The sequence below is a fragment of the Erithacus rubecula genome, assembly GCF_903797595.1.
Source record: "Erithacus rubecula genome assembly, chromosome: 20".
NCBI classification, from domain to species: domain Eukaryota; kingdom Metazoa; phylum Chordata; class Aves; order Passeriformes; family Muscicapidae; genus Erithacus; species Erithacus rubecula.
In genome coordinates, this window is record NC_136672.1 from 7,469,880 (window position 1) to 7,614,058 (window position 144,179).

The 144,179-nt window shown below is 41.4% G+C and overlaps 2 protein-coding genes and 1 long non-coding RNA gene across 3 annotated transcripts; all 3 read left to right on the forward strand.

The window, feature by feature from the left end:
- Positions 1 to 28,899: 28,899 nt before the first annotated feature.
- ANKFN1 (ankyrin repeat and fibronectin type III domain containing 1) lies at positions 28,900 to 85,361 on the forward strand (the record flags this gene model as incomplete). Its single annotated transcript, XM_079323602.1, has 17 exons — positions 28,900 to 29,085; positions 34,996 to 35,206; positions 38,390 to 38,584; positions 40,564 to 40,677; positions 54,132 to 54,229; positions 54,841 to 54,931; positions 58,204 to 58,311; positions 64,082 to 64,181; positions 65,302 to 65,434; positions 66,031 to 66,147; positions 69,328 to 69,543; positions 71,566 to 71,732; positions 73,144 to 73,294; positions 75,096 to 75,264; positions 78,738 to 78,904; positions 82,083 to 82,302; positions 84,403 to 85,361. 17 exons carry the CDS (start codon positions 28,900 to 28,902, stop codon positions 85,221 to 85,223), a joined length of 3,264 nt encoding a protein of 1,087 aa, XP_079179728.1. The 3' UTR covers positions 85,224 to 85,361.
- A 10,716-nt stretch (positions 85,362 to 96,077) lies between these two features.
- On the forward strand, positions 96,078 to 101,177 carry LOC306810735. Its single transcript, XR_013776541.1, has 2 exons — positions 96,078 to 96,200; positions 100,985 to 101,177. It is a non-coding gene; the product is annotated as an uncharacterized lncRNA (long non-coding RNA).
- Positions 101,178 to 111,286: 10,109 nt separating this feature from the next.
- NOG (noggin) lies at positions 111,287 to 113,391 on the forward strand. The gene has a single exon (XM_079323641.1). It carries the CDS (start codon positions 112,113 to 112,115, stop codon positions 112,782 to 112,784), a length of 672 nt encoding a protein of 223 aa, XP_079179767.1. The 5' UTR covers positions 111,287 to 112,112; the 3' UTR covers positions 112,785 to 113,391.
- The last annotated feature ends 30,788 nt before the right edge of the window (positions 113,392 to 144,179 follow it).

A 144,179-nucleotide genomic window follows, 5' to 3' on the forward strand; every position in this document is an offset into this window, starting at 1 on the left:
GTGCTCAGAAATAGGCCATGGGCTGCCCAGGAGGGGAAATCAGAAAACATGAGGGACTGAAAGAGGTTTGTGACTCCAGCTGAGATTCAAGGCTGTGTGTTGTCAGAGCAACAGTCTGCTTTCAGAAAAAGCTGTTAAATGTCCAGAGTGCCAGGATACCTGGGCAAGGACAGTCCCTTCCATCCTGTTGAGCTGTGGATGGCTGCAGCTTTGCCACCTGTGCTAATGCAGCACTCTGAGTTTGTGTTACTCTGCAAAATTGTCAGAGAAAATTATCACTGCACTTAAGGAAGCTTTTAACTGATGGAGTTCTATTGACTAAAAGAACTTTTCTGGGGATACAGAACACTTCAAAATATTTATGAAGGCTGATGGAAACATTTGTTTATCACCTCATGGATATATTATTATCATCCCTATTCTGTTGTAGCCTTGTCAATCAGAACATCTGCTTGAACCATGTAAAACTTGTGAATTGATAAACTAAAAAAAGGTGCTGTATGCCTAGCAGCTGATTTCTTTCATAAAAAAAATTATTATTTAAAAACCCCTGGTTCTGTTATTTTAGCAGTTCTCTTTCAAAAGAGTCCAGTCTCTTTCAATAGTCCACTATCCCATTCTCTCTGTCATCAGTTAAAGGGGAAAAAAAAAAAAAAAAAAAAGGTGTCTGCACTATTGTATTTTACTTTTGAACTGTGCTATTCACCAACTTTCAAAGAGAGAAAAAGAACTTTGAGTTGATCCAGGAGGGAATCCTGTGCAAGCCTGAGATTGTGTGTGGCTGCACCCAGAGCTGGCTGTATACAGGGGGGCACCTCAGCCTTCCAAACCACTTGCAAAAACAGATGATTTTCCTGCTCTAGCAAAGGGCATTTTCCCCTCTGTTTTTACTCCTGGTAGCTGAGCTCATGTGTTGGTCTGTAGGGCACAACACTGGTGGCTGTGCCTGACCATTGTCCCCTGGTACATCCCTACTCCCTTTCTACAAGAACTGCCTTGAAAAGCTTCTTCTAAGTTGGTCAGTGGTAGGAAAAACACAGTATTGATTTCATGGGTTATCTGAAGCAAAATCTTGTTTTGTGTTCTCTAGATAATTTGAGGTATCCTTTACAACAAAGACTTTCAGACACCCCTCAGTAAAGAAAGAATTTCAAAGGTTTTTTTTTAAAGTTAATTCTGATAAAAGTCCTTTATATATAGCCTGTCTTGGTGCATCTCAATACATGTGCTGTATTTAAATGAAACATAACTTTTTTTCTCTATTTACATTTCATTTGTTTCAGAAATAAAGTCCTACTTTAGTTAGTGACAATATGCAAGTGCTTGTGGGTTTCTTAAAAATCTGACTCTGAATAGTTAATATACTTTTATATAAATTAGGGCTAAATTAATGACATGTTTACACTGGGAACACTAGGACTGTTTGCACTTTCAAAGCACTAGGAAGTTCATGCAAGGACATATTTCTTATTTTTATTTAACATCCCAAATTTTGTTGACTCAGAGTCTTAAGGTTAATAGGCATATTTATAAATATAACCACATCAATCTATATTGTGGCTCTCAGTAAGTGCTAGAGAGGAGTTGTTTGCACAGGAAGTTAAGACAAATTAACTAAAGATATGATTTTAAAGCATATTAGTTAAAGTGCATTAAAGCTTGGTGTGAATGTTCTCATTCAGAAATAAAGTGACTGTAGTTCACTTTACCTTAATGCACTTTAAATTCACACCTTTCAGCTAATTTAGCTTAACTTCCTGTGTGGACAAGCCTTAAGATTGTTCCCATTAAATGGCTCTGCTGAGCTTTATTTTCTGCTTCTTAAATCCAAACACGTAAAATAGTCTTGCATTCTAAAGAGACTATGTTTTAAAAAGAGAATTTGTTGTGAGTCTTCCAGTCATGAAATTCGCTTGAATGGAGTTGTAAGTGGTAAATTTTAGGGTGAACTATATTTTTTAATTTTTATTTTTAGTTCCAGGTATGACATTAGCGAGACTATAAAGGGGAAAAAAAGACTTTAGCATCTTTAATGGTTCACATATATTTTGAACTGGCCATTAGGATTATAGTAAAGTTTTCTATGAGTCTGACAGGAATATGTTGCCATCTCGTGAATCAGCAATAGAATATCATGGAGGTAACATGTCTCAATAAAACTAGACAAGCAGCACTGTAGAGATATTATTGGTGTTACAGGATCACCTACAGACCCCATCTCATGAGGTTTGTCCATAGGAGAGCAGCTTGCTGTGCAGGCAGATGATGGATGGGGGTGGAAGGGGTCAGAGGAACAGGACGTGGCTTGGTCACATCACAGAGTGAGAATGGAAAGGGAGCCTGCTCACCCCCAGCCAGGCTGTCATCCACTGCCCCACACTGCTGCTCCTCCTCTGGCCTCAGCCACGACTGAAAGGGGACCCCTGAACCCTGCCTGTGACCATGAGCACCACCTCAATTTTCAGCAGTGAGTTGAATGGGCAGGTTTAGCATATTACCAAGTGTAATGCCACTTTTATCTGCAGAGACCATCATTCCAATTGTATTTTAACTCCAAAATAGCACAACAGGAAAAATGTATTTGGCACAAACAGTGAGTTTATCATCTCTGTTTTCTCTTTACGTATGACAGGTACAAAGTTGCATTTCTAGTTGCTTCCAGACAAAAGTGTAGTGTGTGGGAAGGACTGTAAATTTCTTAGGTTTCTGCTGCCAAGTGTTTAGATAAAGGGATGACTGTCAAAGGAAACCTTTTTTCAAGCTGTTTTAGCTTCAAGATAAATAATTAACTTGTTCCAGCTATTAAGCTTAAGTCATGAGCTCTGTGAACTTATTTCCCTGGTACAACCTTTTCATCTTACAGCAAGTTCTTTTGTAAAAAAAAAAAAAAAAAAAAAAAAGGAAGTGAATTCTGCCATTCTGAATCAAACATTCCATATTGTGTCAAGGTGTAGTGAGAGGAGGAGCAGTGAGATTGCTTCCTTTATGTTACAGTATGAGAGTAGCAAAGGATACAGGGAGAGAAATGGACTATCCCACAGCTACCAAAAATACTGTCCATGTTTTACACATGGACATCAGCTCACAATTCCAGTACAGGAAAGTTTACCTGTTGTACTTGGGTCACAACATGCTTTAATATTATCATCATTACAGTGACTCAGGAATTTCTATTTGGAAACAATTCTTCATGCTGGCTTTTACTGTGAAGAAATATGGGATACTACATCTCCAGATTTTCCTTTCTGGATGAAAACTTTAGCTTCCAATATTTTGACACACTCAGACATTTATCCAGGTACCATGAGAGGCCAACTGGAGCATCAGCAACTGCGTGCATTGGCAATTTTAGTGAGACAGTTCTTACAAGAAACACTTGAGAGCACTCAGTACAGCTGTTGTCTGCCTGCAGCAGAGCTGGCACTCTCCAGAAGCCCTACCACATGTGCTTTCAATTCCAGGTACACTCAGTAAGTGGCATCCTCCAGGAAGGATCCAACCCACTCCACTAGCTCTGTTTTTTCCCTGCACACCCAGGTTTGCTCCATTCCTCATGCCCAGCAATGATCCCCACCCAGGTCTGACACGATGTTCCTGTGGTGTTGAGCTGACAGCACAGGTGTTGCACAGCACACCTGCAAGTGCTGCAACCTGGATTTGCTGTAGGAACCCCAAAGGCTGTGTCTCACATTTAGCTGCAGCACTTGCAGTCAGAAACAGCATCTGTAGAGACAGAGCACGGAGTTGTTACAGTGTGGATGGCTGAGAGACGAGGGAGGGAAGGGACACCTCAAACCAGCTCTGCTGGCACAGAAAGTGCTGCTGTCTCCAGCCTTTACATGCTCAGAGTAGCTACAAGCACAGAGCAGGGGCTGGGGCCAGGGCTGGGCTCTGCACAGTGCTCATGGTGGGAGCAGAGCTGAGGATTTGGGATGCAGCCACGCCAAGCACACCCTGCTCTGCAAACACCCATCCTTCAGAGGGAGCTGCAACTTGGGCTCCACTGGCAGTATTATTTCAGGATTATTTTTCTTCTGAAATACAGAAGAAAACTCGTTCCTGAATTTTCATAGAAGAAGAAAGATGACCTTTTTAAGTATGGTAGATTATTTAATCATTGATGGAATTAGATTGCTTTGTGTAGTCACTCCTATGCATGGTTTATTTATACTGCATGTCCTATAAACATATCAGTTTACTAAATTCTCTGTTTACTAAAAGAATGTGGCCAGTATGTTCAGATGGGCCTGGTTTTTACTCTTTGAAAACTTCTTTGTCTGCTCTTAAGAAAATGAATTTGCTTTAGAAAATTACACTTTCATGCAAATTGTTGTCAGATAATAAATACAGCCTAAGTGTCAGCCAAGATACACCAAGTCTATGGCTCTCATATTTGCATTCTCTATTCCTTCACTGTCCACTAAGGCAAATTAATTACCCTGTGTTTCTTTTGCAAGTCAGCAGGAGGTAAATTGGTATGGTAGAAATGAAAGGGCAGAGTCTAATAGAAAATTATCAATCAATTTGTTAAGTTTTAATTTCTCTTTACTGCATTGTTTTGCAACATCAAAGGCTGAAAATTAAATGCCTGTCATTGCCCTGAGCATTGTCCTAGTGCTGCTGGCACAGGAACTGTTAGCAGTGAAAGAAAATGTCAGATGGCTTTTTGAATGGCAGCTAAAGGGCATCATGAGAACTTAAAAAATCTGTTTCCTTTAAGTTCTAAAAAAATCATCCATTATTTTTAAAGCTATTGAATAATATGATTTTTTTTTTTTTGAGAATTCTAGTATCTTAGTCTTTCCATGTGGGAGGGATTCCATTTCAATTATTTCATGAAGAGGATGTTGACTGTCTCTTGCAAGCCTAGGTCATCTTCCATTATGTTCAGTGGCTTTTAAGTTTAAGGGTTTTATATAAAGTGAAGTGTTTTAGAGTGTGTGCCTTGCTCCTACTCTTTACACCTGGGTTTAGATTAAAGAACTGAAGGATGAGGCAGAAGCACCATGTGTGCATACAAAGGGGAGAGACACTAGCATTGAAAGGAGCTGAAAATATTAGTAAAGCCTATTTTTTTCAAGCTTTATTTTATATTTATATTTAGGGGCAAGTCTGGGGAGTTCAAAAAAGTCAAGTGGGTTTGTTCCCTTATTGAAGGGGTTAAAGAGCTGACTGATCTCAACATAAGTGCAAATTGAAAGATGTAAAGCTGATCTCACAAGTCTAGACATAACTGTCAGCTTTTTAGCCATTGTTTTGTATTGATTTTTATGTTCTTATTTTTATGTAATGAGCAGATTATTTTTCTCTTCCTCTGTAATTCTGATCTCATTCAATAGTATCTCAATCTGTAACTCCCCTTTAACTTTCCAAAAAATCTCTTCCTAAACAGGTTCAGAAAGCAGTTTCCTGTGAATTTTTATGAGGATGTTATGAAAATTAGGGTTGCATTTTTGACCCCATTTAATCTCCAAGCATCTGGCTTGCACTGTTCTGTTTGGTGATGTTTCTTTCCCCCAATATGACTTTGATAAATACTTTTGGTAGGCTGCTTACCCTTTGCAATTCAAAGCATTAGAGTTATTTACTACACTCCTGCAAACTTTCCTATTGTTTCCACTGTCCTTTGTATCAAATAAGTTGGAGACCAGCACCAGCTTTGCAGGAGATTGATTATGTGGCTGTTGATGGCTGCTTCTTTGGTAGTTTTGAATTTCAGTGCAGAGTAAGAAGAACTGTGCAAGTACTATAAAATTATATCTTTCTTGCTTTTATTTTCCCTTTGCACATGATGCTTTTATTAAGATGATATACTATTTTTATTTGCCATGAAATCTTAGTTCTACAAAACTAATTTAGTTCAGATGGAAATACTTGACATATGAATTTTTAAGAACTTTGATGTCCTAGAGGACAAAATTCTTTTAAATTCTTTTCGTGCACCTTTAGTCAATGAGCTGTATTTTTTACCATCAGTACTATTTGCTTTTTTGGTTTTTTGGTTTGTTTTTAGCATAGTAGTAACCCACAGTGAGAAGGTGCCCATTGTAGTAGGCACTAAACCAGCATTGATTAATGGAATTCTTGCCTGGAAAAATTTACAGTATGAAAATGAACATAGAGAGGAGACAAAAGGAAGGAGTTTTGCTCTTCCTTTTGCAGAAGAAAAACTTGAATGGCATAAAGACATTTCACTGCAGTTGTAATCAATTAATTGATTCAAAGTCCACAATCATTCTCTCTGTAAGTAGCAGGAGGAAAGACACTTAAGTTGGATATACATGTCCAAACAACAAAAATCATTAGTATAATATATAAATATATAAATACCCCCAAATACACAGGTTTACATAAGGTAAATCAGGATGTGACCTTCTGCTGGTGGAAAAAGACTCTTCCACTGGGAGTATTGGCAGCTAAAAACCAAATTATATTAATGGAAATATGTAGTTCAATGCCTTGATGATCAGAGAAAATTAAGAGGCATCTCATGTTGCTGCATTCAACCTTAGAAATTGATAGTAGAGCCTTCAGTGTTTGCTGACCCAGACTCATCGTGGTGTGGTGGTTTTGTTTGTTCTCCAGCAGGGTTATAAATACATAGTTCATAATGCTTTGGTTTACTGGGAAATAGCCTTTGGAAGCACACAAAATGTGACATGTGCAGTGTTTGCCTGCAACAAAACCTCTCATTTGGATTTCTCCTCTCTGGATATCCCCCATACCAGGAGATAACCTGATGAAAACGAAATCCTGAAGTTTGTCTAGGTACTTGTATAAAAAGTCCTTTGGATTGAATAATCTTAGAAGAAGATGGAGAGAAGACTCATTAAAACTAAGCACTCAAAATGAGAGGAAGATTTGGGAAACTTGAAATGTGTTTGGTTATGTCTGCCAAAAAAACAATCCTTGAAAATCAAAAATTACATATTTTCGTTTTTTGCTCCACCACTTTTAGCATCCAAACCAATGTAAGCCAGCTCATTCAGTATAAAGCAACACAAAATTCCAAATGGCATAATTTCATTGAGCAATCCAAATGAATTTTGCATTTTTGAAAAAATCAAGTGTCTCATAATTTGTGAGAAGCCTCACTTTGGTTATTCTCTTGGTGCAGATTACAGCATAGAATAATTAGATCATTTGAAGGGCTGTGTAAAATCTCAGAAGTTCATTTTCCCTCAAATCACCTCACTTAATCTGTGTCTCTGTACTTAACTTACAGATCTCTCTCTTTCAAGCTCAGCAAGGAACTGCTTTTACATTATCTCACTGGATAACAGACAATGCCCAGTAATTAATGCCAGATCCTCAGCTCTGATACTTTCATGGAAACCATTAGGCCAATGCCAGTTTACATCATTTGAAGATCTGATCCAGCAGGTATAAAAATGAAAATGGCAAGGCAAAAAAAAAAATGAGCAATTTGATATCAATAAAAATGTGCATGAGGTCAGGGAGGACAGAGCCTTTTCAAGTTTTCATTTGACTTTTTATCCTAAAGAAGAACGTTGTTTTTTTTCCAGTCATTGAGCAAGATAATGCACAGCAAATGATAAATTACAAAAGAAAATAATCTGTTGCAATAAAACCTGGGCAGAGCCCCAAGTATTTGTTCCCAAAGTATTTATTTTTCCCCAGCTGTATTTATGCGTGAATTCAATGATGTTTGTAAAACAAGTATTAAAAATTGTAACATTTTGAGTTATGCTCATTTCCAATAAAAAGTTTCTCCTCTTTCAAAATTCAAACTGTGACCTTTCTGAAATTTCACTATCACAACTGACACTGTCCAACTGTTTTTTATTTTGCAATGTTTTCAGAAAAAGAAATTTCAATTCAGAAGTAGGGATCAAATTTCTAACACAGAAAGTTACTCAGTTGCCCAGAAAAGAAGCTGTAATCAATCAGAGAACAGAGAACAAGTTATTGTCTCACTTTGAGTAGCAAATATATTTTGGCTTGTATTGAAATTATGTCCAGAAAATATATATTAATAATTATTTACAAAGCAAAAATTGAGTCAGCGACAAATACAGAATTAATTGAAAGAGGGGATGTTTTAGAGGATGTTTTCTTTTTATTTCACTGTAGCACTTGTAGAAAAGCTCAAATGTGAATTGTTTTAAGGATAATTACAGTTTCAGTAATGAACTTAGTAAAAAAAAAAGAGAAAAAAAAAAGGGAAAATAAAAAAGTCAGATGTGAGACCTGAATGTAGAAAATGAAAATTTACCATTGGGTCCACCTGCTGTGGGGACAAAACCAAGGGCAGAGAGCAGCCAGCAGGATGAGCTTGAGCTGTTTCCCTTTCTGGCTGAGCTGTGGGGAGCACACACAACACCCCTAAAACACGTGTACCCCAGAGGGGAAACTGAGGCAGGCTGAGCTGGAACTGCCCTTGCAGGGCAGGGAAACTGCTCAGTCCTGCTGAGCCCCCTGCTCTGCTCTGCCTTGAGCTGCTCCTCAGTCTCCTGCTGGGGGTGAATGACAGATAGCCCTGGCTGCTGGGAGCTGCACAGGGAATCTGGGATCAGAGGATAAAACATGTTCTCCTTCCCAGTGGATCCCACAGAGGAGCAGCTCCCTGTCTGGAATGCTTTGGGTGTATGCTGGGGCCTAGCCTCGTTATAAGGAATGGAATATATGGAATCAAATGAAATTCTATATGGGACAAGAAATGGGGTGGTCTTTATAGCAGGGTGGTCTTAAACTGAGGTTTAATGTATGTACAATATACAAACATTTTTGACAGACCATTAACACCTATAATCTTGTAAATATTTGCAATTTTCTAGATCATAAATATAGCTGCATAAGCAGTTCTTTCAGGACATCATTTATACTCCATTAAAGGTTAATTTACAAGTTAGTACCTTATAGAAAGAAGATATGTGTACTTTTATGTTAACTTTCTGTAAAGGGAGACTGGTGTCTCCAGCAGCAATTTGTAATTCTCCTGTGACGCTCCCAGTGGTACTATTCAAAGCACTATTTGAATTCTTTTCATCAGCTCATGTTCACAGCAAACTTAATCTTCTGTTTTGAAGGTGGAGGGAGAAAGAAAAGAGAGGGGGGAAAAAAAAAGCTAGATCTTAGCTCTTCTGTCTGTGTTCCCAAGCATCCAACTGTTTGTTTGAACAGCCTCCCCTGACACAGATTCTCATTTGTCACAGTGCTGATGATACCTGCTGCTGTCTCTGAGCCCAACCAAGGCAGCCTGGCTGGGAAGGGGGGAGGGAAATAGGAGGGGATTGACTCCGTGGGCTATGACTTTATTCACTGTAATGGCATTTGTGCTTTCTAAAGATCAAAGGCTAGGGGGGGAAAAAAAAGGTGGGGGCAGGGGAAGAGAAAGAAAATTGTTCAGTGTAGACCTAGTCAGGAGCTTTCAGAAGTGCCTGTGAGAAATTAGGTGCCTCTCTTGCACATTTGATCATCTAACTTTGAAATCCTGGTGAGAGAGCTTAGAGAAGGATCTGAAGAGAAGGGAGAATAACCACGAGTAAGTCAGGATTGTTGGGGAGGAACGAACAAGGAAGGTGCCAGATTTAACTGGATTTTGATTTATTTTCTTTCTCTAAATCCAACCTTCCTTGTTCAGCCTGGTAGTTAAACAAATGAGAGGCTTTAAAACTGCAGTTAGCTACAGATTAAAAGGGAAAAAAAGAAATCTGTTGTAAATGCATATATTTTGTTGCCAGCTATTGGGATAAAAGAAAGCTTTCTCAAATGCTCCTACAATGGTCTCTATGGGTTTATTTGCCTTCCATAGGATTTCCCACAAAGAAAGATGAAAGCTTTATGCTCATTACTCACCATGTAGGATGTGTTTATGTTCATTATTCATATCTTAATACTGTAAAGACTTCAGCAGCATTTTTTTTTTTCTTGTATCAAACCACTGTGCACAGTGCAGAATGTTCCAAGCTTCTGTATTTCATACATGGAGCTTCTTTCAGCTGGTTTCATGCACAAAACAGAGGGTGGTCATTATGGAGCACTCACATCACACTAAATTGGAGTTAATGATGTATTCTTACTGTACTGTTTTCACTGAAAGATCTTTATAAAAATTGAGGCTTTTCTCAAGACACAATGATATCAACACTTGAATAATTTTCTTGGGTTTAGGAATGAATTTCTGGCTAAGGGTGTGAGAATTGGAAACTTTGACCATTGTACAATGTTTTTGTAATTTTCCAATCCATAGTTACATTTGTTCTCTAAAAAAGGGAGATGGAGGAATAATAGAAACTCACAGGCTGGAGTGGAGAGGGACTGAGCTTCCTTCCCTGTTCCCAGGTTAGTGACCCAACTGCATCACCACAGAGTCAGCCCAGTCTGTCAGAAATACTCCCTTTGTTTCAAACAATTGTTTGTCAACTCAGAGAAAAACTTCCTGAGGTGCCCCTTGTAACCCCAAACTAGTTTTTCCCAGTATTTTTAAAAACACATCCTTATAAACCCAGTAGCTCCAGCAGTGTTGAATGAAGTGACTGCCTTCTTGAGACCTGAACGAATGGGGATGTATTTTGGTATGGAATTTAGTGAAAAGATTGCTATTATAAATGTGGCTGGAGTTGTACCAACTCCAGAACAGCACTGTGAATCCTGGTGTCACACCCATACTTGGAAATCTCAGTATTTTGCATGACCAAGGGAGCATCTTTGATTATTTTGACAGGCTCATTGATCTTGACACCAAGGAGCAGCTGTGTGGATGCTTCTGCTGTTTAATGTCACGTGCTGTGTGACTCAAAAATCCCAAAAACAAGTTGAAAAGTCACATTTTAAAATGGCAGACCTGCCCTCCTCAGTCACACATCAGTCAGTGCCCTCCTGAGGCACAAAGGTTTTTGCTCTGTTAAGTGGAGCCGGGTTTGTGTATGTGAATCACAAATGTGGCTTTAATTTATCTTGTAGTAGTTACCATAAATAGCCTTATTATAGTTGATGTTATAAGTGGGTGGGCAAAATAAGAGTAATCACCAGGGAAAGTCTAAAATTATTCATTCACTAGGGAGGTCATCAAAGAACTGTTTCTTCCTACAGTCACTACTGAAGTGGCTCAGGGAAGGAAAGTGAGGTTTAATGGCTCTGTTGGTGCTTTAATATAATTTAGCCTGAGAAATCCTTGAGCCTCAATGTGTGAAAAGCCTCACACTATTTGGTGGTCTGGGCCTGTAGGTCTATTTGCCACTGCAGGCTGAAGGCAGCTGAAAGAAATACCAAAAGTATAACTTAAGCCTGAAAATGTAGATTAAAGCAGGATTCGTTGTATTAATTTTTTTTCCTAGGATGGAAGTTATTTCAGATACATTAGAAACTTAACGGACTGTCTTTTAACTAATTTCACTGTTTAATAATTTATCAGATTTGCTTGGAATTGCATTAAAAACTGTTTCATGTAAATTGGCTCAAAATCCATTCAATTACCTCATTTTTGAAGCAGTTCTGTGTCACACAGTTATTCAAGCTTCTCAGAAGGTTACTTGAGGACACCATTTATGTGAAACATCTTTCTGCTGATAATTTGGTATATTTTACCATTAATATGTCTCTTGCATTTATCAAGCAAATATCTTTTCCCTTTTAATTTACAGAGTAAGGAATGGATGTGAGAGAACAGTTTTTCTTCGCTGCTGTGAGGGAAGTGGTTATGAAATTATTACCTTATAGTTGGTTTAGGACATGATTAAGGCATCAATCAGAAAGGGTTGATTTCTTCACTAGCAAAGTTAATGAAATATTAACCTGCACTTTGAAGCTTGATCCAAGCTATTATTCTACTGTTTCACAAGTCCTCCAAAATCCTACCTTTACAGTCAGTGGTAGTATGAAAAAAGACTTTTTAAATGTTTTCCTGTAGTTTTTTTTTTAAATTGCAAATCAAGAAAGCCATTTTGATCATTGCAATGCATTTCTGGTTATAAGTTATCCCTAAATTGCTTTGCTTTAACCTTGCAAATTGACAGTGCAGTGTCTTTCTGGGTGACATTCAGCTTTGCTGAATAATAACTTGCATGTGCTGAAGGCACTGACAATTCTTGCTGAATGCACCACACTTCTGATCTTTCAATAGGAAGCATAAATAAAAGGAAGAGCTCCAGAACAATTTATCCCCAATCCCTCTCTGAAGGACTGTATTTCCCAGGAATATTGTCATGAAGATGGCCATCAAAGCAGGGAGAAAATCAACATCCTGATTTTCTGAGAGAGACACACAATCTAACAGTTATCTAAATATTTGCTTTAGGAAACTTGATGCAACTTTTTAAAAGGACTCTTCAACGACCTTATAACAGCACAGAGGTGATAATTGAAGCATCTTCAGACAGTGAGGAACAGCTGCTGAATTGCAGCAAAAATTAAACTGCTGCACAAATTTCTTATTAAAAATACCTTTTTGCTACTTGAAATCTCCTGGACAGCCCTTTACCATCTCTTCATTTATAATACTTCTTGTCATTTAATAATCATTTATGATATTGTACAATACTTCATCCAAATGACTGAGATTGTGGAGGCTTTCCAGAAAGACAAAAAGCTTGAGATAAATGCATATATTCATACTCAAGCAGAGATCCTGGATTGTTTGCTTATATTTTCAAGATCCAAAAAATTAGAGTATTGCTTTCATTGTTATACAGACTCCTGTAGTTCTGCTTCATTTAGCTTTTGGAAAACCAGATTCTTATTTCCTCTGGCACAGAATACACCTAACAGAGAGGGTGTCCTATTTTTTCAGCTGTTTATGAACTGCTGCTGTAATTGAAGAACTATGACCAGAAATTGCTTTTCGAAGTCCCCTATATGTTTTCTTTACCCAGACCCTGTCACTAATCCATTCTAAAGATAAATTTTAACACATTCTACACCATTTCTCTTCAAGTTTTCTTATTGAATCATACAGACACACATCTATAGGCACTTTCTAAATTATTTACTAAAAGAACATCTCACTTTCTTCTACTGACTGAAATTGTATCAGTTTTAACTGGTGAGAATTATTTTTTAAGAATATGACTAGTCATAAGACAAGAAATTATTCCATCACTTACTTAAACTTCCATCTATTTTGGTTTTTTGTACCCTTTGTCTGTCTTTTGGTACTGATTCAATTTTCAGCAGCTCTTCCTGCCTTGAACTTTATCTTGAAGAAGTTGTGGATGCAAGAGTTATTTCCTTTAGGAAATCACTATTGCTTAGCCTTTGCAATTTTTAAAGAAAATGTGTTTCGGGATTTAAAAATAAAATAAAATAAAATCTGTCTCCAAACAAGTGATAGGTAGGTTCTGCACATTTGGATTCCCTGGCAGCTGCTGTGATGGTATCAGTGGAGGTTAAAGAGACTTTCTGTTGGCTGTTCAGATTTTATACAAGGTGCCAATAAAGAACAAGGGTAGTTGAGTAGTGAGAATTAGCAAAAAGTTGCAGAATGTTCAGCCTGTGGCTAAGAAATTCTTCCACATCTCCTGTGCTGTCCAGCAGGGCCTGCTGTAGTTAACAGTGCCAACTTTGGATGGGAATTTCTGATCCTTGACTCAGTGTATTCATTTCTCATTTGCTGAGGTTTTTTTGATGATAATTTTGCATCCTTTATTCTTAATACAGTACTATTTTCAGAACAAGACAGATAATGCAAATGTCCTTTTCTGACCTTTTCTTTGTAAAGAAACACAGTTTGGGGTCTTTTATTTTCTTATCTATTTGTTCCTGAATTTAAAAAATGTGTAAAATCTGGTGCTTTTTGAAATAGGTAATATTGTGTAAGTTTTCTGCTTGTCTTGTCAGAGGTGAAACTGAGTTTATATAAAACTAATATAAAATCCTCTTTACAGAGAGAAAATGGGGGGAAAATACATTGTAATTAATTTCAGATTTCCATTCCTTTCCTACTTCACTTATAAGCTTAATTTTCTCACCCATCTGTGTGTACTAATAAGCTGCATTAATTATTTCATGCTAAAAGAGACTACTTCTTAATTAGTTGGTTGTATAATTTGAAGCAAATGCTACAGTGAATTGTATTTATTTTTACTTGGAAATCATCTGCAAGCAGTTTTCTCAAAAGTGCTATTTGCAGAAAATTATTTACCTGGTAGATATACTTCAGGAATTGCTCTCTAATGATGTCTGACAACTCATTTTGGTTTTCTAATATTTCATTTTTTAATGTATTCTAACTGTCAGTCACTTTTTAAAGATAGATACATATGGATGTATCAATTTTCAGTACAGTAATTCCTTAATTTTCTGCATTACTTTTCAAGGAAAAAAGAACTTTTCTGAGAACTCATCTAGTTTTATATAATTGTTTGCTTGAAAACACAGTTCAATTGCTGCTTTGTGTAGACAGATGAAGGAAATTGAAAGAAACTGTTTTTGCTTTGCAGCATGTACTGGAAAAACTATGTCTTGCAGGGACACAACTTTCTCTGCAAATTCAAAACTTGCCACTGCAATCCCATTGGATTTTCTTGTATAATCGTGATCACTCCTTTATTTCCCACTCCACATTTCAAAAGTATTTCTGGTATGCAAGTGACATTTAATTCTTGCACTGTCATCTGCTGTGAGCACCATGTGCACAGTTGGAAATAGTGTCTGAGTGCAGAAACAGTTTTCTATCCATTTTCACAGCTGATTGACAACACAGAGCAGCAGCAGCTCCCCACTGCCAAGGTTTGTTAGGGCTGATGTTTGTGCTGTGATTTTCTGCCTTGAATAGCTGAAGCTGGGGTTGAAGGAGGAGATGGAAGTGAGTATTTCTCATGTGCAGTAAGGTTTCATATCTATAGCCCACTGGGAGGTTGTCCCTATCCAAAGTTAAGATCTGAGCCAGCAGATCTGTAGGAGATATGCAAAAGGCAGCAATTTAGAGAGGTTGTTATTATTTGCTAACTAAATAGGGGCCCCCAAAATGGAAAGATCATATTACATGGAGCTGTGGAATTTCACATAAAATTAGAGAAGATCTATTTCATTTTTAAGCCTGAACTGCTTATGTTCCATGAAGGCTGTCTGAATGATTCTGGCTGAAAGTACCAGTTGTATTCTCCATATTATTTTCAAAAGCATATTGAACAAAATGCTACATACAAAAATGCCATTCAGTGGTTCATAGATAAGTTTGTGAAAAAACTCTGACCAAAACTTCTGTTTTCAATGATGTATAACTATTTCTTTAAACTCATATTAAAATTATTTGGAATACTATTCATCAGGTTTTCCTACCACTTATATTTAAAAGCTAAATTCTGGTACAAGTAAAGGGAATTCTATGCAACCTTTGTGGTGGTGGACTGGTACTACTAAGCTTGAATCTGTGTTTCTTTAAGTGTCAGAAAACACAACTGCTTCACTTGTCTTTTTGTATGTCCCACAATGTCTTATTTTCTCAGCACAGCTTGTATGCTGATATATCAGAGCATTCAATTTTTAGATTGCCTATTTTCAGGAGAGGCTGGTAGTTAGACTTGGATTTCTCACCTTTCTAAAAAATCATTCTTTAAGGACAGCCTCTTTTTGAACACCTTATTTTTTTTTCTAGTGTCTGGTTGTTCTTCAAAAAATTCAAAGGACTATATTATAAGAATATGATATTTAAGTTGTACTTAAACTGTGAGATTGATATAATAATGGGCTCAGTAATCAAACTTTTTTGTGATCTCAAAATACTAATACTCCAGCTTTTGCTAAAGTGCAAAAATTTTCTTAGTGTTAAGCTGTTTTTTAATGTAGATTCATTTAGATATGTATGTAGAATCATTCTCTGGCTACCATGTAATCTGTGGGCTTCTCAAACACAAGCATCAATGTAACAAGTCAGTAATTTGAAAATTCAGTTCCATAGTAAATTCTTGAAGGGGAGAGGGTGTAAAATAAAAGTCAGATGAGCCAAAATTGGACAAAATATGTACATTTTTGTAGTTGTGCTTTGTGTATGTATGTGTGAGGGGTTTGTTTTGGAAGGATGGTTGATGCTGAAACCAAGAAAAGCATCTGAAGTAAAACCCTGAGCATTTCTTTCTGTCCCAAGGCTCACACTGATCAGTGTTATTTGATGGGTAATTCTCTTGCCAGCACTGAGTATCTGTAAGATTTTCTCTTGGGCTCAATGTTACCTATAGCAGAGAATGGCTGCAATACCATGTGAGAGAATTCTGTGCAGGTTTGTGGGGAACTCATTACAAGTTTTCTATGACACACATTCATACATACCATGTCCCTTAAAAAAATGCAGAGAGAATGTACTCAGTGAGAGGTTTCACATTGTGTGAATTCAGTTAATTTTTCCTTATAGCACCTCATAATTTTCCAGAACAGAGGCCATTAATCATCCCAAAGTGTGTAGAAGTTTAGGCAATAGCTGTAAGACCACCAAATGCTGACCCTGAAGGAAATTAATTACTAAAGGTGACAAGCAAGTGTTTTCTTAATTAAGCCACCTAAGCTGCCTGGTTTTGCAAATATTTATGAACACAATTCAGATGAAATCAGATCAGCACTTCTGACTGCAGAGAGTGTTGTTTCATTGGACCAGGAGTCCTCGTTTCCAAATCCATATTCAATCTTTTAACACAGCAGCAAATTATATTCCCCATCTGTCTCCTGTGACATGTAATAACTGGATGGTGATGTACCAACACTTTTGAAGTACCTCATTTATAAAATATAGGAAGCAGTTATTTATAACAAGCTGTTGGGAAGTTGAGGTTTTATAGTTTTTGAAGTAAATTTTTAATATTTTCAATTTTCATGTAACTGAAACATAAGTAAACATGTGACAACCAAACATCCTCGATACAGGAAACTCTTAGGGCAGGTAAGCCTGATACCTCAAAGGTTTCCCCAGCCAATATCTGTGTTCTAGGGCTAACAAGTGCTTTACCATGATTTGAAGAACAGAAGCTCCTGAGGCTGAAGCAGTGACTCTGGGCACTTGCCAGGGTCCTTTGTGTGCTCTCAGCACCTCCTGCCCCCAGAGTAACCAGCATTGTTCTTTCTGATTTGAGGGTGAGTGAGAAGGAGTAAAGCACATCCCAGAGGCTCTATGAACAGGATGGAAGTTCACAGACTTTTGCCAACACATCAGGATTTGGCCTGTACCACAACCCCTCCTGAAGAATTGGCTGGTAACTTTTCCAAGAATGTTGCTAAGTCAGAGTTGGAATATGGGAGATAAGACCCACGATTTTATAGTCTGAGTCAGATCCTCTTTGGCCTGTTGGAAAACAGAGTAAGTCATGCTGCAGTGAAACAGCATGAATGAACATTTCAGCCATGAAAAGTAGGAGTTTATTTCAGATAAATTTCTCACCTTTGGAGTTGGTTGATGCATTCAATGTGATGAAGAGAGAGAAATGGGAAGAGAGGCTGTGAAATAAATTAATCCAAAAAGTGTGTTCTCATCAGGGAACAATTATCACTTTGTATTCTGATCTTGTTTGTGTGGTGGAGATGGGACTTGTGGAACACAGCAAGGCCAAGTACTGAGGGAACAGATTCACCAGGGTTGGAGCCTAAGAAAAAGATGGGAAGATGTTTTCATGAACTGCTATTCTCACTGCTAGTTTTTAATAGCCTCCACTACAGTGAAAAAGGAATGATTTTTGGTAAAGTGTGTTACAGATCCTCTATGTTCTAAATAGACAAGACTTGGTTGCACTTCTTACCTTTTAATTTCACTTTTATTGAAAAGTTGCACTTGAAGAAAGAACAATCCCATATTTTGATTTTTTTCCATTCATTTTACTGTGTCCCACACCTCTTGTAAAGGATAAAAAAAAGTCATTGTCTGTCTAAAGTATAAAAAAGGTTCAACAAAAACTGTTACATCCAAGTGCATTGCCTCTGCAGTAAACCTTGGATCTTCATGATTAGATCTGCAGTAAACCTTGGATCTATCATAACTTCTCAGCAAAAAAATGAATTTTTAAATGTTCATTTGAACTCGTGAAAAAGAATGGCACTGTCAAATCTAGAATTACCTCACAGCAATCACTTCTATTCTGTTTGGGTTTTTGCATAGCTCCTGTGATAAATTGGTTTGGAATTCCTCAGAGTTATTTTCATTTAAACTCAAATGTAAATGAACAGCAGCATCAGCCCAAATGACTGCAGTATGAATTCCAGCTTGTGGGAAATTCTCACAGCCAGGCAAGGGGATGTTCCCCTGTTGCAAAGATAACCTGCAGGGATATTCAAAAAACCTTGTCCAAGGAGACAGATCTCCTTGTGGTTCTTCCTCTGATAATGCAGACAAATAGGCTCTTGGTTTGAATTGTTATCTAGAACAATCTTTCTCCATCAGGATCTGGAAAAATTATTCACTCCAGGTAATGTTACCCTTTGAAAAAAGCCCCTCTCTTCCTACTCTTTATCCTCAGTAGCAAAGTTTTCCTGACATGGTTCCTTACTCTGGGTTTTTTTTGTGGTTTGTTTGGTGGGAGATTTGTTGTTGCTGTATGTGTTTCTTTTTAAATGTCTGATTTTAATATGTTAAAGTCACTGCCCATAAACAGACATCTGGGCAAACAAGCTGCTCTTTAAGGAGTATCTGCTTAGTGAGATAAACAGTGCTTGGGGTTCACCGAAGAGCAGGAAATTGTTCTTCTGTTATTGAAGGTCTTTATTCAGTATGAAAAATAATGGCACTTGTGAAGTACTTTATAATAAATGCTCTTATATAAGTTTTTTAAAAAGGGAGATCAATCTTCAGAAACAGGTCTTATATTAATAAGTATACTGCTAATTATTGCAATCATACAAAAGTTGCAATAATACCTATCTATATATTTGTATGTTCTTTTCAGTCTTTTTAAAGACTGTGTCATGAGCCTAAAAATGTCTTTAGCTTATAAAAGAAGGTGCTTCTCTGGGATGGTGTATGTCCACCTCTGTTCAGCTTTGTTCCATGCTCAACTTCACCAAATTCTGTTTTTTTCTTTGTTATTTCCTAATCTATAAATTGCCAGCTATGAAAAGCCTGTTAATTTCTGTTTGTAAAATGGTCTGGTGTAACTTGAATTAAATGTAGTGCAGCTGGGAGTACTCATGGCCAAACAATACATGGCATAAATTATCTCTATCTGTAGTGTCTGACGAGATAACATAATCAACAGGACGCTGACAAAACATCACAGCCGCCTGTTGTCGCTGACAACTTCATTATTTCCATGATGTTCAGATGGGTAATTTATTTCTGAGGAACAGCAATATCTTCAGACACATCCAATGTCCTCATGTACTTTTACAGGCTTCCTGTAATGGATGTGTTTGCACAGATTTAGGGGGTTTCTCTAATCTGGGGAACAACTGCAAGAACCATCAGCCAAGAGCTCAGCGTTGGTTTTGCAATACAGCAGCATTGCCATCAATCAGAGTTGGTGCATATCTCTTGATAGGTAACAGCAGTTGCTCTTTGATTCCTTAGTTCAGACAGGAAGGGCTTTGAGGCTCTCATGGACTTCTTATACTATTTTATTTCTGTTTACCTTAACTTATACTCTAAAAGATCCCAAATGACTCAGTAGTTTTCTTGCTCTGACAGCCCAGGCCTGATTCTATTCCACTGCAGCCAGGAATTATTATTCTTAGGAATTTTCCAAGTAAAAAGACTAGCAGGGGTAAAAAAAAGCCACTGTGACTGTATGAAAAACATGCCATCTTTAAAGAATTCTAACCAAACAGTTCCGAGTTTCTGCTAGTTCATTTAAAACCATACCATGAAATACAAGCAGCAAGTCCACAGCTGCCACAAAGCTGAGAACTCCCCTCTGCATCCTTCCTCTGGCAGTGGGAGGCTGCAAGCCCCAGGCACTGTGGCTCTGGCAGCTCCAGCCCTGCAGAGAGCCTGGCTGTGCTGGATTCCAGGCTGGGATGACGGGACCGTGGCCACAGAGGAAACCTGGGGGAGCCAGGGCTGCCAAACCCAACTCCTTTTGGTCAGTTACATCACATTGCCTCAAATATTTCAGAATACTTGGGAAAATTATTTTCTAACCTTACTCCAAACATAATTATTTTTTCTTTACTCACAATTTTAGAATTTTTCAAGTTTGGTCATGTCTGTGACTGATCAACTGGGAAATATTTGTCTTTTTTACAAGCATACCGAATACTTTTGTGTCTCTGTGGATAATAGGCTATTTGCTATGGATTTGGATCAAGAAGTAACTAAAGTAACTAGTGAAACAGTAATACTCAAATCAATGTCCTTGAAGAAACACAAGAAACTAGGGAACGGGACAGAGAATAAACAAATTGGCAAAGGGGAATGTGTGAAAGATGATAGGTAAACACGGAGCCAGAGAGGCAAGAATTGCCAAAACCAGAGATGGAATTTGGTACTACAGTACCTTATATGTATAAAAATGTTCAAGAAAGAATGAATGTGGGGAGAAGAAAAACCATACACTTTTATGCGTTTCTTTGGGGATTTTGTTTGGTTTTTATTTTACCCTTCCCACTGAATGGTTTTGACTGTATGAAGAACAAAAAAAAAAACAACAACATTATCTTGTATCAAGGAGAAGAGTTACTTTAACTACCTTTCAAGTAATGGATTTTTAAGATACAGGTGCCAGGCAGAGTTACTTTGGGAGGGAGTGGAGATCCCATTCCCAGGTATTCATTCTGCCTGGTTCCATTGCTGCAACAGCAGGTGGAGATTTGATATTTGAGAAATATTTGTCCTTTTAGTGGGATTATGAACAGTCTAAAATGCAGCTTAGTCTCTTATGATGGCAACAGCTTTGCCATTGACTCATTTGCAAGTGATTCAGGCTCCATGTGAGTTTCTTCACTCCAAACTTCCCACCCAGTTTCTAGTGGGAAAACCCGAATATTTTTCCCAATGACAACGCATATGATGTAAAACACAGAGCGCTGGGTGCTGGGATGGAGGATGTGCTGCCTCTGGGCATCCCGACCTGGGGACAAGATCCCAGCGTGGCCGCGGCTCCGGGGACACGCCGGGATTTTGGAGAACTGGGGGGACGCTGCCACCTATCGATGTGCGGAGGAGGCGAAACCCGGAATTTACATCCCAGAAATGTCCCAGTGTCTGCGAGGAGCAAACAGAATCTGCTGAATGGAGTTAGAGGCCAACACAGCCTACTTGGGTGGCCTCTTTAAACAAAATGTATATCTTCCAAAAAATGTGCAGCTTTAGCAGCAATACGAACAACAGCAGCTTGTGGGATCAGCTCTCCTTGTGTGCTGCAGGTAGGGAACTTTCAGACTCATCAATCATGGGAGGAAAACCTGCCACAATAGGTTAAGTCAGCAGGGTAAGTACAGCCAGCAAAATGCTCTGTACAACTGTGGAGGGTGAAATGCAAGTGCAAGAATGGCTGGATGTCGCTGTCCTCTCATGGAAGCATCAAAGGCTGAGGATGGGCAGGTTTCTGCAGGAGATCAGACTAAAGGATCTGCTTCTATGTGTTTCATCATAAACCCAGGGGGTTGTTTCTGTAGGTCTTTTAGTCTTCTTCATCTCCAGAATTGGATGTAGGTGCCTCTCACAGCTATTTACAAACATTCGGTCATAATTTTTAATAATGTCATTTTTTATCATTTGCTAAATAGGTGATTGCTTCTTTTACCTTCCAGAGCACTGTTTTGTGTCTTCTGGCTTATGAACAGGTTAATTATGAATTTATATTCATAGGTCAAGAAGATTATAAATATATTTTCTTGATACAAAAAGCTAATTGTATTTCACAAGAACTAGGTTTGGGCAAGAAAACATCTTGACTTTTACTATTTTACTAAATACAATTTGGGTAGAAAAAGGACTAAGCATATTAAAAATTGAAATGGTAATTGGCAATTGTAAAAGGGATGCTTTCCACCAAGCTGAAGGTAGAAGGCAGAAGATAGAAGTATTGAACCACAATGAGAAAGTGATAGAAAATGTTTAAGCATAGAATAATTTCTGGAAATTCACTTTATGTTTTTCCCTTGAAAACAGCTGAAAATTGAGAATTCCTTTACAAGCGAGTTCCATAAATAATTTCTATACAGACCAAAAAAAACCTTAATTGGGGATTTTGACTAAGAAGAACCATCCCTATTTAGGACAGCACTAAAAATGGAGTTCTTAGACTTACAGCTGATTTAGACATTTCAGATTTTCAGCATGCTTTTTTACAGATAGTATCTCAGTGTTAGAGAGGTATTTGGTGGTTTTCGAAAGATTTCCAATTTCCTCCTGTTGGCAAGGAGCAGTGACCTCAACCAGCTCTCTGACTAATGATCCTTGGAAGAAGCAGAACAAAAGAGAGAATCCTGTACATGGAGGGCCTCTGATTTTCATGGTACAGGAGATGGAATAGAATATTGTGCATAGAATATTGTAATAGTACTTTGCAATGCTCTGCTGCAGCTAAGCATGTAACTATTTGCATTTAATATTCTCACTATGCCCTGGGAATTCATCTGTGTGCACATTTACACACACATGTACAGGCACACACATGTGCCAATAGAAACCCCCCAAAGAATGGTTTAATCCAGATTGGTTTTAAAAATACAGATTAACTTCAAGGCCATGGCATGCAAATATCAGGCCCAGGATTTCATTTTAGCTTCTGCTACTTGGGCAAAAGAATACCCTTGGGTATGAGGCACAGCATCCTTAGCTGAGGCTTGAAGTGTGGGAGAATCAGGCTGATCAACAGATTTTGGGAGGTTTCCAACATTTTCCAAAAATCAAGCATCGTGTCTGAATAAAATCAGGGAATAAATTTCAGCAGAATGTGAGAGCAGCTCTGGTATCTCCTTAAAAGCAATCCAAAATACTTTGTCTGTAGATATTAATGGTCACTGGTCCTTTTCTATTAGCTGATGTTGCACTGGAGTGTTCTGCTTACATGATTTTAACCCCGTGGACTGCCTAGAAGGATAGCAATTTTCTAGGTTGTTGTTTATCTTTGATTGTCACCTTCACTGTTTTTAGCATACTGTATATGGGCATTTAAAATATTCCACGTCTGACTTTGTAACATTTTTGTGGATTTCTGTGGGTTCCAATTTTTGCATTTTTTTGTCCTATAATAAAAAAAAAAAAAAAAAGAGATTTTGAAATATCACTGTCCTACTATTTTGGAAGCTCCTAATGCAGACATTACAGGATCTGTTTTAGCTGAAACCTCCATAGAGTGTGCTCTTGTTATCCATTTAATAATCTTTTTGAGGCGTAACCTGTTCAGGCTGGGAGCTTTCCAATGATGCTGCAGATGTCCCACAGCTATGGCTCTGGCTGCTGCTTTTGTTGCTATGATTGCAGACAGCTGTAGTGGTAGCTTGCTTGGAGAAAGAAGAAACAATACATCACATGCAACAAGCACTACTGCACTGTGATTTTTTTTTTTTCCCCTTCCTCTCACTGCTTTAGCATCAAACCAACTGCTTGAGGATGGCTGCATTAATGTCTTTTTTGCTCATACTTCATGGCAAATTAATTACAATTTTGTTTATTCTGGCAGTAATTATTTTTTCTACTTGCACACTGTGCTGCTGATCAATTTTAAAGATTACAAGCTAAAAGCACACAGAAGTCATGGCATCTCTCACATGGAGGCTTCATATATTAGTCACTCCTACAGCTGCACAGGTAACTGGGGCAGAGTTAAGGCACCAAACATTCTCCCTGTGATACAGTAATACTTGCTTTTAATACTGTTCTGCTGTTCTGCAGCAATCTTGGACTTCAGTAATTGCTGGTAATGAGCTTTTTCATATCTGATCATTCATGCAGTGTAAAGAAGAGATTTACTCATTCTGCCCAGAGGCTGAGCCAGCAGAGACAGCAGAGCTAATGTGATTCATTGAAGGAAGAGAGTGGACAATTACCAGCAACTTGTTCACGTTTTGCCTTGGATAACCTAAGCTGGTAAGTCAAATTTAACTCTTTAATGCATGTATTCCTAAATATTAGTTTCAAGTATGATTGATTCACAAGCATACAGTGTTGAGTGGTTTCTCAGCTGTTGTGTTTCCCTAAAATCCTAGGAGAATGCTTTTACAGCTATGCTGTGCCCTACCAGTGCACCTGTCTACAGAGTGTAACATATATGTGCCACAGACAACAGAGAGTGATCTATAGTTTAGGTATTTCTTTTTCTTTCTCTGCAATATTTTCTTGTGGGACATGAATATTAGGTCAGTAATTGACAATTAAAAAGGAAAAATCCACAAATCTTTTATAATGGTAACTATTTTATATTCATTTGTATTTGAATTTGGCTTTTAAAGGACTCTGCTGATGGGGAATAAAATGGTTCAGTGCTTAGGTGTAAGTAGAAATCCGATCACAAAGGGGAAGCTGCAGGATGTGCAGCATGAAATGTGTTTTGAGAGACCTTGGTCCCTGGTTTGGTGCACAGCTATAGCACAGTGACAGTCACCCAGACTGGTCTGATGAGTATTTCCAGGGCAGGGCAGTAACTGTTTCCCCAGAGATCTGCTGCAAGACTATTGTGTTCTTTAATTCCTGGAAATGCAAACTGCTGTTAATGATGACTGGCTGTAAGGAGAGCTGCTGTTGCTTTGTCCTGCCTTTCCCAGTGAAGCTGGGGCTGTGCTGCCTGTTGCAGTGCTCACCTTGCTGTGGGGCTGCAAGTTACATCCCACAAAGCTACTCCAAGCCATGTGGAGAGGGCCTTGTGTCATCCTGCCCTGTGCCAGCTTTGTGCAGGGGCTTCCATCGGTGAAAATCTCAAATGGGACTGCTCTGCACATCTTCTTTTTCTAAATTATTAGTCTTCCATGTGCTGTAACGATTTTAGTTCTGACAATGACACATCCTCAGGCTAAGGCATTTCAGCTGGGGGATTTGTTGTTTCAATCAAGACAATGAATATTTCAGGTCTTCACCTGATTGTTGAGACAGGGATAAGGTTGTAAAAGAAATCAAATTAATAACTTTTTAAAGGAGCCTAAAACTGCTCTCATGAAATTTGTTTTTTTCTATTAAAAAGTGCCAGCATCCAAAAAACCTTGTGCTTTCCATTACAGAATCATTGAACCAAGCTGTCTCTTCCTCATTTCTTATGCTTTTCACCCACGATTTTGCCCAATCTCATTCCCATTGCTCTACTGTGAGTCATTTCTACAGCCTAATAAGGTCCCACTTCCAGAAAGTTTTAGAGAATATGCAATTTGTTCTTTTTTTTCCATTTCATGGCTTGTATGTGACTAGGGAGGATGCTAAGTATGATAATCTGCAGTAGCATTTAGCACTTTTCTGTTGCAGTACACTGGTGAAAAAATGCAGCTTGTTTGCATCATGTTGTTCCAGCTATTGCTTTGTTGTTCCACATTTATTCCCTGCACTTGTTTGGAATATTGATGGTGAGTATACAGGGAACATATCTGTGTTTCAAGTCATTTGTGATTCACCAATTCTGTGTGGATAGCAAAGATGCCATCTGTTTTACTGTTGAATAGCTGTAATTTCAAGAGTGTTTACTTCTCTATAGATTCACCTGCTCTTGACTTCACAGAAACATTGATGAGATTATAAAAGATTCTGTTCTCTTCTTCCATCAGTGTCAGACTTGGGATCTGATCTGGCTTGTCACTGACAAAACTTCCACGTGTGGCAAGGGCACTCAGTGATTACTGTCCTCAGAGTCATTGTTTAGGTGGTTACAAACATAGTTTTGTTTTCTTCTGAATGGACAAATCCTGCTTCAATGACCAGATCAAGGTGGGAAGGACTCCAGCAGCCCCAAAGAACTGTAATATTTGGAGTCAGGTTATGTTTAGTGGCAGTCCATAGGAATAGCAACCCATGCTGTGGGAAACACACTTGGTGGTTAACTGCTCTGAAACTTTTCTGGGTTGGTGACACAGGTTTGCACCACACTGATGCCTAAATTTGCTTTGGTTCAAAGCCTACACCAGCATTCTAGAATTCTGTAACAGAGACTTCAATTTCTTTTTACAGTGTACACATTGAAACAGAGAAAACAGCCCTGCCAAAACTGAGTTTTGAATGCGAGAGGTGTCACTAGGGCACCTCTCCCAAAGACTCTGATTTCCTGGAAAACTGTCCAAAAACTGACAGGTGCTTCTCCTTTACTTGCTCAGGTTAGTATTTTCTTAGGAAAGAAAATGCTGCTGTCAAGCTGTTCTCTGTAGAAATGTGAGATTATGGAAACAACTTCTCTCTTCTCAAGAAAAGCTTGAACTTGATGACTTTCAGGAGATTCTGTGAAAAACATCTGGGCAACTGGGTTTAAGAAAATGGAGAAAAATGCACTTCCTGCATTATTGAAGGCTGGAGACAAGATAGGGCTTTTTTGGAGTCAGGCTGGCAAAATTTCATATTTTTGGTAATTATTTAAATCCTTGAGAGTATTAAAGTCACCAAGCAGGTAATATGGTCTAGTAAGACAGGAGGAGGAGTTTATCAACCTAGAGAACACTGATAGAGGCATAAACCATGTTAGCTTTAATACCAGGTATTCTTGTTTTGTTTAACTGATACTACAATAGGTAGGACAAGCCTTACTAAGTTGGTGTTCCTAATTTATTTAATGTATACTTACTAAATATCCACACAGCCCCTCAGTAAATTCCCACATTGGCTTCATGAACCTTGTAACCTCTTCTGTGCCACTCAGATGTACTGAGCCTGGTGCTTTTCAAATAGAAAACCCTAACCCCAAAGCAGACACAGTGCAGTGGTTTTGAATTAAGAATTGGTTGGGTCTACTCTTCTTCATCCTCATCCTGAGGGTGGTTAGGTTTGTGTGGCAAATTCAAACTAAGTGTCTATCCTGAGTTCCCTGCTAACTGTGTGGTATTTGGTATTCAAAATTTGTAGTCTTGGAATTATTTTAGGAAATTGAAACTTCTTTTACAAACATGCCTATGGCATACCCTGGCCTATTTTTATTCACTCTTTGGGTCTGTGTTTTGACCCATACTTTATTGATGAAAAGAAGAAATTATTGAAAACAGAGGTAAAGGGGGAAATTTATGTGGGACAATCAGTAGCACTCTATACTAACTGAAACTGGAAGTGTTACTGTAAGTAACTGAGATTTAAACTATTATTAAATTTAGTAACTTGCTGAGTTTCTTTAAAATACTAATTACATGGAAAAGTGGGAGGCAGATAATCAGTTTACTCTGTAAACTCAGGGAAAATCAGTTAAAAATCCTTGCAGTATTGCAGCCTCCTGAGTCCCAGACAGCTTCTGATCATCTCCAGACTTGCACGTTTATTTCAGGGGTGCAGCTTACATAATTCCCTTCTGATTGCACACACTGGTGTTCTAATGTAACAAAGTCTTTTCACCCCATATGACAATTGTGTTGACTCAGTCTCCCTTCAGAAATTTGGTCTCTCTTCAAAACCCTGGGAGCGTGGAGAATATGTGAAATTATTTGTAATAAGATACTTTTATGCTCAGGATGTCTGTTCACCACAGTGTACAGTGAGAATGGAAGATGTAGAAAGCTTAGGAGACCTGGCTGGTGTCTTTAATCTTAAGGACAAATACCTGCCAAAACCAGACTCAGGGTGAGTGTTGAGTAAAGAATGCTTTTACTGGAAATAGTCATTAAAGTCTGGTCCTGCCATCCAATTTGCTCAGAAGAAGACTGAGACCAAGAGAACTAAAAAGAATTTGTATCATAGTACATTAAAAAAACCCCAGATTATTTCCAAAAAGTATAGTCTGAAAGTGTAGCCAGGTTTACTATTACAACTGTGAAGTCTCCTAGAGAGGCATTCTGCCTTATAGATGTGTACACACTCTTGTCTGGGGAAAAGGAAAATGTGAAGAAATGGTGCATTTTTGTCACCTTTCATTTAGAAATACATAGGCATAGTTTCCTATGTCTGCAGCTGGGTCAAATCTGATTCTGAAGTTTCTCTTCAGAAAGGCAAAATTATTTCCACATAATGTACTTCCAGAGTTAAATATTAATTCAATTTTTCTTAATACAGAAAAATGACTGTAATGATAGAGCATAGAAAGTATTGTTTAATTATGAGATAATATGTAAATCCAATTAGGTGAGGCAGTCAGAGAGAGGCAGCAGTCCCTCTTGAAAGAGTTTATACTCTAAATGAACAGGACAAAAGCAGTAATTTTAAAGTAATACAAGTAATACAATACACAGATAAAGTAATACAACATATTGACACATCCAGTGCTTGCCCACTACATGAGGAAGAAGCCACTCAGTATGAAACTGTCCACACCAATATTTACTTTTGGGTGTCATGTTTTCTGGCACCTATACTACCAAAACTCCTTATGCAAATTAGCAAATAATTCTGGGGCGGTCTATTTTATTTTCCCATCTTTAACTCCCTTTCTCCATAGATATCCATGGGTCTAATTCCATAAAGAGCAATTTGCCATTGGAAAAACCCCAAACATGGTTCTGTGTCCAGAAACTGTACATGAAAGTGATTTTACCCCAGTAGCTTTGTACTGTGTGTGCAGGTGATTTTATCCCAGTAAGCTCTCACTCTGTGTGCAGGTGATTTTACCCCAGTAAGCTCTCACTGTGTGTGCAGGTGATTTTACCCCAGTACACTTGCACTGTGTGTGAAGGTGATTTTACCTCAGTAAACTTTCACTGTGTGTGAAGGTGATTTTATCCCAGTACACTCGCACTGTGTGTGAAGGTGATTTTACCCCAGTAAGATCTCACTGTGTGTGAAGGTGATTTTACCCCAGTACACTTGCACTGTGTGTGAAGGTGATTTTACCCCAGTAAGCTCTCACTGTGTGTGAAGGTGGTTTTACCCCAGTACACTCTCACTGTGTGTTTCAGTGACACACTTGTGCTCAATGCTATTGCTGCAGCAACCCCTCTCTGAATGGCTGCTCTTTCCCCTGTAGACAGCCCTGGCTGACCATGACCCAGCAGCTGCACAGCCTGGGCCCTCTGCAGAGCAAGAAGCACAGCATGCCCTCGTCGCCCAGCGCTGCCAAGCGGCTCTACCGGAACCTGTCGGAGAAGCTCAAGGGCAGCCACACGTCCTTCGACGAGGCCTATTTCCGCGCGCGGCCCGACCGCCTCAGCCTCCGCAAGGCCTCCGTGGTAATGCCCTCCCTCCACACCAACCACTGCCCCCTCATTCTCCTCAAACTGGCTTTGATCTGTGCCCTCTCATCATCTCGCTTTGCTCCCTGATCACTGCTGCGAGTGCATTTATGATCCTTTGTCAAAACAGAGCTCGACGCTCTTGAAGGGTAAAGACGGGGCACCTAGTCAAGTGATGGTGCATTGGTTTAGGAGTAAGGTTGTAACTTAGCACTTGCATGACAAAATGTGAATTAAAATCTATGGATGCAAATGTTTCTCTTACGAGAAAAGAGTAGAAAGTGTTTTGAGAAAAGTGAAGATGGCTTTAACAGAAGTTCCCATTTTTCCAAACACGCAGCAGAGTAACCTTAGGGCTCTGAGCTGGTGTCCACATCACACAGTGAATAGACTCCCACTGAACTCCAGAGTCCTTTGGATCCCATTCTATCCATACTTGTTATCTTCTTGTTTTCCCAGTTTTCCCTAGAAATAAACAACAAGAAAACCATTAGTGAAGGGGTAGAAATATTCCAGGTCAAGTTGCTAGCTCACATATTTTCTAATCATTGAGTTTCTGTGTTGCTGAGCTAAGTCAAGGAGTAAAATCATGTCTCCAGACAAGTGAACAACATTTGTTAAAATTTGTTTTCTTTCAGCTTTGGCTAGTGAAGAGTTTTCTTTCCACTCTCTCTTGCTGTGCAACACTTTCCATTCAGTAAATTGTTGTCTTGCTGCAGACATAGCAATGTCCCAAAATAGCTTTATTCTTGAACCCATGTTTATCAAAACAAGTCTTTGCAGAAACTACTTTACCACTTTTTCCAACTCCAGTAGTACATAGTGGACTTTTTCAGTCAAACTTAGAGCAAATAGCTTGAAAGGGGCACTTCATTTTAATTAAGCTACATAAGATTGCATTTCTAAACACTCTGGCACTGAATCACTTACTGGAACATGGTTATTACTTACTGCAAAGCAATACTGTAGTTCTTTTCAGTATATACATTTGTGCATCACAGTAACACCTAAATAAATTAATCACATAGCACAGCTGTCCAGCTAATGATTAGAGGCTGAAGGACTGAGTCAAGGAAAATGCAATGTAAAAACTGCTCCTAAACTTCACCCAATCACTTTCAAATGTGATTCAGGTTTTTTTTGGAATTTAATGCTTTTGTCCTTTCAGAGCAGAAGCAAGTTATCTAGTAAAGGTAAATGGTGGTTCTTGTTGGTATTTGTGACAATACCAACTGGACTAAAATAGAGCACTGGGGTCTAAAGGTATTAGTCCTTATACCTGTTTGTATTTCTTATCCCTAGGCTGCAGATGTCTGAAAAATGCTAGAGAGTCTTCTATATGGAATGTGATATACTTTTTGCAGCAAACTGTGTCATTTTCAAATACATTTCTGCTTTCTGTGTGAAAGCAAATAGTTGGGGGAAAGTTGGTCAGGTGTGTAGAATGTTTTTCTGGACTTGGAGAGCTGGGGTGGATGCAGACTTCCAAATGGGGCAGCTCACTAGCATGGGTGAAGGTGTAATAGATACTGTGCTGCCTCTCCAGGATGTTTTTTGACTGTCTGGCAGAGTTTGATGTGCTCTGCTGTGGACGAGGGATGCACACATGAGCAGTTACAAAGGCCACATCACAGCTGCCATGCATGATTTTACACTCTTTGAAGTTACAAGACTTGCCAATGTATTTCAGCCTATTGCTTGTGTCTGAATTGCTCATTTGGAAAACCTGATATTTGCAATTTGGTCTTGTAATTGTTTGGATTGGATGAAGTAGCTTATAATATTCATGCTCTGTTTCTCATTTAAATCAGTGCAGCTATTTCAATCAGATTTCTAATGAAATGAAGAGATAGAAATTTGCTTTTATTTTTTCCCTTTTGATGAAACATTTTTGCCAACAGGTCAGTTGGCAAGAGCGTTTACGACAAATTTAACTTAAACATGTGCTTAGATTCTGCTCAGCAGCTTACTTAGAGCCAAAATTTCATAAATACTTCAGGTATTTCATTTGGCAAGCAAAAGTCCAAAGATGCATTTTCAAAGGCACACTGGCAGGTACAAATTGTGATAACTGAATCAAAATGTCCCAGTTTAAATCAAAGTTTTTAAACCAATTCTACAGCAATCTGACAGGTAGGTAGAATCTGTTAAGGGGTGTGTGTATGTGTGTGTGTGTGTGTGTTTTAAAAGCACCAAATGCTTTTGTCTGCCATAATTTGGCTTAATTTCAGCTATAATACTGAAGTTAGCCATCTCTCTTTTATTACCATGTAATAGTGAATTTTTGGTTTATATAATGGAAGAAACTTCTGAGATGTAGTATAAAATTCCCTCAGTTTCTCACAAAATTGGAATTAAAGCCAAATAATGATACTGAGCACTCAGAGTAGCACTTACAAATGCTAACTCATTTAACTATTGTGCACATATGTAAAGCCAATTAAAAGAGAATTACTTATTCTGATTTTTAAAAAGAAGGAAAACCATGTGTGTACGCAGTGCCACTGATGCATTAAGTTTTAGCTTTTATATTTTCCAGATTCTCTGCTGCCTGCTATGTAACTGAAACTTCCTGTTAGGTGTTAGTAAGTTCTCTTCACAGGGTGATTAGACAAAACAATCCCTTCCCAGCTGGAGAATCAAGGATAACTGGTACCCAAAAAGCAGAAACAATGTTGAAGGGAAGGGGGCAAGCCAGGGAGTGAGACTTCATAACCTGGGGCTGTGGTTGGACAACTGACCCCAAAACTTACAAAAGTGTAAAAACTCATGACCCAGATCCATCTTGGATCTATCCTGGCTGCAGCCCTGGCCAGGCCCTTGCACTGCCCAAGGTGGATCCTTTTAAGGCTTTTCAATAAATAGCTATTTTATTCCTTCAACTGTCTCTGTTCCAGATCAGCCTCTCTAGGCATCACCACAGAAGGGAAAATGTGAAATAACTACCTTCTTGTCCTGAGTGAGCACCACAGCCTTTCACTCTGTAATATCAGCAGCTTAACTTTTTTGTTCTGCTCCCAGACTGTTTCCAAAAATGAACTTAACTAAAAGAAATGCAGACCAATGCAGTCATTAAGTTTCCTTCAACCAATTCACTTTCTAATATGCTCTTGATTAATTCACTGCTAAATGAGTAGTTTTTCATAGCTGTGATCAGTTACAAGAGTAATATGCTTTTGCTTGTTTTCTGATTGGATAAAAATGCAGATGATTCTCAAGCATAATTATCCTGTATTCCCATAAAAAACACTGTAGAGAGATCCAATAACAGTAGAAAAATAATTTGAAATGGACATTAACAGTGCTGAAATTAATACTGTTTAGAATGCTGATATAGAAGAATTGGTGAATGTATTTCTAGGGGAAGGTGTCCCTGCCTGTGGCAGGTTGTTGGCATAAGTCAATCTTTAAAGTCCCTCCCAGCCCAAACCATTCTGAGTTTCTGATTTTTCATTTCAAGTAATTTCCATGAAAAAAGTCTCTCAGTTCATTATTCTGCATCATAATAATAAAGTCTCATAGAGTGAAGAGCACAGCTTCCTTTTTCCTTTGTACTTCAAACATCAGTGCTCTCTGCATGTTAATTTTGAGTACACAATACAGTAACATGTTAAATTAATATCACTGTTAAGTGGAGCTGAAGACATACAGAAATATCAGAATCATAACAATAATTAACGTATTTTGTAATTATAATTACTTAAAATTCTTTTAATTTGTAGCAAGAGCACTTCATCCCTTCAGGGTACAGGCAAAACACCAGAATAAGCATGAATCTCTGATATCAAGATTATAAAGGTGTTACATAAACAAGACAGCAGATGTGTGGAGCTACTAGAATGATAAGTATTCCTGCATTACAGTAAAAGTTTCTGAGATTTTTAAATTTTCTCTTATAATAAAAGACATATGTGCTGCCTTCTTTCTAGAATTTTCTGGGCATACACTCTGCCTAATGACAGTGTATGTCCTTACAGTTTTTATCTTGAACAGAGGAGTTAAAAAAGAATGAAAAATAAGAGCTGCTTGCCATTCAACTGTCCTTCTTTCTGAGATTTTTCTTATATCAACCCTGGAGTGTAGCCTAAGTATTTGATTGTAAAATTAAAACTGAATCTTATCATCTGGAGAAGAGTCTAAACCCAAGAATATGACAGAGCCCCATGATTAGCACTGATGTTTAGGTCATGGAAACCTACAGAAAAAATATTTCTCCAGCATGAGCTGTTCTGTACTTCAATATCTACAAGGTAGATTCCCAAGTCAGCACTACTGTCCCAGATTTGATTTTTTTGCTGCATAGCTCATCTCACCCTTAAATTGTCATCTTAACATCTCATTTCTTTACTCTGCCAGTTTGGGGTACAGGGCACCTGCTGTACATTTGTTTTCCCATTCTGCAGATTCCCAATATTTAGCACAGATGGGGTCTATACTAAAACTTCTAGGTAACATCACTTTTGCAATTTCTTACTGTGGTGGCAATATTTCACATGCAAAGAGTAGATCAGAAGATCCTTCTGAAAATTTCGGACAACACTTTTAACTTCAAGCACACTGAAAAAAAACCCTCTATAGAACTGATCAAATTCCAAGGTGGAGCTGGGGACTGCAGTTTCCAGAACTGCTTGGAAACCTTTAGTCCATGTATTTTACAAGTAGAAAAAAGATGTTCCAGCAGGTTAATATTGTTTCACTGAGAGCAAACTTGGGCACAGATATGCCCAATAAACTGCTGATAAATTCATATTTAAAAAAGAAAATTAAGTTTTAGTTTGGTTGAAGTGTTAACTTCTAATCACAGTAGAAGATGGTTGCAGTTCAGTATTTATTTCATAGAATAAAGAGTGCATTCTGTGATGAGAATTTTCTCAGTGCTCCCTCCCTGTGGTTTTGGGACACAGGGAGCTGGTTTACACTGTCTATCTGAATCTGTGCTCTGAGCCCTCCTTGCCTTGCTGGGCCTCTTGCTCCTGCTAATTCATTCCAAAGAGGGAAAAACCCTCTCAGGTAATTATGGCAATGGGGCACTGGGAGAGAATTTAGAGAATCTTGGCAAACAACCTGTGATTACTGCAGGCTCCAGAAGGATGTTCTCATAAAAGAAACCTGCAGGCCCTGCTACTCTCCTGCACCTGCTTCTCCCCAGCTCAATTAGGAAACAACAGGAGCCTTTGTATTGTGCCATTCTTTTATCTCCTTGACATTGGTAAGGAAAAGGTTCAGTGGTTCTCCCTGCCTGAGAGTTGGTGCCATGGAAGTTCTCAGGTTTGGCTGCTCATGCTCTCTGCTGCTCAGACAAGAACAATGGACTGTCCATTTTTTCAGTCCCATTTCTACTCCTATTTTTAAGGCCTACCAGTTTTAAAGTTTCTTCTAGTTGCAACTTAAATGCAGTAAGACAGCACCTAGAAATGACTGAGGTTGCAGAATGAACACACTGGGTCACACTGGAACTGGGAAGGTTTTTCTGCAGAACTGCTTGTTTGATTTGGATTTTCATCATGCGATTGTAGTTTTCTTCTTGAAATTTTGAGTTTGAAAAACTTATTAATCCAAGGCTCTGCAAAAATGTTACTGTAACATCCAGTTTCACACTGCAAACATAATGTTACTCATACAGTTTGATTACAGGACAGATGTCTAAATAAAAATGTGCTTGTTTCATATGGGTTTGAATCTCACTTGAATCTTCCCACAGACCTGAAGCAATTTCAAGCACTCCAGGGGTAGAGCAAGCTCAATTCTGCTGCAAACATTTGCCATCCTTCAAGCTGAGCCTAAGTCAGGGCTGGAGGAGCAATATTTTATTTTGAGGAGCTATCTCACGAAACACATATTTTCTCTATTTTTAAAGCACTAACATATGAAAAGTTTTACTGAATTTCTGTCTTTATTGACACACAGAATTTTCAGTGCAATGAAGCAATGTTTGAGGCTGTAGAGCAGCAGGACCTGGATGCTGTTCAGATTCTTCTTTATCAATACACCCTGGAGGAGCTGGACCTGAACACCCCAAACAGCGAGGGACTCACTCCTTTGGACATTGCCATTTTGACAAACAACATCCCAATTGCCAGGACCCTTCTGCACGTTGGGGCAAAGGAAAGCCCACACTGTAAGTAAAGAGCACAAACTGACTTAGATAATTCTTGTATGAGATCAATGCTGCTGTTGTTAGTGAAAATCAATTACACAACACACAAAAATTGCCTGGTTTTATCACAAGGGTGATTATAACAAGAGTGCTGGAGGATATTTGCAGCAATATCTGCTTGTTGAATATATGCTCAGCAGATCTTTTTTGTTCTCTCTCTCAGGTACACCAACTAATGAACCAGGTTGAGCTTCTAATGTGATTAACACTAGGGCAGCTGGTTAATAGCAATTTTGAGAAAAAAAAATCTTTACAAATATGGCAACAGGAACTCAGTGATTCAAAGATTAAGGTCTGAAATGTGGTTTGTCATCAGAAATGAAAGGATGATGGGTTGTCTAGACTTTGCTTTATTTTGATTGTCCTTTTAATTTTGGTTATGCTGCCTTCAGGAGGCCAGTAGTATTGAAATCTATCACTCCCATTCCCCACAGACCCCTCACTACTGGTCTTCAAGTAAATCCCACTAAAATCCCACTTAAACGAGAATTTCAAAGTTCTACAGAACCAGAGAAAACCTAAACACAAAACAGACCTTCTCACTTTACTGGAATACCAATATTGCTTATAACTACATATTGTAGTTATAAAACTTCTTTGTATTCCTTCATGAGCCTTTTAATGCCCAGTTTGTGGGTTGGAGGGTGACTTACCAACCCAATTAATCAACCATATACCATGACACAAACTCTAACGCCTTACGTGCGTCTAAAAATACCCTGATGTAAGAGAATTTGTTTGAAACTGTCAATGCCTATATTTAGCAAGGCTATAATGAGACTGTGTTTGAGGGGTTCAGCCACTGCAGACTCTGCCATTAATTTGAAGTTAGTTAAATTAACAACATTTAGTGCTGGCATGTCAATCTCAGTGCTCCAGGAAATTGCACCTTGAGGCTACTAACATTGCCAGTTTTTTTCACTGCAGAGTGTGTGTGCATGTGCATGTTGAGTTTTTTTGCCAGACCCTCAGTGTTGGTACACCTTTATTGCTTTTCTATATCCACAGCACTTATATTATCATTTATTCTGGCCTCCTTTAACCTTCCCTGGAGATTTTTGCATAGTGTAGCTGCTCAGTGAAAAGAGTTTTTTAGTTTTATATTTATTTGTTTATTTTTCTGTCATGGTTCATGACTGAGGCTTTAAAAAAAAGTGTGACAGCATTTAGAGTACATGATTGACTGCTGAAGCAACATTCATTAACCATGACAAATCTAGAGGAAAACACAGTCTTGAGTGTTCTAAACAGCAGTAAAAAAGACTAAACTAATTTTTCATTGACCTCATCTGTAAATAAATGCAGTCTGATGGCGAGCAGGGGCAATCATAAATTAGTATTCATTTCCTGTAATTAATGCAAACATGCCTATGAACACAGAGAATATGAATATATAACCACCTCATTTCCATTTCAAAATATACCCACCAAATTTCCACTTCACTTATCTTGATTTTTAGTTTTTTCTGATTGAAATAATGGATGAAACATTCTCAGTAAAAGCAAACGATCATTTTGTTTGGGTTCCTTACCTGAAGAATTTGCAGTGGCTGTTTGAGAGTGAAATGCAAAAAGTTATTTTCAGCCCTCAAAATAAAGGTTCACATCATCTTTGTGCTTGGCTTCACTCTTGTGGAACTGATGGCAGTCACTCTCTATTTTCTCCAGACTTTCTGCTCTGCTTTCCATACTCAATCAACCCTGTTCAAATTAAATCCTGTTTGTATCATCTCAGGGCTGCAGGAACATCATCCAGCACGCAGCAGGAACATTTTCCTTTCTCTGTGAGGGACAATTGAGCAAGACTTCCACAGGCAGAATGGGAGGGTAAAATCTTGACTCACCCAGTTTTGGGACTGGACACAGCATCTCTGAATGTGATTAAAAGGGTACAAGACAGATGCACAGAGCTGGGAGAAGGTGAAATAGAGGAATTCCTCATTCCAAGTGCACACAAAATCTTCCCTCACAGAAAATATCTGCTCTTCCAGTTGTGTATATCAGCAGTAGTGATCCAGCTGAAATCTCATTATAACCTCTAACCTAACTCTATAGAAAAGAGTATCTGGAGGACAGATAGCTTCCATCTGTATCACCTGGATTTCTGCCTGGAACAGCAGCAGATAAAGCAATAGAAAGTAAAACTATGATCTTCATCTCCACATGGAACTCAGATTGTATAAATTTCAACAGGAACCCAACATCTTTTGAAAACAAAGTAACTAAGATCAGAGAGTACAGCATTTAAAATATTAATTTAGCTGGGGAGAAGACAAAATGTTATCTTTTCAGTTACTATTATTCATCATATATTCATGGTTTGGCTTGTTCATGTGAACCCAAATAAAAATAAGATTAAAATTCCCACTGGCTGATTGGACACGTTTCCAAGACTCGATAAATGTGGATCTGAACCTTGATTAAACAGATAGAGCCAGATCCTTAGTGAGAACTTGAACCAGTGCCAATTCTCAACCACCTGAAGCTCTGGCACATAAAATCTCCTTCCTCAGTCCTGTTGTGCTATCAGATGTGTTGCATGTTTATTGTAGGCATGGATCCAGGAAACCCTATCACCTCTGGCCTCCCAGTAAACAACAGTTCTGAGGATACCAGCAGGTTCCAGGGAGCCTGACCATATGTCCCTGATGTCCATATGAAGAATGATCAAACTTAAGAAGGATGGCTTCAAGCCAGCTTCTGAAAGCAAAGTCTTAGAGACAAACATTCTTCAAAAACAACCCTTTGGATGTCAGAGGTGTTGAGTAATTCTTGCTCTCCTGTGGCTGTAAAGATCCCAGGGTACTTTTCACATCACTAGGGTTATTCTTAGACTGCTAACTCTGGCTGTCATACTGTTATGAGAGACAGAGGCAAAAGTTAAAATGAAGGGTTCAGGCTGCATAAAACAACTTTTTCACTATAAGGACAGCGAAGCCGTGGAACAATCTTCATCCATCCTGCAAAGTTTTCAAGACCAGACTGGATAACGCCTTCAGTAACTTGATCTGACCTCTTGGCTGAGCCTCTTTTGAAGAGGATTGGTCTAGAGAAGTTCCTTTCCAATCTAATTTGTCTGATAACGTGTTTTGAGCATGGCCGAAATTTTGCCTAGCACTTCCTATCTCCCTCTTTTCCCGGCAGTTGTGAGCGTGGAGAGCAGGTCTGTGCACCTGAGCAGGCTGGTGCAGGAGGCCCAGCAGAGAGTGCTGGAGTTATCTGCCCAAGCAGGGAGTGAAGGGCTGGGCACGGAGAGTGCCGAGAGGGAGAAGCAGCTCAAGGGCTGGGAGTGGAGAGCCAGGCTGTACCGGCGCATGAAGGACGGCTACGAGCACGCCCGTGAGTATGCTGAGCTCATTTCAGTCTGCAGGTGGTATAAATGTCATCTTTATTTCATAGCATTCAGGGGTAGTTAAAGAGAGATGTCCACAAAAGCTCAACCCTACAGGGATGAGTGCATTTTTATAGGTTTTAGGAAAATAACAAAATGGATAAAAACCATCCATTTCAAGGAAAAGTGGTGATGCAATTCCTTCTCCCCCCTCCACATCAAGTCCCTTCTCTGGAGTCCCCTCCTTGGCATTAGCTGTGCTCTGTCCATGAAGTAGATCTCAAAGAATTGTTCTCAACCTTGGTTCCCAAGAAGAACCAAGACAGCATTGGGACCCTGCAGCTCCCAGGGTTTTGAACTCTGGATTTTTTGTCTTTCTGCTTAAAGAAAGGCTATGGAAAAGTACTGGGAAAACTGGCTACTGATACAGTAAGCTACAGAGCTCCACATATATGTGTGGAGAATACAGAGTACATATTAAAGGAAAATAGGCATAAAGTACAGGGAAACAGCAAAATTCCAGGCAGGAATCTGCAGCTGAGAACCCTCCCCAAAGATGCGGATCCTCACAGCACTGTGGAGCAGGAGCAGGTTGGGATGGGGAAACTGAGGCACAAAGGAGAAATGGCCTTTTCAAGAGGGAGAAGGAAATGAGTATTAGAACAATAAAGAACAAATATCTGAGAGCAGCAAGCACGTGGCTCCTTAGGCTGCATAAAATTAATAAGATATCCAACATCTTAACTCTTCATTTGGGATGCAATGATTCTGCCCTGCTTATCTCTGTTCACATTAACTCCTGGATCTCATTTAACATGTTCAGAATTTAACACAGGATGCTATAAAACATAAAATAAGCAGGAAGGGGGATGAGGACATTGGCCTTTTCTCTGTTGTAATTTGATTATTTTTCAAAAGAGCTTACTGTATTGGAATGATGTTGTTCTAAATATTTGATCAAGGAGTGACATTTCATTTTGCACATAAGTATTGTGAAAATTTAACCCTAATTTTGGTAAACACTAATCTTAATCTGTTGGTATCCATTTCATCACCACAGCCACAAATTGAGTCACTTTAAACAGTTGTACAAATGAGTCTGTACCCAAATTAAATCAGAATTTGGGCCCAAATGAAGAAGTAAACAGGTCTGAGTTGTTTCTAGACACATGGATCTTATAGCTGTATCCTATGTAATGAAATACAATCACTGCCATTAATATTTTTTCAACCATCTTTATATAAATGTACTCACAAACTATTTTCTCAAATTCATTGTACACTAAGGTTACTTCTTCAAGACAGATGTAGTGTTACTTCTCTTAGATACTAAATACAGAAAACACAGTAGTAGTGAAAGTTAATATACTGATTTTTTAAATCAATCCCAGCAGTGAGTCATGATATTTTGTGTTTGATTTCTGAATTGAATCTGATTGATATTCTGCAAATTAGGCTTTTTTTTTTTTCCTTTTCTATTTTTAAACAAAAATGTTAGGCCTCAGTTGACAACTGTACTTTGGAACTATTACACCAATACAATTGTGGAATTTGCAACTTTTGAATCCAAATAGCATAAAAATGTTTTTAGGTTTTTGATAAATTTGAGTTTGTTAGTGAAAGCATCAAGGTTTCATTAGCTCTTTGTGGTTTTGTCCTTTCTCTCTCCTCCTATCCACCCCAAGAGATTTATAGGGGCTTTTCATTGACATAATTAGCATGGATCTGTTTTATTGGGTTACATATATGCAGGAAGATATTTTTAACCAAAAAAAGAGCCAAAAACCATGATAGAAACAAATGTTGCCTGCAGGATATTTTTAGCAGGGCCACTAATTAAAGTGCTCCAAAGGCAGAAAACACAAACACCTACAACCCAAAGCTAACAATTGCAGGGTGATTTTCAGTGGGTTCTTTGAAGGCTCAGGAACATTGTTTGAATAGGATTTGTTGTGCTGAAGAGCTGATGTTTTCTCTTCTCTCCCAGGAGCCCCCGAGGCGCCAACCAATGTCTGTCTCATGGTAACGAGCAGCACATCACTCACTGTCACCTTCCAAGAGCCCCTCAGTGTCAACTCAGCCCTGGTGACCAAGTATAAAGGTACTGCAGTTAGACATCTTTCATTTCCCCTTCACAATGCACAAAAATTTCAGGGCTAAGTGGCAAAAGGTTATTTATCTACAAGAGATTATATTATGATGCAAGTCGTGTTTAAATGTAATTATCTTCCCAGTAAACAGACATAGAAGTGGAATTTTCTTGAAAGATTACCCAAGGACAAAATTTTTATTAAAAGAAAAAAATTTAAAAAAAAAAGAAAAGAAAAATAAATTAACCAAAAGCTTTCTCCATGAGTGCTTTGAAGAAGTTTGCTTGACTCACTGTGGTTAAGACATCAGCTCAATGACTGGGTTGAGATGAGCAGTTATAAAACACAAACTAACTTTTGGTGCCTGTGGGCTCCTGAAACCATGTGTATCCTTGTAAAATCCTAGCCCACACCACCATTCCTTAAAGGAATGCCTCTGGAAGCTGAAACTTCTGGCACAGGCATCATACAGCCCAATTAATTAGCTATTCCAGGGCTGCCACATCATTCTTGGAAGAGTGATACATTTGGGGTGGCACCAGTTAGTTGCAAAGTGGAATGAATAAGAAAATGCTTCCATCTGAATAGCCCTGTTGAATAGAGATGGTTTTAAAACAGAATTTCTGTTCCACAGGAAATTCCAACATTAAAAAAAAAAAGCAAGTTTTATTGAAGATTAGAACAAAAATGACAATTTTTAAAATTTCCTGTTTAAAGGAACTTTCAGGTTTTCTACAATCTTTGGAACAGTAAGTTCTTCAGTGTTAAGCACAGCAATCCACAGGCTCCAGTGGGAGCATGAATCCTCTCTCAGGTCAGGGACTGGGGGTCTGAAGCCTCCTTGGCCCTGCCCAGGGGAGTCAAGCAGTGGGAACCTGAAAGTCCTCTTGGTTATTTCCCCCATTTTCTCCCTTCCTGCTGCGCTTGTTTCTTTGTACTAACTATTGAAAACTCCTTTCAGAGGTGCCTAAACCTAAAATTTCCATACTCCCAGCCAGAACCATCCTGGCTGTGTGGTGGGGAGTGTGTTTCATGTTTCCATGGGTGGGTGTCCCAGGGATGGTTTCAACAGGAGAGGTTCAGAAAGATCCCATCCCTCGAGGGTCCAGCAGCTCCTGGAGCTCTTCCAAAGGTGGGACAAGCATGCACAGGCACCACTGGCAGCAGCACAAGCTCCCAAAGAACTACAGGAGCTTATTTTGGAAAAGGCACATTCTCTCTCTCTTTCCTCCTCTGCTTCTGGTCACAGACTCCACTCATCACTGGCTGTGCCCAGCAAAATAATTTTTTTACATTCTCTGAAAATAAAAACAAAACCCAACCTCCCAGACACCTCTGAGGCCTTCAGAGATAATGCCCTGATAGCCTCAGTAGAAAGCAAATTGCTGTATTACACCTAGTCAGCTGTGCAGTGCTGCAGGAAGTGTGATTTTCAAAAACATCAAAGCTCTTCAGAAGCCTAAATCTAATTTTTGGCAATGGCTTGTGTTGCCAGGAAACTAAATTTCATTTAAGAGCTTCCCACTGCCTGATTTACTTGTGAAAACAATACTTGGGCTCCTAAAACACTGAAGTTCTTTAGAAAATATCAGACCGTTCTTTGCAATAAACCCTGAAACATTGTCACCCTCTAATTATAATGATTCTTGGTATTTTCACAGGAAACCAAATTCCCAAACAGACTTAATTTTTAAAAATATTTTTGTGATGGTTGCAGTACTTTTCTCTTGGGTAGTCATTTGGGTTGAGCCTTGTTTGTACCACGTCAGTGGTGTCCTGTTTTTGATAAACACAGCATTCAGAGAAATTTAATCCAACCTGACCTAACTTTCTGATCAGACCAGGTAGCACTGCCCTGTATTTTGAATTACCCCCACTTGTGATCATTTGGTGCTTTATCAAGTTGACAGTTAGTTTTGCCAGAATATTCTTTTTAAATCCTTTGTCCCAGGAGACGTGCATATTTATGGTTAGATAAAAAGAAAGATCATTAATAGCTCCTTTTGTGACTTTCAGGAATTAATTAAGCACTGGTTGTAGAATTGTTTATTACATTATTGAGTGAGATTCTTTGTGCTACTTTGAGGGGTCATAAAATGAACCTTTCAAATGATCACTTGCAAGAATGATTAGAACCAGCTAGCAATTACTAAACCTGAAAGGAGAGCTTGATAACAAAGTGTGAGGATCTTTTTAGTCAGATATATAAACCTCCTGTCCAGAAAACCACTGAAGCATTTTGCTAATTCAGGAACAACAAAAACAAACAAACAAACAAACAAAAACAAATAAAAAAAAAAAAAAAGGCTGTTAAGGTGGGTTTTTTTCCAATACTTTACCATTTCTTTTTCTAAGCAAATTAAAATTCAGGAACATTTGCAACAGTGTTTAGGGAATACCTGCTCATTAACAGAAACTAATAATGTTCTTTTCTCTGGATCTATAGGGAATACAAATTGACATCAATTCTGTTCGGTTTAGTTTAGTTCCCTAAAAAAATGCCAATTCCATTTTTCCTGTGTCATCTTTTTTTTTTCTTTTTTTCCTTTTTTTTTTCATTAAATATACTTTTTCCAAAGCTTTATTTGCCCAAATGTCTTTTAGAAACTGGACTTGGAACATTATCTAACTCTCTACTGTTTTCCTGTGTGTGATCTTTTCCCTTGTTGGCTATATAACTTACAAATAATCATACAGGAGAATAATACTTTGCACTCACTCTCTAACCACTAAAACCATCTCACTTCATTAGGAGATTTAATTTTAACCACACATGGTGAATGGGTATTGACTTTGGTGTCCCAGCTGGATGGCAGCTCAGTGGCTGCATTCTGTTCAGCCATTGCTTTAAGGAGCCAGAGTATTCTTTACTTCCTCTCCTGGATTGTTGTTTAATGTTGCAGGCACCATCCTAATGGCTCCCTTCAGTTTCCCTCTGGAGAAGGCTGCAGCGTGGTGGTGGCTGACATGAAATGATTCCTAAGTATATTGTAACTTAGTAAAGTGTTTTGAGGCTGGAAGCAGACAGGCATGACATAAATCAATAATAAAAGTAATAATCTGCTCCATGCTAGAGAAAGAGTCAAAGCCAGAGACACCTCACCCCAGCCAGTTTTAGGAAGGATGTGAAGCATCACTGTAATATTGAGAAAAAGCCCCTGCCCTTGGCTAATTGTGCCCTAGAGCCAAACCTCCCATCCCACCATGGAAGTACTTAGGACCTGCTGTAGTTTTACATCTTTGAAAACACAATCCAAACATTCCACGTCGACATACAAAACAACTTGCCCCAGCTTGAAGCCAGGGAGAGATTATTGTTTGCACACCATAGTGGTACTGCAGGATGTTTTGTTATCCCAGAGCTGCACCACTGCAACCAACAAAGAGAAAAATACCCACAGCAGCAGAGCAACATCCCTTTAGAGATGTGCTTACTGGGCTCTTCAGAACTGTTATCTTTCATTAATCAGCCTTTCCAGGGTTCACATGTTCCACACAACACATGCATATAAAGAAAGCAGGTTTTTCTCAAAGAAAAAAATTCAAAGTAATGTTAAGTAATTTTGTCGCGCTTATTTTTCTGTGGGTTTTAAACCTGATTATTCTTTTGCTTTTACAGTGAATAAGTACAAACAAACCTTCTCTTACTGCATGGGTTTTTTTCATCCATTTCCCATCAGAAGTAGTCATAATAATGCTGTGATCCCAAAGTATAGGAAAAGGAATAAAAATGGACATAGTGCTGATCACTACCTACCGGAAAGGCTCACCATGCAATGAAAAATCTCTGTTTATATTTTATTTACAATTTTTAAACAAACATCTATATTCTCTTTTGAAGAAAAAAAATGAAACAGCTTGTATAACCTAAGTTGAGCTAATTTATTTTAGAGCCTGGAACTATTTATGTTTGAAGAGAGAGGAAGAAAGACATGTTTGATGTAGCAAAGCTAATCTTCTCTGTTTGGTTGTAGCTGTGGATGCCAAGTTATTTTCCAGATAGTGATGCTGAGCTGTCTAAGCCACTTTAGCCCTTGTTACCTTTTTGTTTAGTTTGGTATTTTAGCAGAGTATTTCATGTTTGTCAGATCTTCCCAGCTGCCTTCCAGGATTTCTTTTGGATGGAGAGAAGATTTTTATTTTCAGTCAGCATTGCTCTTTAAAACACAAAACCAAACAAAACAGGTTAGCTTAGATCAGGAAAGGAGTTATGTTTTGCTTAAATTTTGGGAAAAGATCCTTCCCTGCCTCCTTTCTTCCAAAGCACTTTGTGGCCCATTTCAGGGGTTTTTTTTAAATGCTGTCAATGGGATGCATGAAATGGGTCAGTTCCAGTCCAGAGCAGACCTGTGCAATTTGCTGTTGTCATTGGGAGTCTCAGCTAAAGGATGGGTGGAGCTGGATTTTCTCCAGGTCGATGGAAAATTTACATTGAAGATTTCAGTGTAAAAGCCTCCAAGATTTACAGGAGATATCTCTAAATTTTGTGTGATTCTGCATGTTTTATTCTTGGGAGTAATTCTTTCACAATCACATAATCTCATCATTTTGTGTGGGCTTCTGCTTGTCCCCATAAGCACATACAAGAAGCAGATACCACATTTTTAAATTATGTATTTGATATGTTTATCAGAAGTTGGCCTTCTGTGTTTGATGAAGTTTGGATTTGTTCCATAGCAGGCTCCCTGCAGTGATCCTCAAAGACCTGATTATACAGATACATTGCTGTATCTCCATATATCTATATCCATAGCTATATATATCTCTCTTTCTCCACTTTGGTGGCAAGTATCTTCTCACACAGCAGTGTCAGAGTGGAAAGCAGCAAACCTGTGCTTTCTTTGACATCTAGAAGAACACCGGTTATGGAAATGAATCTTGTGGAAGTGAATCTCATGAAAACAAAGTGATTTAATAATAATAATACCTCTGTCTCTCTAAAGTAGATGCTGTGTCACTGCTGGATTCTGGTCCAGTCCATAGTGGAATTGAGCAGCATTCTGCACTTGGTCTTGAGACGCTTTCACTTATTATTTAAAGTTTCTTTGTATATTTTGAAACGCGTTCTTTCTTTTCTCAAAACAGTTCTTGCTCCATAAAAAGAAAAGAGAATACATTTCTTTGTAAGACATTTGAATTTATCCTGCTGAATAGGTGTGGTCTGATATTTTTTACAGTAGTTCATTTATGGCATTTTATTAGGTCTCCCGGGCACTTTATTTGCACGTTACATTTTGGTAGCTAACAGGACTGTGCAATTTGACTTCTATTTTTATGCCTAGCCAGTACAGAAATGTGTAAATTTAAAACAAACCTTTCTATTTCTAGCTCCTGTCAATGTCTGTAGTATGTGCTGGACTTAACATAAAATTTAAGACCTTCTATTATTTAAGTTTGTTACGTATTTAAAATTACCTTTGAACATGAATCACATATTAAGTGATGGTGTAATTAACTAATGTAGCTAATCAAACACCAGTTACTCAGCTGAATCATTCTTTCCTCCTGCTTTGTGTTTTATAAGGATTTTGAACAGCAGCTCAGGATGAATAGCTCTGAGAAAACCCAGACATACAGGCTCTACTTTTGTCTGCCTTGGTTTCTAAGCAAAAAGGCTTGTATCATGATGTTGTTGAATTTTAGACTCTGCTTTGCCTTTTATATTTGCTTTGACTTACTAAAATTAGTAAGTTTTGAGGTTTTTTTAATTGTTTGTATGTGGCTGTTCCAGTTCATAGGTATTGCATAGAAGAGGTGAATTCCTTGCAGTTAGTGGAAGGACTGGGACTCAAAACCTTCAGCTTCTGTCTTGAAGGAGGTCCATGATTTAACATATATTTTGATTAATGGGTTTGGGAATGAAGACTCACTGAAGACTTAAACAAAACTAGAATGTCTTCAAAGGGTTTATGGCAAAGTTTCCCTGCTCACAGCTTCATCTTAAGTCTTCTCTGGCCCATCATGGACTTTCCTGGCCCATTGACAAGCATCAAAGGTCTGGGTCTTATTTGCCTTCCCAAAGCCTGATCCTGTTCTAGTAGTCAGATCTGACTCCCAGAACTGATGAATATCTGTAAATTTGGCATCAGGCCTTGGGATCTGCTGCAAGCTCCTACCTCATGTATTGAGCATAAACTGCATGGTTTCCTGCTCCCATGTATGAGTGCCCAGTTAGTTCAGGCATGGACACCCCAGCAGTTCATGCAGGAGCACCCAGTTAATTTACTAATGAGCACCCAGCTGGCTCACCCGTGATCCCCCTCTTAACCCAGACCTGAGCTCAGCCACTGCACACCTGAGCACCCACTTGGCTCACTCCAGAGCACAGTGATGGGCATGGATAGCAGGTTCCAGCAGCCAGGAGCAGCTGAAGGAGTGGGAGGAGGTCAGGAGAAGCTGTGTGCTGCTCACAGCTGGCCTGGCTGTGTCTCAGAGTGATGGAAAACCCAGCAGTGGGTGAAAGCTGCAGCAGACAGAAGGGAAGCTGACAGTTGGAAAGGATAAGGGATTAAATTCAGTCTAGGATAGATGGTGGGAAGGTGTTCACTTAGATGCTTTTCTAATTATATTTATTTCTTCTCACTTTGAACAAATTATTAGAAATTTGTGTCAATTGGCAATAAATTAAATTAAGTAAAAGCTCCCCAAATCAAGCTGTTTTGTCTGCAACACCTGTCTGCATAGCTAGGGAAGGTGAAAGCTCTTTAAGTTACTGTAGGGACTGGTTTATAAAGAAATAAAAGCTTTAAATATGGTTTATCCACATCTATGCAGCTAAGTCCCTCTTTATATCACAGGAGAACTAGAGGACAACTAGTGGAACCCCATTAAACAGATTAATTGAATTAAGCTCTGAGTATTTCCTTCTTTCCCCACACTCTGCAGTGCTCTGCTTTGCCCCCTACATTGTGATAGATTACTTTTCTGTGTGCATTTTCCCAGCTGCTCCTTATTAATTAGATTTTAATGCCATGTTTTGGGAGGAAGCTGAGCCTGCCCCGTGTGATCCCTCCTTGCGTGCAGGAGTTTCCCCAGCTCTGGCTGCACAGATCCCAGAGACCAACATCCCACTGGGAGGGGGAGCTTGCAGAATCCAAGCCAAGCTTTTCTAGGATGTGAAGCCTCTGCATAAGAACCCAATTTATTCTCCAATCCCCTCTCACAGCTCTAACACATGCTCTATCCCATTTTCCTTTCCATGGCCACGGTGGGATATGTTTGTCATTTCAGGGCTGAGAAACAAATCTTGGCTGTTATCATAATCCATTGTAGCTTTCTAACCACTGGCCTATATTGGAAGGCTGAATGTGCACCCACATGGCATATTTTCTTAGTTATTTATAAAATGTTAGTAAGAGATGTCATTTTCACTAGCAGAGGAAAAGTTTTCCTTTTTTACTGGAATAGCTGCCCTTATTGCAAACAGATAAAGAATTGCTGGGATTTAGAAAACACTAATCAAATACTTGAGAAAAAAAGATTTTTTTTTTTTTTTTTTTTAATATTCCCTTGGTGAGAATTTTATTAAAATTCAGTAAAAATAGTATCTTATAAATCATTTATATAATGCAGATTTGCTTTAAGATGAACTAGTGAAACCATGATTAAGCAAAGATGTGTCTTTGGCACCCAGCCTGCTGTCATAATGGTTCCTGTAAATGTCAAGACATAAAATAGAGTGTTCTGGCCTGGGTCAAAGGAACATCCAGAAACAGGCCACAAGAAAGGTCCTTAAACATCATTGCTTATTACTAGCAGGTGTAAAATGCAAAGGAGCCCAGAGCTGTTGGGAAGAAGATTTACTGCAAATAAAGTACTTGATTATTAAAAAAAAATTCTCTGAAATTAGTATTGTGAAGATTTATAGCCATGGAAGTTCCAAATGGACATGTGCTCTCTAGGAATAGTGTAGAGAAGCTTTTTTTGGTATTTTGTCTTGCACTGTTCTGTCTTGTTCTGCTGAGAGTCCCTTAAACCTCCCTGCAGCTCTTTCCCACCACACCACAGCTGTGCTTTGTTTGCTTCAGGTGGGCACAGAGCTGTTTGTATCTTTTCTCATTCCTCTTCAGCTTTACTGATGCTTCTACTAACCCAGTACAAAGAGCCTTGGATAAGCTTGCACAAATAACTGAAATGATAGATAAGATCCAAAATAATGAACACTAGTATTCAGAGCAGTTTGGAGCTCAGGTTTTAATTTAAGCTGTACCTAGAAATCCAAGTCCCAGGCCATGGCTGTGTTTTAACTTCTGTGTTTGCACAAACTGCTCAGTGCCAAACATTTGTTTTTTCCTAATGGAAGCATTATGCTGTCAGTAGTCCCTACAGCTGGTATGACTTGTCTTTCTCCTATCATTTCTTGGAGGATTTCCAAACATGAGAAATGCATGAACAGAGCCTAAACTGAAAATCTGAAAAGATTGGGTTCCTTTCTTAAATCAGGCTGGAAAGAACAGTTGAAAAGAGCAAGGAGGAGCTGACCAAATACTGCAAACAATGTTCTCCACCAGATCTGGTGACACCCTACATGAACAGATTCCTGCTTTTCCCCAGTGTTCAGGTCTCTTCACATGATGATAAATATTTGTCTAGGGTATTTCACCCTAATTTTATTCATATGAATGGCAGTGTTTAATGTCCTTAAATCCAGCTGCTAAGATATTATGAGAGTAAATCATCAAAATTTTTTCGTCAAGATCAGCAAGCAGAAAAAGATGGCATGAAGTGGTTTCTGGTGGGGCTCCCTGTCAGTTTTCTATTTCAAAAGAAGCTAATAAATAGCACAATTATTCATTTGGAAGCTCTTGGAAACACAAGATAAAACCACCATCAGCCCAGGCCCTGGACATGGGAGGAGGGGAAGGAGACAGAATCTTTGTTGCTCAAGTCTGCCTTAAAATCTGGAGTGGCAGAATGCATTGCCCAAGGTCACTCAGCAAGTCAGTGGCAAATGCAGGAATAAAATCCAGAATTCCAGCTCCATACACTACTCTGCAGACCCCAACAAGCAGCAGCAGAACTTCTGTCCCTCGGTCTAATTAACATACTGAGCAATTCTGTTATTTATATGCAAGGAAAAACAAATGTCAAGACAAGAAACAAATTCTGCTGTGGTCAGGCTATTTACTTGACTCAGGAGAAAGTGCTTTCCTGAATGAATCTACAATAGAGTCAGAAGGAGTTTTGTCTGCCCTTTATCTGTCTGTCCATCTCTCTGTTGTTGTTAAAGGCACGCTCAGTATGACAGAAAGATTGTGAGTGGAAAAGAAACAGGTGAAAAGAAACTTCTCCCTTTATTTTAAAGTGTGTGGATTGAATATTCAATTCAATTGAATATTTAAAAAAAAAAAAAAAAAAGCAGAAAAAAAAAACTTGGCCACAAGTAAGTTACATAACTTAAGCCAGTCTAAAATTATGTGCCAGCAATTTACATGAGTTTTATGTAACTGTTTATACTGCTGTTTATTTAAAAATTACTACTTATCTTGGCGACCGCAGCAACACATCGTGCATTTGCTAGCTCTGGAATACAGGGCACCTTCATTAAAACACATAGTCACCAATATATTAAACACACAAAAAAGCCCTGCTCTGACATAACATGAAGTGTCAGATGGAAAGCCGCAACAGCAAAGACATTCAGCGTTCACAACAAAGCAGCCCTTTGGGGTGTTCAGAACAGGACTGGAACATGCTCCATCCTTAATTCACCCAACAGCTTTCAGGTCCTTTACAGCACAGTTGGTGCAGTCTACAAGACCAGCTCCTGTTCCTGAGCTCTTATAAAGGACCCTCTTCATCCTCAGCTCTCTATACTTGAGCGTGTTTATAATTCAGCATTTACGTGCTGAGGTGAGGCAGCCTTTTGTTCCTTCTTAAAGTCCCAAGGACTCCAACGTGACACAAATGGTTGGTAATTTCTGTTTGCTCCTCTCCTAGCACTCTCTCTCACACAAAGGAGGCAAAGATTTAGCTAAACCTTCATGATGGGCTGTTCATGCACAGATTATATAATTTTTAGGTCCAGATTCATCAGCAGGGTAAGGCAATGGTGAGTGGCTTTGTATTGGTACAAGAAAAGCTGCAGACATCCCACAAAGCCAGGCAGTGGGAGCAGCATGGATTAATCCATGGATTTTGCCCTTGTTTTGGGGCTTGTTGACTGAACAAAGTGCTCTACCCCTCCTTGCTTCATTTCACTTCTATTAAATAGGAAAACTGGTATCCATATCCTCCTAGGAGGTTTCTAGCCCAATGAATCAGCATGGCAGATATTATGTATTATTTTTAGATGACCATTACAGAGAGCTGAAAACTGGTAATGCAGAGCAGGAGATATAAACCTAAGTGATAAATTATTTCTGTCAATTTGCATTTCTTTAAAGCTGTATCATGTAGTCTTCTCACTTGAATCAATAAAATCATGGGAGGAAAGAAATTTGTTAAAGTTATAAGTAAGCAAGAAAATGCTGAAACTTGTTATGAGTTTCTTTATGACAGATATACTTTGAAATGAGGGGGGAAAGAAGGCACTATTCCAACACAGCTGTTGAAAAAATATTTATTTTTCAGTTATGGAAATTTTTATTGAAACTGGGGGACGGCTTTTTTTCCAAAAGGGAGGGTTTTAAATAAATATATTTGAAAATTAAGTTTTGAGTAACTTTGGGTACACCATCTTGTTAGGTAAATACCCTTTAAAAGGAGGGTTCTCAACCATGATAACCATAACCTATCCACAAGCTAATACCATACTCCTGTGTTTCAATTCCATGGGGCTCAGCCACCACTGACTAAGCTAAAAAAAATAGCAAAATGCTGGCATTGCTGGCTGCATAAGGAGAGGCACAGCTGAGCCTCAGCCTGGCAGGCAGTGAAGGTGGATGGTGGAGGGGCAGGGGCACCCAGGGGTGCAGCCCCAGCTCCCCATGGCAGGACAAGCACTGGGTCACTCTGCTGTCCTGGAGGGGCTGGGCATGCCAGGGTCACCCAGCACTGACACCAGCTGGGGCAGCTGCTCCCTGGGAGACCAGAGCAAACACTAAACCTCTCAAATGTCCCTGCTGCTCCTGAGATGGCTTTGAGGGCCATGTCAGCCTGTTCTCCCCTTGGAAACTCAGCATCACTCCCTGAGCTCAGCAGTCTGATTATTTCTGAGAGCAAGCTGCCATGCTGTTGCTCATCACAGCACCAGTGTTGTGGTGTTGCTGCTGGTCACAGGCTTACAGACAGGACTGCAGTCCTGCTCAGATTAAGGCACTAACTCCTCTTCAGACATCCCTAAATATTGGGAGCACTCCTCTCAATGCCAAAGGCAAGCAGAAGGGGACCTACACCAAGGACAGGGCTGCAATGTTTATTTGGGTGTATGCTACCCAAATTTAAATATGCCTCTTGAAGTACCACTTTATGTCTGGGCAGTCTCCAGTCTGTAGAACAGTTAAAATTTTGTAGCTTAGAGCTACTTCTCTCACCCTTGGCTTTTGCTTTGTGCTGCCTGAAGAGTGACCCAACCACTGCCCCTCTCATGGAGCAGGACACTCAGGTATGCCTGGGCATTGCAATGCAGGCAGGATTTATTGGCAGAATCTGTCCTGAGTGACACTGTCTTGCTTGACATGAATCCTTGAAAAGAAAAATGGTGCTGAAGTGACTACAAGCCCCTGTTGACAACACATTCAGCAGTTTGAGCAGGGTTTCTCCTTCTGGTTTCTCCTTCTGGAAAGCAGAAAACATGTCTAAGTCTGCAGCATGTGTAGAGTGTCTGCAGAGATTTAGTACAAGTAGAGTTAGAAACCTTGAAAATCATGGTTTACAATGGAAACTCTGACAGGCTATCAAGTTCAAGGTTACTTTTAAGTATCCCTATAATTAAACTGTCAACAAAACCCTACAATACAGTACTGCAACAGTCTCTACATTTTTCTACTAATGTGCAGAGATAGCTTCCACTAAAGGTGGCAGTAATTAGGTATTTTAAATCCGTGGAAAACTAGAAAAATACACAGTGAAAAAATTCAATGAGAATATAAAAAACCAATCTTCTTTTCATTGCAGCAAACACAAAAAATGTTGCAGAGCATGCTGTGCATTCACAAAGTGCAATCACAGAAAAGGAGCGATTAGGGGAGAAGGGAAAAATGAGTTGTGCTATTGATACTTGGCTGTTTCAGAAAAATGTGTTGGCAGTTAAATGTTGTATATGCTGAACAAGAAATTCTCTGAAGCCACTTTCTTTTAATGTGAAAATACCAGTATGACACTGCCAGAAGATGAAAATTCCACATGTTGAAATTAGAATACCTATATCCTTTGAACTATTCTAAATTATCAACTCCAATACTAAGGAATATACAAAGTGTCTAAAAACTATTCTGTGAATAGTTTTTAGGAAATAAAGGAAAGCTTTATATTGGATTCTTTTGTGTAAATCCAGGAGATTCATGAGTTTCTACTGTAGAATAATTCAAGAGATTAATTTCACTATGGTTTTGATAAGTTTTCCTGGAATTTTGAATCTGAAGGTACAAGTCACTAAATCCCTGAGGTATGTCTCCAGAATTAACCAGGATGACACCTCTCATTAATAGGGAATAATTTAAGAAAAAAGGCTGTTTTCCTGCCTGCAGCCATCCACCCCTCACTTGCACATATTCTTTTTTTAAACCATCTAGTAGTATTTCATGGTCTGCTCAGTACTATTTTATAAGCACAATAATTTTTGCAGATCAAGAGGAAGAGTATGGACAGCAGGATTCCATAAGAGGATTCCTGAGCTCAGCAGGAACAGGAGTGGCAGGAGCACTTTGGTGAAGGTGCCCATAAATGAAGGAAGGATGGGAGGGCTCTGTCAGCCCAGCAGCACTCAAACCCCTCCAGAAGTGGACACAGGTCCTGGTGGAACTCTGTAATTGCAGTGACCAGAGCAGCAGCAGCAGGCCAGGAGAGCCAGAAGCACTGAAACCAGCCAGGGTGTGTCAGATCCAAGGAGAATATTTCTGTGCAAATTAGCCAAGGGTAGTTTGTAGGTCTGAGGAGCCAAAAGAACTCTCTGCCCATGCCCACCTGTGCAGATCCAATGTAAGTCAGTGCTTTTTGTTGGTTAGGGTGTATAAACTGCCAAATGGCATTGACAGGTCCAATTCCTTCACCTTCTCTTTTCCACTACTTCTCTATCTGTAAAAGGAAATTGTTTAAATGAAGGCAATGGTGACTCAAAGAAATTTGCATTGCAGTCTATTTTTAAGCATTCTTTCCTGACAAGCTTTTGGTTTTGTCTCCCATACAGAGAGATATAAGTTAATTACTGTATATTTGCTCTACATTACTGTAAGACATGACTTTTAGTGTCCACATGGACTGGGAAACTGCTCAGAGAAAAGTTAATCTGCAAGTGATCCAAGTCCTTTGACTTCTTTGCTTGCACTGGTACCTGACTCGATTTTCTCCTGCTATTTGTTTCTAGTGGAATGGAGCTCTTCAGAAGACTTTTCTCCTTTGGCTGGTGAAATAATTATGGATAAACTTCACTCTTTGAGGTGCTCCATCACAGGTCTCAGGACGGTGAGTTCCAGAGGACTCATTTAGACCTTGATGGCCTAATCCCCACAGTGATACAAAGACATGAGAATTTGCATCACCACCCCTTGGAAATCACTGCAGAGCCTTTCTTGTAGCAGCATGTTCCAGTGATTGAGCACGGTATGTCTGGTAGCCATAATCCAAAAGTCACAAAGGAATAGAACCATTTTTTGAGTTATCATTCTCAGGAGAAATTGGGAAAGACTGGAGCAAAAGCTGCTGTTTTCTGGATCGTGGGATAATTAGTGCAAAGGCTCTTGAGAAATCTAGACGTGACTCTGATGATCAGTACCTCAAATAACAATTCTTTCTCTTCTCCTTCTTCCAGAAATGCACATGCTGATGGCAATCATTCTCATTTTTATTATTTGTCTTTGTATATCTCTTTTACACCAAGCAGAACTAGGTCTCAAACCTTGTCCTCAAATCTTTGTAGTATTTTTCAATCTGTCACAGTGCATTTAAATTATTAAAGCTATTTAAGTTTCTCACTGAAAAAAAAATAAAATCTTTGTGAGGCACTGCTTTGCACTTGTTGCAGCCAAGATTTTGAATCCAGTGGTAGTTTTGACTCCAGTTGTTTCCATTTGCAGGGCCAGAGATATTTTGTCCGTGTCTCAGCATACAACATGAGAGGATGGGGACCTCCACGCAAATCTGCTCCTGAATGTGCTTCTCCTTCAAGTAGGTTGGGTTTGTCTGCCCTCTCATTTTTCTTAGTGATGTTGATATAATGTTCATGATATAATTGTCATGTTATCTAGGAGTGAAATAAATAATAAAACTCAACTCCTTCCAACCCCCCAAAAACAAGCAAAATAATAATTTATGTATATTTGTGTCTCAGCTTTTATTCTTCTCCAGTCCTTTGACAGAAAATTGTTTCCTAGTCATTAACACTTTAAAAAAATTAGAAATATTTTAATCTTCGTTTCTCTTAGGAGAGTTCTGATATTTGGAACTTCATTTTTCAGTACATGAATGGATCAACACCTCATTCTGAACTGCTAGAAGCAAAGCATTTCTCATGTATCTCATGTAGTTTTACATTTTACCCTGTAGCATTACAGATGTCATTCACTGGACCATTCTTACATCATCCTGTACATAAAGTACTCCAGTATGGACACAGATGGTGGTAGGATGTAGCCTGTAAATGTTCCAGAAATATCCAAAAGTTTTTCTTCCTTTTCCAGCCTCTGACAAGTCTTCTCAAACTCCATTAGGGCTATGATTTGTTATTTGCAATTTTTAATCTATTATAATCACATTGTATTGTTAGTTGCTTTTCCAGACTTAATGTTCCCTGCCAAACTGGCTCAGTGTATTACAGCTCCCTTTGTATTGATTAATGCAGTAAAGTGGGACTTTTCTTTTTATTGCATTAACACTAGTTTTTATTAGGCTAATGTAACAATTTAATAACCTTGCATGCTAATGTGAAAAAATATAACAAGCTGTACCTACTCTCAGTATTCATAATAGAGAGGGTTGGATAAATAAGGCTTTTGCATTACCATGGTTCCATTTTGCTTCAATTTTGTTCTTGTGTTTTCTCCAGAACACTACCAGAGCTAGGCTAAAGAAATATTCTGCTTGAGAACAAAAATGAGCTACAATCATGGGGGAAATCTACTGTGGATAACTGAATAACTTGGTGATAGGCATTTACCTTGACTATAGCCAGGTGGAACTACACAGACCTGGCCCCAGAAACCCAACATTTACATCAGCTGGGGGACAGATTCTTTCACATAGTAGCTGCCAGTTACTCAGCCAAATATCCCCAAAGAAGGAGCACTCCTGGCAAGACAGGTGGTATTTAAGACTGCAGCTTTGTATTAAATCAATTTTGCTTTCAGCATGTTGCATTGTCTTCCCTTTTAGCCCCCTGCTATTAACCCTCTGAAATCTGACATTATGTTCCAGTTCCAAAGTTTTGGGCTGTAAGGGAAAAATCTTCCTGCAGATTTCAGTGAATCAGCACAAAAGCTATGGAGAGAATTCTGTTCATTCCCCTTGTACAGTATCTCAGGGTGTTAAGAGTACAAAAAGTTCTGGAATTCCTGGGTTTAGGGACACATGCTTTAGCTTTACAGTAAGACCAGCAGAACCTAAATGCAAATCTTTTCATTAAGTAACACTCACATTAGAGAGACAAGATGTTATTTACCATTGCAGTTACTGGGGGCACAACCTCCCTATTCACATGGCTGCCTTCACCACTGGTTTTGAAAAGCAGCAGATTTGTGCTTGGCAAGGAAGCTGCAAGCTGACATTACACCAGTGCTGCATAACAAAATATGGCCCTGAGCTAAAATTTAAATGGGAATACATTAATGCTGTCTGTAACAACAGCCACAAGAATATGCAAGGGAAAGGGAGAGCTTCAGAGCCTGACACTGATCCAGTCCAATTTCAGAGCATCCAAGGTTGGTGACACTCTTGGAGATGTGTCTGTGTGTGATGACAGTGAGCACTTGCCACTCTCCTTCCTATTTCCCCCACACACAGCAGCCACTGGAAGGTGGTGGCCAATGCTATGCAGCTTCTCTGTTAAAATAGACAGAAATATTTCTAGGTTTATTCACTAGCAGGTGAGTGATGGAAAATGAGGGGAAGGCAGTCTGGTTTCTGTGTCATTTTTAAGGTATTCAGCAATCTGGAGGTTCAAAAAGTTTGGAAACCACGGGGATAGAGAGATCACAAGGTTGTGTGAAACTTCCAGTCTGATAACACCAAAGCACTTTGAGACTGGTGGGTTCCAGTTGGTCCCTCCAGGCTGCTCACTGGAGCTCTAAGGACATTTCCCCACACAGAGCAGTAAATGCAGCTGGCCCTGGTGTCTGCAGGAGCACAGAGCACACAGGACAGCCCCTCTGCAGCTGTCACACTGCCCACAGGCTATCAGGATACCAAAGGTCTTCTCTTTCCAGCCTTTCATGGGGCTTACTCTGGCTGCTACACTAAATGTAAATAAACAGGTATTTATATCCCTGGCATAGTAAGCCCATTGGAAGGAATGCTTGACTCCAAACTTGCACTAGAAACTGGATCTGTATATTTAGTGAGTGAGCAAACTGCTGGTGGCTATGAGAACGTACACAGCCTCTGTGCCAGCAAGATGGGAGCGTGTCTCCTGTGCAGACAGATCTCTTAATACCTTGATCCACCATTCCTCTGGGCCAGGAAATGGGTGCAATGCACTTTTGTCATTATAATCAAAGCATGAAAATAGCCAAGCCTGGAATTTAAGAGCTCCTTTCTGATACGCAGTTTCTCCCTATTTGTAATGAGTTTGTTTTATTTTAAATGAAGACTGAGATTCTCTTTAGCAGCAAGTGAATGAAAACAAAGAAACAAAGTCAGTGGGAGGCTGAAGGTGTGCAGGACAAACACAGCAGGTTTTTGCCTCAGGAGTGCAGTGCTGAGCAGCTGTGGGCTCCAGGGCAGGAGCTGCAGGGTTTGTTCAGGCTCTGCCTGGGAGCAGATCTCCAGAAATTATTTTACTCCAAGCATGTGTCTCTGGCTACAGGGCAAGCTCTGGGTGTAAGAAGATGCTCATTCTCTGCTTTGCAGAACTGTTGGTGAATTGTGGAGCCTCCTGATGTGGCAGGAGTGGCAGGAGTGGCAGGAAGACATTGTGTGACCTTGGTGAGGGGCAGCCCTGCTGCAGCACCAGAGCCCATTCATGGAGAGAAATAGCCAAGGTCCAGTCAGCCACCAAAGGAGCTTCTCAGAGATAGTTGTGATCTCTTTGTTAATAATCATTATGACTAATTACCCAGCTGGCACAAATAAAACTCAGTGTACAAGTAACAACAGACTAAAATGACTCTTGACTGCCGAGATGTAAAACTCCTCTAGAGCCGAGAAGTACCAGAGGCAAGAAAATATTTTTAGACCCTCTCCTGCACCTTTGTGTTCCATTTCTGTTTATTTCCTTTGTTCAATAGACTGGAAAGACTGCAGTGGAAGAGAGCCTCGGCACAGGGGACACACAGAGGCCCTGGAACTCCTCCTCCAGCAGGTTCGAGCAGCTCATCAGCACCACAACTGCAGAGGTAAGGAGAAATCTCTCTGTGGTAGGGCACCAGCTGAAGCCTCTGTGGCGCCTGTAATTTTAGCAGTTTTCTAACTAGGTCATACCTTCTCATTCATCAGGAAAAGAAAGATATTAATATTGGCCCATCTGGAATCACTTTAGCACACCATCTCGCTCTTAACCCTTGGAATTAGTTGGATGAAAACATCTGAAGGCTGCAATGTGCATACACACAGGCACAGCCTTTCTCCCTCCATACCCTGCCTATTGATTTGTTTTCCCCTACAAATTAGCTTCACGAAGGATTCCACTAAAATGTTTCAAAGACAGCTTTTTTTTTTTTTTTTTTTTTTTCATATAAAGAAATACTTTAGACAGTTAACAACTGGTTTGGATCAAAAGGGAGGAATTGGCTGCCTCCAAATGGAAGACACTAAGTGGATGCCATGCCAATCCATAATGAAAAATACTTGCACAATGCAAGGGGAAGATAAGATTGCTACATTTCAAAACAGAATGGATCAAAACTAGGAGAGAGTTCAAATCTAAGCCAATTTTCATTCATGAGAAACAGACTGTGCCTTTAATAGCTCAAGAGCCAAGGCAACAGCTTGGTATTCTTTTTAGTGCCTATATAAAAAATCCTGTTCTATACAGGTTGTTGAAAAGTACTATTTATTTTCTTAAAATAAACTTCTAACTGGAATAATGCTTCATTGCAAAGGGACTTACTTTAAATGGAAAAGTTAAACTATCATGAAGTTTTCATTTTTCTTCACCCAGTATGACTGCTATGTTGATTTTATTTTGATGTAATTTTGCTTTATATTGATATAACTAATTTAAAATCATAGAAATACTTTGAGCTAAAATCATCTGGCTGAAATGAAAAGATGCAGCCTTTGTTCTTTACATGCAAATTTGTAACCATCACACCCATCCACGGTCTGACACAACCCATTGTAACCATAGCAACTTAAACTACTCATCTATGATGCTTGGAAAAGGAAAGGAGCTATTGCAAGAAAATGTTTCTCTAATTAAAATTCATGCAAACATTATCACTTGCAGGTGGTCTTGGTACTGAAAATACAGATGATGTATTCTATCTCTTACATGGCTTTTTGTGTTATTAAAAAATGCTTTTTCCTGGTACAGTTTTTCCTCTCTGGAGTTAGTGCCTATCTCAGCTCTTTCAGGCCATCTTTCCATCAACAGGGAGTAAGTGATGGAACATCTGAAAATATTATTAGTATAAATTGTTTTACTGACATAGCAGCCCAGAACAGAAGCAGTTCTAATGCAGAAAATCCCTCATTTTGGCATTCTGACACCAGTGCCTGGCTCTTATAAAATTCCACTGCTCCTGAAATTAACCCCAGTTCTCAAAACTGAGCACAGGCAAATCTGCTGTTGACTTCCTAACACCTTTTCCTTGAATAATAAATAACAATACAGAAAATGTGTTTATCTCAGCACATTTTCTTCTGTGCCTGAAATGCTGTGGGACCTCACATGGGGCAGTACCACACTGTGGAGTCAGCTTGAGCAACACCCTTGCCTCCAACTAAATAAAAATCTCATAATTGCTTGTAATGGTAGCATTACACAGTAGTATAGTTTAGATAAATCATCATAGGAGAACCTTTGGAACTTGCCTTAAATACACGATGATGTCAGTCCCTTTTATTTCACTAATTCAGTAAGAAATCAAAGTTTGCAAGAAAAGTAAGAATGATGATGTCACTTTATTCTGATATTTATCAACCTCAGTGGAATCTGAGGAGTTTGATCAAGGATCTGAGATAAGCTGCTGTCTATGAAAACTCCAAATAACAGCTTTCCCTTCATGTAATGCAGAGGCTTTATCTCTATTCTTAATTAATGTAAATGAGCATGATTGACTGACAGGGTGGAAGTCAGCATGGCCCTGCTGTTTACACACAGGCTGAGGACCTGCCCTGGCATTTTCCTGTTCTTTGCCATGATTCCCTTTACCACATTCCAGTTAATGCCAATCTTGTGAGCTCTGTTTGCCCCATTTGTTGTAGAGCTGTCAGTAAAGAGCTGGGCATGGTTTGAGGAAGGTCCTTGAATCTGCCTACAGATGCTGATGAGCTGTGAAAGCAGAAGCAGCTCTGCATGAATAGAGCTCAGTGGGAGCAGAGCTGGTACCAAGCCTGGTGTCCAGGCTGTTCCCAAGTGGTTCCTGTGTGGGATGTCCTGTTCATGCTGCTTGGGCTGCTCAGAGCACAGCATGAGTGACAGGAAGGTGATAAAAACTGGGAGGAATCAGTGGAAATGGTCTGAGATTTTCTGAACAATGCAGCAAGAGCCTCAGGAACCAGAGGAGCTGGAGGAGGAGGCTGTGTGCTGCCACTCCTGTGGGATCTGGGAGGGACATTGCCCACATTCCAGGCAGATCCTTGGGCCAAGTCTGTTCATTTAGGCTCTGCCTTTTGCCCTGGGCTTTGCATTGCAGGGGCTGGAGAAAACAAGCTTACAAAAATACCAGGAAGAATACACTGGAATGTACAGTGAGTTTAAGAGCTTTTGGAATTAGATCAGCTGTTGCTTTTGAACCTGCTCTGTGATATGAGGAAATCTCCTGGGGAATTACTTAGGAAGCTTTGCTTTCATATGTTTAATCTTCTGGAAAACCCTGATGATTACAAATAACAGTCATCCATTTGTCTTCATAATACCATGCTACAGACTATCATAACTGAGTTACTACAATTGTGTGTCCTGGCAACACTTCAAATATATTTTTTAAGTATTTTTTTTTCTTATAGATCTTTCTTTCTAAACAATTCAAAGTGGATTAAGTAATTGTGTCACACTTCATTAAGAAAGGAACCCAACTCTTCAGTAGAATTCTTACCAGATATTTTCCTTCTGAGGTTCAGTTGAAATTTATTTTACTAGACAAGTCAGAGGTGAAATAAAAATGTTCTCATTTTAATTTGATTCACAAGCAGAGCACACTTTTAATTGCATTTAGCAAAGAGAGGGATCTCTGATTCCACAAGGCATTTAAGATGTTTAGATTATAATTCTTTGTGAGAATATGCAAAATTAGACTTGAGAACCAAGGTATAGACTGAGAATTTCAGGCTGGGAATTTAAGAAGAGACCCCAGATGCACACAAGCTTGAGGGGACAACGTGGTTCTTGTTCTTCCAAGAGGTTGCTTCTGAGTATGGGTTGTATTTATGTTAAAAACAGCAAAGAAATAATAATACACCCTCTGCCTTTGAAGAAAAAGGCTGCCAATATCATAAATACACCTTTTTATTTAATTGCTATTTCAGTCCAGGTTTGAATGCTTCTGATCTAAATCTAATCACTGGAAATTCTCCCATCTTGGATGCTATGTGCTCACTGCCAGGCTTCTATTAAAAGAGCTCACAGCTCAGTTGCTGTATCATTTGTTAATATAAACTTACTGTGTTGCTACTGGTGCTTTTCCATGAAGGTTACTCTCTGTTATTTATTAGTTAATTAAGTAACAGACAAAGTTCCATTTCCTGCAGATCCAAATTATCCTCTAATCTCAGCTCCATGTTTTTTGGCTTCTAGACACACAATACTGTAAAACAAAAGTAAATAGCAATATAGGAAAGCTTACAGTCTCCATCTAGTTTTACATTAATTCTTTTGCTGGCTTTTTTTTTTTCTCTCTTGGCTTCTGCAAAGCTATGGACTAAACCCAAACCACTGAATAGACCAATAACATATATTTCACTTGTAATGTGCCCTCTTATTTTAATGCTGCAGTCTCTGGGTGTTTTATACAAAATTATGCATTACTCAGTTGTTTGCCTTCAGTAATTTCCTCCTCCATTCCCTCTGTATAGACAGAGGGAATACAGAAGAAAATAATTAGAATGAAATTTATATACCTAAATTGATCTGAACCTTGGAAGAAGGAAACAGTAAGACAGGAGTTTTCATGTAGCATTTGGTTTGCATTACTGCAATACACTGAAAAAGGTTCACAGTAAAATAACTGTTATCTGAGGAGATATGGATAGAAATACAAAGGAATATTTTTAGAAGGAGAAGAAAACAAAGGAGTAGTCATGGATTTGGATGAGTCTGTTTAAGCTGAAGAGTACATTGGAGAATATGCCATGGAGAACAAGTTTGCACTGGAAAGACAATGGATTTGATGATTTAATAAGTCTCATACATCTGAACTGTATGATTTCACCCCCAACAGAACCTTGTTCTCTTTGTACTCGCTGTTCCACAGAGCAGTAATTACTGCTAACAATGTGTCTGCTTGCTGGGGCTTTCAATGTGCCAATCGTGGTGCAAATTTATTCAGCATTTAAAATATGCTGAGGACTTCCACAGATGGGGTTGTGAAAACAGCAAATTTAGATGTTCTTCAAATATTCAAAATTAGATCTCACCAGGGAGACACAGACAGGCTCCTCCTATTCTGCACCAGAGGCAAGTGGGAAATACTCTGAGAGCACCTAAGCAGCTTTCAGCAAGTGACTCTTCATGAGTTTTGTTTTTTCCCCACTGGAGAAGGGTGTCCCTCAAAATGTTTCACACTTCAGTCTGGATGAGGATCCACACTTCATCCAAATAAGCAGTCAGATCCTGGAAAAGTGAGATGTGCTTTCACAGTGACATTTTTTGTTTTGTCTTCTTTTCATATGACAGTGAGTATCTGAAGAATTTACTCAATTTTTCAAAATATTTCTGCTGTTTCTCTTACAACAGCATTAAACAGCACAGACATTGCAAAAAACAAAACCAAACCCAAACAATGTTAAATGCCCATTGCTTTCAAATCCAGACATGAACAACAACTGCCAGTACATTATAAAGTTCCTCCTGTCCCTGGTTGCCATCTCCAAACCTGGTACACAGGCACACAGCTGTTACACAGAGCTCATGGCTTTCAGTGCCCATGGGAAGAGATTTCCTTGGCTTACAGGGCCATGCATGAGAGAAGGGAAGACATTAAGTCAAATTCATCAAAGTGAAAAAGAACGCAATGCATAAAAATTTAACAGTATTTTCTTAGAATATTGGACAGTTTTATAAAATTCTTCTACTGCAGAGCTGGCCCAAAGATGCTGGCAGGCACACAGCAGGTCTCAGGTTTGACATGAAGTGAAAAGAGAGTTAACACCTGTTCCTTGGACTCCAGATTACTGGGAACAAAGGTAACTGTGGGAGCTCTGAGGCAATACATGGGTGGAATTTGTTGTGATAGAGAAAAAAAATCCAAGCAACAGCAGATGCATTTAATGTGATATACAGAAAGATGAGGGTTAATATTTTCTCCTTAAAGCTTTTCCTTGGGTTACACTGGTGATGCTGGGATGTCAGTGTCAGCCAGGGCACCAATTGTTCACTTCTTAGAAGTTCAGCTACATGTGGTAAGAAATTTAGAAATTACAACACCCTAAAATGTTGTAATGTTCAAATCCCTTCTTGGGTTTTTGAGACCACTTGCAAAATTCCCATCCTTTCTGAGCATTAAGAGTGTGTAGGGCTGGTTGAAGTTTGCCTTAGAGCAAAACAGCTTTATTTTTCTGAGTTTGCAGCAAGTAAGGAAATTGTCTGCTGCTGTGTATCACTAAGTTAATGAAAACACCATCAAAGGGCTGCATTTGAGCATCTTTCTAAATGTTGTCTTTTGAAAGGAATGTAATGGGCACTGACTGAAATTTAGTACTGTGGTTTAAGAAACAAAGGGTTTTTATGAGACACTAACTGAAATTTAAGAGCTGTGTTGGGTTTGCTTCTTTTTCCCATTTCAGAAAGTTCTAAATTACAAAATGCTGGTCGCAAGCAATCGGTTTCCAGAAGCCTGAAGCACCTTTTCCATTCATCAAACAAGTTTGTGAAGACTCTGAAACGGTTTGTCATTCCTTCTGTGTTCAAGACATTCTGAATTTTGGCACTTGTTCTGTATTAGAGAAAATCACCTTAGAAATATGTGTGAATATGCCACTACTGATGAGACAGCAATTGGTCAAAATGAACTGATAAAATCACAGGAAAGAAAAGGGCTCCAGCTCCTACTGAAATCAATAGAATTTTTTCCTTGTTACTTTTGGAAGTGGATTCAAATTGTTGCAGAGTGAAACATTCTGTGCAAACCCAAAGTGCAGCTACTGAGCGGTTTGAAAGCACTGCCTCTGTTGCTGCTCATTAATGGAACTATGACATTTATTCATTCATAATACAGAGCACAGAGCTCAGATAACATTTGCCAAAAGGACACACACAGGAATCTCTGACATCCTCAGCTGGGTTTGCAGCCCACTGGGACCCAACTCTCAGCCCTGATAATTTGTTTCAGCAAATGGAAATTGCTTATTCTGGATTATTTCTTCTTTCATTCCCCAGAGTGTTCCATTTGCATTTTCTTCTTTATGTTTTGATAAGAGTTTGATTCTTTCAGAAGAGCTCTCCAGAGTCTTTAAATTCCCTGCAGTAACTACTTAACATATGTAATTAATTGTGAGGGTAAATATTGAAAGGAATGGCCTCTATAAACAGGTTTGCAGATATGTCAGCCAAATTACACTCAATTATACCAATGTAAATCCATAATAACCCACCTGATTTCAACTGAGTTACTTCAGTTTTGCTCTAAAGTACAGGAGGGCAGAACTAAGCACATTAATTATAAGTTTTAGTAAAATTTCTGATTTCTAAGGGGCATAAGGCCTCCATTGTGTATTGTGCACTCTGGCAAAATTCTCACTGAAACTGATGTCAGTGGCTTGCACAGATCCATAATCTCTTCAGATGTGAGACTCTTACAGGTTCACATCATCTAAAGAGATAAATTTCCCAAATATTTTTTCAGAATTCACTGACTGAAGTTGCATGACCTTATATTACACCGAAGTTTAGACCAGATAATTCACTTTGTCTCCTCAGAACTTAACATCTATGATTCTTTGACTAAATTTGGCATGGATGTGAATAGACATGAAAGGTGTTTGATAGTGTTTCCTTCTCTCTTTAGGGGACTCTACTTATCTGTTATACTTTTTTACAAAGACAATTTGTTAGTAACCAATGAAGATCAAATCCCAATTGTGGAAATCGATGACTCTCACAGTAGTTCAGTTATGCAGGATTTCCTGTGGTTCACAAAGGTAATGGGAGTCTAATTTCATCTATTGCTTCTGCAGATTTGTTGCTGATATTGCATAGGCCTTAGGTCATCACTGAATGCATGAAATGATGTCATTAAAAGCTGAATGATGAAGTGCTTTATCACTCATATTAAAGGCAATTTTCACAAACCAGTCCCATGAATTAAATCCTGACTGGGCCACTGACAGTGATGCAGTTAACCCTTAAGGTATGATCCTAGATGAGTGATTGCTCTGTGGGAACTTACAGATTTTATGGACATTTAGAGCAAGAGCCTAAAGAAACAATCAGGGGTTTTAAATTTGGTATTGTGGTTGTGCCATCACTCAAGTTGTCTCACACTACTTTTTTTATACCACAAAGAACAGAAAATCAGTTTTGGCAATAGTCCAGAATCAATTGAAACAGGTTTACAGAACACCTTCCGTGTGAGTCAGTATCTGTGTCATTTATCCAGTCAGCTGATTGCCATCTGCAGAAACACAAAATGTGCAGTATCTACTGATTTTTCCAAGTCCAAAATGCATCTTAATATCACTTCTGCTTTTGCAAATGCTGAGAACAAGGACTGGTTGAAGTGGATGTGTTTTTGCAGCTGTCCTGCATGTGGGATGACATCAGGTGGCTGAGGCAGAACATGGCTGTGTCTGTGTCCTCATCCACAGCTCTCCAGGCCAGGCAGAAGATGCTTTCAGCAGCAGCACAGCTACAGGTGGGTCCCATGGCATATTTCTGGCTGCTAGCTCAGTGACTTTCTGATCTTCAAGGAACAGAGCTGCCAGCTGTGCAAGGACTGTTCTTTGGAGCAGCATTCTCATCTCCAGTGAAATGAGGCACTGAGCCTCTCCTGCCAGGAAGGAAGCAGTTACATTAAAAGTTAAGAGTAGGAATAACAAAGGAAAGCAACAATGGAAAGAAAGAACAAAAAAGCCAGAAGAAGAAACAAACAGATATGAACCAGCAGAGAACCTGTGAGTTTTCAGATTGGGAATTCAATCCTAATATAATCCTAATATTTGCTGCTCAAAAGCCTCTTATAGGCCTATTCATTATTATTGATCTATTAATGAAGTATTTAAACACTCTTCTATTCCAATGTCTGCTACAGATGCAACCTGAGTGGAACTGAACAGGTCATTTAAATCCTTCTGTGCCTCAGTTCACTACTTGTTATGCAAATAGAAATTACACTTTGTCCAGCAGAGCATTTCTACCTGTATTGTCAAGTTTTGAAGCTGGGTTTCACAACAACATGAAATCTCTAGATGGCAGGCAGACACTTTCATTAAAATAGTTACTTTTGTGGGAAAATACATTTTCAAAAAGCTGTGTGCCTGGTTGTTACAGAAAAAGTATATCCAGGCCCCACTTTCTTCTTTTGTTGAAGTCAGCAAAGCTTCCCAGACAATCAGTGGTGCAGTCCTGGCATTGGTGCAGATCCTCACTGCTGGGCACTGTGCTGGCCACACATCACCCCAGGGCTGTGTCAGCACAGTGACCTGGCCTGCAGCAGCTGGGGAGACACACACTGTGGGGCCATTATTAACAACATGCATGTGGGGCTTGTTTTGCACCTTTTGAGCATGCTGTGCAGGAGAGCAGCCTTCCTGGGCAGCCACCTGTCTGCAGTGATTTCCCAAAAGTGCCCCGAAATGTATCAGTGCCAGCCTGCTGCATTTTTATTGGAGGACCACCTGTGTTAAGCAGCAGCTGCTTGTCAGTCCTTGGAGTTGTCAGCAGAGAGTGTTTTAACTATATTTGCTGAATATTCTGCCAGTGGGGTTGGCTCAGCTCAGGTAGCACACAGCTCAGGTCCATCTCCCCTGTGCAGATCCCCTTTAACAGAGAACATTGGGACATACCAAACATTCCCAGAGCTTCGTGGTGCTATTTGCTACCAGAGATGCAAAGTGCAGAGCTTGAAACACAGAGACACAGCAAATGTGCCCATGTGGTGTGTATGGTGCCCTGCTGAAGTTTTGCCAAATGCATTGCCCTGAATATCTGTTCTGTTTGCTTGGTCCCTGAGGGACACAGGGATTGTCACCAGCTGCCACCCTCTAATGGTGTGTGGCCCAATGGGACCTGCCAGTGGAAGGATCTCAATAAAGTTTATATGCTTGAATACTTTTTATTGAGGCAGTTAACAGACTGACTCTGCAGGATTTTAGAACAGAATGGAAAAGATCAGTGATGACACAGCTGCTCAGGGACTAGATCTGTAGATTCAGAGACAACAGGGACTGCAACTTTGCCTGTTGTCACCACCAGATAACTAAAGCAAACAAAGCACAAGTGATGGGGTAACAAGCTAAGCAGCCACAAAACATTTTTAGGGTATGAATCAGTCTCATACTGATAGTAGTAGGTCCCCCATTCCCTGTGCTGGAATATCATTCACAACATAGTGACAGCAAAGAACTGTTTGTTTTCATCTGGGCACACTGACATGCTGCAGTGATTAATGACAATTAGATGGCTAAGTACTACTGGCAGGGTCTGCCCCAGCTGGAGACACAGGGATTAGCACAAAATGTGCACTCAAGACACCCAGAGTCAGTCAGAGAAGGAGGCAAACCCCAAAAGGCAGAGCAGTTTTAGAAGGCAGGGGACAGGGGCTATATTGACACCAGCAGTCTGCCCTGGAAAGAGATGCACAAAGGTAAAATAGACAACTTATGCCATCCAAACCCTGGCACTGTGCTGGCTTCTGAGAGTTTATAAACAATTTAATAATATTAAAGTTGATAAGTAAATATTGCCTGCTAAGTGCAGATAATTAATTTCAGCATAATTTATCAGTTTACAGTGTCATTAAGTTAATGTACAGCACTTCCCTAAAGATACAATGTGCTTCATTGTGAATTCAGGTTTTCATTTTACACTACCCTACTCCCTATGCAGCTTACTGTAGATCTCTTGAAAAATCACAAAGTAATGAGCATATTTTAAATGTTAGGCATTTTTCTTTTAGACATCTGGGAATCTCTTCAGTGGCTGGTCACTGGATTGAGTGTGTTTGCACCTATAAGCAGATGCCTTACTGTGTGAAGAAAGGGATTTTAACCAAAATATGTATTTTATGTGGAGTCTTTTAAAATTACTTCTCTTTAATCCTCACATATTTTCCTGGAGAGCTTTGCCTTGGTAGTTTTGTTAGTTTCTGCCTGTTTTGTCTAGCACATTCTTGGTATCTGAAGTAAAAGGGTTCGTGTCTCTTCAAATCCTGTGCTTCACAAACACACTCCACAGTTTAGCTCCAGAATTATTTACATTCAGCACAAACATGAGGGTCTCTTGCTATTGTTGCTGAAAATAATCTGAATAATTTTAAAACTGAGAATAGAGAATGGAGTTTATAGTTAATAAACATAGCAAAAAATATTTAAAATTTCTGTTATGAATGATTTGAGGAAAGAGGAAGAATTGTGTATGATCTCTGACATTTGGTTCTGGGAAGGTTCAGATAAGCACCCAGCTCTTAAGTAAGTTCAAATCAAAGGAATCACCAACAGACCAACAAGTGCTTTCAAAAATTGCATCCTTCACCTTTACATGACTGGGCAAAACTAGGAAATTTGGCCTAAGTAAGTTATTTCTTTGCAGTAAATGGGTGAATTAATTTGCCTTTTACAAAGGCATTGTCTTTCTGAGGTTCTCCATTAAACACTAGAGTAAACACTACTGGACCAAATGCATCAGAGGATCCACAACTCAATCCACAAACACAACCTAAGGAAAAACATTTTCTTTTGTCACTATGACTATAAGGGTTGGAGAAACACACTGTGTCTCATTGTTAGTGAAGTCAATAGGACTGATGTCAATGAGCACAAAGTTATGTTTCAAACAATGTGTGATACATAACTTTCATTTTATATTTGTTTTCTAGAATTTGCTGGGAACTCACAATTTAGGCAGAGTTTTTTATGAGCCAATCAAGGATCGACATGGCAATGTGCTGATAGTTACTGTAAGAGAAGTGGAGAGTCTGTACTCATTTTTTAATGGCAAATGGATGCAGGTATCCAAACTACAAAGCCAGAGGAAATCCCTTTCAACTCCAGAGGAGCCAACAGCATTAGACATCTTGCTTATAACAATCCAGGTAGTGCTTTGCTTCTCTAACTGTGTGTTATTTGCTTTTGTAAAACCTGTGCCAGAGCCCTGATTTTTGGAAGTGTTTTGTAGAATTTCAGGCCTTAGTCCAGTGCCCAATAAAATTAATGGCAAGGCTCCCATTGAGAGCAAAGACTTATATTACTTCCAGTGGGTCTGGGATCAAATCCTTAATATGCAAAATATCCATGACATTCTAAAGAAATGACTTTAAAGTCCTAGCAGAGAATAGTAGTTTCTATCGATTTCGGGAAACCAGGCTATGGAATTTTGTACCAAGGAACATAAAAAAGCTTTAAAATTCTCTGGGATGTTCTTAAGCACCTATACAGACACTTAGAATTTCTACACTCTGTAAGACTTTTCCATCCAACCTTGAAAACTAAATCTCAGTTTTAAACTTTACTCTTCTACTTAATAAACTTGTTCTGTGGGGTTCAGGGCTCCTCAGAGCTGCTAAAAAATCCTTCACTGACCATAACCCCCCTTTAATTTCTGCATCACATGCTCGTAGGCTTGCAATTAGAAAAATGCCAAGGCAGGGACTGATCTCAGAAGCTGCTTGGCACACTCAGCACAGTTACCATCCCTGAGAACCATTATCTCTGAACTCACATTAAACAAAGATAATTTATGTTAAATTCAATACATGTTTTCTGTAGGTAACAACAGTCAATCTCCCTAAAACTGTCTTGCAAAAGACAAGACAAATCCTTAGTCACTTCTTTAGCACTGTCCATGAGATGATGGCTGCTGTGGTTAATTTTTGAATTAGAGGCACTTTCTTGGCCACAGACTCTGCTTTTCATACCGGGAAGTGACGGGCAATCAAAATATATGTTACCAGGTTTTAGGAACGTTAAAAAGTTTCCAAAAGACAATAAAACTTACCTGATCTATGCTAGATTTAACGTATTACAATGTGTTAAAGGTGCAGAAAATTGTCAATCTGGGCAAAAGTTTTATATTAGGAAAAGCAAAATACAGGCCTGATCAGATTTCCACAGAGATCCAAGTGGAAAATATGTTCCCCTAATGGTTTACACATTCCTATCTAATGCCCACCCTTTCTTCTATTACTCTTTAATCATCAAGTGGGTATTTTGTTCATGAAGTGCTTGTGAAAATGAGGGTCTAATTGCACTGGTCAGAGCCAAGCATAGCACTGGCAGATAATCTGATGGTTCCAAGAGTAAAGGCATCGGGCCAGGTGTCTTAATCCTCACCCACTGCAGAAGCACACATTTCTCAGGATGGATGGCAGCAGGCATCATTTTTCAGGTAGTTTTGGAGAGCTGCTATAATGGCTCTAAAAGTGTCTCCTGGCTTCAGCAAATTCACCATCAATACTAATTTCTTCTAAGCTCTATTTGTTGATCAAGATATTTGTTCAGAAAACGCTGCCACTAATTCAATTTTGCAAACTACCAAGCCCCATGCTGACAGGGATCTTCCTGTTGACAGCAGGTGACACAGACCAGGTTTTGGAGAGCTGTGGGCTGGGATCTCCTTGGGGACACTCCTGGCTCCTGCAGCCCTTTTCTCCCAGCTCTTCCCAGCACTGCTCTGCTCCCTCTGTGTAGCCACGAACCAAAACCTGAACCAGGGACTGCTGGGCTGAAAAACAACTGCTCCTTTGCCCAAGTTGTTTTTCAGAAGAATCAGTTCCCTGACCGGGCTCACCACTGAAATGATCAGACAGGAGGCAGAGCTGTGGGTTATTTAAGCCAGTTTAAACACCAGAGTTGCAGAAGACTGAAACCTCAGGTGTCAGAGCCAATTCCTGCATGACATTGGGACCTTAGAGATCCTGTGTATGGCTTTAAGTGAGGACTTGTCCAAGTGCACCCAAACTACCAGAGATTATTCATATTCTTAAGCATGTGCTTAAATGCTTTTTGAATTGGGAACAACGGCTGTAAAAACATTTGTTGCCTTTTGCTCCGAAACTCTTCTGCTTATGTGGAAAAAAATACGAGATTTTAATGTAGGACTGTTTCCCTTAAAACAGGACATACTTTCCTATCACAAACGAAGTCAGCAGCGCCTCCCTCCTGGCTTGTATCTGGGTTACCTTAAACTCTGCAGCTCTGTGGATCAGATCAAAGTGCTCGTGCTGCAGAAGCTGCCCAATGTCCTGTGTCACGTCAAAATCCGAGACAACGGCAACGTCTCCAAGTAAGTGAGTACACAGAACACAGAGAGAACAGTTGTTTTCAGTTTGAAACAACTGGTAAATGATAAATTTATAAATGTTAATGCCGAGGCAATTCTGCCATTGCAGCAGCACGGTTTGGCTCTGGTGTGTGGAAGGGTTTGGCCCTGGTGTGTGGCAGAAGGGTTTGGCTCTGGTGTGTGGCAGAAGGGTTTGGCCCTGGTGTGTGGCAGAAGGGTTTGGCCCTGGTGTGAGCCACCCCAGAGAGCCCTGCTGAGCTCAGCAGGTGCACCTGGATTTCCCAGCAGACTGAGGACCTACCCAGAACACATGGATAGGGGCCCATTGGTTTCTAAGGATGGTATTCCATGGTTATTCCAGTTCTGCTCAGGGTAATGACCTGTTCAGAAGATTGTAGCCTGCAGCCCTGACTATGGGGTGTTGGTGTGGGGAATTTTTCTGTTGATTCTCTTATGTGATATCTGTTTTTTTCAAGCTAAACCACAGCAAACACACAGCAATTGAAAACCATGTTTATAAATGCAAACACCCAGCACACTGCTGTGTTCTGGAAAAGCCATTTTCCCCTTGTCCACTGCTTCCCTCACCCATTGGCAAGGGCCCTGTTTGTACTGCCTGGTCCTTGCCTAGTGGGCAACACATTTTATTGAGCTTTTTCTGGAGCTTTTTAATCCCACATCATTTCAGCAACCAGCTGAGAATTTTGCTTGAGGAAAAAGGAACTGGATATTTACATAGATAAAAAGGATATCCAGAATGTAGTAGTGAATGCTAACAACAATGTTGGAAGGAACATAAAGGCTAAGGCTTCAGAATTTATAACAATCCCAACTCTTAAAGTTTAAGATCAGATCTTTATTTAGCAGTGATTATACCACAACTATTGCTTGTCTTGTAGTGGGGTTTCCTGTACATTCTTTTTTTTTTTTTTAATGTTTGATGCTGGCTGCTATTCAAGACTGAATTAGGGATTGGATCCAGAACTATGATTCCCATGTTTATCAGGTCTCAAATGGAGACATGTGGAGGAAAGCAGGAAGTTCTTTGGTTGCCATGAGTAGAAGACAGTCCTTCACAAAGATCAAACTTCCTGCTAGTTGTAACAATTTCTAATGCATGTTTTTTAAAATATTGTGGTAGGTAGGGAATGAAAAATGTCAAAGAGAAAAACTGAAGTGAGAAGACTTACTAAAGGTTTTCAAAGGCAGTTGGACTTCAGAGGAATGTTCAGCCTGATGTACATGTGTTAGAAAAATAAAACTTTTCAAAGTCCAATCAAGATTGCACAAGTTTAGAATGTTTTGGTATATGAGGATTAAATGATCAACAGATCCCAAATGCACATACACCGAATTCCTGCTTGTGCATTGAACTGTTGTTATATTTCTAATTTTAACTTGACTCAACATACAGAGATGAGTGGGAATGGATCCAAACACTTTCTGGCTCAGAATCCGTGGAAAGTATGGATCATGCTTCAGACTGCCCTGCTCAATTGTTCTTGTATGAGCTCCAGACTGCAGTGAAAGCTCTCCTCAAACAGATCAATCTACCTCTGCATCAGGTACTGGCCTTTGTGGGATTTATCACCTTTTAAAAACCCCATTCCTAAGAAGCAACAAAAAGCTACAAACTGTGCCACTGAAAAGTAGGGATTCAGTGTCAGGGTTGCAAGAAAAGCAAAGCAGAGAAGTTTTATATTCCATTATTCCAAGGGGAAACATCTTCAGTAAAACAGTTCTTGTCCTGGACATGCAAACATTCAAGGATTAAGAGACAAATTTCAACTACCTGCTATTTTTTTTCATCTTTTAGCTTATTTGTGCAACTTCAGGCAGGTGCAAATAAGCACATTTACATGAAAGTAGTCGTTTTGAGCACCTTTACCAAGCTGACAAAGAAAAAGAGGCATTTTTGCAGGCAAGTACAGCAAGTGACTGTTTTCTGAGAGTGTTTCTGTTTCGAGTGAGGCTTTAGGAATGGCCTGGTAAAGAAAGAGAATTTTGCTGTTCTTTTGCACACAGATGAATGTACCCCTTCTAAAACACAAAGTCCCAGACCTCCAGATTGCTGTGGGTGAGGAGAGGTGTCTGGCTTCTGGCTTTACATTTAGGTACAAGAAATGCATATGTGAATAAATAAAGTCAGGGAGAGTAATCTACGATGTGAAAGATCCATGAAAAAATAAGCTAAGAAGTTTGTTTCTTGTTTACATGAATTCCATTTTATTTTGGTCTGCAAGGGTAAAGAGGTCTTAAAGTAGAAGTAAATCATCTTTATATTCACTTCAAGGTCTGTTTGTGCAGCTAGAAAGATGTGGTCTTAAAATAAATTAATCTGGTTCTACATTTCTTGATTTTGAAAGGTTTAGGCTTTGCTTTTAAAAAGGAATCCATCAGTGCTTCACCTTCTAGCCTGGGAAGAGCCAAGTAAGACTCAAGTAAATCCAAAATTAAGACAGATGGTGTGCTGCCTTGTGGTCAGTCACTCTAATTCAATAGGGCTCTGTACAGGTCTCTATGTTATTGCATTTGCTTGGAGGTTATACCTTTTGTGCAACTTTTCTTTTACAGTTAGGGAATAAACTATCGAAATCATAGTGCAACATGTTCCTGAGGCTGCAGCTCAGCCAAGCATCTGAGCTCATCCATTGTGCCTGAGAGATAGACATCAGCATGACCTTGCAGTTAAACACAGATGCAAATGGCCTGATGGCTCAGCACCAAATTTTTATGTTAATGAGTTGCATTTTTAATTCCACGGATTTATTTATGTATTTTTATTATTTTTGTGGTAACCAGGAGCAGGGACAGTGGCACTGGGGCACAGCCAGGGCAGAAGGCAGTTCTGCAATAGCAGCTCTGAGCAGCCTCAGGCCACTTCTGCCTGGGCCATTTTCTCTTGCTGCAGCACTTGTTAAACCTTCTCAGTGCTGTGTTGAGGGAGAGCTGCATATTTCTCTTAACCAACCCTAAATTGAATCTTAAAGGTTTTTAATTGAATCCATTTTCATGTTTTCACATAATTATGCAATCATAATCTTGAAAAGCACATGGCATGTGATCATTTTCTGCCTAATAAGAAACATAAATGTTGTTTTCAGGGGGGCTGTGCCTGTGTGTGTTGTTTTAATGTGGAACATTGCAGCTTTAAATCTTTATTTTATGTAGTGACATGAACCCACATTTAGCCACCACCACCACCACCCCCCCCCACCCCGCCCCAAATATTTACGTTTTATAAAAATTCCGAGCTTGATGTTGTGCAAATTTTCTTTAATGTTTTATATCATTTGGGGTGTTGTTTATATAAGTGCCATGTTGTAATTCTCTCCTATTCCTTCCCCCGCGCGTGTCCCTGTACAGGCTAAGCACTTCCGTCTGTACACACAGGAGGTGTTGGAACTGGGTCACAATGTCTCCTTTCTTCTCCTGCTCCCCGCCTCAGACGACGTCTGCACTGCCCCAGGACAGAATAATCCTTACACCCCACACTCAGGATTTCTTAACCTCCCTCTTCAGATGTTTGAACTCGGTATAGTAGCTTGCTTCACCTAGAAATATTAACCCAGTCTCCTTATAATAAAATCACAAAGTTGTATCTGTTTTCCCCCTTGTCCCAGTGGAGAGTCAATAAATCACATGATGGCTTTGGCAACAACGCTCCCTATAACGGTGTGCGAGTTACAGAGGGAGCAGGGCGCTTAAAGCATTCACTGTAGCCATCGTTATTGAAATGCAAAGCAGACAGCAAGGCCCACAGTTATCCACTATGTGTCTATAAGCTCCTTTGCAAGATGATGTTCTTTCAAACACAGAACCGAGAGAAATTACACATGACACAGCAAGGCTGGAGCGTGACAGGAGATGGAAAAATCATCTCTCTGCATTGTCACAAGGATAATCGCTGCTTCTGTGACAGGGATTTCTGCAGATCCTGATTGCAGATGGTCCTACTCAAGGGCTGACTCCTTCACAGCTTTGTGAAAGGTCTGAATAGATTTTCCCATGTGAGAGGCATCTTTTTCCTTTTGATACCTGGAAAAATGCAGGAGACTGTCCTATTGCTGTGGTGCAGCCAAAGCCTGTTGTGAAAAATGCCAAAGCACTGGACTTGAATCTCTTTCTTTGGAGAGCACATCTTGTGCTGTAGCAGATTCAGCTCTCTTCTTCCACTGCATTGCTGACTGGGCAAGAATTCCCCAAAACAGAGTTTTCCAGCTGTTTCACAGAAGGCATAAGATGCTTTAGCTTCAAGGTACTCTATTTCTCATTTCTTCTTCTTTGGTCCACAGAGAAAAGAAAAGGTTCCACATAAAAGCAGCTCATAAAGACTTAACAGTTCTTATTAGAAAGAATATTAAAATGTGGGGGCTGCTGAGCCTTACACATCAGTCTGCTCAGTTTCCTTCTGGCCTGTAAAACTGGGGATCTTTCTTTCCTCTGCCTTGGAGAAGAGTGAAAGATATGAGCCAAAACTGATCGACTCAGTACACCAGGAGCCACAGCAGGAGAGGTCTTAGTGGGGCTGTGTCCCTAGTGATGTCCTTCTCAGGTGTTTATGTGACACCATTACCTTCCCATCTTCTGTGTATCAGTGCCAAGTGCTGCTCAAATCACTTATGTAGGAGATTAGATATTAATGGAGTGTCTTGCCTTGCCTGTGTTTCTGCAGTCACAACTCATCCATGAGCTACCATCACCCAGCAACACAAATTGCATTTGGATCAGGCAGGAGTACAGCACTGGGTTGATGCCACAGCAGCCACAGCACACTGTGGTGCCCATGACAGCTCTGGGGTTCTGCTGCCCCTGGGAGGACAGATGCCAGCTGAGCTGCCATACAATTATGAGTGGAACAGCCACACAATACATGGTGTAGCCTGCCAAGGAAAATTACCCCTTCAAAGGAAAGCTAATGTAATTGAATGAGAAGAGTTAGCTCAGTGCTTTGGGTCATACAGCCATGGCTGAAGTGCCCTAAAGCCAGACTTTTATCCTCAGATGTGCCACCCTGAAGCCTGTTGGCCTCTGAGTACAGAGCACATCATTTCTCCTGGTGAGAGGGGCCTGCTGCCTTGCTGTGCAAATTAATGCACAGAGCATATTAATCTCTGATGCACATAATCTCCTCACTAGAGGTTGTGCAGACTATTTGACTCTCATTAGGTGGGACAGGCCAGGGGAAGGAGTGCCTCTCATTTCAGGGACACAGCCTGCATGGGTCTGACAAATCAATAGAGCCTGCATGGGATGGTGTGGCACTGGCAAATATGCAACAGCCATCTCCTAAAAGGCATTCCTGGTGCAGCCCTCTCTGTTCAGCAACATTGCTGCAGTGGGAAAGCAGTTCATGGTGGAGAAAACAGTATGGAAAGCTGAATTTTACTTTTGAGTATTTTTTTTAAGTAAGCAATCCTCTGGCCAAAGGCAGATGACATTTCAATACGACTTATTATATATGTATCCCTGATGTTCTATAAAGTGACTGTGATTCACATCTCAAATATTAGAAGCTTCCATTCCCCATTAGCTGGTGGCTACCAACTATATAATTGCATAACCACAAAAGACTACGTTGAAGTAACATTTGTTAAAGTAACATTAAAGGGTCTGACTTAAAACCACAAAGGCTCAAAACTTCAGCACTGGAGCCGAAACCGCAGCTGTAATTCACTCAGGAGTCCACCACATATGGCATATGTACTGGAAGACCACACACTATTCACACTGGATCCCTGCAATATCTAGGCATTGCTGAAACCAGAAGGTAGAATTCATTCTTTCACTCTTTTTCGTGAGATTTCTATATTCAGATTAGGCCTTTGTTGTTAATGCTAAAAATGTGATTGGATCTCTAAGTTCAACAAATTTTTCTCAATTATTCTAATCATGTTCTCAGTTATTCTAATCATGTTGTCTAGTTGTGTTTTTTGTAAGGGATAAGTAGGCATGGGACACTGTTTTCTTTTTTTTCTTTTTTTCTTTTTTTTTTTTTTTTATATTTCTGATGAGAAGAATATATGCATTTAATACCTGGAACACCCTGAAAAATGTCCTGCCCCAGTCCAGGAGAGCAGCAGCAGTAAATCCGACTGGCACTCGCTGCTCTAACAAGATCTTGCTGTATGTTTGCATTTGCTGCAGCACCAATGAATGGAGAAGTATTTCTGAAAACTTGCTCTCCCTCAGCAAGTTTCAGTATGTCTGCACTGCCATTTGGAGAGGTAACTGCTCAGTTTTGCCTGAGCAGTGGCAGGTTCTGGAATAATGTAGCTTTAACACACCAGGTAAATTAATATTTGCAAAGCTCCATGGCACTGTAGCTGTTCTGTCTCTGCTACCTCTGGTACAGTTTGGATAGTTCTGTGCTGCTCTAAAGTCAAATTACACAAAGCAGGAGGTCATGTCTGAACTCTCTGTGTTACCCTTCTGCAGGACAGTTCAGAGGATGATGTGTGATAACACCTAAAATAGTTTTAATTGTTTCCCCCAAACTCTGATATCACTGCAATGTTTTTCCTGCTGAGTCATTTACATTGAAGTTCCTGATTTAAGCCAGCATAGCCCAAGAGAAAGCTATCAGCCTTCAAAATAATCCTTTCATTCTGAAACACTCAATTAAAAAGAAATAAAATATGAGTTTCATTTTCCAGTCATGTCACTACTTTCTTGATAAAAGAAATGATGAGCTATAAAAGCCTCAGGAATAGCCTTTCTGATTAAAGCTATCAAGGGAAAGATAGCCTCTGGAGCTACATCCTAAGGACCTGATTATCCCTTCACTTAGATATAATTAGAAATTACTCTTTTGAAATCAGTGAAGTTACAGACTAAATCCAGTGTAAATGAGAGAAGAACTAAAGCCTGGATTATTTATTTCTAGCTTAAAGAAACCCATCCAGAGTTAGCTACTATATTGAATAAAATTTGTGTTCTGCAAGCTAAGGATTTCATATTTCATAACCAGAATGTAACAATTTTCCTTTGCACTTGGTCTTTTCACAGTTCATTTTTGCTGCTACAAGGAAAAATTTATAAGCCTATATTGCCGCCTTTCTGCTGTCATAGAGCTGGACTCTCTGAAAACCCAGCAGTCCCTGAGGGAAGCAATTTCAGACAGTGAAGTCGCTGCAGCCAAACAAAGACACCAGCAAGTTATAGACTACATACAGGTAATAGTCTGTTTCTGACTATTCCAAGGAGATTTTAAGGTGGCTTTCTTAAAAATTGCATGGGGCTGTAATTTGAAATCTAAATGGAGAATTATTCACAGACATCATAAAAAGAGCAGTTGTATCAAAAGTGCAATTCTGTTTTTATGAAATTCAAACCCAGAACATGCTTTCCTTAGTTGTTGCTTTTATAGAAGGATTTTTATGGGTAAAATCAAATGACAGTTATACTAGACTGTTATAAAGAAATGTGTCAGCCTGCTTGTAAAACTCCCTCCCATCTAACGTGAGGTAAGCTAGCACCATGTCTGGGCACTCATTTGTGTAAGAGTTTTTCTTTGTCTGGATGAAATGGGGACATTTTTCACCGCGATAATGTGGCAATTAAAAAAAATTAAAACGAAAATTCAGACTAGGTTGTGGAGACAATCTCCACCAACAATATCACACTCAGGAATACAGCTCTGCATTTCAGATGTCAAGCTGGCCCCAAAAGCAGCTGTGAGCCTGGCCAGCACCATGCAGTGGCACTGCTCCAGGCCCCCAGTGCAGGATGATCACCAGTGTTACCATACTTGTCCAATTTGTTTATTCTCTGTCCTTCATCCTGAATTTCCTCTACTGTTCCCAAATCAAGACTTTACCTACTCGACTCAGGGTCTTTGAACTACACTCTGTTGTGCAGCACAGCAAAGCCTGTCCTTTTGCAAACTATTTTGGCAATTGGTTATTTATAGATAAAGCTCATGACTTTTGCAAAGTATATCTATGGGCACGGTTGACTGTCTTTCAATAAAGAGATGCAAATAACTTTACAGCTCTATATTCTTAATATTCAAGCAATCTTCTGTTGGAATAGGGGCCAAGACACCATTTATCCCACTGACAAGATGTTTGGCCCTCCATAGTTATGAACAAAAGGATAATATTTCTATTTCTCTTTGTTCTGCATTCAGACTCCCTTTGCCTTGTCCAGTTTTGGCAAACTGCAGCAGAGCAGAGAGGGAAGATCCATTTTACTTTCACTCTCACTCACCTCCCATTCTCACACTCAGAAAATCTAGCTTTCTTTCAGACTGCAGAAGAATTAGGAAAATTTTTATCCTTCACATCAAATCCAAGCATTTGTATATTAATATACAGGTGCTGTATAGACAATTCTGTGTTCCTCTTCTCCAAAGTGTTTGAATCACATATCTATGCTGGGAAAATATGGGAGAACATTTTCAACTACCCTGTTTTGTGGTGAATTATTGTGACAGTGCATTAGGCTTGTCAGGTTTCCTCTCAAATGAAAACCAGCTGTATTCCACCTATTGGCAAAAATATCTCTGCCCACCACATACCACAATCTTCAGTGGTGACCACGAAACCACAAGAGCATTTGTGTGATCCCAGATCTAAGACAGTGTTGAAGTCACTACACAAACCAAACATTGTAAAGAGCAAGGGAGTCTATATAAATGCAGTTCTGAAAAGGAGTCAGAGGGCAACTGAAAAGTAAAAATTATAAAAAAAAAAAAAAAAAAAACCAACCAGTATACAAGGTACTTGGAGTCTTTACCAGAATGTTAGAAAGGAAAGAAATCTACAGACATTGAAACTAAAACTGAATTAAGCTGTAATTTATATAATGTAATGCTTCAAATGCTCCTAAATTGTAAAAGAACCACAATTCATTACAATGTCCTGAAGAAGAGCATCAGGTGAAAACCCAACAGGATTTGCATTTTAATAAACTGCATGCAGGGTGGTTCTTGTTTGGGGTTGAGGGAGGATCACAGAAAGGATGTATAAAATCTTCAAATAGGTGAGATGTTTGCTAACTGGAATTCTCTTCATGGAGCTACACTGAAGTCTTGAAATTATGCAGGATTATGAATTAATCTCTGAACCATTTGCTATTCCTATTGATGTATATTCTTAGTTCAGATTAACTCAGTGGCATGGCTTACACTGACATCATTGGAGTCAGGATTTCACCTTTACATAAAAATGGCCATACTAGGTCAAAACCAAGATCCTTCTGCCCAGCTATCCTGCCTCCAACACAGCTCATCAGGAACTACCCCAGCAAATCTGGCATCTACAACATCCCCTGGGAGTAAATTTCACACTTGGAATATGCATTTTGTGAAGTATCTCCAGCTAAGAGAAGTCATCTTCAAATATCAGTCTGCATCCCTCTGTGACTCTCTGATCCCTTGTCACTCCCCTATCAGACAATTGCACTGCACAAAGTACCCCTCAATTTGCCTCTCTATTACTGACCTAGAACTCCCACTGCATTCTTGCAGAATGTAACTGGTGTAACTGCAAAGCAGCTTCTCTCAAACACTGCAATATTAATAGGAAAGCCCACTTGAAATTCAGAACCTTCTATAGGAGAAGTGCAGGGAACTTCTAGAAAGGGCACTGCAGCAGGAGGGTATTTACTCACAGCTACTGCCATTTGATGGTTGCAACATTTGCTCAGCCATCAAAGATCTTGAATGGCTTGAAGATGATGTTTAAAGATGTTGAAAGTGCTCCATTATCAAAAGACTCTTCAGACCCACATTAAACAGTACCTTTTCTCTCTGCAGAGATGCTTAAACCTACATCCTGCTATTGATTTAGGCACTTGTCTCTTATTGCCATCAACAGGCATGTCTTAGAACTGCTTTTCTGTAGATTTATACTTTTAAAATGTATGCAGACTAAAATGGTAAGGGAGAAAGGGCAGTTCAGCTCCTAGCTGTGCTTCTGCCCTCCATTTATGTACCCACACGTATGCATATTCTTTGTTAAAAACTAGGTCTGACCTGAGCAATTGCTTTGACCTGGGTTTGCAAAGATGCTCCAGAAGTCTCACTTTTATTCCAATAGAGAATCAAACCAACTTCCAGGTGTGCTACAAACTGATCAATTTTTTATTCCATCAAAATAAAATTTTCATGTTCTTTCCATGTCAGACTTTAGGTCTGGATTCACCCCTCCTAACTAGATATTCTTAACTGAGGAACCTCTTAACCAAAATCATTTCAGACCACCTCAATCTGAATGTTCTTTTGGGGGATCCTGCTGCTGTCTCTTGGCAGTGACTACAGACTTACTTGGGCACTTGAAAAAAATACAGACTTAGGTAAAATTAATACTCAGACTGAACTGTATTTTGTCACTATTGTTTTCTCCACAGCAAATTGATGAGATCTGGAGGGACATGAGATGGATCACAGAAGCACTGCAGTATGCAAGATACAAGCAGCCAGCAGCAGGCCTGCCCATAAAGAAGTTTGTGGATCTTTCAGAAGAACAGTCTCAGAAGAAAATGAGCTCCACCTCTTCACATCTAGATTGTCTTCCTTCACCTCCCTCTTCCCCTGAGCCTAGAATCCAGAGGAGAAAAGCTGTGAGTGGTAAGAAAACTTTTCTTTGTTCACCAAGCACTCTTTGAACACACTTTTAATTATAACAGTTCTTGCATGTCTTTTTATAAAAGGAGTAAATTTTTTCACACAACTCTCAAGGTTTTTAACACTCATTTTATCAATCATTTGCCACTCAGTATCCTGAGATCCTTCTATAATCTTTACAGTCATTTTTTATTTTCAGCTACTCAGAATAACTGCTCATCATCAGCCAACTCTGTCACCTCACTGTTCCAGATCATTTAATGAACAGGTTGGAAGGGACAAGTGCTATCACTGGCTTCTCCATGATGTCCAGAATTCCAGTAAAATTCATCCATGATGAAAGCTGCCTGCTTCATTTGTTGCCTACACCAACAATCTGCTATTTTATATAGAGGGAGCTTTCTCTTTGTCCCAATTACAGCTGCAGAGCCTGTGGTAAAGAACATTACCAAAAGCTCTTCAGAGCTCTGACAATGGCTGTGTATTAATTGTGAACACGTTCAGAGTTTTGTTAGACTGATGAGACACGAGTTGCTAGCAAAAGCTACTGACCCGTTCTCATCACTCATGTACCTATTATTCTTTCCCACAGTTTTCATTAATTTTACAGCATCTAACACAGATTTTTCATTAGTTTCCATTTGCCACCTTCTGTTTCTCTGGTATTACACTGAGTGTTCCTCTGCTCTGCAGCAATTATTTCTTATGTCTCTCTTGCTTTGTTTTGATAGAACAAATTTTAGTGCCAGTAGTCCAGTTTAACAGCTGTTCTCACACACCTCTCAGGGTTCTCAGTGTTTTAGGCAAGCATTTTAAATTACACAAATTACACTAATAAGTACACACCTCACTTACCATTATTACTTCTCTGCATAGCCAGAAAATTAAACTGATGAAAGAAATGGATCACAACAAATAAAGATGAAGTAAGGGGAACAGCAACACCTATTTTGCTAACAAAGTAAGGATTTTGAAGGAAAAAAATAAACCATCATTCTGCTATCTTTAAGCAACAAGTAAATGAAACAGTAAAAACAAAAGCAACAGATGCTGCATTAAACAACTGTCTTGACCATTATAGTATTAATATTTTGGGGGTTTTTCAAATTGGCAGTTTTATACAGTTAAGGAGAATGAATAAATCTATTCAGATTAGATTTCATGAGGTTAAAAGGAAGCTGAAGAGGCTGGTGTTTTGCTCCACTCCATTATACTGTGGTGTTCTTTCTCAGCACTCCTCCCTGTGCTGTTTTTCCCTTGTATTACAGACCATGAATGCAGAATAATCCTTGGCTCTGGCACAGTGGGAAATGCAGCATTATCTTGTCCTGCACACCCTGGATTCATTAGTGCTGGGCTCTATGGCAATTTGCATGAGCTCCAAGTGAGCAGCCAGCACTATATAAAATCAATGTTTAATTCCTGGAATCTAAAATAAACTATCCAGGGCAATGGAGCATCAATCTGTTCTATCACACATGCCACTATTTGTTATCTTATTGATCCTCCTGCAGCCAAAAGACAGCAGCAATTTCAGTGCCAGTGTGGGACTTGGTTCACAAATTTACTTTTTGAATTAGTGTGCCTGTTTTGGATTTGAACACACAATGCACCTGATGGCCAAAAGGGCAGGTTTTATTTATCAACCTCCATGTTGTGCCTTGAGCCTCTTAGAGTTGCACCCTGCTCACCATTACAGAGATATAAATCTACAGTAATTTAACTGGCATATTTAATAAAAACAGAACCTGGATTAGAGATTTTTTCTCTCACAAATCACCATGTCTATGAAATTTAGTAGACAAGCAAGATATAAGGAAATACCCTCTCAAAACTTCATCCCGATTAGAATTATTTTTTTCCCTGCCTTTAACATTAAAAATTAATTCTTTCTGGTTTTTCTAATCCTGCCACCACCTGTCTACCACATCTGTAACTCCTCCCTGATAAATCCTCCCTGACTGCCTTTGCTGTCACCTCGGCCCGTGGCAATTCCACTGAGGAAACACACATTCACTTCCAGCACTGGAGATGTAAAATTAAAACAAAAACCACATAAATGCCAGTCAGGCCATTCTCTGCTGAGCTTGTCTCCCCTTGCAGACTCGCAGCCCTGCTCGGATGAAGAAGGCTGCTCCGAGGTTTTCCTCCCCACCGACAGCGACTACGACTCCAGCGACACGCTGAGCCCAAGGGAGCCAGAGCTGCTCTGCTCCTCCTCCTCCCAGGACATCTCCCAGGACATCTCCCAGGACATCTCCCAGGACATCTCCCAGCAGGCTGGCTCTGGCCTGGGGGGCAGTGCACCCAACGTGCTCCAAGCCCACGATGTGAAGCCCAGCCTGGCGCTGAGGGAAAGCCTGACAGAGTGCGGGGCCTTGGACACCAGTGCTGAGTGCTGCACAGAGCAGATGAGCAGTCTGACAATGGCAGGGCTTACACCCAAAAGCACGGACAAGTCCTCCAGCTCTAAGCAGCCACTGGGCTTTTTAGGGAAGAAAAGGTTGGGGAAACACCAACATTACAACTACTTCAGCCGGCAGCACCGCTGGCTGCGCGTGCACAGCGAGACCCAGGCGGGCTCCCTGTCAGAAGGGATCTACACCCAGCACCTCATGAGATCTCCAGACTTGTCTCAAGAACCTACCTCCAGAGAGCAGGGGAAGATGCCCATCCATGGGTCTGAGAGCACTTTGGTACCTCACACACCCAGCCTTTCAGAGCATGGGAAAGGCAAGGATGAGGAACCAAGGCAGGATGTCCACGTGGAGCCCTATGGAACAACATTTCTGGGTGAAGAGGGCAAGTCCTGGGTGATGAGCACAGAGTCTGTAGAACACACAGATGTGCACAGTGCTATGCAACAGACCACGGGTCCAGAGGAGCAGTTGGGTTCCCCAGAAGTTTTCAGCAGCACCCTCTAACCCCAGAATCCTGCTCTGCTTCCCATCACTCCACGTGAGATATGAGTGTTGTGATCACAAAGGCCATACTTCCAAAACCATTGGTAAAAATTCAGCTCCTGAAATGGCAACTTGTGCCACTCTAAAGAATCCTAATCTTTTGACTTCATCACATCTGTCATGAAGTGAGCATTATTATTACTGGTATCTGCAGCTTTGCAGGTAGAGTCATAACAGTCACCACATAACAATGTGCAGTTGAGTAATCAGGTTTTGCAGGTCTTTTCATTTCCATGTTTCTCTGAGCATGCAAAATTCTAAGCATGAGTGGTTCTGCCTGCAAGTTAGCAGAAGTTATAACATCCTTGGTGTCCTTATGTTAGGACATATGTTTCCCACCATATCCTGCATTTTATCTACTTTTCAGCTTTTCTTGAATGGTTTTAGGTTGGATATAAGTGAAATGCTAACTGGTCTAGTAACACAAATAACCCAGAGTTTCTAGCCACTTAAAGAAATGAAAATTCTTTCAATATTTAGAAAATGTAATCAACACCATCTCTGAATGCTGTCAGAGCCTGACATAATTATTGCAATTGTTTTGTCAGGAGCTTAGATTTCAAATTATTTAAGTAGCAAGTTGTTTTAAAAGCTCAGGAGATGAACCTTTGAGGTCAAGAGCAGGCAGAATGAGGCCAGGTTCTAGACAAATAATATGCAGGGTCTATGTAAGATTGAAGCAAAGTTTTTCTTCTCCCCACCACACAAGAGCACATTTTGTTGTGTCAGCATCCCTCTCACAGACCCATTGGAAAGAAACACTCCTATTTTTATTTCTGAATATTCACCATAAACTCCAGGGGTATTTGATCATTATGTCTGAAGCTGGGATATTCTGGCAATTCAGATTAGGGAAGTTTGGGGTGCAGTTTGAATCTAAGATTTTTTTTTCTTTGAGCCCCAAATAAATGCAAATAAATACAAATAAATACAAATAAATACAAATAAATATGATAAGGAGGTTGGCATCTTGCTATATTGTGTAAAGGCAAATTACAGTGAGTCAAGAGTTTGTCCTTTGCAATCACAATCAACCTTGGAACACTACACAAGATGATCTCAAAAATGAAATCTATATTAATAAGAACACTGGAGTCACCAAGAAAAGAACTAATGTGTAGAGAAACCCAAGCTGTTGCACAAGCTTTAATTTTCTTAAACAGTTCTTGAAGTTTAATTTTATAGGCCACATTCCTGCTGGTTAAATTCCCTCACTCTGTGTTTGTGTAGCCTTCTACCTTTTGGTTTTCCAGCCTCCAGGTGGATACATTCTAAGGCCTCCAATAAAGAGATTTGAGTTAAATAGTTGAGTTTACAAGTCCTTGAGGTAAAGGTAAGGATTTGGGCCCATGATCTGTGGTCCTTATTAAAATAGCACTTCCATAACCCCAGTGCTATTAAAATCCCTGTGAACTCAATCCATAAATTCAAAAATAAATGTTATTCACTATTTTCTGCTTGGTCAGTATGTGGAAGCCAAGAAGCGTCTTTGCAGTGATAGGAAGGGCAAAAATTTTCTATAAGGGATTTTCATTTGTAACTTCTCTTTTTGGGAGCAGGAAGTTAACTTTTTGCACCAAAAATACTCATTCATTACCTGATCCAAAGTGAGGATGGAAAGACTTCCATTCACTCCCACAAAGTTTGGATGAGACCCACACCAAAAATTCCTGTGGGTGAGAAGATGCAGGGGGAGCAGCAGTGTCAGTGCCCATTTACAGCTAGAAGGGCACACATTGTATGGAACTGGGGATGGGGAAAGCCTGACTCACCACAGAGCCAAGCAGAGATGTCTGACTGTCACTGAGGGCACTCACAGCTGGTTACTTTAGATTCTGTTTATTAGCAGAAGGATTTTCACCAGGGAGAGACAAACAATGTAAAGCTCCTGCGCAGAATCAAAATAATTGACACAGTTTTCCAGTGTCCAGCACCTCACCCAGGCTCTCCTCATCTGTTTTGCCTCTAAAGAAAACTACCATAAAACTATTAAAGGATAAAATAACTGTAAACTGAGGCTGTATGTTTTTGCAGGAAGTATTGAGATAACACAAGATGTTCCTAAATGAAATCCACCCCACTTTGCTTTGGCTCATCAGGAACAATGAGGGCAAGAAGTAGCAAAATCTCCAGCAGAGATCCACACACTGCTGGTGAGATAAAGATGTAAAAATCTCTTATCTTCTCCTGCTGCTGGACCTTTCCAGATGCTGTCAATAATGGAATGGATTCTTTACTTGTAGGAAGGCCTTGACTTCATCATAATCTTCTGTGCTGAGATGAAATTTGACTCTAGGAGTGCAAATACCAGCCAAAATCCATCCTGTCTTGATTTTAACCTAGCTGTGCAAGTAGTGTATAGGTGATGGCAAATTGGATGTGCTTCCTTGATCTATTGCCTCCAGATTGAAGTTCTTCCACAATCTTTAACAGTCAAAGAACTAATTGGCAGTTCTGGGTTTAAATACTTCTGGCTATAAAGCACTGACTTACCTTTAGGTAAAAATACAGGTTCTTTGTTCAAAATTGCTATCACTACCTATTTTGGGTTTCCTTAAAAGAATAGCAGTGAACACCCAGAGATAAATAAATAGAGGGCAGCACCTTTAAAGTACTGACATAAGACAAATCACAATTCTTCTGCACTTCTCTTAGGAACATCACACATTTCACAAGAAACTTCAGCAATTGAAAAAAATCCTGGGAAATGCACAGCACAGCACTGTTTGCCCACTCCATAGAGTGACTCCACCAGTGACTCTTCTGAGTAGAGCTGAGTAAAGGCTCACAGTCCAGAATCAAATTAAAATTAAGAATCCAAACCTTTAATAACTGGGACACCTTTCTCCAGGCTGAGCTCAAGTCTCACTCCAAGGATTCTTGCACAGAGCTGGGCAGTGCAGGCTCAGAGCCTGCAGCACACCAGTTCCAGTGGCCAGCAGACAGTTCATTCAAAGGAGGTGTGTGCACTTTGCACCAGCTGAAGCTCTCCTCTCTAAAGGGGCACTTGGGCTTTGCAGCTTCTGGGTCCCTCTTACTCATCCATCTTGCACCAGAATTTTTGTCCTGCATTTTTCAGGGAGTGTGTTTTCTCCTGGGCTGAATCCAGTCCCTCCTGTTTCTAACCATGACTTGGACTGGCTAGAAAAGAACATAATGCTTTAATATTATGACTCCATAAAAAGGAAAAAAAAAATGTGGACCATATATCCCTGTTTAGTGGCCTCAAAGTTTCCTGTTTCTGCTAGTAGGAAGTGACATACAGGTAAACTGCAAGGTTTGCACTCAAAATTCCAAATTTCTAGTATCCAGAAAGGCATCTGCACATGGACAGTTTGTCTCAAGACACCTGTGGCTCAAGCATTTATTTCCCATGCTTGTATTTTTTATTTTGTTTTAGAGCCTAATTAACAATTGGTTTTTTTACATAGTAAGACAAAGAAATCTATAAAATAATGGTTTTAAATATAGACATTAAAGAGGGAGAGGGGAGATGGAATATTTTATCCTGAATATTCATGTGTTTTGGAAAGAGACAGTGCATCTTTAAGTTCTCCATACTATAAAGAAATACATTAAGTTGCTGGTCAACTCTTTTAAGGTGTTTAAATGCATGGCTCATGACTGTTATGTAAAATTTCAATACAGCCTTACAAACAACAAGGGTATAGTGTATTTGAAAATATGAAACACAGCTTGGAAACTTACTCTGAATTTCTCTAAGGTGTTGAACTTTGCCATCAGCAAAAAGTATTTTTAGTAAACAGGCCCTGAATTTTCAGACAATGGAGATTTCATTAGGTTGGCTCTCTGATTTTTCCACTAAAGAGAAACATAAAGTAACTAGAATGGTTTATTTGTAAATATAATTTATCTTTTGATTGCATGAAGTGGAATTCATAAGGCTGAATCATGCCCAGCAGTGAGAAGGGGACCTGTTGGCACCATAAATTCTTTTCAGAAAGGCAATTGGACTGTGGCACTTTGGAGCTGGCAGCAGGGACAGGCCAGCAGGGCACCCACCCACCTGGAGCAGCCCCCAGAGCCCTCCCTTGGCTTAGGCAGCTCTGCACTGCCAGGAGGAGCCAGGAGGAGTCATCTCCCTCTGATCCAGCTGTGCAGCAGCACATCCATCTCTGCTGCATGCTGGAGAGATCCCACCAGCTCAGAGATCACCTCTCCTCAGGGCCAGGGTCTGTGAGCTCTGGCCCAGCAGCTGCTTCTCAGCCTGGGCTTTGGGGTGAACAGGAGCCAGGCTGGAATGTTTTCCTCAGTCTTTTCACACCACAGCACCCTGGGCAAGGTTCAGCCTTGACACCAGTCAGCCCACAACAGGGGAATGTGTTACTGAGCTTGGCTGTCACTAGGCTACAGAAAACCACCTATGTAGCTTTTCAAAAGAGTAGGAACAAACTTTTAATGTTGATTGTTATTTTAATTTTCTTTCTTGGAAAAGCTTTGTGAAACTGATCTGACATTGGAGAAGTTGATGTGGCACTAATCTACCCTATTACTGTGAACTGCAGTCATTTATTAAGCAGATTTGAAACAGAAAGCACAGATTTTTTGTGGTTAACTTTATGTAAAGGTCTCTTAGGGCACAGTCCTGCTGTCTTTGGGCCTTCCTCCAGGTTCTTTTACACCAGTGTAAATCAGGAGTAATTCCACTGAAGCTGGATCAGGACAGACCATGTACAGACCAGCACACCCTGACACAGTTCTGTTTCACCTGAGACCACTGGAGTCATCATGGAAACAACACATTTATGCTGGTGCAAAAAATGAGAGGTGTAGGGAAGACAAGAGGGGTTTGATCTCAATATAAACCTGGAGGTCACAGGGATGGCTGGAGCAGGGCTCAGAGAGAGAGCCCACCATGCTGTGTGACACCAGTGGTACTGGGGGAAGCCCTCACGGCAGAATTCTCTATTGCTCCTTGTAATAGGGACCAAATTTCTCTCCCATGTTATACAAATGAATTCCCTTCTGAATGCAATTGGGAGTTCCAGCCATTTTGCTGATAAAAACAAAGACTTAATAGGGTTATTGGGGACCTGGGGGAGGGGAAGAGAGGTTGTTTGTTTTTTCCCCTCCGAGAAAAAGTAATTTAAGTGAAATGTGCGAGGCAGTGTTTAATTGCTTCCTGCCTTGTTTGTACATAGCAATTTGGCTGTTTATTGGTTGTCTTTGTTCAGATTTTTATTGTAACTTGTTTCTATATATGCAACCGAGCGTATGTTAAAGTTTAAATTTTGGTACAAAATAATGCACAATTTTATGTGCTCCAAAACTTTGTAAATATCTTGATGAACAATGTATGCTGTGCTGACTGTGAGCTTGGGACTTGACACGACAATATTTTCATGCATATGTACCTGTGAATGGCTTGAAAAAAATCAAAATATATATTGAGGATGGCCACGAGCCAAGAGTAAATGAGTGCCGTATGACTCATGCTTCTTTAATAATTCCTGAAAGAGGCATGAATAGTACATAAAATAGACAATGAAAATAATTTTCAGGACTACAAATATTTTTTTATAGCTTCAGATATTAAATACTATTTTAGAAAGGAAAAAAAAAAGCCCGATTGGTAAAAGAAATCTTATGTTTATTTGAGTGAATCATTGTCATAAAAATGTTCTTAACATATATTTTTTTGTTTGATCTAATATCATAGAAACTCAGCTCTTTCAAGATTTTCAAGACTTGAATTGCTCTTGCATTCTTACCACTCCTGTGACCTTCTAAAATTATGCACTTCAAGTCTTCTCCCTCATTAACAAAGAAATGCTGGTGTGTACACTCACATGATCTTAAATACCACATGCACTTGTGCATAATCTTTAAACAGGATTTTTTGAAAAATATTCTGTTTGACCATCATCAAGTACCCCCATATGTGAACTTTCCAATCCCTGGAAATCTGAAGGTAGCTTGTGTTTCTCCCTGAACTCCTTTGCTTTTATTGGAAAGTGACTTTTTCTAAGACCAAGCTTTCAAATCTTGTCTTCAAGTCTTTATTTTAATTCAGAAACCTGAATGAAATAGGCATGGCTTCCAGGTTTGTGGGTGAAAATATTCTCCCATAAAAGACAACCTAAATAGAATTTTTTTCACATATTATTGTACACAAAAAAGCAAAGTAAGATACTTCTAATGCAGTGTGGAACTGTGCTACTGTATGTTAAGGGAAACAAGAACAACTCTGTTTTGAATGCTGAAGTCAGACTGGAAGGGTTCTGCTCTGGGTCACAGTTTCACAATGGGCAGGTTGCTAAATGTGTTTTTACAATCAGGTGATGCTGTAACTGGAGTAAGTGACATGGCCAAGGTCACACCGACAGCTTGTGGCACAGCAGGGACACAATTTCCTGGTCAGCATCCATAGCTGTGCACAGGTACATGTGGCAATGTCCACAGTGGCCATGGTCTGTATTTCAGCTGTGACATCCCAACCCAATGCAAGCTTCAAAAATAACACTGTGCCACTGGATATTTTCACCCATGGAAAATATTTTAACCAGAACACAGCCAAAGTGGAATAATAATACTCCAAGTGTAAGATAAAATATGTCTGTCATTTCCACTACCTTGATTTTTAATTCCAAAACATTAAAATTGGTACCATGTTTACTAAGTTGGTCAAAGGAAAAAAACCAAAAAAACAAATGCAAGTAATTAGTCATGTACAGTGACATAAGAAATTGCAGGACAAGGCAGGATTTTTGTGTGCATGTGCTTCAGTTCCTCTGGTGCATTTTGCATGTACCATGCATTTTTGGAGCCTGGTTGTTTGTATGTTTTGCTTGCCCTGAGCTGAGATTTCTCCTTTCTCTCAGAAGATCAGTAAGTGAGCAGGGCAGCTCTCCCAGACATTTCCAACACGTCTGCCATGAAGGACAGTGCTGTTCTGTACCTGCCTCTGTGTTCTCTGCTGTTTTCCTGAAAAGCTTTTAAACCAACTGCAAAGAAGTTGCAAACTTTTCTGGGCATGTTTCTGACTTGCTCTTCTGACAGCAAAAATACCCATTTCACTGTTTCACTCCAGTGTATTGACCTATATAAACTCTCATCTCTCTGAGCAAACTATTAACTTATTTTTTTTCATTCTGCCTTTAAATAAAAGCTTTGGGTTTTATTTGGGGTTTTTGTTTGTTTTGAAAACATACAAAAATTTCATTTATAAGCTTCACTGTTCTCTTCCCCAGACTCCTCTTCTCCTCCCCAGACTGCTGTTTTCAATCTCTCTCTTCAAACAAATATATCTTTTAGCAAAAGGCTAGTCTGTCCAGTTCATCTTAATTATATTAAAAAAATCAGGTAGAATCATCCACTCTCTGTTCACACACACACACTCAATTACAGAAAAATAATAATAATAATAACAATAATAATAATCAATGGAGCAGCAACTTTTTGAGCCTTATAAACTAATATTAAATAAATTTAAAGAAAAATAGACTTTAATACCATTAAATATGCATGCTTTTGCTTGAAATATCAAAATCGCTGAATTTGGTGATGTCAGCTTTTTTTCCAATGAATCAATGTGATATTTTCAAAATAGATTATTTCAAAATTTTGATCAAATTTTATTTCTCAGGGGGAAAAAGACAATGCCAATATGTTTTGTCTGGCACTCTTTGTTATCGCTGTCTAAAAATCCTGAAGCAAAATATTCCAAGTACGGATGCCTTAAATGATGATAAATAATTCGGTAAGAGTTGAAACACCCTCTGTAAAAAACACCAACATCTGCCACTGCTGCTGATTTTAGTGGTACTTGGGAGTGCCCCTCACTTCTGAAAATCGAGCATTTTGTTGGAGACTTTCATCACAGGAACGTGGCTACTGTTCCCCACAGCCGTGATCGTTTCTGAACCACTGAAGATTTTTCCACATACATGGGGATCAGTCACAAGAACCTACATGGCCTTTGTCTTTTCCCATATTGCTTTTTAAAATATTTGGGTAAGGAAAATACTGTTTTGTTTTGTTCACTTATATTTTCCTGAAATGGTCACAGAGAGGAGCTAAATCAGAACTCGACCCTGAACAGTGGAACGCCCGATTCGCAGGGCTACACGTGTTTTGAACCCAGCCAGAGCAGAACAAGGATTGTTTTTCAGGTTTTCTTCTGGGGCACACTTGCTTCTTTACCCCTTCTGTGCCTTGTAGTTCTGATCCCCTGCTCTCTCGTGGCTCCATCCTGATCCCTCTCTTCCTCGAGTCTGAGTCACAAGAGCAACAGCCCTGCCTGCTCCGACCTACTCAGAGCCTCAGCTGTGAAGGTAAAGCCCACGCTCCCGAGGGACTCACGTTTGAGTACAACCCCAGGATTGTCAGGGCTCTGGCTGGCAGTGCTGCCGAGGGGACAGTCTAAGGCTCTATTTTAGTCTTCTGGAGCCCAGCCAAAGGCTGGAACGGAGCTGCCAGCACGAGGGGGGCCCTCCTGCTCACTGTGCCTGACCTCCCATCAGGAGAGGTGCTGGTGTGTTCCTTCTCAAACTACTAGGGCTCTTTCATTGCGCCTGACCTCCCATCACGAGTGCTACCAGGGATCCAGCTCCGACTACTGGGGCTTAACCCTGGCCCGGCTCCAGCACACGAGCCGCACGCTGCTTGTCTCCAGATGTAGGATGCACTGAGCGCAAACGCACTCAGCTGCGAGCGCTGTTTCAGGTACGCTGTAAAGCAGCCACGGAGCGACGCCGACTGCTCGTCCTGCCTGAGAGAGCTGGATGCATCCCCGCACGCTTTTCCAGCTTTAGTTCGGGAGGATGCAAACCAGCATCTCCCGTGTGTTTGTGGTGTCAGTGCCCTGCAGCTGGTTCTGCGGCTTGGCTGCAGACGCGCAGTCCTGTCCTGAGTCACACTGGCTGCACAGCCCATCCCCGCGGGCCGTGACCAGAGCCCTGGCTGTGCCATGGGCCACAGCCCGTACACAGCCGCAGAGCCGAGCATGTCTTACCCTGTCCTGGATACCCAGAGAAGGGAATTACAAAAACCCAGGCAGAGCGATGGTCAGTTTTGCTGGTCAGCACTGCAGACTTCTCCTCCAACAAGAGCAGAGGAAACACAGCAGCGCTGTCCGCCCGATTTACTCCCGGTTTGCCCGGAGTGCAGGACACCATTCCACCCTGGCTTATAAATCACTACATCACCCTCTGTGCCAACGCGACACCCCTTGCAACACTTACTCTTCACTGAAAGAGAAATGTATTTTTACCAGCTTAAGTCAGTGTGTCCTAATTCACTCCAGTGACGCCCGCCGGGTCAGCTCTAGAGTTTACACCAGATTTACACCTCGGCAGCTCCGATGCTGCTGCAGTGACCGAGCCCGCGGCAGGGGGACAAAGTCCTGAGGAGGCTCGGGTGGGGCTCGGTACCGGGCACGGGCTGAGCCCGCCCGTGCTGCCCCGATGGCCGGCGTGGCACAGCCCGGGCCGGGCTCTGTGACTGGCGTGGGACAGCCCGGGGGTCACTGCCTGAGCCGTGCCCGGTGCGGGCACAGCCCGGGGGTCACTGCCTGAGCCGTGCCCGGTGCGGGCACAGCCCGGGGGTCACTGCCTGAGCCGTGCCCGGTGTGGGGATAACCCGGGGGTCACTGCCTGAGCCGTGCCCGGTGCGGGGATAACCCGGGGGTCACTGCCTGAGCCATGCCCGGTGTGGGGATAACCCGGGGGTCACTGCCTGTGCCATGCCCGGTGCGGGCACAGCCCGGGGGTCACTGCCTGAGCCGTGCCCGGTGCGGGCACAGCCCGGGGGTCACTGTCTGTGCCATGCCCGGTGCGGGGATAACCCGGGGGTCACTGCCTGAGCCATGCCCGGTGCGGGGATAACCCGGGGGTCACTGCCTGTGCCATGCCCGGTGCGGGCACAGCCCGAGGGCCGGTACTCGAATATCCCCGGTGCCTGCGGCCCGAACCCCGCTGTCCCCTCACGCCCCCAACATGGCGCCCCCTCCCGGGCCCGCGGCAGCGCCTGAGGGGATCCCCGGCGCCCCAGCGCGAGTGGGCCCGAGCGGCCGCGCTGCCCGCAGCCTGCCCTGCGTCTCTGCCCCACTCATGAGGAGGCTCGTCCGGCGTGGATCGCGGCCTCTCTCGCCATCGTCGCAGGTGCTGGCGCTCGGGACGCTGAAGTCGGCGGTGGCACGGGATGGGACAGGGCTTTGGGCTCCACACACGGAGTCAAACACAGCCCCGAACCCCCAGAACCCGCAGCCATCGCCACCGGCCTTCAGCCCGCTGTCCAGGACTCTGTGCGCTGCCCCAGGCTGAAAAAGGTTTTCTGATTAAAAGAGGTCAGGAAGCACCACTCTAAGTCACTGTGGAACAACAGATGTGCAAAAACTTGCAGGCGTTGTTCTTGGTGGGTGAGCTTTTGGCAGCTGTGTGTCACCCGGGCTCGGGAAGTTGGTTAGCACGGGGATTCTTGGCACAGCTAAACTCATAAAGATCGCTCTGTCTGAGTGATTGCATCACTGCAGGTTCCTGAGTGACTCCAAACTCGAGATGCATATTTTAAATCTCCCCTGCTGTTGCTGATAATTTGTTCCATATTTACCATATTACTTAGGACTTGCAAATGGGGCGGGGTTTGTTAGAACGTAAATGTTAATTGAATTAGATGGTCATAGCCACAGTTCATCCCTGGCCCCTAATGCTATGGCAATCCGTGGGTTTAACATTCAGGGTGAATTTAGCACTATTGACTTTCCCTCAACATTCATTCGTGGTACTTGAAAAGAGATGGAGCTGAGTAAACTCAGATGGTAACAATTTCTGATTGAGCTTTGGGTCCCAGGGTTTTCAAAGGATGAGGCTGCTGAAACTGTATTTCTTGTTCAAATTTATATCAGCATTGATACATACAGTTCTGGATTTACCCAAAGACCACAGTTCTTGTGTCTGCATCTGTCAAGGTAGGACTTGGGTAACAATGTTGGTAAAATAAAAGGCTTAATGTAACAAGCTTTTAAAAGCACATTTCCTCAGCTGGGGATTTTATGGTAATGTTCTCCTTAAAATCAATTTCCAAACTCCCATAACATCATAAAAAGGAGCAGCTCAAAAGGAAATGATCTCATGCTCTGGTGTCCTGCATCCTGCAGAAATTGCATCCAATGTCCAGTATTGCACTGTTAAAATCATTTCATGAAATGACATTTAAGATGCCACAGTTACCATTTATGGATAGAATATCCTTTACCATGTGATGATAGCTTTCTCTTTGGAGCAAATATAGAGTAAATACAATCTGTGCTGTTGGGATGTGCAAGCTGATGGGAGAGCCATTGTTTCTGGGACAGCTTTTAATTTCACTTTCAACCTGCTCTACATTATTTGCTAAATCAATTTACAGGAAATAAATCAGTACAATCAATATAGAGGAAAAGATATTTCAGTTTTGGCAATTCATTTTTTAAAAACCCTGAAGATTCATTTCAGTGAGATAGTACAGCTGTCACGAGTCTCAGCTACCTGATTACAGTCCAAGTAGACAATAATCTAGTTTTCAGCTTTCATGTTAAAAATTGCATTTGATGTGTGAAATTAATGTCTTTTCCTGGTATTTTTCTTGCTAGATGTCTCCTCCATTTGTGGTTTAACCGATTATTTTAACTTTAATTCTTTGCCAAATGACCAGATTTACCACATACAGATCCCTATTAATGCATATTAATGCAAGTAATAAAGTATTTCATCCTGTTCTGGAAGTTAAGACTTCAGAAAGATTCAGAAGGATCAGTAAGGATTCATAACAATGATTCAGGGGTTGGAAACCATACCTTGGAGCAAGATACTTAGGGAACTCTTTCTAGTTCACTTAACCAAAAGGTGACTAAGAGCTATTAGTTCACATCCTGTTCAGTTCATGAGGAGAGTTTGGATCATAGAGGTGTCCTAACATGGACAAGAAATTCCCTTCTGAAACCCAATGTCAGGGTACTGGAGCACTTTGGAGTGAAATAGGGAGTACAGTTAACTTTTAGAGAAACTAGCTGAATACTGATTTGCCCTTTTCACTCTTTAGTGTGGAATTTGTGTGGAAAGAACCAAGAGTCCCCATCCCAATGGACATTGGTGGACATGTTTACAGCACAATTTAACCAGTGCTGCTGGTGTGACTGCACTTTGTGTACTGGTGTGACTGCTTTACTCCACACAGGAATTATTTTGGTCCATATTGTTAACCAGTCTGAATATCCAGCATGTTAGCAACCAAGTAAGGCATAGTTTTAGCCTCCATGTGATGCTTCGCAATTTATTATTAGCTTCATCTTCTGTGGACTTTCATAACACACAGTCCCTGCCCTTTTGTAATAAAAATTGACAGCTGTGGAAAAAATGGTTTAGTTGTGCTGCAGCTCTTCCTGTGTGGCCTTTGTGTCCCTGTCCTGATGACCAGAGGCTCCCAAGGGTGCAGAGAGCCCAGAGCTGCAGTGCACCAAAACCCTTCTGCTGCTGCCCCAGTTTGGGGCACGAGGGGCTTCTCTGCTGGGTCAGCTTGTGATCACTCAGCAGGAACAGCTGCCCAGATGATGGCCTTGCTGTCCATGCAGTGCCCACCCAGGTGTGGGAGCATCTCCTCCAGCTCTCCCTGCTAACTTTTCACCAATTTTCAATTTGTCAATCCACTGAGACCTCTGGAAAGGACACTGGAAAACTATTGGAAGTGTGATACTGACTTAAACCTTCTGCCCTGACAAATACATAGTTCTGGTTCTACCCTGTGCCCTCCAGGCTGGCAAGAAGGCACAGATTGAAAGTGCAAGTTAACACACTGTGAAGGTTGTTTTGGTGTGAATTGATGGGGGCTGGCAAAAACACATGGAGGAACACCGAGGCTACAAAATAAATAAATTGGGACTTTCTGCATCTAGTTCTGTTGAAAACTGGGACAGAAGGCCACTATTTGGAAGAAGTGACAGATACTGGAAGTCGAGTGGCTCCAATAGGAGTGTTGGTTCTGGGAGATGAGCAAAGGTAAGACCTGCCTTTTTGGATGCAGCTTGGCAGGAGTGAGAGTTGGCAGAGCTGAGCCAACAGTGAGCTCTTTAAAAACCCATCCTTGCCCTTTGAGTTCTCTGGGTACTGTGTTCCCTGGGGCTGTGTGACTGTACACAGCAACACACCTTTAAGTACTTCCGTGCTGGGTTTGAGTATTGGCTCATGCTCTTCTTCAGTTGCCTGTGGGCAGGTTTATAAATTATGTGCTGAGGCTTATTTCATTTATGTGGTTTCTTGAAATATGCTTAAACTTAGGAGATATTTAGTCAGTATCTTTGCCTCTTTAAAAACATACTGCTATAATGTTACTCATATATTAGTTTTTGGGTTTTACAGAACCTCTTAAAAACCTCTTGACCAGCAGGTCTGCAGTAAAGGTCTGCTGGCCACAAAGCCCACCATCCTGCTGCCACCATGTGCAGCTTGTCAAGGTTCCCCTTCTTCCCTGGTCCATCAGCTGAGCATTTGGGCAACAGCAAGCAGTTAAGTAGCTAAATGTCTATTCAAAGAGTGCCCTGCCAAGTTATCAGTGCAGGCATATTTTTGTAAAGAAATATGCAGCTCAACTTGTGGTAGCCATTGAGAAGCTGAGCTGCAAAAACATCAACACCACAAGGACACAATATTTTTCTCCTGATTACAACACGCTCATTTATTTTGGAATTCTTATGCCAGCTGAGGACTCCAGGGCAGTGACAGTAGAAGAGTTGTCCAGATGCCAAGGAAAAGAGAGAACTGTATATATACTCCTGTCCTGAAATGGTAGAGGGCAGGGAGAAAGGCTGGGTAATGATTTGAAAGAATACATTCCTATAAATTTCCAGGGGAACCCACAGATTGCTCCCACAACATATACCTGCAATACTTTGAAAATATGTAAAAAAACAGATGATGGCTAAATTCCCTGGTCTTCCTGTACCCTTTGCAGAGATTTGCAGATTCAGAACAACCTTTCTATTAAGATTAAGATAAATTATTGCCTTTCAAATTAGCTGGGAAAGTCATCACATAATAAAGTGATTGTGATGGGAGCAATCCCTGTGCTTAGGGCCAGAGAGATAGTGGGCTCTGACATCTGACCAGGGTGGCCAAGCAGCAGACAAAGAGTAAACAAATAACTATAATAGTGACTTTGTTTGGGGTTATGTGGAAAATTCAAATCACTGTGTCTTTCTATAGTATGTGTAGACAGGTTTTTTTACCTCTTACTATGGTACCATTTCTGTGTGGAGACAGCCCCTCCAGCCCTCAGCATTATTTAAAACTTCTAAATTCTCTGGCAGTTCACAGCACTAACTTTTTGAAAGACACTATGTTCATCAAAAGTAGGGAGCACAGTCTGTATAGCCTTGTGCAGAGGCTGTGCAGAAGCTTCTCCTGGGTCATATCACAAAATCTGATGTTTTAAAGTTTTCTTTTGAAAGGCTTTTTTTTTCTGTTTTATCTGGAAAAAAATTGAGCATAGGTGTTGAGGTACAGGTGTGCTGAGGCAAACCAGAAGATGGTTCTGTTTCATTCTCTACCTTCTGTCCTGCCATCTGTTACTGTAAAGGTTTAACTTGTGCTATAAATTTTTGAGGGAGTAAAGATGCCTTTTTCTTACACATTTGCACAACACCAGACATGGGTGGTCCACATCCAAGCTTTTAGGTACTACAATAAAATAAATAATAAATGTTTCAAAGGATATCTTTTTTATATTCCCATGATCATCACGAGTGTGATGTTGTTTATGGCTGAAGAACCAAGACATAGATGGTCTCCAGTCATCAAGTATCCCCAATTGTGGCTGTGCTTATTCAAACCACCTATGAGCTGCTATTTCATACCAGAACTTTATGTGTTCAAAGCCCAGTTCCAGTTGGTTTGCACTGCAGCTGTTGTGAATGCATGCCCTGCTATGAATGGAGCCCAAGTGAGGCTGCATAGCTTAAGTGTTGTTGAAAATGAGACATAGACATTAAGTGGCCACCTGTGGAAAGTTTTCAGTTGCTTTCATGCTACTGCACTGGGATTTGTGGCAGAGCCCAGGGAGAGAATTCATTTTTCTGTGATGATGTTCCCTTCCTGCAAGTGCTGCCTTTATCTTCCTGCAATCTTCTGCTTGGCTCCGATAATCTAATTACTGTAACAAATCAGGGAATCCTGTTTCTGCAACAGTTTCCTTTCACTGCACATTCGTTGTCAGGTGCACCCGAACCAGCACCAGTGCTGAGGTGAAAAAGGAAGTCCACCCATTGACTGTAGACAGAAGTGTGGGGAACAAATGGCACTTGCTCAAATAATGTACAGCATGAAGTGTGAGAACAATTCAGAGCTGCTTCTCAAACAATAATGGCACATGACAGAACATGGTCCAATATCAAAAATGTGCTTCCTCCACACTAAGACAGCTCAGCTTCATTCCTTTGTATATCACACTTTTGACTAAAGATAATTGAAGGTCCTCTATCCCCAGGGTGGGTATTTGCAAAGCAGAGATAAAATAGTGAGAAGTATTACAAAGGCAACAATTATATTTCTAATTGATGAGTAACTTCCACTGTAACAAAATCAGAACATGCTATAAAATCCACGAGGCCCTGTGATCTATCCTTGCCAGCATGATACTCTAAAAAAGATAGGAACTGGTCCTCTTCTTGGTTTTGCATTTTCATGACCTTGGGCAAGCTGATTTGCTGCTTTACTTCCTTGTATGTTCTCAAGTTTTGTGCGCTATCTGTTGAGGTAATCAAGAATGCACACCTTGCACAGTAGCAGAAGGACCTGAAGGAGCTGAACTCAACAGAATAATCAGTGAGCAAACACTGAGTACCCACAGCATGGTGCAGAAAAAGACTGGTTTGAAATCTGTTGGATTATTTTACCAATGGCTCTGATAATAAATCTCTTTACAATACTACAGCTGTCCTTGTATACTACTGCATATGTGTTCTTGATGTTTTAAAAATTTTCAAAGCAGCCTTTTCCAACATTCTAAGTCTATATTACAACAGCCTTATCTCCTTGTCCTTTTTCTAGTGAATGATTTAATTTAAACCAATCAAATCAAAGTCAACCTTCATTATGAGCAGCAGCACATGGCACTGCAGGATTTTAAAGCACTGACAGGGATTTCAGAGCTCAGTTTTCAGTTCTGTCATAGATTTGTGCAACCATCTCTTCAGTTCAGGTGGTGACTGGCTGCACCTCTATCAGCAATGTGCCATGCAACCCAAGTGGAGAACAGTCAAGTTGTCCTGGGCCTTGGGAGACAGGGTGAGATGGGCTCCTTTAGCCAACAAAATCTGCACCTTCCCACTGTAGTTTTGCCACTGGTTTAGGCACATCAGGATCCTCCTGACTTGATAAACAGGACCTATGCCAGGACAGTGGTTCAGTGGCAGGAAGCTGTTCTGAGAGGTTTGTTCCTCTTGGACATTCATTGGCAGCGTCCCTCAAGGTACCTGTGTGTACAAGCATGCACACTCCCATCTGCTGCTTCTTCATCAGCTAGGCAAACAGGGATCTCAGGGAATCAAGAGGCTGGATGGCTCTTTGTTTCTATCTTTTGGAAAGCTCTGTTGCCCATTAAAATGCATGTGAGGTTTTTCTGTCACTTCACAGGCTTCTTGAATTAAACTCCTTCCAATGTCAGGATCTAAGCTGCAGATTAAAATCTGTGCATTAAGCATCTTGTATCTTTTCTGGTATAGCTGTTGAACTCATCAATGAACATTCTACTGTTTACATTTATCCTTCCAAGCTGAGAGATCATGCACCACTGGCATTGAAAAGGCTGAATGATTTGCCCCGGTTCATGCTTCTGAATAAAATTGACAGCTATGAGATGGAAATGTTCAGCTTGTGTTTTAATTTGCTGCAGGAAAGATTTATCAGACAGAGATGAAGTCTTTGACCCAGTTCTGTCCTACTGGGGTCTCTCTGTACAAGCTACAGAGGGAAAGGAGGGGTCCCAAGCACTGGAATTTTCAGGTGTTTGCTCTCCCAGTTAGAGTCAGTGGATTTTAGGATAACTCCTAGCTCGGTGCTGCAGCCTGAGCAGAGGTGTTGCAGGGCTGGTCAGGGATCGATGCAGAGCAGGGCTCGGCACCTCGAGGTATCGCATCCACTCTCGGAGCGGTCAGGGAGCAGGGGATCCCTCAGGATGCTGCCGGCTGCAACCCAAGCGGCTCTGCCGGCTCCAGGAGCTGCTCGGAGACACCGCGGCCGGGGAAGCGCAGGGCTGGCAGAGCCGGAGCTGGCAGCGCTGAACCGGGGCTGGCACAGCTGAACCGGGGCTGGCACAGCTGAACCGGGGGCTGGCAGGGCAGAACCGGGGACTGGCAGGGCAGAGGCCGGGCTGGCCGAGCTGAGCCGGGAGCCGGCGGGGCTGAGCCCGGGGCTGGCAGAGCTGAGCCGGGAGCCGGCGGGGCTGAGCCCGGGGCTGGCACAGCTGAACCGGGGACTGGCAGGGCAGAGCCCGGGCTGGCAGAGCTGAGCCGGGAGCCGGCGGGGCTGAGCCCGGGCTGGCAGAGCTGAGCCGGGAGCCGGCGGGGCTGAGCCGGGAGCCGGCGGGGCTGAGCCGGGAGCCGGCGGGGCTGAGCCCGGGCTGGCAGAGCTGAGCCGGGAGCCGGCGGGGCTGAGCCGGGAGCCGGCGGGGCTGAGCCCGGGCTGGCAGAGCTGAGCCGGGGCCGGCGGGGCTGAGCCCGGGGCTGGCAGAGCTGAGCCGGGAGCCGGCGGGGCTGAGCCCGGGGCTGGCAGAGCTGAGCCGGGAGCCGGCGGGGCTGAGCCCGGGCTGGCAGAGCTGAGCCGGGAGCCGGCGGGGCTGAGCCCGGGCTGGCAGAGCTGAGCCGGGAGCCGGCGGGGCTGAGCCGGGAGCCGGCGGGGCTGAGCCCGGGCTGGCAGAGCTGAGCCGGGAGCCGGCGGGGCTGAGCCGGGAGCCGGCGGGGCTGAGCCCGGGCTGGCAGAGCTGAGCCGGGAGCCGGCGGGGCTGAGCCCGGGGCTGGCAGAGCTGAGCCGGGAGCCGGCGGGGCTGAGCCCGGGCTGGCAGAGCTGAGCCCGGGCTGGCAGAGCTGAGCCGGGAGCCGGTGGGGCTGAGCCCGGGCTGGCAGAGCTGAGCCGGGGCCGGCGGGGCTGAGCCGGGGCTGGCAGAGCTGAGCCGGGAGCCGGCGGGGCTGAACCAGGGGCTGTCAGGGCTGAGCTGGGCCCGGCCCAGGGCTGCGCTCCACGCAGGGAGCCGGCGGTCCGCGGGCCTGGGGGCAGGGCGGCTGTCTATTTTTAGTGAGGGTTTTATAGAGTGGATCCCTGCGGTCTGGCTCCACACTGAAATATTGTCCTAGTCTCAATGACATAAACACAGGGCCAGCCTGTGATCCTGGCGCCAGCTTCAGCTTAGGGAATGTGAATGAAAGTACCAGTGGGGTCCAGGAAAGGAGAAGAAAAAAATCCCGACTGTAATTACAAATAAATCCCAAACCCTTTCGCTCTCATGGCTCACTTAGTGCAGCAAATAGCCTCTGATTCTCTACAAATAAGTCCCAGCTTAGTTACTGACAGATCTACCAAGAGGCAGTTAATGGAATAATGACTAAGGGAAGCTTAGGGTAATTTACAAACAGTTCCCGGTGTTGGAGGGTGATTGCCCCCTCCTCGCCCCCCCTCCCTGCTCCCTTCAGGTCCTGCAGCAGTAAGCACCAGGCAGGACCTAAGTAAGCTTAGGCACACCAGGGCCCTTCCTCAGGGGAGACTGTTATTTATTTATTTATTTATTTATTCAAGAGATCTCACACAAGAATGATGACAGGCAAGCTCCAATATCTGTCTCCCTCGGGAGAGCAGTTTAGGTTACCGTCTGCCAAGCAAGGTTATTCCTGCCTTCTTTTTTGATGAGAAAAATGGGGAGATCTTCAATGAAAGTGTCATAAAGAGTCATCCCTGCCATGAGTCGCTTTACATTCAGCATTCTTCCTTTTGCTTCTTTTTCTGTTACAAAGGCATCTCTCTTCTTTGAATCCCTTGTCTGAGACTGTTTCAACACCTCGTACTTGAGTTGAAATGCTCATTTTGCTGACCAAAGTTAACCTTTATGTTCAAAGTAGAGAACTGTGGCACTTCCTGAGTGGTCAAGGCAATGCTCCTTTTTGTTTGATTTTGATCTTTTTGTAAATCAGAACAGGATCATGTATCTTTGGAACACTACTCTGTCAAGAATGAAAGAAATGGGAAGGCTGTTCCTGCATGGGAACAATTGCACATGCATAGACACTAATAAAGAGAACAAATAATAGTCAAAATATGTGCCATTGTGTCTGGCATGTTATTGAACTGCTGATGTGTTTATTATGAAAACAAGTACTTCAAAAGGTGATGTGGCTTCAGGACACGTGCTAGACAGCAAAGATACTCAGCTGAAGTGTTATTATTTCAGTGATGCTTGAAAGAAAATCACCCTGACCCATGTCTATGCGGGAAAGCCTAGCTGGTTGGTAGTCCTGTGATGGGTTGTTTTTTCTTCCTGTGCCATCCTAGTCTTTCTGAGTATCTGTGTTCAAAGGAGGAGGGCAACAGCCACTTGTTCATATTTCTTATTTGAAAGAAAAACACAAAGTTCTTATTCAGGCTTATCAGAGGAACTTCACTGTACATAAGCAAAGCTGTGCCGTGAGCAAAGCAGTAATTTCTGACTTCTCTGTGTGCTGTGGGGCTTTTTGTCTCATATTCCTGTTGTACCCTCCTATACCCCCTGTCAATTCTCTTTTAGAGACTGTGGCGTTGTGGGATGTTGCTCAGTACCCAAAAGCTTTTAACTCTATCCTGTAATTAATGCTTTGTGTAAACTGCAATAAAGGAAGGATATTTAAAAAAAAAAGGGGGGGGGAGAGTATGGACAACTGACCAACATATTTAATGAGGATGAGTAAACACACCCAAGATGTAACTGTAGATATAAGAAAAATAAAAGCAGCTGGGGGGCTTCTGAGACATTGTTTGTCTTGAAAGTGATGAGAAGAGGCACCATCAAAAGACTTGTTTTACTACAGTCATGCTTCATTATAGGCAAGGAGAGTGTGGGGAAGGGGAGGGGTGGGGGTTCTCTACGTGACCAGGTTGCCAGAAGAGAGAACCTAACTCGTTTGCATGGCCTAATTAATCCCTGAACCCAGTCAAAGCCTGAGTCAGAGGGAGAGAGCAAATGTCAGATCTGTGTCTGGGAAGCCTAGATTCATTATTTTACTGGGTCCCTTTGCCTTCAGATGCAAAGACTTGAAACTCCCAAGCCAAAGGAACATCTCAGCGATTCCTACTGAGCATTAGCAGATTTGGAATCAGTCTCAGATACAAATGTCTATTTCTGTATCTGAATTAATCCCATAACCCCATGAGTGTGCCTGTTTTATCATTTGTGAGAGAAAGGGGAAATCATTCCATGTGCCACTAAAGGTACAAGTTTATTTGAGAAATCTCCTATTGAACACAGAGCTTTTCACAGGCAGCCCAGCCACTGTGGATTTGTATCTTGGGACATTTTGTAGTGGCTGCAGAGATAATGCTATGCACACAACTCTGGCTGATCATTGTGATCTACTTCTTTTTGAAGAGATCAGATTCCCTGAAGGGATAAAGCATAAGAAGCTGGAAAGAAGTGATAATACAAAATGCTGGGGAATGACATGCAGTTTAATCTTTTTGCAGTTATTAAAGCTCCTTCATTCTTGCACATTTTCTAGCCAGAGCAAATTTAAAGAATTCATAATAAAACAGTGGTTCTGAATTTGTGGGACCTTCTGTTGCTGCATTAATTCTTGAGGCAAAATGCTAGTCAGGAGTTGTTTTATATAGAGGCTAAATTCTGCTCTTTTATTACACTGTAGCCAGGATACTTCTTGTGAGCATAAAGTGCAGCCATTCTACATTTAGTCCAGGATTTCTGAGTCAGATATATTTGGGATCCTGTTCCCTCTGGCTCTCTGATCAGGATTAGACCCTGCCTCTTGGACTTTGTACTTTCACAAAACCCGTGAGTCTCTTGGAACATTTTGCACCAGAATCTGAGGCAACATGTACTGAGTGCAGGGGACCTGGGGGCTCAGGACTGAGCTGATAGAAGTACTTTTAAAATAAGTTTCAGTTTTCCTTCATTCATAAGCAACGGGCTAAATATGATGTAATTGGATTTATTTTTTCCTCTTCACCCCCACTGGAGCCAGAAAAATGAAGTAGTTGAGAGAAAAGGGGTTGTCATTTTCAGTCAAGCAGTCATTCATCACGTAGCATTAGACAATTAGCAATAAAACATTTGAAGGGCTCCATTGGTGCTAAAAGGGCGAGAGGGTCTTTTTAAATATCAGAGGTGAGAAATGTTATGTATTGGGGTTATTCAGTAGCTGCCATCAATGAATCACTCTGGTGCACACAGGGATTGATTGGGGGGGTGCTGTATTTTTCACTTCATTGAATCTTTGTCCCTCAGTTGTCTTTAGTGTTTTATAAAAAAAGGAATAGTAAAAACTTGGTTTATCTCAATAGATGTTTATCTTAATGACCAGGCTGGCTAAAATGAATAAATACATTCCTACTTGCCATATGTGTATATATGGAATATAGGCTGCCACAGGGAGTTTGTTTGGATAAACAATGTTGCCTGTGGGGAAATTCAGATCCTCTTCAGAAGGCATTACTTGTAAATATAAATGTCATTTTTTAGCATTAAAAATGCCTTGGTTTCTGTTTCATCTTTTCCAATTCTCCCACTGGCTACTCTGTCCATAATGAATTGGTCTGCACACCATGCGACACTGGTTTCTTGACTGCTGAGATGTTGGGATTTGGCACAAAAAGTAGGATATTTAGGTGGGGTAGATGAGGGGGAGGACTTAGAAGAACTTTGTGTTGTTGCAAACCTTTTGCGTAAATAAATAAATAATTAGAACTAATTTCTCCAAGTGGGGCTGTAGCCAAGAAAACTGTTCTGAGAGATTCAGATTTACGGCAGAAGACACTGCTGAGAGAAAAAGCAAGAAACAGAGACAGTGGAGTTCCACCTCCCATGATATATAGAGCCAAGGGAGGTATAAATACCCATCACTTCCCGGACCCTCTTTTAAAAAAAAAGACAAACACCCAGGATCCTGTCTCTGGCTGGCTTGCAGCAAGGCGCCCTCATAAAAGCTAAGATAAACAGTTTATCAGCAGATGAATGCACAAGCTCTGGTCTAAAGACAAAAGTCTATACCTTAGGAAAAATGCAGAAGCAAGAGGAGAGTGAGCTGAGAATCAAGGAGGCACAGTATTTTAGAAGGAATAATGACATGAGAAAAATGCAGCAGTTCTTTGAGGACATTTTTTAAGGCAATGGCTTCATCTATGTATGTACTTAAAAGACTAACAAATAACTTTTTTATTTGTGGAGTCTTCTTTTTTGTTGTTTTTTCTTCATTGTTTTAATGCATTAGTCATCTTAGGATTTACTCTGCTATAAAACATTCATCCCAGAGCTTAGTTCCAAAATATATTATTTATCTATTATTTATCACTGTAGATAGAGGTTCTTGGCCAAATGTATTCCTTCCTTCCATGTCTCTACTCGGTTGAGAATTCAAGATAGAACTTCGCTCTCTTAAAATATATTTTACCTTCCAAAATTTTTGATTCAAAACTGTTTTCCTTCAAAGCAGTTGGCCACCTGCTAACATTGTCATCCTCATCACAGCCCTTATTCTGTGTATCAGGAAAGGGGCAGGGAAATTGATGAGATACCTTCTTCATGAGGGAAGAGAGATAGACCACAAAGATCCAGCAGGATCTCCCTGAAGCTTTCCACACTAAAGAAAGTTGTTTTCCAAGCAGTAGAATGGTGGTACATGGATTTTTGGGAAGGTCATACATGACCCTTGATAGCTCATAATGTAGATTTGTCATCTGATGTATTTGGACTATGTAAAATGGCTGCAAGCTGTGCATTTCATTTAGAATTTCTTAAGGAATTCAGGGTTTTTTTTAAAAAGGTAGAAAAGGAGTTCATTACAAAATTCATATAGATGTATAAAGGAAGAAGAAACTAGAAGCTTGCTAGGACCTAAGACTAAAATTGAAGTGATTTTAATTCAGTTATCTGCTCTTTCAAACACAGGTTTCCTCTATAATTTTAGTAAAACAGGAGACTCTTCCCTCTGCATTGTTCATTGATACTGGTAGCATCTAATCAAACTCTCCAACACTTCCATGAAAGAGGCAAGGCTTAGCATTCCTGCTTCACAGATAAGGAAAGGCAGAGCTATGAAATATGCTGCCCAAAGCCATATGAGAAATGTGCATGACAGCTGAGCAGAGGACTCACTTGGTTAGGCTGTTCATTTTCCCTTCCCTTCCTTAACAATCATTTCATTCCAATGGATTTTTTAAAACCAAGCAAAAGGCAATGAGAGCATGATTTAAATAATCTTTATGTGTAAAGGGAAGCAACAATAGTTCTCAGGAAGCCTCCACTCCTAAGGAAGGCACAGCTTTGCCAATCACACCTGGCATAGTTCTTCTTCATCCCAGTTTTGCAGTGTTTTATTACTTTCTGTGATTCCCTCTGTGTTTTACAGTGGCACGTGCATCATGCCTGAGACCACTGCTTGCAGATCAGGCTGATTTGAAACCATGGGCTGAATTCAGAGGGATGTCCCTGAGCCCTGGGTTGGCTGAAATAGGTCAGGCCATTTTCTGTTAGTAGATTTAACAGGAAACAAATCTATTCTGAATTGTTTCTGTGCATCCTTGCTGCTGTGCTGTAAGTCAGCTGCTTACATAATGTGTTTTCAGAGCTGTGCCTCCAGAGCCATGCAGGCTGCATTCCTCTTCTCTCCTCATCAGAGATGTGACCCTGAAGAAGTGGCATCTTACTCTTGCTCACATTGGCTTCCGGTGTGCCTTGAAGGTTCTATTTGCTTTGTCTACTGAAAAAACACATTTTTACTACTGACAGCACTCCAGAACCAATAAAGCTGAGGCAAAGGGAGCTGTTCTACTTTGCTTCATGCATTACTGCCAGTAGAATGACCAGCTAAGGCCCCTGAGCTGCTGGCCTCTCTCCCTGTCCCAGGAAGGACTGGCATCATAAACAGACCTTGGATCACGCCCTTTACCTGCAGGTTTCATTTACTGCTGTTTTCAGCAAGCCTTGGAATAAACCACTTTCTTTTCCCTCTGACCCGGAGGCCTCTGGCAGCTCTTCCCAGTCCTTGCCATTCCACCAAGAAATTCTTGGGCCACAAGTGACTTCTGTCACTTCTGCATCCCTCAAGCTTTCATGGCCTGTCCAGGAGCCCAGTGCACCTAAGGTGAGGCAGGCACCCACACTTGAGGAATTGCTGAGCCCCAGCCTGCTCTGCTCAGAACACATCTGGGGCTTAAAGAGGGACACAGAGGCTTAAAGAGCCTCATTCCAGAAACATTTTGTCATACAGGTGACTCAGCTGAGGAGGAAACGGTCTTGTCTTCCAGTCCTTCTTTAGGGTCACAGTTTTGAATGTGGAATCTTAAACATCTGACATGGAATAGATGAACATAGGCCTTATCAGCTTTCCTTTTTTCACTTAAGCGACTGATAGTTAAAGAATTGGTTTCAAATACCAGCTGAGTAAAACTAAATTTATTATTAAAAAATAAATGCGAGCCATTAGATGTAACTTCTGAATTTTTGCTTCTGCTCTGTTTCTGAGGTGTGGCTTCTCACTTATATCCAGGGACAACTTTTATGCCAAATTTGAGCAACTGAGGTTTATCAGGGTCTGGGTGAAGGTAGAGACCTCAACCTGCAGATGAAAAAACTTGTAATAAAACTCCAGCAGATCTTTGACTGACATTGTAGCAGCAAGGTGAGGGTCTTTCACAGTGTTGACCTTAGGTAATTTTTCCACCTTTTTCATGTATTTTTTTTAGTTATGTATTATTTATAAAATGCCTGATATGTTCTGGAATAAATCAGAGATAAGAGTCATTTTAAATTGAAAAGTAGTAGTGAAAATAGTTGAAAAAAATTTATTTTTTATAAAAAGCACCAAATCTTGGTAATACGATCTATGTATTACTTTAATAATGAACCTAAATTTGAAGGTTAAGATTTAAACAAATGCATGAATAACTTAGTTGAAATGGCTTAGCTTCAGTCCCATTAAACTTAGGCTCCTAAGTGCCTAAATAGCCTGCCGGAATGGGATTCAAGCACTTCAGGAAATTTTACTCAAACCGTAATATGCCTTACAGCCATAACTGCCGGCCACGCCGTGTAAGTGCTCTTTCAGAGACAGTAATTCTGCATGGAAGTGGCTTCAGTATCAAATTTTAAATTGTTTTATGTATTGGCCATTGAGGCACTCCATCTTTTCTGTGTGGACTGAGGGCATAACTGGAAATTGTGTTTCTGATGAAGTCTTAGCGAACTCCCCAGAAAATCGCTCAGCAAGTGCTCGGCAGGGAGCGGCGGGGCCGGGCAGTCTCCCGGAGCATCCGCCATGGGAGCCGCGCTCCCGGGCTCGTCTCGGGGGAGCGCAGGTCCGTTCGCGGGGTCCCACCGGCCGCAGCCCCGAGGTGCGCGGGGTCCTCGGAGCCGCCTGCCCCACCCGCAGCACCCCGCTGCTCTGCCCGCCGCTGCCGCTGCCCGCGGGCGGCTCCGGCCGAGTTCCTCCGGCGCCGAGAGCATCCCGCGGCTCCGCGCTGTCCCGGTGCCCCCCGGCCCGCCCGCGGGCAGCCCCCGGCCCGGCTCGGCGCCGCCAGCAGAGGGCTCGCTGCGCCCGGGCAGGCGCCGGGAACGCGGGCAGAGCGTCCGCAGCGGCCCCGCGGGCGGGCAGCGCGCCCCGCAACCATGTGCGCGCCCGGGCAGGCGGCTGCCGGCGGCAGCGCAGCGCGGAACGGGCCGGGAGGGCGCGGGCAGCCCGCGGAGCGCCGCCAGAGCCGCCGGAGCCGCCGCCCTCCGCGGGCGGCCGGGCCGCGCTGCTGCGCCGGGCGGGCGGGAGAGGCCGCGCTCCGCGCCCGCGGGGAGAGCGGCGGGGCGAGACCGAGCCCGGAGCCGGCGGGGCTGCTCCGAGCAGCGGGCACCGAGCCGGGCTCGGCCGCCGGCGGCTGTCCCGGGCAGGGCAGCATCTCCCGGGGCGCGGCGGCTCGCGTGAGCGGCGGCGTGCGGAGGGCGGGGGGAGGCGGCGGCTCCCGCCTCAGCCTTCCCCAGCAGAGGGTGCCTGCCGGTGGGAAGGGGGAAGCCGCGCTCTCCTGGACTTTTGTGGGAGTGGGGGTTGTGTTGTGTGTGTGGGTTTTTTTTAAGGGGGGTGGGGTGGGTTAGGAGAGAGTCTGTGGTTTCCATGGAGATGAAGCTGAAAGTGCAGGAAATTTAAAGGCTTTGGGTCCTTGCAAAGCAGACAAACTGGTGCCAACGTGCGTGGCTGCTGTTACTGCTGAGGAGGCTGCTTTGCAAACGGCGGAGAGGAGCGGGGAGGAAGAATCGGCAGCAACTTCTTCCACACGCACGGGCGGACAACGAGGAGCGGCAGCAGCAAGCAGAATTCCTAACAAAAAGAGGCATCTCCCGTTCCCGGGAAGGGCGAGAAGCAGCAGCAGAATTTTGGAGCGGCTCCACCAGGAGAAATTTTATAGAGAAGCCTGCAAGAGAGAGTGTTTGCAGGGGGCTTGTTCTCCGGGCTTATCAGGGGGCTGTCTTTGCTGGTGGTGCGGCGAGTGGAGGTGATCCCCCTCAAAGACGAGTTATTTTGGATATCCCCGTACAAGTTTTCTGATGTATTCGCTTGCACCTTCTTCCCTTGCTGTTTGGTGAATCCAGCCCCCCTTTCCCCCCCCCACCCCCACCGGTCTCCCAAGGATGGATCATTCCCAGTGCCTTGTGACTATATACGCCTTGGTGGTTCTGCTGGGTCTCCGGCTAGAGCAGGGCGCCTGCCAGCACTATCTGCACATCCGACCGGCTCCCAGCGACAACTTGCCCTTGGTGGATCTAATCGAGCACCCGGACCCTATCTTTGACCCCAAGGAGAAGGATCTTAACGAGACCTTGCTAAGGAACCTCATGGGCGGACACTTCGACCCCAACTTTATGGCTGTTTCCTTGCCCGAGGACCGGCTCGGAGTGGACGATCTAGCTGAGCTGGACTTGCTGCTCAGGCAGAGACCCTCGGGAGCGATGCCCAGCGAAATCAAAGGGCTGGAGTTCTACGACGGGCTGCAGCCGGGCAAGAAGCACAGGCTGAGCAAGAAGCTGCGCAGGAAGCTGCAGATGTGGCTTTGGTCCCAGACCTTCTGCCCGGTCCTATACACGTGGAACGATCTCGGCAGCCGCTTTTGGCCCCGGTATGTCAAAGTGGGCAGCTGCTACAGTAAAAGGTCTTGTTCAGTCCCCGAAGGCATGGTTTGCAAACCTGCCAAGTCCGTGCATTTAACGATCCTGAGGTGGCGGTGCCAGCGCCGGGGCGGGCAGAGATGCACATGGATACCCATCCAGTACCCCATCATTTCGGAGTGTAAGTGCTCCTGCTAGGGCTGGCACTTCCCTCCGCGCCCCTTCTCCAGCGGACTCACGTGGACCTTTGCTGCAACAGAAATAAAAGACATTTGCTTTCTGGTTAACGTTGTAATGCACTGTAACGTGTAGGAGAATGTATATTGTGTGTATATATGGCACCGGTTTAATATACTATTAAAAGGTCAGTATTATACGTGAAATAATCAGCGTCTACTGTATTTTCAAGACTATTACCCTGATCGTTGCTAATGTATCTTTTTTTTTTTTTTTAATTTATATTCCAGAGAGAAGTTGCTTCGCTTTGGTGAAGCAGGTTTTTTGTTGGGTGTTTTTTTTTAATAAAATGATTAAAAAATACAAACCAAACTTTTTGATAAGAAAACGTTTAAAGCTATTTTCCATTATTCGGAAAGCGTATGTGTGAGGGTTTTTTTTTCTTTTTCCTTACGGACTTTAGATTTAAAATAAAAATGAATAAACGCCTAGAGCACAATGTTAGTGTAAATAGAGAGAACAGTTTGAATGACTTAATCCTATGTAAATGAAGAGTATCTGCTATTTATTCTTTATATCCTTGTAGTAAAAGTGCAGTGCAGAATTAAAGTCAACCACTAAAACACGAGCCGTTTGGATTCTGTTTGCTTTTTGGTTTGGCCGCCGTCGGGGGGGCTTTCTTCTCTCTCCTCCTCGTTCTCCACGCTCAGCAGGACGTTTCGTGGTGGCAGGGGGAGGTGGGAACCTGCTCACGACTCTGTTGGAGGGGCTCTGCGGCACCCACAGGGCGGCAGTGCCCGGGTTCAGCCCCCCGGGCTGGGGCTGGGGCGGGCTGTCCCTGCGCTCCGCTCCGCGCCCCGCGGAGCCGCTCCCGCGGCCGCGCAGCCCTGGCCAGCTCGGTGGCAGCTGCTCGGGGAATTTTCTTTTAACCGCTTGACATTTCATTTACAACGGGACACGTGTCTTTCACACCTACCATTGTGGTGGGACACTGCTGAAACTTGACCCCTGGTCTTTGGGGAGTTTCAGCGCAGACACGTTATTAGCCTGATCCTGTGACAGCCCCGCACACCGCCCGGCCCGGCCCGGCCCGGCCCGGTTAACTCCTTGGGCTCCCGTCAGCGCCGGCCCATCGCCACCCTGGTGGGGTGCTGGGGGCGAGCACCCCCTGCCTCGAGCCCCCTCTCTGCAGGCAGCCCGAGCCCCCCGCTCCCGGCCCGGCCCCGGTACCGCCCCCGCTCGGCGCTGCGGGTCAGCCCGGTCCGACCCGGTCCGGTTCCCCCGGGACCCGCAACCGGCCCGTGGCTCCGTCGGAACCCGGCCCAATTAGCGACCTGTTTGACTTTTACGTGCTGGCAGAGCCGACGGTTCGTATCTCATAGATACCAACTGCGAAAACAAACTCTCCACGTGTTCTTCAAAGGCTCCCTGACAGTGCAGAAAGCCTTTTCCTTATTTATCTTGGAGCAAAAAAAAAAAAAAAATCTCCTTTTTTTTTTTTTTTCTTTTTTTTTTTTTTTTAATTTCTCCTCCAAAACTCGGAGGGAATCTATGCTAATCATTTTAAACCCATGAGGCTTTCATTGAGACGAGCCAGCCCTGCTTTCTCTGACGCTTAGTTCGGTATCTCCGAATGCATATTCATTCCCTTGCTCAGTCTCTCGGTGCGTTTTACCGCCCGTCTCTTTGCTCTAATTTCAATAGTTTTGGGAGGGGGGAAGAAAATCAGATCTTGGGACATTTAGGGTATTCATTAACCTAGTGAAGAGGAACAGAGGCATTATTACTCACATAGAAGGCACCCTGCCCCCATGTCTATCTAAGGGTTCATTGTAAAAGGATTAAAAGTTAAAGACCTTCATCTTATGATTCTTTCATTTAATCTTCGTGGCGCCTGAAAGACATGCTGGATGGATGATCACATTTAAAATATTCCTAATGTCGGCTACCTTAGGACTCCAGGCAGGGCAAACAAACGTAATTTATTTCCAGAAGAAAGGGTATATTGAGATGTTTAAGTTTATGAACCACCATTACCATGTATATTTGTTAGGTTCTGACAAATACCCAAATAACATTAAAATCAGCCATTCATCACATATGAATTTATGCAAAACCTTGTATGCCTGGGGCCAATATTTTTTTAGACAGAGTTTCACTTGCAAAAAAAAAAAAGTTTATTTAAAAAAAAAAAAAGCAAGATTTTTTCATGACTGGTAAACACGAGAATTATGTGAACAGAAACTATTTCATGCTGGGATGGCAGCCAGGGACTCGGGAATGTCAACAAAAGTTCTCAGAAGGTTGAAAATGTCACTGGATTACAATACAAGGTCCTTTGCCCCATTAGCAAACTTTGCTAAAGTAATATTCCCACTACTTAGTGAGGGGGCTCACCCAGTGATTTATCTGTCTGTGATCCCAGCAATGGGGCAAACAGGGACTTCATCTGGAAACCACCTCTGACTGCTGGCTTCAAGATTGAAAAGTTTTATGTGTGCAGAGCTGAGTGTATGTTGGTGACTGTTCCTTGAGTATAAAAGAAGTGTGCTGTTAATATAGTCTAAATGCCCATCATCATATCTGTCTTAATTTTAATCTGAGGGTCATTGTCATCAGAGAGTCATGTGTACATATATGCTTTCTCAACCAATAACACCCAATAATAAATTTATGAGAACATTTTGTGTTTTAAAAAATCAAGTTTCACCATTCATAAGGCCCATGTTGTTCTGGGTTTTTTTAATAAATAGCTAAATTTTGTCAGCTGGTAGATCAAAAATAAGCTAGTAGTTTTCACTGTTGTTTCTGGTCAGGTCCACTTTCTGGTCCTCCTGCCTGGTGTTGAAATGCTTGGCTTGTAGTGGAAGTGTTTCAAGCCAAACAAATAAAATATCTTTCTGATGAATGTTTGTATGCAAATCTATTTAATATTAGATTTTGTAATATGTTTTTGTAGCAAAATTGAATTATAGCCCTTTTAAATAGAAATCAATTCATAACACAGCCAGTTTTTCTTTGCTGATCTTTGTAGTGGCATCACAAGGCTGCACAAAGACCACTGTGGGGAGGAAATAAGGGAAAAGTTTAAAGTTTGCTTTTAGTTACTCTGCAGTTTCTTCTTCTGCAATTTTAGTGTCTTAAAGCATAATAATGGGAATTTCAATTCATTTCTGTGTCTGCCATAGGCTCAGCTGAGTCATTCAACCTGTGTGCTGCAGTTCCTTGTGAGGAGCACAGGACTTCATCCTTGCCACTGTAGTCAGTCTTCATCAGAATGATCTGTTCTCTCACACCACGTCTTTATTCAAAATCTAGTAAAGTTAAGGCCCAGTGTTCAAGGGAGGTTCCTCTGTGATACTGCATTTAGCATCCAAGCATTGTTTTTGTCAGTGCAGAGCAGTATTCTATGTATCATTCTTTAATGCCTTATACTTCTGATTATCAGAAAAAACACGTGGCTTTTAACCAAAGTCATGATGATGGCTAATTTGAAAGTGGTAAGAGGAACACAGTTGATAAAAGCACAAAAAAGTAAACCAGAGTAACTTGTCCAAATGAACTAATTCAAAATGTGTGAAGAAAACGAATCAACTAGGAAACATTAGACATTAAAGTGTTCTGTCCTCACATTTGTACTTAACTGAAAAATATATTTGATTCCTTTTATCATTTTCAAAATACCACCACAAAGATGAGTACCTAAAATTGCGTGAGGGCACTATGGAGTCATCACCAAAATAACCACAGCTAGAAATTAGAGCATTAGTATTTGGGTAAATACTGGACAAGTTTTCCCTCTTCCATAGTTTTAGTAGAGAAATAATCTTAATTTAGTAACATCAACACCTTGAAAAAAATTCCCAGCAGTTCACCTCACTGGGCTGTGTTATATAAATGTAATCTGCACCACATTGGCTGGATCTTGGACACATTAAAGAGAAGATATTCCAGCTTGGAGATTTGCCAAGAATCTTCATTGAAAGCTGAAATAAATATAATGACGTCATCATATAATATAACATCATAGCTTTCAAGGTGAGCCAAACCAAAGGTATGCTGGCAGGGGAATGCTGCACCTGGTAGATCCATGCTAGGAATAGATATGATACTCTCATCCAGTGGGGAGCAGAACAGCCAGACTCTTCCTGGAGTGCCCACAAGGATCCTGCAGTCTCTCTGTGCCTGCAGGTCCTGTGGGAGCCTTGCTGCACGTGGGAGCTGCAGGATCTGTGTCAATGCTCTCTTTTAAGAGAGCAGCTCCAGCGAATTTGAAGAGACCTTTTCATTCCCTCTTCCCTGCTCCCAGACCAAGCAAGAAGCTCCAATGGTTAAGAGGAAGAGAATGAATACATTCATTTGAAACAACTGTTGGAATGGTTCAGATGGGAACAGAAATATTCAGCAATCAACATTAAAGACTCTAAATCCTTGGAGGTGTTATTGCAGGATCAGCAGCTTACAGCCCTCTTCGTGAAGCTTGGGTACCAGTGTATTACTGTTAAGTCCCCTGCAGCTTGTTCCCTGTGGGGAAAGCAGCTGCTCTGTGTGATGTGCTTCTGGAGAGGCTGGGAGAAAATCTGCTGCAGAGAAATCTGCAGGGGTGTAATGTCACAGTGAGTTGCTTTTCCCTGCAGAACTGTGGCACAGGAGTGCAGAGGTGCCACAATTTAGCTTCTGACTCTGTTGGTGGATGGCTTAGAGGGAAAGCAGCTGAGAGCAGATGCTCTGGGAGCTCACTGGCTGTAGTTCTGCCCTCTCTGGGGGTATATTCATGCTGCCTTTGAGCATCCTTCTGAGGCAGCACTCAATGCCTGACCAACCTGTGTGTGAACTGAGGCCCTGTCAACCTGTAGATGTCCTGGACAGCTTTGGAGCCATCCCTGTGGCTGTGTGTGGGTGCTCCTGTCCCAGAGCCTGGCTGCAGGCAGACACATCCTGGCACTGACTGGTCTGGACTCTGCTCTTCACCCAAGACAGGCATTGCCTAGCACTCAGGTCTCTCCCGTGGAGAATCCCAGAGTAGTCACTGCATCAGATAATCATAACAGAGTTTGAAAATAGGTTTCACACTCCCTCCTCGTTGTTTTTTTTCCCTCATGAGAGGGGGAGTGGCAAGGCTCCCATCACAAAGAACGTTACTCAGAACCAGAACAGATCTTAAGGCACAACACTAAAAACCTGTATGCAATGGAGAAGGACTGGGTGGCTCGAGGGATTGGTAATGGTATAAAGAGCTTTTCACCACTAGGCTTCTGGCTCTGATCCAGAGGTAGTAACTGAAAGCCACAGTCATCTGATGCCTGCAGAGTGGGCTCTGTAGAATGAGTTGTTGGTCTCTGCATAGATACTACCAAGCAGATCACAAAGCCACCACCAGAACTGTCATGCTTGCAGGGATTCTCAATCCAAAGTGTAAAATGAAACAGGAATGATCAGTGTTTGTGGCTAGTAGCTTAGCAGTTTGTGATTGTGATGATGATTGTGGATGTGAAGAGTATATTGTTGTTGGGTATTTTTTGTTTTGTGGGGGAGGGATTAAATTAGGAGAATATAACCAGTATAGTCCCTTGTATTGATACAATCCTAATAGCATTTTCCTTCTGGCATAGTAGTATCTTTATTTTTGGCCTACACCTGGCAACTTACGTGGCTTGGATGCAAAACTGTGGTCCAGAGGAAGATGGAGCAAATAGAAGAGCCAGCACTGCTGCATAAACTGAAGTGTCTCCTGCACTGAGTGGTGCAAATAACTTCATAATAACTACATCTTACCCCTACGAGTGCAAATACCTTATTTACAGCAGTGCACCTTCCCAGGGCTCAGGTTAGAAGTTGCCCCTCCATAGGATTCCAAATCGAGCAGCTCCGAGCTCATATTTTTCTGAACAATTTCAAAATATGCTTGACAGGCTGCTGTGTTGTACCTGTGCAATAAAAAAAAAATTAAAAAAAAAAAATCCAGTACCTTTCTCAGCAGTAAATAAACTGAGTTTAACTTGAAGTATTAAGAAAAAGAACTACATAAAACCAATGCATATTTATATAAGGGCCAGTGTAAACATCAGTCCTCTGTTTTAAAATGAACTTTCTGGTATTCCAGGCACTTCATAATATTGTCTGGGAGTGAAAAATGGAAGAAAATAATTTTCCCTCACTCCCTCTCCTAGTTTGCTTTGGACATTCAGACTCTGCATATCTAGCCACGTTTATTTTGTCTTTTGCACGGATTTGTTCTTCCAAGGGCATTCAATTTCTTTCACACAACAACAGAATGTTGAATAATATTGAATAGATATTGTTGTAAACATGCATAAATTACTAGAGAGATTTTATAGTCTAGTGAGATGAGCTGAAATACCATCTTTAAAATCAGGTGAACTTCCAAATTCATCACATCCTTTTGGAATAAGTGGGTAAATTTTTGTTTTGTAGGTAATACTTGCACGATAAATGAGGTCATTGACCTGAACCTTGAAGCTCTTGTAAATAAGCCTCAGTTAGAGCCAATGCCTAAATTAAGAGTGAGTGCTACATCTCCTGCCTTAGAAACACCCAAGGTATCTCTCTGTCATTGTATCTGCTCCTGGCTTCAGGAGGGTGTGAAAAGCCCTTTTCACCCAGCAGTTTACTGGGTCTGTGGGGGGTTGACCCTGGCAGGACTCCAGGTGCCCACCAACGCTGCTCTATCACTGCTCAGCTGGACGGGGGGAGAAAATACAACAGGTTCTTGGGTCAAAATAAAGGCAGGGAGAAATCACTCCAATTACCATAACAAGCAAAACAGACTTAGCTTGAGGAAATTTATTTAAAGTCAATCAAATCGGAGTACTGAGAAACAAAACCAATTCTTAAAACACCTCCACTCCACCCCTCCCTTTTTTCCAGGCTTAAATTCCTCACACCCTTCCCTGCCCCGGGGTGGGCACCTCTCTCCTTGTGCCCACAGGTGCTGCCAGCTCCAGCATGAGTCCCCTAGAGCAGCCTGGCTCCTCCAGGGCTGCAGGTGATGTCTGCTCCAGGGGGACCCAGGACAGCCCTCCTGACCATGGCCTTCCCCAGGGGCTGCAGGGGAATCTCTGCTCCTGACCATGGTCTTCCCCAGGGGCTGCAGGGGAATCTCTGCTCCTGACCATGGTCTTCACCAGGGGCTGCAGGGGAATCTCTGCTCCTGACCATGGCCTTCCCCAGGGGCTGCAGGGGAATCTCTGCTCCTGACCATGGTCTTCACCAGGGGCTGCAGGGGAATCTCTGCTCCCCTCGCTCTGCACTGACCTGGGTGCCTGCAGTTGCTTCTCTCCAATATTCTCACTCCTCTCTCTGGCTGGAGTAGCTGGGTTTTTTGTTTCCATTTCTAAACACCTCAGCTCAGAGGCTCTCCCATCACGGCTTGGTGCACCTTGGAGCCGGCTGGAATCGGCTCTGTGGGACACGGGGGCAGTTTTTCAGTGCAGGCATCCCTGCAGATCCCCGGTGCCCAAAGGCGGCCGCACAAAGCCAGCTCTGCCATGTGTGTGCACGGTGGAGTTTCTGGGAGCTGGGAATCCAATAAAGCTCCCTGAGCACTACATGAAGAAGGCATTAAGGCTGGACCACCAGGTTGGGAACAGTTACACTGCACATAAGCTGTCTCCAGAAGTGCACAGCGTTCTGCTCTGAGCCAACAAAACTTTAGCACAGCTCAGCCCAGGCTTCTCTAGCACATCCTCAGAAGCTCTGCCACTGTCCACAAGTTCCCTCTAGGAGCAGCTGAAAGCATCAGCACCCTGCACCAGAGTCCCGAGGGAACCGGGAGCAGCTTGGGTGTTCAGGGGAGGGCTGCTCTACCTAACCAGGAACAGCTGAGTGTTGTGGTTTGTATAAACCGTTTGCCATGTATGTGTGGCATGTGGCAGTAAATGAAACACTTACTTTAAAACTTATTGAAGTTCTTTCAGCAAAAAAAATTAATGTGGGGTTGGCTTTTATGCGTTGTTTCAAATGAAGCAGAGATTTATACACCTTATTATCCTAATTTTTTTCCAGACACTGCCCTGAATGTCTCTCATATCTTATGGAGAAATCAAGTATCAGAGATCACCTTTAATTTCCCATCTTTGGTAAGAACAAAAAAATGAGTAAGTCTAATGAAGTGGCATGTAGTCAAATATTCAGACTGTAATCATCCACAAAATATTTCAAGCAATCTGAAAGAAACTTTTCAGACTAGGCAGACTAGGTTCCTCTTACTCCTAAGCTTACATCACTAAGAGAGATGCCAACAAACTTTAAGGTTAAGGTTTTCAGTCCTGAGTGCCTGAGATTAGACATCTTGTTCAATAAGATGACATCTATGGCAGGAAAAACCTTTGGTTTGGGTTTTGGATGCAGAAATTCACCACTCTCAGTAGGAGACAACGATAATAAACCACACTGTGAAAAACAGCAGATACAGTTTTACTGCAACATACAAAATTCTATCTGATATGGGGAATTTTGTAATTGGCTATTGCAAGGTGGTTTGGTTTGGTTTGGTTTAAAAGAGCTAATAGATGCTTATTTTTTAAAATAGGACATTTAGGTACATAACATTCCTAGGAGCTGCAGAAAACCCTATCTCGAAATCTTCTCACTCTTAAGTAATTAGAAAAAGAGGGGAACTTGGAGTTTCTCACAGACAAGAGAAATCCTAAAGCAAAATAATTCAGTTCTGAGCCCATATCTTCTGCCAGGCTGGATTTGTAGGGGCAAAGGGAGGATGGGAGAGGAAAAGCTAAGGCAGCTTTACCCTCTTTTCACTTTTTTTCCCTCCTCCTGCCTTCCACCAGCGTGGGTGATGCTGTCACACACTGAAGGAGTGGTTGAGTCCCTTCCCTCCTTCATTTCAGCTCACATCAACCCCTGCAGATGTGATGGATAAACACACTGACTTCAACACAGTTATTTTACACCAATCAAAGATCTTCATCTGCTTTTAAAGATATAAAGTATTTTCAGAGATCTCTTTTTCTATTTCTTATTGCCTAGAATCTTTCTGTCTTTGGTACAGTAATTACTTGGCACTGAAGTTTCTCTTTGCCTGTTATATTTTCCCAGAAGGTTGTCCTAATATTGTGATTAAGATTTTTTTTTTTTTTACCAAATAGTAGGTGTACTGTGAAATTGCACATTTTGTCTTGCAAGTTTAGTTTCGTGGAATTTCTTTCACTTTCTGTAAAATCAGAGCAAAACATGGACTTTAATGTTCATAACTGGGAGAGCACAGAGATTAATAGAGTCCATCATACAGAGAGTATGGTCCAGCCCCCAATTTCAATTGAAAACAAAATACGTTTTAAAAATTGCTGTAGTTCTGAATGATAGATCTGAATCATGAGTAGCTCTAGTGTGACAATTAAATAGCCCCATTACAAATCTCCTCCTTCCTCAGATGTTCTTGAGCATCATTTCTGCAATGTCACTTGAAATGTGTGAGTCAAATATGTTATTTATTTCAAAATATCCCTTCCTGCCTCACTGAGCAATTCTGTAGTTTATTCTGTAGCCCTTGTCCCTCTTCATAGTATTTTGGATTCCTATGAGTGTTTCTGCTGTAAATGGCTCAAAATAGTTTAGATTCTGTAAAGCAGTAAATGCTCCTGGCCCTACCTGTGCAAATTGTCTTACTAAGGTCAATACATTTATCTACTGGTACAGCTGAGAAAAATATTTTAGCAGTTTTTCTGGGGTAAAAATGGTGATTCATTGGCAGCATAACATTTTATAGATTCCCATCAGCTGAAAAGTCTGGCCACTTTGAGCTTTGAAAACAATAAACCATTTTTTAAAATAAAATATTTTGTTCTCATCTTTTCAGGGTAATTGAATTTTGTTGATTTTTTAACTTAGTGGGTTTTTTTCATTTTAGAAGTCCTCAATCAATTCTGTAATAAAAATCCATTCCTTTCTAGCCTGCATAAACTGAAATCCCATTTCTAAATTATACTCAGTAAGAAGGAACAGAGCATTTCATGGGATTCTGAGCCAGTATTTCTTATTTTTCAGCTCACCAAAAAATTTGAAAATTTATTATTTTTGGTGAGCTCAGAGCATATATTTAAATTATTCACCAGAGCTGTGAGGAATGGAAAATTTAGATGTCTCAGAGCTCAAATCAGATGCCAGATCCATGGCTGCAGTAAATCAGAGTAGCTGAGCTGATGTCAGGTGAGCTGGGTGGGTTTATGCCAGCAAGGAATCCATCTCCTTTTAAATATTTGGCTCAGTAGGAATGTGTAGATGGACTCTTCAGGTGGCTATGGCTTGGAGCTGAGATCTTGAGAGGAAAGACTTGCAAGACAAAAGTATTATCAGATTTATCTGTAGCACTAATGTGTGATGCCTGTGTTTGAGTACTAAGTGTTGGTATAAATTCTGTGTGCATGGCCAGTGTTACATGAATTCCCTTCCACACTCCTTCATTGGGAATATTAAAAGTTGCATAACTTCCAAGTTTTTCTATGTGCTGTTGATTAGCATTCCAGCAGGACCACTAACCTATTGGAGTGTCTGTCACTATTGGTGGAAAAGAGTCTTTTATTTCCTTCTCAAATGATTTTGCTTTTCTTCAATGGTGTCCATAGCAACCCATACTGGTAGTGATGAGTCCCTGATTCTGTTGCAGGCTTTCCACAGCAGTGTCTTGCCAGGAGCAGCAGCTGACCTGGCATTGGGAGGCTGCTGGGGGACACGAAGCCACACTGGTTCTCCTGAGCAATGGGAGGTGGCTTTCCACACGTGGCAGGTCAGTTCCAGGAGATGGAGTGGCTGATTTCTGACATATTCCCTTATTCTGAGCACAGGGAGGGGAGTCTTACCCTGGAAGGTCTTTTGCCTGAAACGCCTTTTCTGAATGTATCAGTGCACAGATGTTTGTCTGCACATCTGTAACTATTTCCATGAGTGTGAGTTTGCTTCTCCAAGCTGAAAGTTAGTTCTGGTAGTGAATAGTCTGTGGAAGAGGGTGTCAAGAATATGGCCAGGGGACACAGAAAGCAGTTTGTCCCTTAATCTTCTCAGACATCTTTCTTTGTTTTAAGCTTTTTTGCCTAAGTAAAAGACATCCCAAGAAATGGGTAATCTGCAATATAGACTATCTCTGCTGCAGAGTCCAGATCAGAACCAACAATCTAATGTCATGCTCAAATAAGAATGATTTCACCACCTAGACTGAAGCTGGCAAAGAAGACAAAATACTCTGTCGTGGTCTCTTGTGCCTTAACCTAACAAGTCTTGGGCTTAGTATTTGTTTTATATCACAACGTGCATAAAGCAGGGACCAGATCCAGTGATCTTTCTTCATGTGAGCAATTCTTGCTCACATATGTAATCAATGGGATGGTTTGCTTAGGTAAAGTTTCTCTGCATGTGTAAAAGAGGAAAGGACCTGGACAAAACTCCACAGTTTTTTCTTTCTCTGACTCATACTTGTCTCTGGATTTGCTTTGTGTGTGTATTGGCACTGCCATTGCATCCAAGCCCCAAGTACATCTCTCCAGCTCTTTAGGTTGGATTGTGAGTGCCAAACAGACATCCTGCATTTCTCATGCACCCATGGAAGGATCTGCCTTTTGGAAGCAAGAAGTCAGACCAAATGTCTGTGGCATGAAAGGAGAATGATTTGTGCTGTCTGAAATGCCTCTGCCATCTTCATTTGTGCTGGTGGTGTGTCAGTCCTGGTGTTCAGTGTCATTTCTTCCAGGACAGCCTCGCCCTGAGCCCTGCAGTGAGGGTCCCAAGTGAGCTGGGGCCAGGCACAGGGAAGGTTGTGTGAACAGATGGACAGGCCTGCAGTCACTAGAGCGTGCCTGAGTGTGAGAGCAGAGCTCACAGGTGGGAATGCCAAATGTCTGTCTGTACTGTGGTTAGGGGGACATACCATTGCTAATTCTGCTCTGGGCTGACTTAACTGAAAAAAGGAATTCTTCCCTCACCACATAAGGAGAGGTTTTGGCCTGTTGAAATTGCCTGGGTGGTGCAAAGGAAGGTGGGGTGTAGAGAGACATTCTAATTAAGTCTCTATCCCCTTTTGTTTGTATCTTTTTAGGAAAGCCCCCATGGAATAGACCAAAATAAGCTCCTACCCCTAGCTGAATAAGTTGTCAGGGTGCAGAACTATATTCTGCAGACTTATGCATGTGTAAGGGGTGTGTAACATTTTTGTCTGAATGGAGCCCTATGTTCTCATAATTTATAGTAAGTAATCTTATTTGCAAAGCATGCCCTTACAGTTTTGAAAAAACAGGTTAATTGACTTGCATAAAAATCAAACATGTCAAAGTTTTCCATCTCGACACAAACACCACATTGAGCAGCACATTGCTACAATAGCCATGATGCAGTCTGAGCTACCTATTGAGATATTTCATAAACCAAAATGGAATCTTAAAAAGTTTGTCAGTTTTGCATACCTCTGAGTTTCTGAATTTAGGAGTCCATTACTCAACTAATTATACAATGTTTTATTTTTTTCCTTGTGTAAATAAACAAACTTGTGTCTGAATTTTGGCAAGGGGCACTAGAAGCCAATTAGAAGGTGTTCCCAATGTATTACAGTATTACAAACAAGATGCCTTTTCTTAGAAAGGCGAACACACCATGTTTCTTTTAATGAGTGTGAAAATATACCAGTTGCTTAATCACTAGCAACTTATAGTTATAAGCATAAGTGAGTCCTTTCTCAGGAATGAAAAACATAGTTTAGTTTCTTTACTAACAGATGACATTTTAATTTTAGGCTCCAGTTTTTGTCTGGAAGGGCTGAAACATCTGAATTATTTGAGAGAGAAATGGGGGGTAGAGGGGAGGTATGAGAGAGCAGGCAGGATTTTCTTTGGGTAGACTTCACCCTGTGCTCCTTTGAGTGGTGAGAGGAGTGTGTGTCCCCTCAGGCTGTGTCTGCAGTGCCACCTGAGGTACTGGGCCAGATCTAGCATGAAAATGGATCCAAAACTAAAGCACCATGACTTACTTAAGAATAAAATATTATTTCTGCATGTTTTAGGTCTGGGTTGGAGCAGCATCCTCAGCAGAGCAAGCCCAAGGAAGGATGGTGGCTCAGCTGTAGTTTCTTCCCATGGTCCTTTTCTGGGTGAAAAACAGGAGCACAGCCTGGAGTTACTTTGAAAGGATAAAGCATCCTCCTGTGCAGCCCAGGCAAATCACAATGTGCCCGTTGTGAAGCAACAAAAATATTAAGCTGGATAAGAGGCTGGGTAGAACAAATAGCTCCATATAGAGACCCTTTATCCTTGTTTTCCTTGAAATGTTTGTCTAGAAACATAAAGATCACTTGATTTATGACTTGTTCAACACGCTCCAAATCAGATGGTGTTGCATTCAGAGCAGTGAATCTGTCAGCCTGGCACTGCTCCACTGCAGCCAGTGGAGTGCTGCAAATTCCACAGGACACATCCCCAGCTGCTGCTCTCTGGGGTTATGGCAGGAGCGTGGTGCTTGTCAGCAGATACAAGTGTGGAAGGATCTGCACCATCGTGAGTTTTAACCCTTCCCATAAAATTAAAAATAAGCCTTGGGAAAGCTCTCTAGTGTTACTTAAAAATAGAAGAAAGAGTGTTAGTGGTTTTTATATGGATTATATAAATTACTAGTTTATTAGAAAAAGGGATAATTTTAAAAAGAGAAAATTTCCCTCGAAGGGAACATTTAACTTCTATGTGTTACTTTATGGATATTTTATTTTACATTTTAAAATAATTAAATCTTTTAAAGCCAACTTTTTTTTCCTTTTTTGGGTCAAATTATGCTGTCTCTGCTTCAGAGCTCCCCAGCTTCTTGTGAGCCATCCTCAGTGTTGCTGAGCCCTGAGGCATGAGCTGGAGGTCAGTGAGTTACTGTGCCTGGCTTTGGCCAGGCTCTGTGCAGGTACTCTTAATTCAAGGCAGGGCAATGCTGACTTTGCCAGAAAACCAAGCACAGGAGGTTTAATCCAAAGCCAGCTACACTGCCCAGCTTTAGTTGTGCCAGGTACATGAGTTAGATTCCTAAGTTAGCAGTTTGTGTCCCGAGTTCCAGTGGAGCATTGAGAGAGGCAGAGCTCAGTTCTCAGCCTGTTTACTGCCTTATTTGCTCTAAAGCATCATCAGATTTTTCCCACAGGCATTATAATAACAGCAAAAGCAGCTCAGGAGTCCCTGAGAGACAAGGAAGAAGAAGAGGAAGAAAATGTAGAAAATTGCCCCTCCTACTGTGATTATTTAATGGAAAGTTGGTCTTGTCAAAAATTTGGGTTATTTTTTTCCTTTTGCTAATGCATCTCAAGATGTTCAGATTCTGAAAAAAAAAAAAAAAAAAGTGAGGCTTTGATTGGGTAGAAAACCTTCTGTTAAAACAAGGAAAAAATCAGGTTTGCTTGTAAAAATTCTGCGGGTTTCAGTACCCAAAAGTGGAGGGGAAGAACTTTGTTCAAAACTAAAACATTTCAGCTTTCTGTCACTGAAAACCAAAAAGTTGTCATTGAATTTTTTGTGGTGAAAGTAATAGTTTCTAATCTAGTTCTGAGATTTTCCAGGACATTTAGGGAATAGCAAGCTCTGGATGGGGATGCAGAAGGCCAGTTCTCAGCTTTGTCAGAGGTTTCTGACAATTCTTTGGGTATGTCCACATGCCCTGATAGAGGGGACCCAGGGCTCTGCTGGAGTCAGTTATGTCTAGTTGGGTAGAAAATAGTCACTTAATGCTTTTCTGCCTCAGTTTTTCTTCTGGAAAATGGGAATAATATCCTTGATCTCTTTTCTCTCCTCAGTGTGTTGGTGCTCTCTGATGGGGTCTGAGACTCTTGGCAAATGAGGTCCCATTTGTAGCTGCAGACACGTGGCTGTTTAAGGCTCCTGGTAGTACTGCTGAGGAAAGAATATACCTCTAAATACTCCCTTTTATTCAGATTTTTATAAGCATTTTGCTTTACTAGGAAAGATCCTCAACCATTTGAAATTTGGAAGGTGTCCACCAAAGTGAGAGCAGCTCTACCAGCTTACACCAACTGAAGAACTTGGGGGGAAAAAAAGCAAACTTTTGGTGTAGGAATCTTTTTGTTAATACAATTAGCATATTTTGTGTTTACAGCATTTTTAAAAGTTCTGTTAAAAATAAATTCCTGAAGTCCTGGATAAATAAATACTGTACAGAAGAGTCCCCTGTAGTCACAAAGGTGCCAAAAATTATCAGTAATCCTCAGTCAGATGGAATGTACAGTTGGCAAGGGGATGGCAGGAAAAAGTCCTCACCAGTTCTGCCTCATATTCCCATACAATGAGAGATGCCAAGTTTTTCTGTTAGTGTCTGTGATGCAGTTGAAGATGGGAATGTTTGTCATTACAGAGAACTTGTTTTGGTTAAATAACCAGTGAAAGGCTCAGTTCAGCTGCATATTTTTCCATCATAGACGTCAATTTCTCATGAGCTGCTTTATTTTGTTAATGAAATTTGACCTTCATTTCTTCTCCCTCTGCATTTAACTCAGTTTAGGTCAAAACATATACTATGCAAATGAAGAACCACAAGTCCAGCCCACTAGTGATGTGGTTTTAAAGTCATGAATAAAAATTAAAATTATTTACAGGCTGGTCTGAGGCAATATATGCCTCGAAAACTGACATCCAGGATCCTGGCAGCTGACGTATGTATTTATTTAGGCTTTTACACAGCCAGGATTTATAACTGGGGGGGTGGGGGTGATTTTTTGGAAAGTGACTGGTGATTTTAAAGGCCTTTATTCTGAGTGACGAAATTCAGACAAATGAAACTGGCATGTGCTCCTTGCTGTCTGAAATACAGCTTTGTTTGAGCCCTGTGTAGCAAAGCTTCAAGCTCTTGAGGAACCCCCAATCACTTGTCCTTGCTGTGTATCTTGGCCCCTGGGCACACTGCATGTAAGTGGATAATGGGCCAAGAGCTGTTTTTATTTAAAGCTGTGGAATTCCTGCTTGGTTCAACAGGAATCACACCTGTTCAGCCAAAGGCAAACTTTGGCCCAGGCATTGAAATTTAAAGATGCTGCTGCATCAGGGCACAGCCACCCCAAGCAATCACAGCCTCAACACTGTCTTGTCTCAGAAATACTGCACCAACACCAGGCACACCACGAAGATGAAATCACAAAGTAGTAAGAAAATGGGAAAGCTGCTCAATCTGAGGCTCTCCAGGCAGTTTGACTGGATCCAGCCCTAATAAATACCCTCCCTAAATGTTCCACCATTAGATCTCTGTGATGGCATCGCTCTGTGCCAACAGAAAAGTTAGAAACACTTTGCTGCTTAGAAAAAACATCTGCTGAAAAGTTTAGTAGCTTAATTGCAAAGTGTGTAGAAATGTTTAATAGCCAGAAGAGTAGAGCTGTAGGAGTGACTGTGCCTGCTTAGCACTTGAATCTTTTCAATTAGCCCTGAAGGTAGACGTCTGAGAACAGAAAAATTAAGAGACTGAAAAGATTTGCCATCAATGCTGTGATTAAGCCCCATTCATACTCAATTTCCCAGTGTTTTCCAGACCCTAAAAAACATAAAGGCAAAGTCTGAACTATTTAAGGACTGATGCAGCTCCAGATTAAATTAATATCTACATTATAGCAGCTACTACTGTGACTGTCAAAAATGAGTTTTACCCCAGAGAGAAGGTACAAAGGAAACAATGGAAGGTCTTCTGCATGAAACCCTGAAATCAGATCCTAACAGGCACACAGAGCTGTGCAGATGTAACACAATCTAACCTTTTCATGTTTAGACTAAAGCACTTTCATTTAACAGTACACTTAACGGAACAGCTTTAAACCAGCCACAAAGAAGTGACCTGGCATGTTTTGACTATAATAAGCATTGATTCCATGCCTATAAATTTTATAGTTGAATCAATTATACTCTTTCTTTATAGGATTAAGGAAAATGTTCCATTTCAAATGGAATTTTTCTTTTTTTATTCTCATGACAGAGAGGAATTGAAGAGAGAAAAAAGAAAAATGAGAGAGCAATGCTAAAATTATTAAGAAAATGCCTAGAGTATTTTCTGCTAGAATAAAAGCTGCCTAGATAGACTATCCCAGCCTGTGGAAAGATCTACAAGCACTGAAAATATTTCTTATTTCCCATAAAATGAGAAAGTCACCAGCTGTGGTGTGTCAGTTCCCAGAGCAGTTAGGAGCTGACACTCAGACCCCAGTGCAGATGGGTCTGTGCTATCAGACCCAGCACTGATGGGAAGGGACACAATTTTCCAGCAGAAACAGGATCCTGGGCTTTGGGGAGAGCTCAGTAAAATTTTCATCTCTGCCACAAGCTTCCTTGGGCAGCTCTTCTTTCATCTGAAATGGACAGGCCTGGGACTGTGTTTTCATAAAGTGCCCAGTCAAATGGGACTTTGAGTCTTTGGTGAGACTGAACACAGAATACAATTAAATGATCTCTATGGAATGCAGGGCTCTCAAGACTTGTGGCATGTTGAGTGGTAAAGTTGCAATGTCAGGGAATAGGGAAAAGCTCTGAAAATCTTTGGTTGAAGTTGTATGGAGGTTTTGAAGAACTTTTCAAATTCCTGATCATGTTACAATTGTAAAGCAGATGTAATTCCAGACATTTGCAGAGGATTCTCTAAGATACCAAAGCCTGTTCTTAGAGGTCACAGAGCAAGGAAAGGCCAGAATAGAAACTCTTCCCATTGAACCACACCCCACTCTGGAGTGAAAATACCCACTTCACCATGCTGAAGAAAGGTTATGAAGCAGCTTGTGACAGATACCAACAACACAAACCAGAACTCTTCAGAGGCTCCAGAACTCAGACAAACTTGTGTACTGCAACAGTCTTTATTTACAAGGGCTCTGAGTGAGGTGCCAGTCCAGAAGTGCTAAAGACTACATCATATGTAAGGATTGAAATCATATCCTTCATTTATTAAAAAGCAACTAGGACACAATTTATACCCAAAAGTTTTGGGTGCATGTTACAATATATGTTCTTATGTATCCACACAAGACTTTGCTAAAAGCCAGTAAAATCTAATGTGTGACCCAAAAAAAGCAGCTCAGTGAGCTGTACATTTTCTGGGTAAATTCTGGTCTGGGTAGACACCTCAGAAAAGCTCAGAAAAGAGCAGAGAAACCCTTGGCTTTTAGGATGCAGTGCAGTGCAACATTTTCACAGTGAAAACAGGAGTTGCACAGACCCTGCTGTCAGAGGACAGCAAAGCATCCAACTCATGACTCCACCATGGGAGGGATCCTCTGGATCAGCAGTGATCACACAGGAGAAGAGAAAAGGAGCCTCTGGCTGCACTCTGCTCTTCCTGAAGGTCAAGGCCTAGGCAAACACACTCTGTTTAAGTGAGGAAATGCAGATCAAGGTACATTAATTTATGATATTTAATTCTGTAGCTCTAAATTACGCATTATATTCCCCATCACAATTACTCTAGTTACCTGACAAAACAGTATCTAAGCAAATTTCCATAAAATGGGGATGGGGCAACCAGCTTGTCTTGAAGGACACACCAGGACTTCTAGATCAAAACTAGTAAAATATCCTTGAGGTTTCTACAAACACTGCTAATGCCTTTTCAGTCACTTGGATTGTGGTTTAAAGTAGATGACATTTTTAATAATCTTCTGGCCTAAAAATCTGCAAAATAAAAAATACTGATCTCTCTTTGCTTCCTTTGTTGGAATCAATATAGTGCAGACATTATTGTAAAAAAGCAGATATTCCATTTAGTCAGTGAATTTTTTATAAATGCATAACCTTTAAGTCCTGTTGATGCAACCAGCATGTATTTAAAAACGACCTTCAAAGATTTCCTGTGCTCGGGTAGGTAGTTCTGAGCAGGTAAGGATGGATTCTTTTCCTAAAAGAGTATTATTTCTGAATGAATAGCCTGCCCTGATTTGCCAGCATTGGTAGCCTGATATGGGGAGTGATAATGTAGCATTTCCCTGATTATTTGGGGGGTTATTTTTAGAATAGTAGCATTTATATAACAGTCTTGGTAGAGATTTAGGGTACAAAAACCCCCTAACCCAGGCTACAGCTATTAACCTCATGTGTTGTGTTTATAAAAAGCCACTTTAATACAGTGCTGTATAAAGTACGTATAAAAAGAAAAATCCATTACAACCAAGGGGATTTTCAATTAAGTATTAGGCTGGTAAGAGGGTTAACAAGGTTGGTGCTTTGCTTCCCTTCCTTTCTTTTTGGTTTTTGTATTGTTTTTTTTTTTTTAATCAAGGCACAACTAATTATAAGCAGTTAATGTGCAATTTTGGTGCCACAGATTAAATTGTGCAGGCAAAAGTACTGCAGGGTTTTGTAAAGACATATATTCAGTACATTGATACATATAAATAAGATTATACACTTTCCCCTGTATTTGCATTAGCCAAGACAAGTATTAGACATCATAATACAGAATAGTTATTCAAAGTTCACTAATTATGGCTTCATATCTTTAAATGAGATTATAATATGGCCAGCTCTGGATCCTGGTACAGCCTGACTGAGTTATGCTGTGACACTTGGAGGCAGCAGAAAAACAGCCTGGAAAAAAACTTCAGAAAACATTTCATATGGAGTTGGTAAAAGTGTGTGTGTGTGTGTGTGTGTGTGTGCAGGGCAGGAGAGAAACTGGACCTTCACCTCCAGGTTCCAAAGGGCTGTTCCCAAGCTGGGATTCCTGGTGCTCCAGCTGCTCTGCAGGTGCTTGGGCTGCACTAAACCTGTGGTGACCATCAGGGTGGCTGCCTCCCAAACCCTCCCACGCTGCTCCCATAACAAGGAGCTTTCAAGGACTGTCCCAGAGATTTCTGCTCCAGCTGAGGATGGGGCTGTGCAGCTGCTGTACTGGCTCTGGAGTCAGTAGACCTTTCCCAGTTCTGGCCTTCAGATGTTTGGAAAAGAGGATGCAGGCTGGGTGAATTTTTATTTTGTATGGGACTTCCTGGCACTGATATCTACGTTCCATCCTTTTTTTCTTTTAAGGAGCCTGTTGAGTCACTGCTGCTCTCCCCCTCTTTCCACCTCTTCCAATTTTTTTAACACAGTCACATCCCTGACTCTGAGCATGGCAAAGGGAGCAGGTGGCTGAGTTTTCCTTCTGTTCCCTATTGAGCTACAGCCCAGAATGCTTAACATCATGTGTAAATTACAAATAACAGCACAGAATTCCCAGTAAGTGCAATAAGAGAGGGAAGAAGAGGATCAGGCTCTGCATGCTTCCTGCTAGGAGCTGCTCTGGGCTGCTGCTGCTGCTGAACACATTCACCCAGGGCTGGCTGCATTTCCATGATGAATGAAGCCACCCTGTGTCCAACATGCCTGTTTTGTTTCAATTCTGCAGAGCTCTTTGGAATCTTCTAGGAAGGCACTACATAAGTGTGAGATTGTTGTTTTTATTTGAATTGGGAAATAGCCTTTCTGAAAATAGTAAGTTGTAGATGAAATGCCAAGCAGGGATGAGGCAATACTGCTTTGTACACAGAGAGGATTATTAGAAATATTTCTTTAGAATGATACCCAGAATGTGAATTACTCAACTTGCCAGCTTACTTATGAAACAGAAAAAGTTACAGAAGTGCTTATGTAACATTGTTTTTCCAGAAAAAATAGGTGGTGATTTTTCTCAGCAATTCCATCTGCTAAATGGACTAACATCTTGCAAAACCCCCTCACTGCTTTCCCTCACAGAGCTCCTGCAAGGGGGCACACACCAAACCAGATACATGCATTACAAAGAGCAATCTCAGGTGGTTTAAGTAGGCAATTGGATACAAGAACAAGCTTGGACTATTTGATGGGTGAGAAAGGTCAGTTTGTTTTTAGCTTCTCTGCATATAAATCATCTATGAAAAAGTTTATTTGCAAATGTCTTGAGCAGTACAAACAAGCAATACAAAGTTCAGTGATTTGGGGGTGGGCAGCAAGTTGGCCAAAAAGGTCTCTTCATCCTTGTCACAGCAGCAGTTACACCATTCTGACACAATCCCAAATTATTCCCTTTCTGCCAGCAGTGATTTGCAGAGGGTTGGCATCAATGCAGAGCCACTCTTGCAGTGCTCACCTCTGCTAAGTGCAGCAGTATTTATAGATTAACAACTGCTCCCTCTGCTTTTGGAAAGACTGGCAGGAATGCTTAATATTTGGGGCTGAATTCTTCTAGAAATGTAATTCTTGTTTAGCACAGAAGGAAAAAGATTTAGTCAATGCAGAATATTCCCTTCTAGGCAAATATATGGAAGGTCTCCAGTGATCCAAAGTTATTTTGTGCTACTGTTCTCTCTGCTAATAGCATGTGCAATTTGGGTACTGAGCTGACATCCCTTTCAGAGGATGTATAATGCAATCCTTCAAAACAATGCTTCTTGATGCTTATTTTTTTATTGTATTTTAAAACTTACTACAGAAAAACAACAACAAAGAAACCGTCCTCCAGGGTTCCCCAGTGAGGCACCAAGTGGGTGTTCATGTCACTCCTTTAATGGGCATTTCTATTTTATGCCATATTTTTCAAATGCATTTACAGATTTTTTTCTAATTAAATTTTATGGATTAATTTACTGCTTATGAAAGCCAATGCCAGAGCATCTCAGTCTGGACCACTTTACCCTGGAGAGTGGGGCTGGCCAGTTGTGTGATAGTTGGGACACGTGGAGTGGCTTTTTCATCACATGCCACCAAGGAAGGATTTCCCTCTGCAGCATCAGTGGTTGGCATGGTCCTGTAGTTGCTGCTGCTGCCATTCCTGGTGCTGGCACTGGGAACTGCAGGAGAACCTGGCTGGGAGCTTTGTGCTTGGCTCCCTTGGAAAACAGAGGAGGCCAAAAGGATCCCCTTGGAGAGGGGCTGAAACTTCAGGCCCTGAATAATTTCAAGGATGTAAATACTTACTGTCTTCCAGAGGAGACTCATCTTTTTGAAGTAAAGCACATGCTGAAGTCATTTCCTGCCTCTGAATGTCTAAAACCAGCAGAAACTGTAAGACAGGGAAGATAAGAATGACAAAGGCTTGAGATCAAGTCATTACAAACTAGAAGTCAGCATATCACTAATCTGCCTATATTAAAGCATAGCTGAGAAAGGCAGTTAATAAACAAGATTCCCTTGTTAGCCCTTACCTGCTATTCCTTGAGAATCCCATATTTTTTGTGTGTTCAGAGCAACTCAAGCCAGTCCTAGGCATTTATGGCAACATGACCTGAAGTAACTGTAGGTATAGCTCCATTTCCAAAAGCTTGTAATACCCAGTGGGTTTCTCAGAGAATCCTTCCCAGTTCTGAAATGCACATTGATTTTCATGGCTGTAAAACAATTCTGAGCTCACACTTTGGTGTCTTCACAAATCTTGTTGATACTGAAAACATGAAGTTATACCAGCTCTGAAATGTACAGGTCTGAGCTTTACTCAGCAGGATTTTTGAGAACATAGTCTTGAGTATCACTCGTTCTTTGACACTTGCTGTCTCACAGAAATCCCTTTTATTCCTCTTTACAATGGCTGTCACAATAGAGCACTTCTAGAAAGCAGAATTTCCTATGACAGCTGTTCCAGGCTTTCTCTTCCTATTTTTAGGCAGTGGGAACTTCCCTCAGCTGACATAATCCCAAGCAGCACTGTGAGTTAAATGTAAATTTCCAGTAGCAAGAGTTTAGTCCCAGTGCTTTTAACATATCTTTCAAATACACTTTAATTCTGACAATCTTTATCATATTGTCTTTACATTTTTATAAAATAAACCCTCTCTTCTATTAACAGTATTCCCAGCCCACTTAATACTTTGCATTTATAATGACTTGGCTTTGGGATTTGCATTAAGATATTAGAATAACAGTTTTCAAGTTTTATACTTAAAAATATATCACTCATGTCTGTAGGTTTAAAGTTTGGACACTTTTTTTTAGAACAAGAAGGCAAACAGATGCCAATAAATATTTACAATCTGTCATAAGTTTGTTTTCTAAAAACTATTATAATTCTGAGTCTGCTACATCATTTCTTCAAACACTTTGTAATGTTGTAATAGATATGAATTACCATCTGGAGGCAAAAAGGGCTCTGGACAGAATGAAATGATGCTGCAGTTATATGAAGAGCAATTAACTGCAGTGTATAAATAATATGTGTGCTGCTTGACCAGAATTAGCCAAGCCTCACACAACTCATCTGATAATGCTATTTGTGATTTTAATTTTTCTCCCAGAGAGAGTTCTGGCAGTCCAGAAGAATCTAATGAAAAGTCTTACGTAAGGCTAATGAGAGTCAGTGGAGATTTAAAGTAATGCTGGTTAATTCTCTGTGGTGAGACCAAGGCTGGTTGCTGAGATCTTTTTAGAAAACAGCAGTTGATCCAGTAACATTGGAATAATTGATAGGTATTCCCTGGACACCAGAATCAATGCTGATACCACTGAAGGTTGCACATGGAATCAGCTTCTGCAGGGTGATAATGGAATTTGAAGTATGGACTGCACATACACTCCTAAAACTGAGCAGAGGCTCTGGGATTGCAAGACTCCACTGGACCCTGGTACACTCTGGGATGTGCTTCCTGCATTATTTCCTGCACAGATTTTAGGCCACTTCATAGGGAAGGGGCTACTTAAATGTGGAAGATGCAACAATGTCTTCCTGACCATAAACAGTTAATGTTGGGCCAAGTAGGTGTCTACAGTAAGGAGCAAAGTGGCTACAATAAATGCATATTTTTGAAGTAAATAAATATGTGTATATTGCACCCACATTTTCTTTCCCCTTTCAAAAATTTAGTGTTATAAACCAGGATTCCGAACAAGATTTTATTTCCAAGACCTTATATAAAAATTTTTATATACTGCTTGAAATAACCTGTCTCATTATGATGAAACTTCATTACACATTGTGTTTAATTTATTCTCACCACCTTGTACAAGGCTGTCATTATGGAAATTGCTTATGAAGAATAATCCATTAGGTAAATAAAATGCTGGTTGAATATATTATATAAAAGTCTGATTAAATTTTAAAAACTAAAAAACAAAAAAAAATGTTTGATCATAGAATGGAGATTTTCCTGATTAAAATCACTCTGTCTGCACTGAATTGAGAGCACACTTGTTGCACAGCTCCATAAAGAACTTTCCATTGCTCCTCCTCCTGGCTTTCACTGCTGCAAATCCAGTCTAAAACCTGGTAAACTAAGAAGGATCTTCACAAAAGAATTTAACACTTGCTCCTTGGGAAAGTATGAAGAGTGACCATCAGATAGGACTTTGCAGAGAAAATATTTACCTGCATTGCTGTCTCAGGAACTGTGAAGAGCATTTTCCAATGAATAGTCAATGTTTGGCTTGAACTGAAGTGGCCCAACACCTAATTCAAGTCGTCAGGTTTTGTTGACCTGCAGACCTAATTATTTACACTCTTCAGGTATTGTGACCTTTAAAAAGCACATTTCAGAATGAAGTGAATGGATTTATGCCAATTTACACCAGTTGTGGAACCAGTCCTTAGTTTTACACCCTGTTCTTAAGCATTGTGAGTCAAAACCCAAGTACAAGGGTTCATTTAATTTAAGTAATATAAGTAATTTCTGGATGTGCTTCTGGATCTATATCCAAGATATCCTGGTTTTAGCCTTCCCTTCCATCACCATGAGCTCCAGAAGATGTGCTCAGTGTGGTAATTCATGCATCACAAAGGAGTCACTGCTGTTTCAGTAATTCCTGTCTACAGACAGCATTTTTTGTCAAGGTCCAGTCTATTGCTGGTCAACATCAGGAAAAATCAGGAGCAATGTCACCTACCTGGCTACAAAAAAATGAGAATCTTTGCTGAAGAACACACCTAAGGGAGAAAGAGGAGGGAGTAAGGAATACAGCAGCACAGAGCAAGTCAACTCTAAAGCCAGAAATAGCACTTGTGTTTCCCAGTGTTCTCTTAGTGCCCTGTCCACAGGACTACGTGGATGTGTAATTCAGAGGCTGAATTCAGTTGTAAACTAAATCCATGGAAACTCAGCGTAGGAGAACTAGCCAGAACATCAAGAGCAAAACTTTGTTGTTGGAATTGGAAGGGCTCTTTTGCCAAGTTCACAGAGCACTTCTGGAGTCCTCTGCATGTAGAGATTAACTTTACTTAACTTTGAAGTGAACTGGCTCCAGCCTCTAGATACAAACAAACAATTCCTTTTTATCTCTTGAGCAACTGTGCACCTACAGAGAAAAACTCTAGACAAATACATGGCTATTAGTGCAAAGAACTGCAGCTGTCCAACACACAGCAACTGGAAGTATTAGAGAGTATTGTGGTGACTTTGTTGGTGACTTTGTTGCTGAATGTCACCAGATTCTGGTCAGGAGAATTTAATCCATCTTCTTATGAATAATTGCAGTGGGGCAGATGACAGCATTCCAAATCTTCTTATTTTAAAACCAAATTTCGAGAGTTCAGTTCTTAACTTTGCCCAAGTATTGTTGTGATAAGGATTTCTAGCTACACTTAGGGTGTTCTTAGCTTATAGAAAGGGGCACACCACAGACTGAACTTCAGTCAATGGAAAGATTTGAGGGTTTCCTGACTTAGGTGCTTTGAAAAATAGGCAATTATAAGTACTAACTGCAACTGTCCTGTTATTTTTCCACAGAAAAATACCAGTTTATAAAAACAGATTTTTAATTTTAATTCAACATTCTGATCTTTAAGAAGAAATTGGAATAAAAAACAGAGGGGGGAAAAAAGAGTGAAAAGAACTGTTACTGCCACGCATTTCAAAATAGAGAGGAAGGTAGTGACTGAGACAGTTACTTAAAATATGAGTTGACTGGCTTTTAGTCCCTCTGATTAAGAGATTTAAAGCTTATGCAGCATCTAATTATTACTCTGGAATTGTTACCTTTTTGGCTTCTCTGATTTTTGGACATGAGAATTCAGACAGAGTTATTTTTGTTCTTTGGGACAGGATTGAGAGTCAGTGCTAAAATTTAGCAATTCCTACAAAGTACAGTTCTTATTTCCTAACCTGAATTTATCTCTGAAGTTCTCACATAGCTCTCAAGAAGAGTTTCTAAACTCTTCCATCCCAGTTTCAGCTTTGTTGAACTAAGGACTATTGGTATGGACTGAGATTTCTTAGCAAATACAGACATTACACTGTACAGAAAGGACTAGACAATATATAAACGTTCTTATTCTTTCAAAGTCTTATTTTATCTGTTGGCTTTAAACTCACAACCATGTGTATGAGGAATTGGGTATGCCAATCCCATTAACAATAATGGGAGCAGAGGGCTTAATTCTCCACAGACTATGCTGAAAATGTGCCCTCTAAAGAATACTGCGTGTGTAATTGATTTGGGCTATTTGTTTGAACTTGCCAAATGGATTTCTTGAATATTTGTAGATAGTTTTGAAAGCACTCCCATCCTCAACCAGACACACAGGTTATTAAAGGATTTGATTTGACATTTAACAATTTTGTATATTAATATTCCCCACTTTTTCCTAGATCAACATAATCCTTCTAAATCCCAGCATCAACAGTCATTACACTAAAAGAACAAGATGTTGCTGCTGTCGCTGTGTTTCAGTATTGAATTTTGTAGGAGCTTGGTTAATTTGGACAGATTTATATTCTGCCATTTCCTGAACTGTGAGCAGGACCTTGCAGGTTCAGCTCTTTGAAAACATTCACATAAACAATCTCACTTCATTACTTTGAAGGAAATAGATTCAGTGGCATCTCCTAAAGTGGTGATATTCTGTGACACAGAAAGATGTCTTTTTGCTCTCAGTCCTGGTTAAATAAGATTCAATCCTTAGGTACCAAGAGACTGGTATCTGATGGAGATCTGATCTCAGATCTAGTGAGGATTCCTGTCATTTGAGCTGCTCTGGATTTCAGCTGTTTCAGGAGAGAATGACAGCAAGAAGCTTATTTTCAATTGATGCAATGATTGATAGTTCTTTCTGTGGCCAATGTGAGCTGCAAACCATAGGATTCAAGGGGTTTTTTACCCAACTTTTCCTAGGACTATTTCTATGATAGGCCTTCATTCTATCTGGCAACACAAAGTGCTTTTCCTGTCGTCTTATTCCATGATCTCAAGCTATAAACTGTGTTTTGCCAACCTGCCTCAGACTGGGTGTTGCATCACTCAACATAATTGCATTGCAGTGAATTGGGCTGCTCAGAAAATTTACCCTTCAGCTTCAGATCTGGGTGTGATGGGATGAAGAGGATTCACTCATCAAGTGATTTCCTTATTCCAGTAGGTAGAGCAAGGAAGGAATGTTGGCTCTATTTTGAGAGTCAGTAGCCAAAACAGCAAGGTCAGCATAGCAGGAAGATGTAATTTGCTGCTGGTGTAAGACAACAGTAACTTTCTACCCCCAAGAGAAAGTAATAAGAGCAGTGACTGAGAGGTGTGTCTGTGAGTCACAAACAGCCTGGGGTTTATCTTCAAGGTGGTGTGATTAACACTGGAGCCCTTGTTGGAGGCTGTGCCTAAAGGTACAATATTCCCTACGTGATGAGCACAGATCTGAGCTGGGATTGGTGCTGATTTAATACCCAACATCAGTGCTGATCCCAGAGTCTGGATGGTGACTGTGAGTAATACAAATCATCCTTTTGAGAAATAAGAATACCTGGAAATTTTGGTGGAAGACATTGGTTTTTTTAACTTCTGTCACTCATGCTTCAAACACATGTTAAGGAGAAATTTAGGTACAGCTGAATGTTACTTATGGCAGAACACCCCAATGAGTGAATGTTTAGTGCCATCCATTTATCAGCAGATGTTTGTTCCCATATATCAGCTGATGCTGACACTGTAGTGTTTTCCAGGCCTGACTGCATCTCTCCAGGCTGTATCTATGGCAAATGGGAGAGAACAGCTCTCAGCCTAGAGAAGTGCCTGTCTGACAACCCCTTCTCTGGGTCCTACACCACACTGAGCACCTCAGGAAATCTTTCTGATCCCTTTTGCCTTTAGGTGTTAGCTCTGGATTGAGACATTGGCACCTTCTAAAGTTTAGTCATCATATAAACCATCAGTAACTAAAAAAATACATCTTCTTTTATATATCTGTTTTGTTTTGTTTTGTTTTAATATGTTATTCCACTCTTCACATTTCTGTTGTGATTCATGGAAAGACCTTGAGTCTGTGATTCATGTACTTTAAAAATCACCAGTGTTATGATCTTTATTTCCTAATACTTCTGCTGACAGAAGTTGTGGTCTTGGTTGCATTTTGTAGTTTCCCCCTGGTAAAACATCTTGAGAGAAGTTGTGGTTGATGTTGTTATGCAAAAGAGGACTCTCACAAGGAGGATGATGAAGTGTAGCTTATTTGCTGGGCTCAGCAGGACTGAAGGGCTGCAATAGCAGCACAGTCACTGGCTTTTCTAAGCCTGCTTAGGACATGCAATCCAAGTCTCAGTAGCATCTTCTTAACCTTTTCTGCTTTCAAAGCAAATTAATGAAGTAGCAGAGAGAAATGGGGTGAGAGCTTCAAGTCTTCTCTAGCTGTTCAACAGCATGTTACACTTTGGTCAACAACACGTTGTACTTTTAACAAAACAGAGATTTATTTTTTATTTTTTTTTTAGTAAAAATACTGTGCCCTTGCTAATAGTGTTGGCTGCTTGCTGTTAGTGTTGGAACCTCATGGATCCCTGAAAAAACGAGAGGGGCAATCTGACCATTGACTGTGAGCCCTGTGGGCATTGCCTTGCCCGTGTGGAGGTGCTGAAATGGTGCAGTGCCTCCAGCCTTCATCCTCATGGCACAGTTACCTAATCCATTTTCTGCTCTCAACAGCTACAGCTCAGCATAAAAGCCACATTGCCAACTTCAGGAGGAATCCAGAGAATGGTTCCAGTGTTGTGCTTAGGTAGATCCCTGGCCCTGCTTCTGTCATCTGCTGCTGGCTCAGTCACTGCTACAGAGAAAAAGGATTTCCCCTGAAAGCTGCTTCTCCTGAGGCCAAAGCATTTTTGTGACACTGCTGGACTATGAAAGACTGACACACAGCAAACAATATTTGTGCATTGCTGAGAAGACCATTGGGGGGTTTCTGTACTGCAAATGTTGAAGAGACAGAACTTCTGGGGAGGTGACATTCCATGATCTTGTCATATTCCACTCCACCCTCTCCAGGTTAAGATGCAGAATTGCAGTCTGGAAGGAAATTCTTTCCCCTCCACAATCTTAAACTTTTCATCTGGGCTTGCATGTTTGACTAAGAAAAAATCTTGAATTAGGCAGGAAAAGAGAAAACTCTGAAACAAGGGATCCCATAGCTCATCTTTATTTGAGCTGAACTTATTTACTCTGTTAACAGCCAGTGTTTGGCAGCAGCTCCTGAGAGAACAGGCATTCACCCACCCACCCAAACCCAGCTCATCTCCAGCACTCCTGCAGCAACACATCCAGCCTGGACTCAGCTCCTGGAGCAGGAGTTGTGCACAGGAGGGGTCCAGCCCTCACACCTCTGCCTCCTGTCCCCACAGGGCTCCTCCTGGTGCCCCAAAACCTGACACAATCCCACCCCAGGAAGGAGAGACCTTGCTCAGAGAGCAGGAAGAGAAGCTGAAGGGGTCAGGCCCACTGTGTGAAAAGAGGTGAGTAGAGCAGCAACAGTGATGTTTGTGCTTTTGACTGGTGGGGTTGTTTTAGGATTTTCATGTCCCTAAAACCAATATATATGTTGACCATTTATTGTAAGAAAATAAATGGTCAATAGCCCACAACTTAGGTCTGTCAGCTCCCCTAATTTCTATGCATGCTCCATAAATATCAATCATATAGTGAACTAAAAGAAAAAGGAGGGGGGCTGATTTATGCTTATTTACTCTGTACAACTACAAGCATCTGTGTAGAAAATAAATATGGACACTGAAGGAAAAAAAAAGACACTTCACCCTTTTTCTTTCCCCCCCTTATTTTGAAGCCTTTCAAAGACAAGCCATGTGGTCAACATCTGGAATGTATGTGGGAATTATTCAAATGAGCCTTAGTGGTAGTTGTCCTGTGCTAGGCTCCTGAAGTGGCAAGGAGTGGCAGCCACCACACTGTGTACATGCCACAGTCCTGTGCACCACATCCACATTCCAGTCATCTTCTGCCTGGGTTTTTGCCTGTGATGGCCCTATCTTTGGAAGGGAGGGAATGGATGTTGTTGCTGGCTCTAGTTTGGTAGGATAACATTGATCCACCTGAGCAGGCAGGGGAAGGTCAGTTATATTTGTGCTAGAGCATACAAATCAGTGCTGCTCATTAATTGAACTTAGTGGATCAGCACCAGGGGAGAACATGGGCCACACTCATAACACACCCCAGTCACTGCTGCAGCTCCCAGTGCCTGGGGGACTCTGGCACTGGATGGGCACCAGGTAAAGTCTGTGGCCCTTGTGCTTGGGCTCAGGCTCTGCTTGCCTGAAGTGTATAGTCCAGGCTCCAGTTTGCCCTTTACCTGTGCAGACAAGTTTGTAACAGCCCACCATGCTCTGATCTGCTTAGCTGAACTTGGATATGTATTTGTGAATATATGGATCTAAAATAGTGCATTCGGTATCAGGTAGTTCAGGGTTTATTTTTCTTTTCCCTTGACTATCAGCTGAAAGTCACTGCCCATCCTTAGGCAAAACTTTGGCAAAATCTTTGTCTTCTTTGCCACTCTGTGAAGAATTGCAGAAACCACTAGAACTAAGCAGACTTTCTCTCCTGACCAGACAAATCTTGCTCCTTTTTTTTTCCCAAGTAGCCAAGCATCTTCTAATTCGACGCCGGATCGTGAATGTGCCTTATTCACATCAGCGCTCGTTACATCAGTCACCCCGGCTCTTAGGCGGCTGCGGGCTGATTCTCCCCGTGCTTTCCATGGGACAGGCGTGGGCGCCGGGAGGCAGCGGGAGCGCAGCGCTTCCTCCGCCGGGATCAGCAGCAGCGCGGCGGGGAGGGGAGGCGGCGCTGGGCCGGCACCGCCAGCGCTCGGTTCCGGCTCCCGCCGCATCCCCGGGAACGCGCCGTGTCCCGCGGCAGCCGAACCTCCCACAGCACCGGGGCTGCACCTGCCCGGCACCCCGCGGCCCGGGGCTGAGCCGTGCCGAGCCTGGCTGAGCCGTGCCAACCAGAGCAGGGGCAGCCCCGTCCCACCCGAACCCAGCTGTGCCGGGCCGTGCCGTGCCGTGCTGTTCCGTGCCGAGCCCTGGCACCGGGTTCCACCCGAACCCAGCTGTGCCGGGCCGTGCCGTGCCGTGCTGTTCCGTGCCAATCCCTGGCACCCGGTTCCACCCGAGCCGGGCCGGGCCGGGCTGTGCCATCCCCTGCCGTGCCGTGCTGTCCCGTGCCGAGCCCTGGCACCGGGTCCCACCCGAACCGGGCTGTGCCGTCCCCTGCCGTGCCGTGCTGTCCCGTGCCGAGC

Bases quoted from the DNA above. Each gene is read 5' to 3' on its own strand.
- NOG (XM_079323641.1), top strand. From the start codon at position 112,113: ATGGATCATTCCCAGTGCCTTGTGACTATATACGCCTTGGTGGTTCTG.